Source organism: Coregonus clupeaformis, unplaced genomic scaffold, assembly GCF_020615455.1.
Source record: "Coregonus clupeaformis isolate EN_2021a unplaced genomic scaffold, ASM2061545v1 scaf1722, whole genome shotgun sequence".
NCBI lineage: Eukaryota > Metazoa > Chordata > Actinopteri > Salmoniformes > Salmonidae > Coregonus > Coregonus clupeaformis.
This window is the reverse complement of record NW_025535176.1, coordinates 1-114,605: the sequence shown is the minus strand read 5'-3', so window position 1 is coordinate 114,605 and position 114,605 is coordinate 1. Positions and strand designations below refer to the sequence as shown.

The following is a 114,605-nucleotide window of genomic DNA, read 5'->3' as shown; positions in this document are numbered from 1 at the left end:
GGACTATCAATACAAGTGACCATTTAGAATGTGACCCAGTTCAATGGGTCTTAACAGAACTGGGGATGTCAGCCATGAAGTTGTCTAAACACAACTGGAATATAATTTGTTTGTGATTCATTGTTAATGGATTTTCCATTAGGAACACAGGGGGAAAACCTAACACAACAACACACATAACAAACAACCAATAAAAACAAAGGGGGAGGAAACCACTAAAGTCATTACCATATTGTCATTTTCTAACGACAGGGAGAAAACATGTAAAATCTAGAAGACTACTTTAGATCTGGTCAGAAGAAGCCTAGTGCACTACGTAGGGAACAGGGAGAGATTTGGGACAGAAACAGTAACTCCTGTATGGAAATCTTCATTCTAATGACAGTGAGCAAATCTCCACCCTATTCCCTATGTAGTGCACTACTTTAGATCTGATCAGAAGTAGCCTAGTGCACTACGTAGGGAACAGGGAGAGATTTGGGACAGAGACAGTAACTCCTGGATGGAAATCTTCATTCTAATGACAGTGAGCAAACCTCCAATCTCCACCCTATTCCCTATGTAGTGCACTACTTTAGATCTGGTCGGAAGTAGCTTAGTGCACTACGTAGGGAACAGGGTGTCATTTGGCCCAGAGTCAGTAACTCCTGTATGGAAATCTTCATTCTAATGACAGTGAGCAAACCTCCAATCTCCACCCTATTCCCTATGTAGTGCACTACTTTAGATCTGATCAGAAGTAGCCTAGTGCACTACGTAGGGAACAGGGTGTCATTTGGGCCAGAGTCAGTAACTCCCCTGGGTATGAATTGTCTCTCCTATCTTATCTGTCTTCTATATGATGTTCTCCTCTCCTCCTCTCTTCTCTCCTCTATTCACTCTATTCTATCATCCACACCACATGCCAGCTTCAACACAATCCATTTACAAGTTAAAGACACACCTTGGAATAAATAGCAAAGGAAAACTACTACTAGATGGATTTTTTATTTCCCATCACCATGAATCATATTTAATAACTGAACAGTAGCAGACCTAACTTCATCTGTTCCTGACTCTGGGTAGTGGATTAAAAATACCATCAATCTCCAATGATATTAAAGTACAATTCTGAACATTACTGATATACTGAGTGGTAAGTCAAGATATGTGCTGTTTTTATTGTTTGGTTAATAGCACCACCTGCTGGACAGGTTTAATGTTGCTTGACTGAGCAGGATGGGAGAATAAAGATGCTAAATTTAGGGGCCGGTTTCCTGAACATCTCCATTGAACATGCTTTTTTAGTCTAGGACTAGGCTTCATCTGTGTCGGGAAACCGGCCCATATAGTTCAATTAGCAAGTAAGTAACACTACCTGTTCCATGATACTGAGGAAAATGACATTGGGACAGAGAACCAATTGAGAAAACATTTCAATGGTTCTGAATGACAACCAACATACATTAACAGCATATATCATGATTAATGTGAATATATAAGATTAAAACATTGCACTTAAAATAATATGAATGCATTGAATTGTAATTCATAACATTTTCTGAAAATCAAATCAATCAAATCATTGTACATAAAAACAGAGCAGAATGAATCATCACATCTGGGGTCCATCACCACCAGCATGACTAGTATCTATGTGGACCCTACTACAGTTTAACCAGCTCAGCTATAGACTACACCAGCATGACTAGTATCTATGTGGACCCTACTACGCAGTTTAACCAGCTCAGCTATAGACTACACCAGCATGACTAGTATCTATGTGGACCCCTACTACAGTTTAACCAGCTCAGCTATAGACTACACCAGCATGACTAGTATCTATGTGGACCCTACTACAGTTTAACCAGCTCAGCTATAGACTACACCAGCATGACTAGTATCTATGTGGACCCTACTACAGTTTAACCAGCTCGGCTATAGACTACACCAGCATGACTAGTATCTATGTGGACCCTACTACAGTTTAACCAGCTCAGCTATAGACTACACCAGCATGACTAGTATCTATGTGGACCCTACTACAGTTTAACCAGCTCAGCTATAGACTACACCAGCATGACTAGTATCTATGTGGACCCTACTACAGTTTAACCAGCTCAGCTATAGACTACACCAGCATGACTAGTATCTATGGGACCCTACTACAGTTTAACCAGCTCCAGCTATAGACTACACCAGCATGACTAGTATCTATGTGGACCCTACTACAGTTTAACCAGCTCAGCTATAGACTATACCATCATGACTAGTATCTATGTGGACCCTACTACAGTTTAACCAGCTCAGCTATAGACTACACCAGCATGACTAGTATCTATGTGGACCCTACTACAGTTTAACCAGCTCAGCTATAGACTATACCATCATGACTAGTATCTATGTGGACCCTACTACAGTTTAACCAGCTCAGCTATAGACTACACCAGCATGACTAGTATCTATGGGGACCCTACTACAGTTTAACCAGCTCAGCAGTACCATTATCGAGATTAAACCCAGGATAGAGGGGCTGAGTGAATGTGGTCTGGACTCTGTGGAGGAGGGTCATTGTGTCAGAGACACTGTAGAAGGACAGAGTACCTGCCTTGTGATCCAGGTCCACTCCTACTCTGGAGGACTGAGGGCCTGATACTTTAGTCATAACATTATTGTGTCTGAAAAAATAACCACCACTATAACATACTAAACACCAGGACTTGTTATTCTCTCCAAATTCACCATCTGTCCCTGTTCTGCTGATGTCTTTATATGAGACTGATGTAACACACTCCCCACTCCACTCCACCTCCCAGTAACAGCATCCAGACAGACCCTCTCTACACAGAACCTGGTAGTAGTTGGTGAATCTGTCTGGATGATCAGGATATGGTTGGACTTGGCCTGTATAGGTCACCTTTCTGTTCCCTTCAGACAGAGAGAGGTATGTGCCTGCTGTGTTTGGGTCCAGTGTGAGCTGACAGGAATCTGGGAGAAGAGCATAGCAGAGACCAATGAGGGGAGTTAGAACAATAAGTTAAGTCAGATACTGTATCTACCCTGTCTTTGATTAGAGCACAGCAGAGATCAAATCAGAGAAATATGAGGAGTCAGATAGATACCCAGTCTTTGATTAGATCTACTATTGCTATATATTTCTAGAGGGATTGTTAGGAGTGTCAGTAAAAAGAGACTGTTAGTTACTTCAGAATAAAGAGACTCACATTGTAAGAACTGTTCTCTGGTCTTGGGCTCTGGAGGCAGTACAACATCCACTATCTTCACTACAGACACACAAACACATTCACAGAGAGAGGGAATGTTATCATCACACCATATTCCACATGTATATGACTAGTAGGGAACTTTCAATGGTCTAAAGTTGATGTTCTTATTATTTTCAACACACCTGTAGTGGAGATCTTGGTCCATTCTCCTTTAAGGACGTCTTCTAGTTTCTCTCTCAGTTCAGACACAGTCTTACTCCATCTCCAAAGTACTGAAGAGGACGGACAACGATGCTGGGTAAGTCTGAAGATACACTGGTACTGGAGAGAGACTGATAACTCTGGAGAGAGAGAGAGAGAGAGAGAGAGAGAGAGAGAGAGGGAGAGGGAGAGGGAGAGGGAGAGGGAGAGGGAGAGAGAGAGAGAGAGAGAGAGAGGGAGAGGGAGAGGGAGAGGGAGAGGGAGAGGGAGAGGGAGAGGAGAGGGAGAGAGAGAGAGAGAGGGAGAGAGAGAGAGAGAGAGAGAGAGAGCAGAACCAAATGATTGAGTTTCATATTGAGTTTTAGTTTCATATCACATGTATCAAGGCAGTTGAGTTACCTGGAGGAAATGGATGTGATCCTCTGTGTGTGAGAGCTGCTCCAGCTCAGTGCTTCTCTTCCTCAGCTCAGCCATCTCCTGCTCCAGTTGCTCCAGGAGTCCTTCAGCTTGACTCACTTGAGCTTTCTCTTGGGCTCTGATCAGCTCCTTCACCTCAGAGCGCCTTCTCTCTCAATGGAGCGGATCAGCTCGGTAAAGATCTTATCACTGTCCTCCACTGCTGCCTGTGCAGAGCGCTGTTAAGAGAGAGAGAGAGAGACTTGTCTTACTTTTAATGAGCCATCCTCATTACACTAACACCCCCACCCCTAAAAGCACAATTGCGTGCCACCACAACCTCCACACAATCACATTATCCAGTACCCAACACCACAGTACAATACACCATCCAGCACCACATTCCAACCGTCCATCCAACCCCTCCTCTCCAGCCGTACAGACAGCCCCCTGAGCCCCCATACCTCCTGAAACATCTCCACACTGTTGATCATTTTGTACAACTCAAACTCAACCTAAGGCGTCAACAGTAATGGCATTACCCTGGCAACACAGAAAAACATGATGAACAGTCTGTCATTGCAGAAAACGGACACCCCTCCCCAACTCCCAGGTCAACCCGAGCCAACCAGCTATTGGTGTCCAGGGCTCCATGTAATACCCTCCACTGGATGACCCCTGACCTTTCCAGCACTGGGAGCATATAGAGCCCCTCCACCTATACCCTGCCATGCTCTCAGCCCCCACAACCCCCTGCCACTGATGCCCCTTCACTCCCACTAAGCTCAGAGTGTTAAAAGTCAGTAAGTCCTCCAGACTCTCCTGCCAGTCCCCAGTCTCTGCTGTCACTTGCAGTGGTGGAAACGGTGGTGGCCCCTCCTCAGGCTGCTCCAGCCCTCAGTACTGCAGCATAGAAATCAGAGACCCCTGCTGTATTGAGTCTCTCCGGCCGCATGGTCTCTCCTATCATTGCTACGCAGACGACACACAATTAATTTTCTCTTTTCCCCCTTCTGATAACCAGGTGGCGAATCACATCTCTGCAACATTACGTGGTCCTCTGTAGCTCAGCTGGTAGAGCACGGCGCTTGTAACGCCAGGGTAGTGGGTTCGATCCCCGGGACCACCCATACACAAAAATGTATGCACGCATGACTGTAAGTCGCTTTGGATAAAAGCATCTGCTAAATGGCATATTATTTATATTTATTTATTTAACATTTGAACACAGGCCACAAAATTCTCCCCACAACCAAAACTACACATTGAACAGATATTCATGGTCCACCCTATCAAAGGCTTTCTCCTGATTATGAACAGATAGTCTGTGTTTGAGCGTCCTGGTCCACAGTACGTTTGGTCCTTGGGTACAATAGAGTCCAGGTGGGACTTCAGTCTGTTAACGAGGACCTTGGTAAAGACCTTATAGTCCAAACAGAGCAATGCCACAGGCCTCCAGTTCTTTAAGTCGCTCAAATCCCTATTTTGGGCAGGAGAGTCAAAGCCTCCCGTCTACAGCTTAGCGACAGCTCCCCCACCCCGACGCACTCACGCAACACACATCCTGTCCAATAATTCCCCAGAACTTTTTATAAAAATCCACAGGCAGACCGTCTGAGAGACAGCAGCTGAGAGTTTGTGAAAGGCCAGGGAAAGGTCTATTTGATTTATCTGTGACAGAGAGAGTTTGGAAAGGTCTGTGAGCAGAACCTGAGAACAACCAGGATCACAGAGTTCTGCCCTCTATAAATCAGAGTACAACTCCACAGCCCGCTGCCTCATCTCCCCACAACAGAAGTTACCCACCCATCAGGCTCCCTCATCTCCCCACAACAGAAGTTACCCACCCATCAGGCTCCCTCATCTCCCCACAACAGAAGTTACCCACCCATCAGGCTCCCTCATCTCCCCCACAACAGAAGTTACCCACCCATCAGACTCCCTCATCTCCCCACAACAGAAGTTACCCACCCATCAGGCTCCCTCCTCTCCCCCACAACAGAAGTTACCCACCCATCAGGCTCCCTCATCTCCCCCACAACAGAAGTTACCCGCCCATCAGGGCTCCCTCATCTCCCCACAACAGAAGTTACCCACCCATCAGGCTCCCTCATCTCCCCCACAACAGAAGTTACCCACCCATCAGGCTCCTCATCTCCCCCACAACAGAAGTTACCCAGCCCATCAGGCTCCCTCATCTTCCCCACAACAGAAGTTACCCACCCATCAGGCTCCCTCATCTCCCCCCACAACAGAAGTTACCCCCCCATCAGGCTCCCTCCTCCCCCCCACAACAGAAGTTACCCACCCATCAGGCTCCCTCATCTCCCCCACAACAGAAGTTACCCACCCATCAGGCTCCCTCATCTCCCCCACAACAGAAGTTACCCACCCATCAGGCTCCCTCATCTCCCCCACAACAGAAGTTACCCACCCATCAGGCTCCCTCATCTCCCCACAACAGAAGTTACCCGCCCATCAGACAAACGTAAAACAAGGGATTTTCTTGGTTTCCCCACTCTGTTTTTCCAACCCCTCTGGTGAAACAGAGAACTGAGCCCTGTACTATAATATAATGTGCCATTTTGCAGACGCTTTTATCCAAAGAAACTTACAGTCATGCGTGCATATATATATATATATTTTTTTGTTGTGTATGGGTGGTCCCGGGGATCGAACCCACTACCCTGGCGTTACAAGCGCCGTGCTCTACCAGCTGAGCTACAGAGGACCAGGTGCAGACACATTTATGAAAGCAAAGACAAGGTCATTATTTGGGCTCTAAACACTAACAACCTACCCTTACACAACTCTTTTGCTACCCCTGCACTAAGATTTCTGCCATGGCGTTTAAATGTTTTTGGTTTACATATTCCCCCAGTCTTTGCCGCCGTTCATGTTAAGGAAGTCTAACCGTGAAATCTCCATAAGAGGTGGGAGGGAAATCACCACAATCAGAAACCAGTAGAGAAGCCCATAAAGCCTCCATGCCAGAAAAAACATCAATTTAAGCAGATTCTGAAGACATGCCCTTAAGAACCCATGACCCATTTTCTCAGCCTATACCGCTTCCTGGGTGAGAGGACACTAAACCCTCATTCTTCATCAGGTGTTGTACTGACCTTACAAACCTTCCAGGATCAATCAAATAAGACTCCAGCAGAACCTTCTTTTTCCCCTTTAGTCTCCATCAGGAACCTAGAAAGTTCTCTCAGCGTATATACTGGGCCCTCAGCCTGACTGGCTGTCAGCTCTGGATCCAATGAGCCGTCTGAAAACGAGACGCCTTGTCCTCCGGCTCCCGCGGACTCACCTCCCCCCTCTTCCTCCTCCTCCATTGGCACGGTACCGTCCTCCTCCTCCCCAGTCTCTGCCCCCCTGCACTTCCCCCTGATCAGAGCCTCTTCCCCAATGACAGGCAATATTTCCTGGGATGAGCCCACCAAGCCTTCGCCCACCGGAGTCTCTGTTACTACAGAAACCTGCCTCAGCTCATGTAGCCCAGCTGCAACCCTCCCCACCACCGCTTTCTCCACGGCCTGCGCACCACCACTTGGCCATGCACTACTACCGTGTAGCTCAGTTGGTAGAGCATGGGGCTTGCAACGCCAGGGTTGTGGGTTCGTTTCCCAGGAAAACTCCTCATGCCTGAGCTTTTTACTGCCCCTTTCCACACTGCTAACGCAAGAGGAAGGACTGAAAACACATTAAACACATTACTATGAAGTAATATAATGATGATTCATGTTTATTATTACCTGTTTTTATGGTCATGTTTTGAAATTATACTTCATTACTATAATGATTATCAATAAGCCTAAACATTAATTCAGTCACCTCTGGTCGACAAAAACGTATTTTCCTAGTACATTAATTGTCAAATTCATCAACCAGCATCGAGCACTCTGCCTTCTCAGGCAAGCGAGGGGCATGTTGAGGTAAATATGCTAACCGCCAAGGTTGCATTATGTCATTTATTGGTGGGCTGGAAGATGCAGTGTTTTTTCTTTTCTATTCAGAGGCTATTTACTCCCAATATGAGATAATTTTATATAGAAGGTTTTTATAATGCATGTTATTACTAGGGTTGAGGTTAGCGCATCTGAGTAGGGATGATTTGGGTTCAATACCTGTCCTACCTATCAATCATATTGCTGCTTGTAGCCTATAACTGATGATCCCACACTAGAAACACCCAAAACTATCTGTGCTAGCAAACCCTGTGTTCCACCCCTCCCTGTGTAACCTTGAAGTTTGTTAAGAAACAAACACTTGTCTACGAAAACAGACATGTTTAACGGATTCCGCTTGGCACCCAGCCGAGAGCACACGAAAACCACTTGCAAATTTACCAAAACTAACCAACTACTTGCGGTCTGTTCGAGAAGCAATAAACCGAGGCAGATTAGCCACCACAACTCTTATCGAAAGAGGCGACATCTGCACCAACACACCCCTCACAACAAGACAAACCTTTTTCATTAACCCAACCACCGCCTTGTTCATTCTGGATGCAGAGTCCAGATGTTCCGCTCCAACCTGTTCGCCGACCATGAGCAAAACTTCCTCCACACCTTTCTCCGGAACGGACCCGAAGCGACAGCGTTTCTTCTCCACTCGGTTGAGGCCATCACGCCGCCCTAACAAACTACCCCTACTCCCCCCTCAACTCTAAACGATAAACAGTGGAAACCAATAAACAAACCCTCAAACCATGAGAAAATACATTCAGAAAATACGCAAGAACCAAAAGAAAAAAAGAATAGTAGCCCTCCTCACGAACCACAAAACTCTCCACACAACCAACTTCTTCTTCTATGATATAATGGCGGTCCACAAAACCAACGTTAAAGGTGCATGCCGCCATCTACTGTGCTGGAGTGTGTGGTCAATCACGGTTTCCAACATTTCTAAATCCTCCTGCCTAACTCAGTACTTCTGAGAAAATAAAGAAGAGCCCCTACTAACTTCTAATAGACCCTCCCCCATCCCCCAAATCCCTTCCAAACCCCCCAACCCCGTCCAACCTCAATGACCCTACACTTCAATCTTTCCCTCTCTTCAACATACTTACAACAATATAACAACACATGCTCCACCGTTTCATCGACCGTACCCCCCAGACTCAAACCATTCCCATGCTTGCCAACCAGATGTAATGACGAGTTCAATATACAATGTCCTAAGCACAATCGAGTAAACACCACCTCTTCCTTCCTAATCTGACTTTTGAATCTTGGTCCATCAACCTTTCTGTAAAACTGTAAACTATTCATATAAATGCCGGCCCTTGTGCTCAGAGTACCATCTCTTCTGCCTCTTCTGATCTTACATTTGGCCTCACCTCTACCCAGTGGAACATTAATATCAATTATATCTCGTTTCAAAGCTCTTTTAGCTAACTGGTCTACAATTTCATTCCCTTCCACACCTGAATGTGCTGGGATCCAGCAGAATCTCACTACTAAACCCATTCTCTCAATTCTCCATAATAACATTAATAACTCCAATAGCAGGTCACTCCTATTAGATTTACCAGATGATAAACTATTCAATACAGACAGAGAATCTGACCATACTATAATTCTAACAGGTTGTACGTCCTCCACCCACTGGAGGGCAACTATTATCACCAACAGTTCAACTGAGTATACTGACAGTTCATCTGTTAGTCTTCTACATATCTGCACATAAAATTCAGGAACGTAAACGCCTGCTCCTGTGAGCCCACTATCTGGGTCCTTGGATCAATCTGTGAAAAGTGGTAGAAAAGCATAAAATCTTCTACCAATGTAATTGTCAACCAGTTTCACTATATCACTGACTTCTGACCAATCTTTCCTTTTCTCTACCAAGGTTAGATCAACAACAGGGTCTGGGAGTAACCATGGAGGAACATCCCCTATCACCACAAGAAGGGCCCAACCTCCAACTCCCTCAAACCACTCTCATCAGCAAGCTTTCCAACTGTCCAACCAAAACCACTGCCTTGTCTACTAGTATATTCCCAACAGTCATCTAGAACAGTAGCAGTGGGATGCTCAACCTCACAGCCTTTCAACCCAATAAGATAATGACCATTTTTACGCTGTATATCCAAAGGCATCTCTCCTGCCTCCACCAGTAAGGCACATACAGATGTTGATTTAAATGCACCAATACATATCCTTAAAGCTATATACTGGATTCTGTCCAGGTTCTGAAGCCAAGTCTTTACCTCTGTTCCATAAACTGTACACCAGTAATCAATTGGCGTCCTGATCAGAGCTCTATAAATATCCATCAACAATTGTCTGTCAGCACCCTATTCATAACCAGAGACCCACACAACCAACTACCGCAAAGTTAATGAATGAGAGACAGAGACATCGTTACAACACTGTACATAGCCATAATATAACGGTTCTTCTTCTTTGGAGTTTAACGGCTGTTGGCATCCAATATGTTGCATTACCGCCCCCAACTGGACTATAATATAAATCTATTTTACTTTGTGATACAAAATGGGAAAAGGGGAAAGGAACATTTAATTAAAAACCTTCCAACTAACCCTACACTCATTAAATACCCACTACCCCATTCCACTACTTTGACCCTATCTCCTCCTGCACCATGCCAACGGCCTGGGAGGACGGGTAACCACCACTCAACACACCCTGTAACTCTTCTGAAGTCTAATCTTGTATGCCCAAATACTTCTCTGCATCTGCCACCACAACATCTATTTTCTGTGATTTACGTTCCATTTCCTGCGGGTACAGTTGATAACCATTGCTATGAATGCTAAGAAGCTAACTTTACTGAAGCATATATCACTCGTTGGCCTATCCCTCTGTGCTGGCACAGATCTACTACTCACAGGGATCCTCTCAGGATCTCTCACCCTTGACCCATCCTCCTCTACTTTCTTCACTGCCTCAGCATACGACACCTTCTGCACTACTCTGACTCTAGCCACTTCAACCTGCCTCTCTCGCACCGGACACTTCAGATCCCCAGCAACATGGGCATCCCAACAGTTGACACACACAACTTTATCCACCGAAACTACACAATCCTCTATCCCATGCCCTCCTGCACACTTCCCACATCTTGGAATCTCCCTCCTACAAACTGCTGCAACATGACCATAAACGTTGCACCTGAAACAGCACAGTGGATTCGCCACAAAAGCTCTAGCAGGATAACTGATATATCATAACATGACTTTCTCTGTTAAAGACTCATAACTCAAAAGGACTGACCCCTCTGTTTCACCACGCTCACCACCGGGTCTGTGTTGCACCAAACGGCGGGAATCACAAACACCAGCAGTCTTCAACCTTAATTGCTCCACTTCTACACTTAACGCTACCCCAGAAATCACTCCTTTCAATGGTGTCCTGTTCCTAAGAGCAAAGCAAGAAACAGATCTTGACCCAAGTTGCGTGACACGGAGCGCCCACTCCCTCTGGTCAGAAGAAACACAAACAAATATCACAAGTCCACTACAGGTTACCTTCACTGATTCAACTGCACCCAACTCCTTTCCCACCCACCCTGAAACCACAAATGAATCTGTCAAAAGGTATGGATCCACTTTCTCCAAAAATGTAACTCCTACTGCACCAGATTCTTCTTTATCATGTCCATTGATGCCAGGCTCTGGTTCTGAGCTCTTCACCACACCTTCTACCTCACTTAACTCTCCCTCATTCATTTCCATTTCACCTCCAGAACTTGGTCTGACTCACTCTGTTTTCACTTGAATTATAACATTTGAAATGTCTCTATTACTTTGAAACGTTTGTGAGTGTAAAGTTTACTGTTAATTTCTGATCATTGATTTCACTTTTGTTTATTATTTATTTAACCTGCTTTGGTAATGTAACATGTTTACCATGTCAATAAAGCCCATTTAATTGAATTGAGAGAGAGTGAGAGAGAGAGAGCTCTTTAATGTATAGAGTCGACATGAGTCACTCATGGTTACTCATGGTTATGTGATGAGGTAGCCCCACTTGTGACTTTAAGACAGCCTGTTCCCAACAGTGGGGTCAGTGGGATTGGATAGGGGCATCTCTCTCTCTCTGACTGGAGGAGAGAAGTGAAATGGTGTGTCTCCTCTGGTCAACAATACTCACCTTGAGAGACTCCACAGCCTGTTGGAGCTCCTTCAGCTCCTTCTCTCTCTCCTGGAATCTCTGCTGGACTTTCTGCTGACTCATCCCCAGCTGCCTCTGTGGAGAATCACTCTTCAATGAGCTATCAAGCTTTATTTGTCGAGTAGATCAATAGTATAGTAATGTGACATAGTACCCATAGAAGTTAGGGATTAAAATGTTGAGGAACTGTCTGTTTGAAATTATTTTATCATGTTGCTATGTGAATGATTATAGTTTTTATGGTAGGCGTGCATATATCAAGGGGTTGAGGCTGAACTTTGGACTCATAAAAGGTCATTCAGAATGATAATGTTGTTTGACTTTAGAAAATGGTGATACATTTGGAGCAAACTCAATATACTCAAGGTTTGTGTTCATATTTGTTCTGCTGAGGATTGATTTCATTTGAATGATCTCATATTCAAACAGCCTTAGTTCCTACTGTATCTTTAATTCTTTGTTTATCAGACAGTCACCAACAATTAGTTCTGGTCTTACCTGTTTCTCAGTCCTCTCTGCTGCAGCTGACACTGTATCATGGCCTTTATGTTCATTCATCACACACAGCAGACAGATACACTGTTGATCGGTACGACAGAAAACCTCCAGCAGTTTGTCATGATGAGAGCAGATCTTCTCCTGTAGTTGTGCGGTGGCTTTGACCAGCTTGTGCTTCTTGAAAGCAGGGAGATTCATAGTGAGGTTGGAGTGAGTCTCACAGTAAGAGGCCAGACACACCAGACAGGACATGAGGGCTTTCTGCTTTCTGGTCCCAGTGCAGAAATCACACGCCACATCTCCAGGTCCAGCATAGCACAGAGCAGGAGGGGGAGCAGCCTGGAGTCCTGTCTTCTTCAGTTTCTCCACCAACTCAGCCAACATGTTATTTTTCCTCAGATTAGGCCTTGGAGTGAAGGTCTCTCTGCACTGAGGACAGCTATAGACCCCTTTCAGATCATCCTGATCCCAGCTTTCTTTAATACAGCCCATACAGTAGCTGTGTCCACAGGTAGTAGTCACCGGATCCTTCAGTGGACCCAGACAGATGGAGCAACAGAACAGTTCCTGATTCTCTGCCATTTTGGTGCTCTCTCCCGTAGGTTAAGCAATGGCAGTGTCAAAGATAACTTTCTGTTCAGTGTCAAAGATTACTTTGTGTTTCATGGAACTCTACACCAGAGGACAGGGAGGGGCTTCCTACTTGACTGTGTACTCTGTATGTAGAGGGGGTGTGTTTTCTTTGATAAGGAAGTGTGACAGAGTGTTGGGTAGTAGCCAGAGATGTTCAGTATTTCTCTTACATCTATTTGAAATACGTATTTTAATGACTTCTGAGTATTTTGTCATTTGAATCACACTGGGCTGAACTAAACATTTCAAAATAGTAAATACTTTTCTATACCAATTTTTTACATTGTCATTCACATTTTGCAATAATTGAAAGTTGCCCTGGATAAGAGTGTCTGCTAAATGATTACAATGTAAATGTAAATGCAAAAATTAATAATTGCAATCACTGAAAAACTCAATTTAAAGGGATTCTTCGGGATTTAGGCAATGAAGCCCTTTATCTATTTCCCCAGAGTCAGATGAACTCATGGACACCATTTTAATGTCTCTGCATCCTGTATGAAGGAAGTTTGTAGTAGTTTTGGGAGCCAATGCCAACTAGCGTTAGCGCAATGACTGGAAGTCTATGGCATGCTAGCAGTTACTATAGACTTCATAGCGCTAATGCTAGTTAGAAACTTCCTTCAAACTGTAGAGACAAATAAATGGTTCCATTCATTCATTGATTTTTAGAACATTTTCAGGTCATTGTTTGTTTTCAGTGGAAAGTCCAAATACATTATTTTTCAGATGTTGGGGGTAAAACTGGCAAATCTATAATGTTTATTTATGCTCCATAAAGTTGTCCTAGAATCTGTTGTTACCCTGACCTCTCCCACAGATTCCATCAGGTTACTACATTCAGACCATGACTTCTAACCTGCACCTGAACAGCTTCCTCCTGCCCATCGGTGCCATGAACGTCATCAGCATCCTACCTCTGCTGCTGCTGGCCCCTCTCATGGAGTGTGTCACCTCCTGCTACCTGTCCATGGAGAAAACACCCTTCTCCCACGCCAGAGTCATCAGTAAGCACACACACACGGCACAGATACACACACAAACACACACAGAGAAAGACACACACACACACAAACACACACACACACACACACACACACACACACCCTACTGGTGTACCTGCCCCCTACTGCTGTATTAGAGACAGACAAGAGACGTTTGAACCAAATGAATGCTTCTTTCTCTTCCCAGCCTTCCTCTCTTCTCTGTTCCAGGCTCTGTGATCTCCTTCCACCTGACACCCAGTCATATCTGAGGCATCTCCCTGCACTTCCTCCCCCTGTGGATATACTGCTACATAGATGACTGGAAATAGCTGATTCATTGTGTCAATCAATTCAATAACAGAGCAATTCCAATGTCATGATTTTGACTTTTATATTGAAAGATCACATTGATTCAGTAATTGATTCAGAATACAGAATTATTTGGATTCATACATGGACATGGGTGATTTAAATATTCTCATCTGATCATAAATGGATCAACAATGATCCCAGTTTCTGATTTGACTGGTTTGCCAGTACTACAGTTTACATCAAGAGAAAAAGAGACCCATTTCCAGAGGATTGCAACAGCCAAGAGGTGATCAGGTAGACAGTAAAAGTCTGAAGCCTGAGTGTCAGTCTGTATGTGCCATCATGCCATCTGTTAAGCAAGAGCACTAACAGATCTGGGACCAGGCTTTTATTTTTATTTTTACAATAAATTTAAAAAAGGGGAATTGAACCAGATCATAGGCCTACTGGAATACTGTTAATAACCCAGAAGCTCTCCATCAATATGTCTGAAATGGTTGAAATCATCTGTACCTACTGGTAATTATTGAGATATGATTTTGTACCAATCCCAAACCCAGGATAAAGGGGCTGAGTGAATGTGGTCTGGACTCTGTGGAGGAGGGTCATTGTGTCAGAGACGCTGTAGAAGGACAGAGTTCCTGCCCTGTGGTCCAGGTACACTCCTACTCTGGAGGAGCAGGGGACAGATATTTCTGTTTTTATTAGCATTGGGCCAAAACCTACAATGGGGGGGATAGCACTCCAAAGTCCAGGACTGACTGTTACCTAGAAATGTAGACTCTGGGAACATTCCTTTCCTGATGATCCCTCTATATGACACTGCTATTTCAACCCATCCACCGCTCCACTCTACCTCCCAGTAGCAGACTCCAGACAGGCCCTCTCTACACAGCACCTGTCTCCAGTAGTCAGGATAGGGCTGAGCTTTATCAGTGGCTGTCACCTTCCAGTTTCCCTCAGACAGCCTGAGTTCTGGATAAGCTGTATTCAGATCCAATGTCAGCTGGAGGACGTCTGACTGATGAACAACAAAACCCAATAAGGAAAAGAAAGAACATGTATGTTGTCTTTGAGAGGGTGTTTGAATATCACTTACAGAGGGACAACTCTTCTTTGGTCTTCGGCTAAGGAGACATTTCGAATTCTGTCACTATTAAAAAAATGCAACTTCATATCACATGTATCAAGGCAGTTGAGTTACCTGGAGGAAATGGATGTGATCCTCTGTGTGTGAGAGCTGCTCCAGCTCAGTGCTTCTCTTCCTCAGCTCAGCTATCTCCTGCTCCAGTTGCTCCAGGAGTCCTTTAACCCGTCTCGCTGCAGTCTTCTCCTGGCCTCTAATCAACCTTTTCACCTCAGTGAGTATTCTCTCAATGGACCCGATCAGTTCAGTAAAGATTGTCTCATACTTACTAACTTCTGCCTGTACAGAGCACTGATAACTCACAGAGAGAGAGGAGGGGGTCAATTTCCACTGTTACTGGATTCCAGACAACCTGTTCCCCAGTGTTGTCTTGGTACTATTTTCACAAGTGTGTGGTAAAATTTCACAACTCTTAGAACAAAACTCATCACAGATCGTCAAAAAGGCTGTTACTTTTTTCTTCAGAACTTGAAGCACATTTTCAATTGACTAAGTACAAAACACAAAACCACACAGTAACATTTTCACCAAACCTAAATCAGTGTTTCATCTAGAAATACCTTTCATATAAAGTAAATGCCCTTCACAATGCAATGCTCACAATACTTTTCATATGATTCTCTTCTCATTTGTTTAAATACATTTGACCATCACTTAATCTAACTGCGCTTAACGGTTAATCACTTAACCGTGGGGTATCTGTATATGCCATGTATGCCTGTTTGTGCATTTGTGTGGGTTTATAAAAGGGATGTCTAAGCCAGAGAGAGACAGACGTTTCATGGAACTGCTCGGCTTTCGTTATTAGATAATACAAGTCTAATTCTTGGATTCACAGGCTCCAGTTTCTTGTGTGATATGTTTGAGTTGACTACTTTCATGAGTCATATATATTTCTACAACAGCAGACGGCAAGGAACTGTTGTGTCTAATGAAGTCAGGGCCATCGTCGTTGACCATGTGGTAAACAGAGGCCTTACCATGGCAGAGGCTGCCAGATTAGTTCACCCCAATCTGAAAAGATCAACTGTCAATAAGATCATAAGAACATTTTCTCCAAGAAAACCGGTAAGTCTGAAGGATATGCACTATGCTTTACCATTACATTTACAATAAATTACATGTTGTAATGCATGTAAATTCACATAATTTGTTCCAGTATTCTTCCAGTATGATCTACTAACAGTATACTCTTGTTCTACCCTCAGAATTGACAGAAGACCCCCATGATGGTGGTGGCCGTGTGCTGACCGACCAGCAGGAGTGGGCAGTGGTGGAAATGGTGAGAGCCAGGAATGACATACGTCTGTCTGAAATAAAGCAGGCAATTGAGGAGAATGATGACACCTTTGCCAATGTGGCACCCATCAGCCTACCAACAATCACCCGCCTTTTGAAGAGGCACCAGGTATCTATGGAACACATTGACCTGGAGCCTTCTGGGAGAAACAACTGGGGGCCGAGTATGTTCAGGTACAGCACTATATAAATACACTGTATTACTGTATTACTGCTATTAATGCACATGCTACTTCACAATATCATAATGGAACTATACTGTAAAAAGAACTAACCAAAATATATTTTTAGAGGGTGATGGTGCTTGATGCTGCTGTGAACCATCACTAGTATATCTTTGTTGATGAGGCGGGCTTCAACCTGGGCCAAAACTTGGTGCCGTGGGCGGAACCCTATTTGCCGACGGGCGTCCGTCCAAGTGCCTGGACAACGTGGGGGAAACATTTCCAAGAGCAGCAGCTATCTCTGAAGATGGTGTGGTAGGACGTAGACCATTACTTGGATCCTACCACGCTGCACACCTCATTGGGTTTCTCAATGAAATGGAGCAGGCCTGTCAAGGTGAAGGGGTCACCTATGTCATTGTGTGGGACAATGTCAGGTTCCACCATTCAGAGGTGGTTCAGGCATGGTTTCAGGTCCCTCCCTGATTCGTGACCCTATTCCAGCCCCGGTACTCTCCTTCCTCAACCTTATTAAATAATTTTTTTCATCATGGAGGTGGAAGGTGTACGATCGCCATCCCCATGAGCGTGCCACCCTCCTTCTGGCCATGGAAGAGGCATGTGATGACATCAATGCAGACCAATGTCAAGCTTTGATTCAACATGCCGAAAGGTTTCTGCAGCGGTGCATGAACAATGAGGACATTTACTGATGTGGATGAGAATTTATGGCCAAATGCTCTAGATAGGCTTGATGCAAATTAATGCGTGCTAAACATTATTTTATTTTCATTCATGTAATGTTTCATTTAATGTCTTACATCTAATTACAGACAGTACTGTATGTTGCAATTATATCAGAAAAATAAAAATGTTTCCCCATGAATGATTGTAGAGGATGTCATCATTGATCACACCTTTGATTACACATTGGATAGATATCATGGAAATGATAGATTGTCAATGTTGTTGGGTAATGTAAGTGTATTGCCTAATGTAATCTGTAATTTACAGTACTGTAGCATATTACTTTCAGCACTTCTAAGGGTTATTTGAAACAATTATCTTGCAGTGATTGCTATTGGATTAACTGGTAGTTAATGATATATTTTCAATTGAGTAGTTTTAAGTTGTTTTTTGTGATTAAACCAATGCTCTCATTACATTTATATTTTGAATCAATGGTTGTGTGGTGAGAGATGTTTCCAATCCAAATGAATGCACAATGACAGGTTTTGAATGAAAGACTGGCTGCCTTACACAAGCGTGACCAGCTTGGAGTTTTATACTAAGAGTTGTGAAAATGTACCACCTGCTTGTGAAAATAGTACCAAAGTGATTAAAACAAAACCGTAATATGATTTTTGGGGATGAATTGTTAATTGATTTTTAAATAAGGAACACTGAGGGAAAACACAACAGAAGAAAAAGGGGGGACGCAACCACTACAGTGAGGGAAAAAAGTATTTGACCCCCTCTCAAATCAGAAGGATTTCTGGCTCCCAGGTGTGTTTTATACAGGTAACGAGTTGAGATTAGGAGCACACCCTTAAAGGGAGTGCTCCTAATCTCAGCTTGTTACCTGTATAAAAGACACCTGTCCACAGAAGCAAACAATCAATCAGATTCCAAACTCTCCACCATGGCCAAGACCAAAGACCTCTCCAAGGATGTCAGGGACAAGATTGTAGACCTACACGAGGCTGGAATGGGCTACAAGACCATCGCCAAGCAGCTTGGTGAGAAGGTGACAACAGTTGGTGCGAATATTCGCAAATGGAAGAAACACAAAAGAACTGTCAATCTCCCTCGGCCTGGGGCTCCATGCAAGATCTCACCTCGTGGAGTTGCAATGATCATGAGAACGGTGAGGAATCAGCCCAGAACTACACGGGAGGATCTTGTCAATGATCTCAAGGCAGCTGGGACCATAGTCACCAAGAAAACTATTGGTAACACACTACTGCCGTGAAGGATTGGAAATCCTGCAGCGCCTGCAAGGTCCCCCTGCTCAAGAAAGCACATATACATGCCCGTCTGAAGTTTGCCAATGAACATCTGAATGATTCAGAGGAGAACTGGGTGAAAGTGTTGTGGTCATATGAGACCAAAATGGAGCTCTTTGGCATCAACTCAACTCGCCGTGTTTGGAGGAGGAATGCTGCCTATGACCCCAAGAACACCATCCCCACCGTCAAACATGGAGGTGGAAACATTATGCTTTGGGGGGGGTTTTCTGCTAAGGGGACAGGACAACTGCACCGCATCAAAGGGACGATGGACGGGGCCATGTACCGTCAAATCTTGGGTGAGAATCTCCTTCCCTCAACCAGGGCATTGAAAATGGGTCGTGGATGGGTATTCCAGCATGACAATGACCCAAAACACACGGCCAAGGCAACAAAGGAGTGGCTCAAGAAGAACCACATTAAGGTCCTGGAGTGGCCTAGCCAGTCTCCAGACCTTAATCCCATAGAAAATCTGTGGAGGGAGCTGAAGGTTCGAGTTGCCAAACATCAGCCTCGAAACCTTAATGACTTGGAGAAGATCTGTAAAGAGGAGTGGGACAAAATCCCTCCTGAGATGTGTGCAAACCTGGTGGCCAACTACAAGAAACATCTGACCTCTGTGATTGCCAACAAGGGTTTTGCCACCAAGTACTAAGTCATGTTTTGCAGAGGGGTCAAATACTTATTTCCCTCATTAAAATGCAAATCAATTTATACAATTTTTGAAATGCGGTTTTCTGGATATTTTTTGGGTTATTCTGTCTCTCACTGTTCAAATAAACCTACCATTAAAATTATAGACAGATTATTTCTTTGTCAGTTTGCAAACGTACAAAATCAGCAGGGGATCAAATACTTTTTTCCCTCACTGTAACATTACAGTATGATATTCTAATGACGCAACCACTAACATTACAGTATGATTTGTAATGAGGCAACCACTAACATTACATTATGATATTCTAATGAGGCAACCACTAACATTACATTATGATATTCTAATATTCTAATGAGGCAACCACTAACATTACATTATGATATTCTAATATTCTAATGAGGCAACCACTAACATTGCAGTATGATTTCTAATATTGGAATGAGGCAACATCTAACATTACATTATAATATTCTAATGAGGCAACCACTAACATTACAGTATGATATTCTAATGAGGCAACCACTAACATTACAGTATGATATTCTAATGAGGCAACCACTAACATTACAGTATGATATTCTAATGAGGCAACCACTAACATTACAGTATGATATTCTAATATTCTAATGAGGCAACCACTAACATTATAGTATGATATTCTAATGAGGCAACCACTAACATTACAGTATGATATTCTAATGAGGCAACCACTAACATTACAGTATGATATTCTAATGAGGCACCACTAACATTACAGTATGATAGTCTAATATTCTAATGCCAGTGAGCAAATCTCCAATCTCCACCCTATTCCCTATGTAGTGCACTACTTTAGATCTGGTCAGAAGTAGCCTAGTGCACTACGTAGGGAACAGGGTGTCATTTAGGCCAGAGTCAGTAACTCCCTGGGTATGAATTCTCTCTATCTTATCTGTCTTCTATATGATGTTCTCCTCTCCTCCTCTCTTCTCTCCTCTATTCACTCTATTCTATCATCCACACCACATGCCAGCTTCAACACAATCCATTTACAAGTTAAAGACACACCTTGGAATAAATAGCAAAGGAAAACTACTACTAGATGGATTTTTTATTTTATTTATTTCCATGAATCATATTTAATAACTGAACAGTAGCAGACCTAACTTCATCTGTTCCTGACTCTGGGTAGTGGATTAAAAAGACCATCAATCTCCAATGATATTAAAGTACAATCTTGAACATAACTGATATACTGAGTGGCAAGTCAAGATATCTGCTGGGTTTTTATTGTTTGGTTAATAGCACCACCTGCTGGACAGGTTTAATGTTGCTTGACTGAGCAGTATGGGAGAATAAAAGATGCCAAATTTAGGGCCGGTTTCCCGGACATCTCCATTGAACATGCTTTTTAGTCTAGAACTAGGCTTCATCTGTGTCCGGGAAACCGGCCCATATAGTTCAATTAGCAAGTAAGTAACACTACCTGTTCCATGATACTGAGGAAAATGACATTGAGACAGAGAACCAATTGAGAAAACATTTCAATGGTTCTGAATGACAACCAACATACATTAACAGCATACATCATGATTAATGTAAATGTAGCCAATTAAAACATTGCATTTGATAAAAAATACGTTATTACGTTTTAATTAAACTCTGAAGATTAAATCAGTCAGACAAAAATAATTGTACAAAAAAATTCAGCATTTTTATCTGCGGACCATCACCACCAGCATAACTAGTATCTATGTGGACCCTACTACAGTTTAACCAGCTCAGCTATAGACTACACCAGCATGACTAGTATCTATGTGGACCCTACTACAGTTTAACCAGCTCAGCTATAGACTACACCAGCATGACTAGTATCTGTGTGGACCCTACACAGTTTAACCAGCTCAGCTATAGACTACACCAGCATGACTAGTATCTATGTGGACCCTACTACAGTTTAACCAGCTCAGCTATAGACTACACCAGCATGACTAGTATCTATGTGGACCCTACTACAGTTTAACCAGCTCAGCTATAGACTACACCAGCATGACTAGTATCTATGTGGACCTACTACAGTTTAACCAGCTCAGCTATAGACTACACCAGCATGACTAGTATCTATAGTGGACCCTACTACAGTTTAACCAGCTCAGCTATAGATTACACCAGCATGACTAGTATCTATGTGGACCCTACACAGTTTAACTAGCTCAGCTATAGACTACACCAGCATGACTAGTATCTATGTGGACCCTACTACAGTTTAACCAGCTCAGCTATAGACTACACCAGCATGACTAGTATCTATGTGGACCCTACTACAGTTTAACCAGCTCAGCAGTACCATTATAGAGATAAAACCCAGGATAGAGGGGCTGAATGAATGTGGTCTGGACTCTGTGGAGGAGGGTCATTGTGTCAGAGACACTGTAGAAGGACAGAGTACCTGCCTTGTGATCCAGGTACACTCCTACTCTGGAGGACTGAGGGCCTGATACTTTAGTCACAACATTATTGTGTCTGAACCAATAACCACCTCTACGACACTCTAAACTCCAGGACTTGTCATTCGCTCCAAATCCACCATCTGTCTCTGTTCTGCTGATGTCTTTATATGAGACTGCTGTAACAAACCACCCACTCCACTCCACCTCCCAGTAACAGCGTCCAGACAGACCCTCTCTACACAGAACCTGGTAGTAGTATGTGAATCTGTCTGGATGATCAGGATATGGTTGGACTTGGCCTGTACGTGTCACCTTTCTGTTCCCTTCAGACAGAGAGAGGAGTGTCTGTGCTGTGTTTGGGTCCAGTGTGAGCTGACAGGAATCTGGGAGAAGAGCAGAGCAGAGACCAATGAGGGGAGTTAGAACAATAAGTGAAGTCAGATACTGTATCTACCCTGTCTTTGATTAGAGCACAGCAGAGATCAAATCAGAGAAATATGAGGAGTCAGATAGATACCCAGTCTTTGATTAGATCTACTATTGCTATATATTTCTAGAGGGATTGTTAGGAGTGTCAGTAAAAAGAGACTGTTAGTTACTTCAGAATAAAGAGACTCCATTGTAAGAACTGTTCTCTGGTCTTGGGCTCTGGAGGCAGTACAACATCCACTATATTCACTACAGACACACAAACACATTCACAGAGAGAGGGAATGTTATCATCATACCATATTCCACATGTATATGACTAGTAGGGAACTTTCAATGGTCTAAAGTTGATGTTCTTATTATTTTCAACACACCTGTAGTGGAGATCTTGGTCCATTCTCCTTTAAGGACGTCTTCTAGTTTCTCTCTCAGTTCAGACACAGTCTTACTCACATCTCCAAAGTACTGAAGAGGACGGACAACGATGCTGGGTAAGTCTGAAGATACACTGGTACCGGAGAGAGACTGATATCTCTGGAGGGAGAGAGGGAGAGAGAGAGAGAACAGAACCAAATGATTGAGAGTTTCACATTGAGTTTTAATTTCATATCACATGTATCAAGGCAGTTGAGTTACCTGGAGGAAATGTATGTGATCCTCTGTGTGTGAGAGCTGCTCCAGCTCAGTGCTTCTCTTCCTCAGCTCAGCTATCTCCTGCTCCAGTTGCTCCAGGAGTCCTTCAGCTTGACTCACTTGAGCCTTCTCTTGGGCTCTGATCAGCTCCTTCACCTCAGAGCGCCTTCTCTCAATGGAGCGGATCAGCTCGGTAAAGATCTTATCACTGTCCTCCACTGCTGCCTGTGCAGAGCGCTGTTAAGAGAGAGAGAGAGACTGACTTGTCTTACTTTAATGAGCCATCCTCATTACACTAACACCCCCACCCCCACCCCTAAAAGCAATATTGCGTGACACCACAACCTTATACAGTACCCAACACCACAGTACAATACACCAACCAGCACCACATTCCAACCGTCCATCCAACCCCTCCTCTCCAGCCGTACAGACAGCCCCCCTGAGCCCCCATACCTCCTGAAACATCTCACACTGCTGATCATTTTGTACAACTCAAACTCAACCCTAAGGCGTCAACAGTAATGGCATTACCCTGGCAACACAGAAAAAACATGATGAACAGTCTGTCATTGCAGAAAACGGACACCCCTCCCCAACTCCCAGGTCAACCCGAGCCAACCAGCTATTGGTGTCCAGGGCTCCATGTAATACCCTCCACTGGAGGACCCCTGACCTTTCCAGCACTGGGAGCTTATAGAGCCCCTCCACCTATACCCTGCCATGCTCTCAGCCCCCACAACCCCCTGCCACTGATGCCCCTTCACTCCCACTAAGCTCAGAGTGTTAAAGTCAGTAAGTCCTCCGGACTCTCCTGCCAGTCCCCAGTCTCTGCTGTCACTTGCAGTGGTGGAAACGGTGGTGGCTCCTCAGGCTGCTCCAGCCTCAGTACTGCAGCATAGAAATCAGAGACCCCTGCTGTATTGAGTCTCTCCTGCCGCATGATGAAGATCTGCCGATCCAGCCCCAAAACCACCAGCCCTCCTCAACAGAGCACATGCTGGTTCCCTCCAGCCCACCTCCGTACGGTACAGTAGCCTCTGCGCTGCTTTGAGGCAGAACGCTGCCACCCTGCTCTCCAGGTCCACCAGGCCGTCCCTCCTGGACAGGCAGGTACAGCACTGCCGCCTCAGCCAGTGATGCCCAGACCGGAAAGAAATCACTGGCCAATTTATGCCATAGGGAGGATGCCGCCAAGTGTTGATGATCAGAACCCCTCCCTCTGTATGACACTTGGGAGAGGAGCCACCAAACGTCCTGGTACAGTAGCACGTTTGGTCCTTCTGTACAATGAGTCCAGGTGGGACTTCAGTCTGTACGAGACCGAAAGACCTTATAGTCCACAGAGCAATGCCACAGGCCTCCAGTTCTTTATGTCGCTTCATCCTATTTTGGGCAGGAGAGTCAAAGCCTCCCGTCTACAGCTTAGCGACAGCTCCCCCACCCTGACGCACTCACCAACACACCGTTCTGTCCAATAATTCCCAGAACTTTTTATAAAATCCACAGGCAGACCGTCTGAGAGACAGCAGCTGAGAGTTTGCAGAAAGGCCAGGGAAATGTCTATTTGATTTATCTGTGACAGAGAGAGGTTTGGAAAGGTCTGTGAGCAGAACCTGAGAAAACCCAGGATAATAATAATAATAATAATAAATATGCCATTTTAGACGCTTTTATCCAAAGCGACTTACAGTCATGTGCATACGTTTTTACATATGGGTGGTCCCGGGATCGAACCCACTACCCTGGCATTACAAGGGCACATGTCTCACAGAGGACCACAGAGTTCTGCCCTCTATAAATCAGAGTACAACTCCACAGCCTGCTGCCTCATCTCCTCACAAAAGAAGTTACCCACCCATCAGGCTCCCTCATCTCCTCACAACAGAAGTTACCCACCCATCAGGCTCCCTCATCTCCCCACAACAGAAGTTACCCACCCATCAGGCTCCTCATCTCCCCAACAGAAGTTACCCACCCATCAGGCTCCCTCATCTCCCCACAACAGAAGTTACCCACCCATCAGGCCTCATCTCCCCACAACAGAAGTTACTCACCCATCAGGCTCCCTCATCTCCCCACAACAGAAGTTACCCACCCATCAGGCTCCTCATCTCCCCCACAACAGAAGTTACCCACCCATCAGGCTCCCTCATCTCCCCACAACAGAGTTCTCACCCATCAGGCTCCCTCATCTCCCCCACAACAGAAGTTACCCACCCCATCAGGCTCCCTCATCTCCCCACAACAGAAGTTACCCACCCATCAGGCTCCCCTCATCTCCCCACACAGAAGTTACCCACCCATCAGGCTCCCTCATCTCCCCACAACAGAAGTTACCCACCCATCAGGCTCCCGCATCTCCCCACAACAGAAGTTACCCACCCATAGGCTCCTCATCTCCCCACAACAGAAGTTACCCACCCATCAGGCTCCCTCATCTCCCCGACAACAGAGTTACCCACCCACAGGCTCCTCATCTCCCCCCACAACAGAAGTTACCCACCCATCAGGCTCCCTCACTTCCCACAACAGAAGTTACCCACCCATCAGGCTCCCTCATCTCCCCACAACAGAAGTTACCCACCCATCAGGCTCCCTCATCTCCACCACAAAAAAGTTACCCACCCATCAGGCTAGATGGAAGCATAAGACCATGAATGACATTTCAGAAGATTAGTTTAGTTCTCTCCCTGGATACACCACCACATCCCTACAGGAAAACTCCTGCCTGAGCTTTTTACTGTCCCTCACACTGCTAACGCAAGAGGAAGAACTGAAAACATTACTGCGAAGTAATATAATGATGATTCATGTGTATTATTATTACCTGTTTTTATGCTCATGTTTTGAAATTATACTTCCATTACTATAATGATTATCATCGCCTGAACATTAATTCAGTCACCTCTGGTCGATAAAAACGTATTTTCCAAGTACATTAATTGTCAAATTCATCAACCAGCATCGAGCACTCTGCCTTCTCACGCAAGCGCAGGGGCATGTTGAGGTAAATATGCTAACCGCCAAAGGTTGTCTTATGTCATTTATTGGTGGGGCTGGAAGATGCAGTGTTTTTTCTTTCTATTCAGAGGCTATTTACTCCCAATATGAGATAATTTTATATAGAAGGTTTTTATAATGCATGTTTACTAGGGTTGAGGTTAGCGCATCTGAGTAGGGATTATTTGGGTTCAATACCTGTCCTACCTATCAATCATATTGCTGCTTGTAGCCTATAACTGATGATCCCCACACTAGAAACACCCAAAACTATCTGTGCTAGCAAACCCTGTGTTCCACTCCCTGTGTGAACCTTGAAGTTTGTTAAGAAACAAACACTTGTCTACGCAAAAACAGATATATTTAACTTGATTCCGCTTGGCACCCAGCCGAGAGCACACGAAAAACCACTTGCAAATTTACCAAAACTAACCAACTACTTGCGGTCTGTTAGTCAGTAATAAACGGAGGCAGATTAGCCACCACAACTCTTACGAAAGAGGCGACATCTGCACCAACACACCCTCACATAAATCCCACTCACAACAAGACAAACCTTTTCATTAACACAACCACCGCCTTGTTCATTCTGGATGCAGAGTGCAGATGTTCCGCTCCAACCTGTTCGCCGACCATGAGCAAAACTTCCTCCACACCTTTCTCCGGAACGCACCCGAGCGACAGCGTTTCTTTCTCCATTCTGCTGAGGCCATCACGCCGCCTAACAAACTACCCCTACTCCCCCTCAACTCTAAACGATAAACAGTGGAAAACCAATAAACAAACCCTCAAACCATGAGAAAATAAATTCAGAAAATACGCAAGAACCAAAAGAAAAAAAGAATAGTAGCCTCATCACGAACCACAAAGTCTCTCACACAACCAACTTCTTCTTCATGATATAATGGTGGTCCACAAACCAACGCTAAAGGTGCATGCCGCCACCTACTGTGCTGGAGTGTGTGGTCAATCACGAGTTTCCAACATTTCTAAATCCTCCTACCTAACTCAGTACTTCTGAGAAAATAAAGAAGAGCCCTACTAACTTCAATAGATCCCTCCATCCCCAAAATCCCATCCAAACCCCACCTAACCCCTGTCCAACCTCAATGACCCTACACTTCAATCTTCCTCTCTTCAACATACCTACAACAATATAACAACACATGCTCCACCTTCATCGACCATACACTCCAGACACAAACCATTCCCATGCTTGCCAACCAGATGTAATGACGAGATCAATGACAATTTTCTAACGCAATTGAGTAAACACCACCTCTTCCCCTAATCTGACCTTTGAATCTTGGTCCATCGACCTTTCTGTAAAACTGTAAACTATTCATATAAATGCCGGCCCTTGTGCTCAGAGTACCATCTCTTCTGCCACACATCTATCAAAATGGCTCTGATCTTACATTTGGCCTCACCTCTACCCAGTGGAACATTAATATCAATTATATCTCGTTTCAAAGCTCTTTTAGCTAACTGGTCTACAATTTCATTCCCTTCCACACCCGAATGTGCTGGAACCCAGCAGAATCTCACTACTAAACCCATTCTCTCAATTCTCCATAATAACATTAATACCTTCAGTTCAACTGAGTATACTGACAGTTCATCTGTTAGTCTTCTACAAATCTGCACATCAAATTCAGGAACGTAAACGCCTGCTCCTGTAGCCCACTATCTGGGTCCTTGGATCCATCTGTGAAAAGCGGTAAAAAAGCATAAAATATTCTACCAATATAATTGTCAACCAGTTTCACTATATCACTGACTTCTGACCAATCTTTCCTTTTCTCTACCAAGGTTAGATCAACAACAGGGTCTGGGAGTAACCATGGAGGAACATCCCCTATCACCACAGAAGGGCCAACCTCCAACTCCCTCAAACCACTCTCATCAGCAAGCTTTCCAACTGTCCAACCAAAACCACTGCCTTGTCTACTAGTATATTCCCCAACAGTCATCTAGAACAGTAGCAGTGGGATGCTCAACTCACAGCCTTTCAACCCAATAAGATAATGACCATTTTTTACGCTGTATATCCAAAGGCATCTCGCCTGCCTCCACCAGTAAGGCACATACAGATGTTGATTTAAATGCACCAGTACATATCCTTAAAGCTATATACTGGATTCTGTCCAGCTTCTGAAGCCAAGTCTTTACCTCTGTTCCATAAACTGTACACCAGTAATCAATTGTCGTCCTGATCAGAGCTCTATAAATATCCCTCAACAATTGTCTGTCAGCACCCCATTCATAACCAGAGACCCACACAACCAACTACCGTGAAAGTGATGGAATGAGAGAGACAGAGACATCGTTACAACACTGTACATAGCCATAATATAACGGTTCTTCTTCTTTGGAGTTTAACGGCGGTTGGTATCCAATATGTTGCATTACCGCCCCCAACTGGACTATAATATAAATCTATTTTACTTTGTGATACAAAATGGGAAAAGGGGAAAGGAACATTTAATTAAAAACCTTCCAACTAACCCTACACTCATTAAATACCCACTACCCCATTCCACTACTTTGACCCTATCTGCTCCTGCACCATGCCAACGGCCTGGGAGGACGGGACACCACCACTCAACACACCCTGTAACTCTTCTGAAGTCTAATCTTGTATGCCCAAATAGTTCTCTGCAGCTGCCACCACAATATCTATTTTCTGTGATTTACGTTCCATTTCTGCGGTACAGTTGATAACCATTGCTATGAACTCTAAGAAACTAACTTTACTGAAGCATATATCACTCGTTGGCCTATCCCTCTGTGCTGGCACAGATCTACTACTCACAGGGATCCTCTCAGGATCTGTCACCCTTGACCCATCCTCCTCTACTTCCTTCACTGTCTCAGCATACGACACCTTCTGCACTACTCTGACTCTAGCCACCTCAACCTACCTCTCTCGCACCGGACACTTCAGATCCCCAGCAACATGGGCAACCCTCCAGTTGACACACACTTTATTCACCGAAACTACACAATCCTCTATCCCATGCCCTCCTGCACACTTCCCACATCTTGGAATCTCCCTCCTACAAACTGCTGCAACATGACCATAAACGTTGCACCTGAAACAGCGCAGTGGATTCGGCACAAAAGCTCTAACAGGATAACTGATGTATCCTACCATGACTTTGTTGGGTCAAAACTCAAAAGGACTGACAGTGACTCCTCTGTTTCACCACGCTCACCACCGAGTCTGTGTTGCACCAAACGGCGGGAATCACAAACACCAGCAGTCTTCAACCTTAATTGCTCCACCTCCACACTTAACGCTACCCCAGAAATCACTCCTTTCAATGGTGCCCTGTTCCTAAGAGCAAAGCAAGAAACAGATCTTGACCCAAGTTGCGTGACACGGAGCGCCCACTCCCTCTGGTCAGAAGAAACACAAACAAATATCTCAAGTCCACTACAGGTTACCTTCACTGATTCACTGCACCCAACTCCTTTCCCCACCCACCCTGAAATTACAAATGGATCTGCCAAAAGGTATGGATCCACTTTGTCCCTACAATGTAACTCCTACTGCACCAGATTCTTCTTTATCATGTCCATTGATGCCAGGCTCTGGTTCTGAGCTCTCTTCACCACACCTTCTACCTCACTTAACTCTCCTCATTCATTTCCATTTCACCTCCAGAACTCAGTCTGGCGAATGGCTCACTCTGTTTGCACTTGAATTATAACATTTGAAATGTCTCTATTCCTTTGAACATTTTGTGAGTGCAATGTTTACTGTTCATTTCTGAATGTTTATTTCACTTTTGTTTATTATTTATTTCACTTGCTTTGTTAATGTAAACTTATCTTTCCCATGCCAATAAAGCAATTTGAATTGATTTGAATTGAGAAAGAGAGAGAGAGAGAGAGAGAGAGAGAGAGAGAGAGAGAGAGAGCTCCATGTTAATGTATAGGGGACATTAGTCAGTCAAGGTTACTCATGGTTATGTGATGAGGTAGCCCCGCCTGCGATTTCAAAATCAGTGTCGGCCCTCAGCCCAATAGGGAATGTCCTCTTGCTGTAACGGTCAAGATGTTGTTTTCTCCCTCAGTAGACCCGGGTTCATATCCCGCCGGTTACATTAAGCAGTCTATTCTCTGAAAGGGGTCCAGACAGCCTGTTCCCAACAGTGGAGCCAGTGGGATTGGATAGGGGCCTCTCTCTCTCTCTGACTGGAGGAGAGAAGTGAAATGGTGTGTCTCCTCTGGTCAACAATACTCACCTTGAGAGACTCCACAGCCTGTTGGAGCTCCTTCAGCTCCTTCTCTCTCTCCTGGAATCTCTGCTGGACTTTCTGCTGACTCATCCCCAGCTGCCTCTGTGGAGAATCACTCTTCAATGAGCTATCAAGCTTTATTTGTCCAGTAGATCAATAGTATAGTAATGTGACATAGGGCACATAGAGAGGAAGGTCTAAAATCTTGAGGAAGTCCCTTTACCATATGACATTTTCTATGTTGCTATGTGAATGATTATAGTTTTTATGGTAGGTGTACATGTATCAAGGGGTTGAGACTGAACTTTGAACTCTTAAAAGGGCATTCGGAATGATAATAGTGTTTGACTTCAGAAAATGGTGATACATTTGGATCAAACTCAATATACTCAAGGTTTGTGTTCATATTTGTTCTGCTGAGGATCAATTTCATTTTATTTCTCTCATATTCAAACAGACTTAGTTCCTACTGTATCTTTAATTCTTTGTTTATCAGATAGTAACCAACAAGTAGTTCTGGTCTTACCTGTTTCTCAGTCCTCTCTGCTGCAGCTGACACTGTATCATGGCCTTTATGTTCATCCATTGTACACAGATAACAGATACACTGCTGATCGGTACGACAGTAAACCTCCAGCAGTTTGTCATGATGAGAGCAGATCTTCTCCTGTAGTTGTGCAGTGGCTTTGACCAGCTTGTGCTTCTTGAAAGCAGGAGATTCATAGTGAGGTTGGAGGTGAGTCTCACAGTAAGAGGCCAGACACACCAAACAGGACATGAGGGCTTTCTGCTTTCTGGTCCCAGTGCAGACATCACACGCCACATCTCCAGGTCCAGCATAGCACAGAGCAGGAGGGGGAGCAGCCTGGAGTCCTGTCTTCTTCAGGTTCTCCACCACTTCAGCCAACATGTTATTTTTCCTCAGATTAGGCCTTGGAGTGAAGGTCTCTCTGCACTGAGGACAGCTATAGACCCCTTTCAGAACATCCTGATCCCAGCAGCCCTCAATACAGCTTCTACAGTAACTGTGTCCACAGGGGATAGCCACTGGCTCCTTCAGTAGATCCAGACAGACAGAACAACAGAACTGGTCCTGGTCCAGCAGAACTCCCTGCTGAGCCATTTGGACGGTTGTTCACTCTCACACAGACAGACGACACAGAGACTCAGATCAGTTTCGTTTCCTCAGAAGAGAGTTTGTGGGAGGGGAGGGACTTCCTGGTTCTGCCAGATAGGTGAGGTTAGAGGGAGGGAGGGAGGGAGGGAGGGAGGGAGGGAGGGATAGAGAGAGAACTGCGTTCAACGTGGAGAGGGAGACAAATATTTTAGTTTCTAGGTTAGGGCCCTTCATTTGGAATAAATCTAACAAATATGAGTTGTTAGAATATATAAAGGGTAACAGTTCCTATGAAGTACATTTTATAATTATTTTAATAAGCTTCATAATGCCTTATAATACACTTATGTGTTATAACACTGATTATAAGTGTCTATAATAATTCATAAGTGGTTGTAATGGGGGGTTGATATTGATGCAACATACGAGTTTAAATGAATACTGTATGTATTGACTGATCATTGAGAATGAGGTTACTTTACATTACAGTGTGGTTATTACTGTTAGGCCTAGGGGTCAGGGTTAGAGTTACTACATTCAGCAGTAACCCTAACCTAGCCATATCTAGGACTAAAAAGAGAAGACGTTTACAATCAGAGTTCTTTGTATCTCTTCTTAGTCAGACAGAAACCCCCACATATTATAGGTGGACGGGGTTATGAACATATCCAATGAATTGCTTTCTGCAACCAGATGAAATGAAACTGCCTTTCAGCAGGAAAAGCTTCTCTAATAATCCCTAACCATTGCTGGGTGTCTTCAGAGACTGAGGCTATAGAGACACACTGTCAAGTCAAATCATCTGGCTGTGCTTTCATGTCAAAACATTTATTATTTTCTATTCATAAAATTATATTCTATTATATTCTTTGATAACATATTCTATCCATAAGCTCCACTCTGTATAGTGTTAATGATGACTGTTTGTTCTGTACATTGATTGAATGGTTAGGACTATCTCACTGTATTCACTGTTTAAATCCCAAGAGACCAGGAGACCTAAAGGAAGCCTTCAACACTGTATCCCTTCATCCAGTCATAGTAAACAACCTCTGTCTGTCTGTCTGTCTGTATTTCTGTCTGTCTGTAAACACAGCCAACTTTTCTACGGTGGTTGTTGTTGCTATCAGTGCTGCACAACTATTTTCAGGTCTCTCCAGAGATGGTCGATCGGGTTCAACTCCAGGATCTGGCTGGACCACTCAAGGACATTCAGAGACTTGTCCCAAGCCACTCCTCGCCTTGGCTGTGTGTTTTTAGGGTTGTTGTCTTGTTGGAAGTTGAACCTTCGCCCCAGTCTGAGATCCTGAGCGCTCGAAGCAGGTTTTCATCAAGGATCTCTGTACTTTGCTCTGTTCATTTTTTCCTCGATCCTGGCTATTCTCCCAGTCCGTGCCTCAAAAACATCCCCACAGCCTGATGCTGCCACCACCATGCTTCACCATAGGGATGGTGCCATGTTTTCTACAGACGTGACGCTTGGCATTCAGGCCAAAGAGTTCAATCTTGGTTTCATCAGACCAGAGAATCTTCTTTCTTATGGTCTGAGAATACTTTAGGATCCTTTTGGCAAACTCCAAGCGGGCTGTCATGTGTCTTTTACTGAGGATTGGCTACCGTCTGGCCACTCTACCATAAAGGCCTAATTGGTGGAGGGCTGCAGAGGTGGTTTTCGTTCTGGAAGTTTCTCCCATCTCCACAGAGGAACTCTGGAGCTCTGTCAGAGTTACCATCGGGTTCTTGGTCACTTCCTTGACCAAGGCCCTTCTCCCCCGATGCTCAGTTTGGCCAGGCGGCCAGCTCTAGGAAGAGTCTTGGTGGTTACAAACTTCTTCCATTTAAGAATGATGGAGGCCATTGTGATCTTGGGGACCTTCAATGTTGCAGAAATGTTTTGGGACCCCTTCCCCAGATCTGTGCCTCAACACAATCCTGTCTCAGGGCTCTACGGACAATTCCTTCACCCTCATGGCTTGGTTTTTGCTCTGACATGCACTGTCAACTGTGGGACCTTATATAGACAGCTGTGTGCCTTTACAAATCATGTCCAATCAATTGAATTTACCACAGGTGGACTCCAATCAAGTTGTAGAAACATCTCAAGGATGATCAATGGAAACAGGATGCACCTGAGCTCAATTTTGAGTCTCATAGCAAAGGGTCTGAATACTTATGTAAATAAGGTATTGTTGTATTTTCAATAAGTGTGTAAAAATAAAAACCTGTTTTCGCTTTGTCATTATGTGGTATTGTGGGTAGAGTGGATGAGGAAAATGTTTTATTTAATCAATTTTAGAATAAGGCTGTAACGTAATAAAATGTTGAAAAAAGTCAAAGGGTCTGAATACTTCCCGAATGCACTGTATGGCAGCTAGAAATCAAAACTGGATGGTCTTCAGAGATAGATGGGAGGGGGCTTCGAGCTGAAGGCGGGGACTAAAAACAAACAAAAGATAACTAATGTAAAATGTAGTGTCTGGGAAATGTATGTAGTATGTACATTTATAAGCCGGAAGTGGAAGCCTAAGTATTGTTTGTCCATTAGTTTAGGAGGGGTGGTAGGGTTAGGGGGAAATAATAAAGAAGGAAAATATATTTAAAATAATATTTACAAAACTGTTATGATTTAACTGGATGAGAACCCAAATGCAGACAAGTACACCAAGCCAGAGAAGATTTAGCAGGTTTATTTACAATGTTCAATAGTCCAGGTTTCCAATAATAGGGGAAGAGCAAGTCCAGGTTACAGGGAGGGTAACAGATCCAGGTCAGGGCAGGTGTGGTACCGTAATGTCCTAGTGTCCGTGGTGAGTCCAAAAGAGAGGTCCCAGTGGAGAGCAGGATGGTGGTGGCAGGAGGAAGCGGGAGGCAGGAGTCAGGTCCCAAATATCTGTGGCACAGGAGAAAAGTAAATAGACAGGCCAAAAACACAAGGAGCGAAAAACAGACAGGTTGAGTCAGCAGCGAGACTAACATGGTCTGCCTTGACTATGATTTGACGATGAGTGGTAAGTTTGACCGGGTCTTAAAGGCTGAGGTGATTATGGTGAATGAGCTGCAGCTGGAACCCTGACTCCCGCACACCAGACTTCACTCCTGCAATCAAGGACAGACAGAGGGGAGAGAGAGAGCAGAGAGAGACTACCTAGCAGCAGTAGGCCTAACAGTACCCCACCTCACGGACGCCACCTGGCGGCCGACGGGTTTATCGGGATGTAACCGAAACTCTCGGACCAGAGCAGGATCCACAATGAAGTTCCTGGGCACCCAGGAACGTCTCCTCAGGACCATAACCTCCCAATCCACCAGGTACTGAAACCACGACTCGCGGCGAACATCCAGAAGTCGCCGGACAGTGTAGACCGGACCCCCACCTCACGATCCTGGGCGGAGGAGGGGGACGAGAGGGCGGGCACAGAGGGCACGAACAGGCTTAATCTGGGAAACATGAAAGGTGGAATGAACCCGTGAGGGAGGCAGGAAGCTGTAGCTTAACTGCGCAGGGTTAACAATAGACAGTATCTTGAACGGGTCCTATAAAACGAGGCTCCATCTTCTTAGACTCCACCTTCAATGGAAGGTCACGTGACTTAAGCCATACCTCTTGACCAGGAGAGTAACCGGGAGCCTGGGACCGGTGACGGTTCGCTTGCCTCTGCATGTACGCCGAAGCTCGGGACAGAGCTACCCTGGCCTTCCTCCAGACCTGGAAGCAGCGGGCGCATGTGGGACTGCACCGAGGGTACTGCCAGTTCCCTCTCTTGAGAAGGGAACAGGGAGGTTGATAACCCAGAGCACACAGAAAAGGAGACAAACCAGAGGAAGCGTTAGTCAAGGTGTTAGAGCATTCTCCACCCAGGGGAGCATGGAGCTCCATGACCCAGGGTTAGACCCTGGACACAGCGGAGACGGTCTCCATCTCCTGGTTCGCTCTCTCGGCTTGCCCGTTGGTCTGGGGGTGATATCCAGAGGACAGGCTGGATGTGATGCCCAAAGCTTTACAGAAAGCTTTCCACACCTGGGAGACAAACTGGGGACCCTGTCAGAGACAATATCCGTGGGTAGACCATGAGAGCGGAACACATGTTCAACCAAAATATCAGCCGTCTCTCTGGCAGTGGGCAGTTTAGGTAGGGCCAAAAAAGAGCAACTTAGAAAACGATCAATCACTGTAAGAATGACAGTCTTTCCAGACGAGGGGGAAAAGTCCAGTGACAAAATCCATAGCGATGTGCGACCAGGGCCGGCTGGGCATAGGTAGAGGTCGAGATGACCAGTGCTGGCCTGGGTGGAGTTCTTACTTTGTGCACATACCGTATAAGCAGCAATGAAGGCTCGAGTGTCCGCTCCATCGTGGCCCACCAGAACTTCCGCCGACAAAGTCAAGGGTCCGCGAAACTCCAGGGTGACAGGTAAGGGGAGACGAGTGAGCCCACTGAAGTACCTGGGAGCGAGCAGACTCAGGGACAAACATCCGTTAGGAGGACCCCTCCCAGGGTCAGCTTGACGATGTTGAGCCTGTCTAACAATCCCCTCGATGTCACATGTGATGGCCGCAATACTGCAGGTAGGAGGCAAAATGGGTTCAGGGTTACTACCAGTATCAACAGCCGAATGAACACGAGACAGGGCGTCAGGCTTGACGCTGCGTGACCCAGGACGGCAAGACAGAGAAAAATTGAATCTCCCAAAAAAATAGTGCCCACCTGGCTTGACGGGGTTGAGCGCTTCGCTGACTGGAGGTGTTAGATTCTTATGATCCGTCCAAAACGATGAAGGGTTGTTCCCCTCCAACCAATGTCACCACTCCTCGAGAGCCAGCTTAACGGCGAGCAGTTCACGATTGCCAACATCATAATTCCTCTCTGCCTGAGAAAGTTTCCTAGAGAGAAAAGCACAGGGATGCAGTTTGTTATCTTCAGGAGAACGTTGTGACAACACCCGCACCTACCCCAGTGTCGGATGCATCCACCTCCACGACAAACTGGCGGTCGGGGTCCGGCTGCATCAGAATGGGAGCCGAGGCGAAGCGATGTTTCAGTTCTTCGAACGCTGATTCGGCCCCTTCATTCCAAGCGAACGGTCGTGAGATGGAGGTGAGAGCGGTGGAGTGGCGCGCAATGCGGCTGTAGTCTTGATGAACCTCCTATAGAAGTTCGCAAACCCCAGGAATCGTTGAAGTTGTTTGCGTAGAGGGGCTGCCAGTCCGTGACAGCAGAGATCTTAGCTGGGTCCATCCGCAACTCCCCGAGCTATGATCGTAACCCAAAAAAGAGGTCTCAGACACATGAAATTCACATTTCTCCATCTTCACAAACAGTTTGTTCTCCAACAACCTTTGCAACACCTGGCGCACATGCAGTTCATGTTCCTGGGAGGACTCTGAGAAAATCAAGATATCATCCAGATAGACAAAAACAAACCGATTCAACATGTCCCAAGGACATCATTGACTAGTGCCTGAAAAACAGCAGGGGCATTGGACAACCCAAAAGGCATAACCAGATACTCAAAATGTCCCAAGGGTGTGTTGAAGGCAGTCTTCCATTCATCACCCTTACGAATGCGCACCAGGTGATACGATTTCAGATCCAGTTTCGTAAAGATGGTAGCACCAAGAAGGAGGGGAAAAGCAGAATTAATCAAAGGCAGAGAATACTTGTTCTTAATGGTGATGTTGTTAAGTCCACGGTAATCAATACAGGGTCTGAGGGTCTTATCCTTCTTACCAACAAAAAGAATCCCGCTCCTACAGGTGACGAGGAAGGACGATAATACCTGCCGCCAAGGAGTCCCGACGTAGTTCTCCATAGCCTCCGTCTCCGGCCGGGAGATTGTACAGGCGACTGCTGGGGAGCGGGCTCCTGGCTGGAGGTCAATGGCGCAGTCGAAGGCCGGTGAGGAGGAAGAGAAGTAGCTCTGTGTTTGCAGAAAACGGATGCCAGGTCATGATACACGTCCAGGAACAGCAGAAAGATCAATGGACTCCAGTGGAGGTTGAGGCACAGTACTGGCAGGAGTCTGAGCAGAACACAAACAATTCACATGACAAAATGTGCTCCATGAAACAATTCTACCTGTCACCCAATCAATGTGTGGGATTGTGTCTTATGAGCCAGGGGGATACCAAGGACCAGGGGGGTCTGTGGGCAGTCGATAATATGGAATTGAATGTTCTCCTGATGATTTCCGACACTCTAAGACAAACAGGAACAGTCCGATGGGTAATACTGGTCAACAATTGTCCATTTAGACCCTTAGCCTGCAGCGGACAGTCCATAGGAACAGTCTCAAATCCATTTGTTGAGCCCACTCTATCCAAAAAGCTTACCGGGCACCAGAGTCAATCAGCGCACTAACCGAGAAATTCTGGGACTGCTACTGGAGGGATGCCTGAGCAGAATGGGGAGAAGAGGAAGAATCCACTGCTCGGCTCACCAAAACTTCTCCCATTAATTGATGAGCCGGCTTTTCCCCGGACGAACTGGGCAGGAAGGAACGAAATGACCAGCTTCTCCACAATACAGGCAGACCCGAGCCTGAATCGACGGCACGCTCCTCTGAGGACAACCGTGCACGACCCACCTCCATGGCTTCGGGTTCAGTGCTCGTATCGCCTCGGGAAGACACGGCTCTCCGTAGGGAAGATGCGGGAAGGAGTTTGTTGATGACAGACAGGTTGCTTGGAACTAACACTCCTCTCCCGGGCGGCGCTCCCGAACCGATTATCCAACCTGATGGTGAGTGAAATAAGATTATCCAGCGTAGGCGATTCATCATGACACCAATTCATCTTTTAAAGTCTCAGACAAAGCATTGATGAACACCTTGTAATGCCTCGTCTTTCCAACCACTCACTGCTGCTAAAGTCCAAACTCCACTGCCATCTCTGCCACACTGCGAACCCCCTGCCGAAGAGAAAACAACCGCTTCGCAGCCTCCTTGCCTCGTCGGGGTGGTCAAAACCTTCCTCACCTCAGTGGTGAAGGCAACGTAAGCGTTGCAAATGTCCGACTGACTCTCCCAGACCGCGGATCCTCAGGCACGAGCGGAACCGCTAGTAGAGTTGATAAGGTAGGCACTACGGGCTCTTTCTGAGGCGTAGGTGAGGGGCTGTTGTTCAAACACTAACGAGCATTGAGTCAAAAACCGCCACAGGTTCCCATGTTCCCGCCATAGCGCCTGGAGCAGGAACAAAAGGCTCTCTGATCTGGCCTGAAGGGGGTAGTAAGGGCAGACACTTGATTGGTGAGTAATTGAACCTGATTAAGCAGCACCTGACTGTCCTCGGCAATCGTCTTAAACAGGGTATCATGTTGGCCAAGTAAAATGCCCTGATTGGCTATGGCAGTCCAAATTTGAGTGCACTCTGGGGTGGTATCCGAGCTACTGTCTGCTGGGTTCATGTTGGTCAGATCATACTGTTATGATTTAACTGGATAGAACCCAAATGCAGACAAGTACACCAAGCCAGAGAAGGTTTAACAGGTTTATTTACAATGTTCAATAGTCCAGGTTACAGGGAGGGTAACAGATCCAGGTCAGGGCAGGTGTGGTACCGTAATGGCCTAGTGTCCGTGGTGTGTCCAAAAGAGAGGTCCGGTAGTGGAGAGAAGGATGGTGGTGGCAGGAGTGAAGCGGAGGCAGGAGTCAGGTTCCTAATATCTGTGGCACAGGAGAAAAAGTAAATAGAACAGACCAAAAACACAAAGAGCAAAAATAAACAGGTTGAGTCGGCAGCGAGACTAACATGGTCGTCTTGACTATGATCTGACGATGAGTGGTAAGTTTGACCGGGTCTTAAAGGCTGAGGTGATTATGGTGAATGAGCTGCAGCTGGAACCCTGACTCCCGCACACCAGACTTCACTCCTGCAATCAAGGACAGACAGAGGGGAGGGAGAGAGCAGAGAGAGAGCTACCTAGCAGCAGTAGGCCTAACAACAGAATGAGCCTGTTTGTCTACTGTGAATAAACTTAGCCGTGGCATACGCACCTGAATGCACTCATGATTCCTATGCGCATCAAAATTACAATCTGTTTCCAGGAATGTTGTTGTGAAAGCCTAACTCTGTAATATACTTTTTTATAACTTAGCTAATCATGTTGGCAATAGAACCAGATGATGCCATCTTCCTAAAAAATGTCTCAGGTGTTGTCAGGCCATTGTTCTGATGTTTGAAGCTCCTCAAGTTGAGGAATTTCACACCTCTGTGTGGGGGTTTCACAAGGCGTTAGGTTTAGATAGGAATTATAATTATGTCCAGTAGTCTGAATTGTGGCATGGATGAGGCTCAGTTTGTAGAGCATGGTATTTGCAATGCCAGGGTTTAGGGTTTGATTCCCACTGGGGGGCAGGTATGAAAAAAATAATTACACAAAAATATATTAAGTCACTCTGGATAAGAGTGTCTGCTAAATGACTAAAAATAAACTACATGGGTGCCCAAGGGCGCTGTTACTTATCTGAAAAATGTTGCAATGCTGTGTTGATCTGCTGTGGAGGTGTTTTTCCCAGCATTGCAACCTCCCTCCTCCCTGACCCAACAGCATAATGCAAGGAGAATGGCATGTTATATAGAAATATTGATTTGGAGAATGGCGTGTTATATATGAACATTCATTTGGAAGACAATTGCCCACCCAAGGTGTTGTCGCCTAGGCCATTGCTCTGATGTTTGAGGCTCATCTAGCTAAGGGATTTCAGCATGTCTGTGTGTGGTTTACACAATATGTAAGTTTTATGTCCAGAAGTCTGAAATTAATATATTTCCAGATTATGGTTGGGGGGCATATAAAGAGCAACATATGTGAAGATCAGCAGGCTCTGACGTTTTTTGGGCTAAAATATAGACATCCAGAAAGGTCTCAGGACAAGGCCCAAAATGAAGCCTGGTCTTAAATTTGAGGTGCTTTTGGGTGAGAGCATTAGATCCGGTAAGGATAGAAAAATATTTCAACCACAGGAACGCTCCTAAGGTTCTCCCGATCTGTGCAAGCCTACCGCATGACCATGTGGAATTAATCCTTAACAGTGAAAACAGGGTGCATTTATTCAAACAGTTGACCGTGAACTCTTTTCCATAGAAATACATTGCCTGACTGCCCTAACTTCAACTTGATGCCTATGTGGGTTTATATTGCCATATCAAACTGTCTTTGTCAACCCATCAGGCCACTATAAGGATTACCTGTGTTGAGTTTAAGCTTCCTGGAGCAACCGGAAGTGGGAAGATTGACCCTAAACATGGTTTAGATGTATCCACCAGCAGATAGTGAAAACGCTACATTCAACCCTCTGTAAAAAGTTTAGTTTTTCACGGATTGACCTGAAACTCAGGATTCTGTAAGAGCTTGTCCCAATGAGGATATGTGTTTAATTACAGCTTCCTTTGACAACCGGAAGTGCCCTTACATTGTGGTCATAGGTGCTGTTTCGAAGGGTTAAAAAGGTCACATCCTTCCAAAATGTCACATGTGTGATTAGGCAACCCTCATGAACCCGTACATATTAGAAAACCAGGTTTTTATCCGTTTGTTTTTTTATAAAGCTAGAAAAATATATATATAAAAAAAAAAAAAAAATATGAAGAAAATATGCATCACTAACTGTAAGTGGCTCTGGATGAGAGTGTCTGCTAAATGACTACCAAAAAAAAATATTCATAAATATGAAAATGAAAAAAAAGACGACTACCAGGTGAACGCATAACTTACCACGTGCCCGTAGCCAAACACGTCTTTAAATGACCAGTGGGGTCGAATCCGGTGGGGGTGTGATAACTGCCTGAATGGAGGTGAAGCTCACTTAATCTACTTTGAAGCAGAAAAAAATATGAACAATTATTTTTTCAAAAATATGAAAATGAAAAAAAAGAAGACATGGGGGGCGTACGACGCACTCGCTAAGCCGGACCGGCACATTGAACGCGGGTCGGCGACTCCCGCTTCCAGGAGCCCCCGAAAACGTGGACGGATCTGCCGAGTAAGAAATGATACTGGGAGGAGACAGAGAGAGGGAGAGGGGACTCTCTCCAATCCCACTGACCTCACTGTTGGGTACATGCTGTCTGGACATTAAAACAGACCCAGTTGCTAGGTCAACCAAGCATAGACAGATAAGATAGAGAGACAATTCATACCCAGGGGAGTTACTGACTCTTGCCCAAATGACACCCTGTTCCCTACGTAGTGCACTAGGCTACTTCTGATCAGATCTAAAGTAGTGCACTACATAGGGAATAGGGAGATTTGCTCACTGTCATTAGAATGAAGATTTCCATACAGGAGTTACTGTCTCTGTCCCAAATCTCTCCCTGTTCCCTACGTAGTGCACTAGGCTTCTTCTGACCAGATCTAAAGTAGTCTTCTAGATTTTACATGTTTTCTCCTGTCGTTAGAAAATGACAATATGGTAATGACTTTAGTGGTTTCCTCCCCCTTTGTTTTTATTGGTTGTGTGTTATGTGTGTTGTTGTGTTAGGTTTTCCCCTGTGTTCCTAATGGAAAATCCATTAACAATGAATCACAAACAAATTATATTCCAGTTGTGTTTAGACAACTTCATGGCTGACATCCCCCAGTTCTGTTAAGACCCATTGAACTGGGTAACATTCTAAATGGTCACTTGTATTGATAGTCCATACTGGGCCTAACTGGGGTTAACCATACTGGAGGGTTTCTTTCTGCACACATATTCCCTCATCTCCAGAACTTTACCTGATGTCTCTCTCTCTCTCTCTCTCTCTCTGTCTCTCTCTCTCTCTCTCTCTCTCTCTCTCTCTCTCTCTCTCTCTCTCTCTTAAAGGACTCCTGGAGCAACTGGAGCAGGAGATAGCTGAGCTGAGGAAGAGAAGCACAGAGCTGGAGCAGCTCTCACACACAGAGGATCACATCCATTTCCTCCAGGTAACTAAACTGCCTTGATACATGTGATATGAAGTTGTATTTTTTAATAGTGACAGAATTCGAAATGTCTCCTTAGCTGAAGACCAAAGAAGAGTTGTCCCTCTGTAAGTGATATTCAAACACCCTCTCAAAGACAACATACATGTTCTTTCTTTTACTTATTGGGTTTTGTTGTTCATCAATCAGACGTCCTCCAGCTGACATTGGATCTGAATACAGCTCATCCAGAACTCAGCCTGTCTGAGGGAAACTGGAAGGTGACAGCCACTGATAAAGCTCAGCCCTATCCTGACTACTGGAGACAGCTGCTGTGTAGAGAGGGCCTGTCTGGAGTCTGCTACTGGGAGGTAGAGTGGAGCGGTGGATGGGTTGAAATAGCAGTGTCATATAAAGGGATCATCAGGAAAGGAAAGGTCCCAGAGTCTACATTTCTAGGTAACAGTCAGTCCTGGACTTTGGAGTGCTATCCCCCCCATTATAGGGTTTGGCACAATGCTAATAAAACAGAAATATCTGTCCCCTGCTCCTCCAGAGTAGGAGTGGACCTGGACCACAGGGCAGGAACTCTGTCCTTCTACAGTGTCTCTGACACAATGACCCTCCTCCACAGAGTCCAGACCACATTCACTCAGCCCCTTTATCCTGGGTTTGGGATTGGTACAAAATCATATCTCAATAATTACCAGTAGGTACAGATGATTTCAACCATTTCAGACATATTGATGGAGAGCTTCTGGGTTATTAACAGTCTTCCAGTAGGCCTATGATCTGGTTCAATTCCCCTTTTTTAAAGTTATTGTAAAAATAGAAATAAAAGCCTGGTCCCAGATCTGTTAGTGGTCTTGCTTAACAGATGGCATGATGGCACATACAGACTGACACTCAGGCTTCAGACTTTTACTGTCTACCTGATCACCTCTTGGCTGTTGCAATCCTCTGGAAATGGGTCTCTTTTTCTCTTGATGTAAACTGTAGTACTGGCAAACCAGTCAAATCAGAAACTGGGATCATTGTTGATCCATTTATGATCAGATGATAATATTTAAATCACCCATGTACATGTATGAATACAAACAATTCCGTTTTCTGAATCAATGTGGTCTTTCAAAATAAAAGTCATCATCATGACATTGGAATTGCTCTACTATTGAATTGATTGACACAATGAATCAGCTATTTCCAGTAATCTATGTACCAATATATATTTAGACAAATAGATTATACATAAAACACTCCCACACCACATCCATTTAGACCAATAGACGACACATAATACACCCACACATTATATTGGAGCAGGAAGGAACACAAAGGTTGAAGTCTATGACCGTCTAAACCAGTGGTATTCAAAGTCGGGGTCGCGACTCCTAGTGGGGTCAAGGGGGAAACAAAAAATGAAGAGTACAGATTATTGGATGGGACAATATACAAAAGTTTTTGAGAAAGATCATTATTGAGTAAATGTATTTATTCTGATGAATACCGCTGATCTAAACTGACCGTCTAAAACTGACTGTTGAATACCGCTGATCTAAACTGACTGTCTAAAACTGACTGTCAATTAAATGAATACACAGTACATACAATATATATATACAAAAGTATGTGGACACCCCTTCAAATTAGTGGATTTGGCAATTTCAGCCACACCCGTTGCTGACAGGTGTATAAAATCGAGCACACAGCCATGCAATCCCCATAGACTTGATTTGATTTATTAGGATCCCCATTAACCGACGCCAATGGCAACAGCTAGTCTTACTGGGGTCCGACATATAACAAAAAATACATTACAGACAAAATACTTTACAATTTACATACATTAACATGTAGTGTGTGTGTGTGCATCTATCAGTTACACATACATGTCAGTACATACACACAACAAGTAGGTCACATGGGGGAGAGGCGTTGTGCCGTGAGGTGTTGCTTTATTTGTTTTTTATATAATATAATATGCCATTTAGCAGACGCTTTTATCCAAAGCGACTTACAGTCATGTATGCATACATTTTTACGTATGGGTGGTCCCGGAGATCGAACCCACTACCCTGGCGTTACAAGCGCCGTGCTCTACCAGCAGAGCTACAGAGGACCACGGTTTGCTGTTCACTTGCACTATATAAGATGGAAGGGAGTTCCATGCTATCATGGGTGGCTCTGTATCCTGTAATACTGCACGTTTCCTTGAATTTGTCATGGACCTGGGGACTGTGAAAAGACCCCTGGTGGCATGTCTGGTGGGATAAGTGTGTGTGTCAGTGAAGTGTGTGTGTGTCACTGAATTTCCAACACATTAATGTTTCTTATAAAAACAAGGTGACATAGTCAGTCTTTACTCAACTCTTAGCCAAGAGAGACTGGGATGGATACTATTAATATCAGCTCTCTGATTACAATGAAGAGCAAGATGTGCTGCTCTGTTCTGGGCCAGCTGCAGCTTAACAAGTCTTTCTTTGCAGCACTTGACCATATGACTGGACAATAATCAAGATAAGGCAAAACTAGAGCCTGCAGGACTTGCTTTGTTGAGTGTGGTGTCAAAAAAGCAGAGCATCTCTTTATTACGGACAGACCTCTCCCCATCTTTACATCCATTGAATCTATATGTTTTGACCATGACAGTTTACAATCTAAGGTAACACCAAGTAATTTAGTCTCCTCAACTTGTTCAATAGACACACCATTCATTACCAGATTCAGCTGAGGTCTAGAACTTAGGGAATGATTTGTACCAAATAAAATGTTCTTAGTTTTAGAGATGTTCAGGACCAGTTTATTACTGGCCATCCATTCCAAAACAGACTGCAACTCTTTGTTAAGGGTTTCAGTGACTTCATTAGCTGTGGTTTCTGATGTGTATATGGTTGAATCATCAGCATACATGGACACACATGCTTTGTGTAATGCCAGTGGAAGGTCACTGGTAAAAATTGAAAAGAGTACAGGGCCATGAGACAAACATTGGCAGTAGAATGGCCTTACTAAAATGCTCAATGACTTTCAACGTGGCACCGTCATAGGATGCCACCTTTCTAACAAGTCAGTTTGTCAAATTTCTGCCCTGCTAGAGCTGCCCTGGTCAACTGTAAGTGCTGTTATTCTGAAGTGGAAACGTCTAGGAGCAACAACGGCTCAGCCGCAAAGTAGTAGGCCACACAAGCTCACACAACGGGACCACTGAGTGCTGAAGCGCGTAGCACTTAAAAATCGTCTGTCCTCGGTTGCAACACTCACTACTGAGTTCCAAACTCCCTCTGGAAGCAACGTCAGCACAAGAACTGTTCGTCAGGAGCTTCATGAAATGGGATCCGTGGACGAGCAGCCGCACACAAGCCTAAGATCACCATGCGCAATGCCAAGCTTCGGCTGGTAGTGTAAAGCTCGCCGCTATTGGTCTCTGGAGCAGTGGAAACGTGTGATGAATCACACTTCACCATCTGGCAGGCCGACTGACGAATCTGGATTTGGCGGATGCAAGGAAAACCTACTTGCCCCAATGCATAGTGCTAACTATTACGTTTTGTGGAGGAGGAATAATGGTCTGGGGCTGTTTTTCATGGTTTGGGCTAGACTCCTTAGTTCCAGTGAAGGGAAATCTTAACGCTACAGCATACAATGACATTCTAGATGATTCTGTGCTTCCAACTTTGTGGCAACAGTTTGGGGAAGGCCTTATTTGTTTCAACATGACAATGCCCCCATGCACAAAGCGAGGTCCATAGAGAAATGGTTTGCCGAGATCGGTGTGGAAGAACTTGACTGGCCTGCACAGAGCCCTGACCTCAACCCCATCGAACACCTTTGTGATGAATAAGAACGCCAACTGCGAGCCAGGCCTAATCGCCCAACATCAGTGCCCGACCTCACTAATGCTCTTGTGGTTGAATGGAAGCAAGTCCCCGCAGCAATGTTCCAACATCTAGTGGAAAGCCTTCCCAGAAGAGTGGAGGCTGTTATAGCAGCAAAGGGGGGGACAAACTCCATATTAATGCCCATGATTTTGGAATGAGATGTTCGATGATTAGGTGTCCACATGCATTTGTCCAGCGCTACAGGGGACTAAGGTAGTGTAGAGGTCACAACACTGTTTCTATGGAGACTGTTGTGGAGGAGCGTTCCATGGTGTCGTAGAATCACAGGCAGGTCTTGTACTGCAGGAGTTTCTCTGCCAGAAGGCTGCTTCCTACTCCTCTACTCTGCACCACACTCAGGTCTAGGTTCCTGGGACACAGGGGAGGAGAGACTGCTAGGGTGGATCTGTCTCAATACTGTCACCTGCCTCAATACTGTCATCTGTCTCAATACTGTCACCTGTCTCAATACTGTCAGCTGTCTCAAATACTGTCACCTGTCTCAATACTGTCACCTGTCTCAGTACTGTCAACTGTCTCAATACTGTCACCTGTCTCAAAACTGTCACCTGTCTCAATACTGTCACCTGTCTCAATACTGTCACCTGTCTCAATACTGTCTCAATACTGTCACCTGTCTCAATACTGTCACCTGTCTCAATACTGTCACCTGTCTCAATACTGTCACCTGTCTCAATACTGTCACCTGTCTCAATACTTTCACCTGTCTCAATACTGTCACCTGCCTCAATACTGTCACCTGTCTCAATACTGTCACCTGTCTCAATACTGTCACCTGTCTCAATACTGTCAGCTGTCTCAATACTGTCACCTGTCTCATCTGCACAGACTATATTAATACTTTGTTCAGGTCACCTCAAGGGGTTCAAGGAAATTCTCAAATTTGTATCACTGAAAATCCTCATGTCCTTTGCCTCATCTACAGTGACTATATTGATACATGATAGGTTGTCATACTGGACCTGGAAGATATCCACCAGAACACCCGAGTGTTTATGGTCATCAACATGGCTAAGAAGAAGAAGAAATGCTCCAGATTCCCTTCATGCAGTGTGTTTGGGTACAAGTTACCTGTAGTTGGACAGGAGAACAGTGCTATCAGTGGCCATAGGACTGAATCACCATAATGCAGACAGAACCCCATCAACCATTCCAACATGAATGGATGTTCCTCTTCAGTTTCTATGGTTACGATGATGCATCTGTTAGTGAAGCCTTTACCTCCAGAGAGTAGGTAGACCAGCTGGATGATGAGGGCTCCCAGGAAACAGCTCCCTCTGTAGGACAGGGGGAGGAAGTGCAGGGAGATGCCTCTGATATGACTGGGTGTCAGGTGGAAGGAGATCACAGAGCCTGGAACAGAGAAGAGAGGAAGGCTGGGAAGAGAAAGAAGCATTCATTTGGTTCAAACGTCTCTTGTCTGTCTCCTAATACACCAGTAGGGGGCATCCTAACCCTAGCTTCCAGAGTTCAGAATACTATCCTCCGTGTTGGCAGTTGGTTCCAACACTCCACATTCTAACTTCATCCTAACTACATATGGTGTCCATCGACATTCAAATCTCAAACCCCAGTTTGTCTCTGTGTACGAACAATGTAGCAGCAATAGGTGCTGTCAGAAATACGTGCTCAGCCAGCCCCAGTAGGATGTACTGGGGGAGCCAGCTGGAAGCAGGCCATGGAGGACACCTGGAGCACCTTCCTGACAGGGCCTGCTCCGTCAGAGGATAGCCCTTCCTGTGGACCTCAGACAGGCCCGCTACCAGGACAGACTGGGCCGCACACGCATGACCCAGCACTGAGAGAGGAGAGGAGGGAGGGGACAGGGAGAGAAACAGAGAGAGAGAGGGAGAGAGAGAGAGAGACATTAACATTGACTGGCTCATTGATGAGGATGGTATTTGTGTGTGTGTGTGTGTCTGTGTGTGTCTGTGTCTGTGTGTGTCTGTGCGTGTGTGTGTCTCTGTCTGTGTGTCTGTGTGTGTCTGTGTGTGTCTGTGTGTGTCTGTGTGTGTGTGCCGTGTGTGTGTCTGTGTGTGTCTGTGTGTGTGTGCCGTGTGTGTGCTTACTGATGACTCTGTCGGGGGAGAAGGGTGTTGTGATCTCCACATGAATCTAGGTAGCCATAACCAAATCAGCTAGTCACTGAGAGACGATATACAGTGGGGAAAAAATGTATTTAGTCAGCCACCAATTGTGCAAGTTCTCCCACTTAAAAAGATGAGAGAGGCCTGTAATTTTCATCATAGGTACACGTCAACTATGACAGACAAATTGAGGAAAAAAAATCCAGAAAATCACATTGTAGGATTTTTTATGAATTTATTTGCAAATTATGGTGGAAAATAAGTATTTGGTCACCTACAAACAAGCAAGATTTCTGGCTCTCACAGACCTGTAACTTATTATTTAAGAGGCTCCTTTGTCCTCCACTCGTTACCTGTATTAATGGCACCTGTTTGAACTTGTTATCAGTATAAAAGACACCTGTCCACAACCTCAAACAGTCACACTCCAAACTCCACTATGGCCAAGACCAAAGAGCTGTCAAAGGACACCAGAAACAAAATTGTAGACCTGCACCAGGCTGGGAAGACTGAATATGCAATAGGTAAGCAGCTTGGTTTGAAGAAATCAACTGTGGGAGCAATTATTAGGAAATGGAAGACATACAAGACCACTGATAATCTCCTCGATCTGGGGCTCACGCAAGATCTCACCCGTGGGGTCAAAATGATCACAAGAACGGTGAGCAAAAATCCCAGAACCACACGGGGGGACCTAGTGAATGACCTGCAGAGAGCTGGGACCAAAGTAACAAAGCCTACCATCAGTAACACACTACGCGCCAGGGACTCAAATCCTGCAATGCAAGACGTGTCCCCTTGCTTAAGCCAGTACATGTCCAGGCCCGTCTGAAGTTTGCTAGAGTGCATTTGGATGATCCAGAAGAGGATTGGGAGAATGTCATATGGTCAGATGAAACCAAAATATAACTTTTTTGGTAAAAACTCAACTCGTCGTGTTTGGAGGACAAAGAATGCTGAGTTGCATCCAAAGAACACCATACCTACTGTGAAGCATGGGGGTGGAAACATCATGCTTTGGGGCTGTTTTTCTGCAAAGGGACCAGGACGACTGATCCGTGTAAAGGAAAGAATGAATGGGGCCATGTATCGTGAGATTTTGAGTGAAAACCTCCTTCCATCAGCAAGGGCATTGAAGATGAAACGTGGCTGGGTCTTTCAGCATGACAATGATCCCAAACACACCGCCGGCAACGAAGGAGTGGCTTCGTAAGAAGCATTTCAAGGTCCTGGAGTGGCCCCTAGCCAGTCTCCAGATCTCAACCCCATAGAAAATCTTTGGAGGGAGTTGAAAGTCTGTGTTGCCCAGCGACAGCCCCAAAACATCACTGCTCTAGAGGAGATCTGCATGGAGGAATGGGCCAAAATACCAGCTACAGTGTGTGAAAACCTTGTGAAGACTTACAGAAAACGTTTGACCTGTGTCATTGCCAACAAAGGGTATATAACAAAGTATTGAGAAACTTTTGTTATTGACCAAATACTTATTTTCCACCATAATTTGCAAATAAATTCATTAAAAATCCTACAATGTGATTTTCTGGATTATTTTTTCTCATTTTGTCTGTCATAGTTGACGTGTACCTATGATGACAATTACAGGCCTCTCTCATCTTTTTAAGTGGGAGAACTTGCACAATTGGTGGCTGACTAAATACTTTTTTTCCCCACTGTATCAACACAGAGATGGGCAAAATATACTGTACATCAAAAATGGATACTCTAAAGACTAATGTATCAAACTTAAATACAAAATACTTTTGTAGTTGTATGTAGATAAAATACAAATACATACAGGTAAATACATTTGCTAGTATACACCTTCACTACAACAACATTCTCAGTGACGGAAGAAAACAGCTTTTAACTTTCTATGACTGTGATATGAGATTGTTCATCTACCCTAGTTGAATGTACTGATGGTAAGTCTCTCTGGATATGAGTCTCTGCTAAATGACTAAAATGACAATGTAAAAATGAACAATTGCAAAGCACACTGGGTATTATTATTGGCCTTCTTTTGGGTGCAGAGCTCATTATTTTAATACCCAGCATATTTTTCAAGTGTTCTTTTTACATGTATATTTAGTTCATTTAGCAGACGCTCTTATCACACCATAGTGCTATCAGACTTCTGATACCAATGCAGGGTGAAAGCGGGGCCACAAGATGTGAACCGCTATAAAAAATGGTATAGAAAAGTATTTTGTATTTTCAAAATACATTGGAGTGTAGTTCATCCCAGCATAATTCAAATGACTAAATACTCAGAAGTAATTAATATATGTATTTCAAATGCATGTAACATAAATACAAACTATCTCTGCCGACTACCAAAAAATCTGTGTACACTTTCTTATCAAAGAAACCACACCCCCTCTACATACAGAGTACACATTTTTGTCATTTACTAGTCACTTTATCAAACCATAGTGCCATCAGACTTCTGATACCAATGCAGGATGAAAGGGGAACACAAAATGTCCAACCCCTATAAAGAATGGGATAGAAAAATATGTTGTATTTTACAACAACAAAATGTTTTTACAAATTACAGGTCTCAAAAGTATCTTGTTCCAAATACATAGGATTGTGGTTCAGGCCAGTGCAATACAAAATGACAAAATAGTCAAAAGCCATTGAAATATGTATTTCAAATACGTATTAACAGAGATACTGCCCCCATCTCTGTCTCCACATTATCTTCTGTAACATGTTGAAGGGAATGCCTGCTGTTGGAAGCGTACTCCACCCTAAAGCCACTCTCCAATTAGGGCCACATCCTAGTTAAGCAGTACACCTTGCTGCAGTCAGCTCTCTATGCCCGTTTGGTTAGCCACCATGTGGCTGGTGGGGTCTCCAACCCAGCCACTATCTCAAAGACTATGGACCTCTTGATGAACTCTTTTGATGTAGTTTTGATTGGTATGGTGGCCAAAGACATTTCAGTTATAGTTTTGTTCTTAAAGGGATACTTCAGGATGTTGTCAATGAAGCCACATATTTATTTCCCCACTCAGATGAACTTGTGGATAACATTTGTGGTGACAGAAATTGACTTAGGTACAAGGTAAATAAGGAAGATGACATACGGTTAGTCTTAAAGGTACTAAACGTAAGTTATTGTGTGAAGAAGATATAATGAAGAAAACATTCTGCCAGTAAAACTTCATTAGAACAGTGTGTCGCACAAGTTCCTCTTTCTGGTCCTCTGTCTAAACCAACTGTTCTAGGCGGAGTGCCAAAACAGCTTCTGGGTGAGGGGCAGCATCCTGTTGTTGATCCTCTGTCTAAACCAACTGTTCTAGACGGAGTGCCAAAACAGCTTCTGGGTGAGGGGCAGCATCCTGTTGTTGATCCTCTGTCTAAACCAACTGTTATAGGAGGAGTGCCAAAACAGCTTCTGGGTGAGGGGCAGCATCCTGTTGTTGATCCTCTGTCTAAACCAACTGTTCTAGCCGGAGTGCCAAAACAGCTTCTGGGTGAGGGGCAGCATCCTGTTGTTGAGATAGAGTCACAACAGCTCAGCATTAGGTTGAAAACTGAGATGTGTCAGTTCTCAGAACCCTGTTCCGAGCTGAAACAACACCTGATCTCTTGAGTTTGTAAGGATTGCCCAGTAATTATGCTCTGAGGAGAGATAGGTATTTTATTTAGCCTTTTCAATGCCTTTTCAAAGTGATTTGTGAAACATTTATTTTTAATAAAACTCCAGGACATTTTCCTGTTTAAACCGGTCCTTTGCCTCCAGTGTCCTGGTCATGCCCTGAAAACCCCCTGCAGACAGAGTATTCTACTACCACGGATGGGTAGAAATTACTACATACAATTACAAAATACAGATACAAAATACCATCAAGATCAATGTATCAAAATAAACTACTAAATACTTGTATTTTGTAATGTATTTCATTCAATGTAATGTATTCATTTTAAATACAAAAACACATTTGCAAGTAACCGATCCGAACACCAACAACATTCTCAGAAACAGTGACAAAACCTTTTTTCTTGCTATGACAGTGACACTGTATTTTGCTATCTACCTTAGTTGAGCAAGTCACTCTGGATAAGCTAAATGACTAAAATGTAAATGTATATGTGAAAATGAACCTACCAAATTAACTGTAAAGCACACTGGGTATTATTATTGGCCTTGTTTAGGGGCGGAGCTCTTTAGAATAATACTCAGCATGCTTTGCAATTATTCATTTTTACATCGACATTTACATTTTAGTCATTTAGCAGACGCATTTATCCAGGGTGACTTTTAATTAGTGCCTTCATCTTAAGACAGCTTGGTGAGTCAACAAAATATTACAATCATATCAAGTACATTTTCCCTCAACAAAGTATTTATCAACATGTTTACATATACATGTATATTTAGTTAATTTAACAGACGTTCTTATCACACCATAGTGCTATCAGACTTCTGATACCATTGCAGGGTGAAAGGGGGGCCACAACATGTGAACCGCTATGATAAATTGTGTAGAAAAGTATTTAGTATTTATTTGGAAAATAAAAAATACAAAATGCATTGGAGTGTAGTTCAGCCCAGTGTAATTCTAATGACAAAATATTCAGAAGTAATTAAAATACGTATTTCAAATACATGTAACATAAATACTAACCATCTCTGGCTACTACCCAACACTCTGTCACGCTTCCTCATCAAATAAACCACATCCCCTCTACATACAGAGTACACAGTCAAGAGGAAGCCACTTCCTGTCCTCTGGTGTAGAGTTCCATGAAACGGAAAGTCATCTTTGACACTGAACAGAAAGTTATCTTTGACACTGCCATTGCTTAACCTACGGGAGAGAGCACCAAAATGGCAGAGAATCAGGAACTGTTCTCTTGCTCCATCTGTCTGGATCTACTGAAGGATCCGGTGACTACTGCCTGTGGACACAGCTACTGTATGGGCTGTATTAAAGAAAGCTGGGATCAGGATGATCTGAAAGGTGTCTACAGCTGTCCACAGTGCAGACAGACCTTTACCCCAAGGCCTGTTCTGAACAGGAGCACTGTGTTGGCTGAAGTGGTGGAGAAACTGAAGAAGACAGGGACTCCAGGCTGCTCCCCCCTCCTGCTCTGTGCTATGCTGGACCTGGAGATGTGGCGTGTGATGTCTGCACTGGGACCAGAAAGCAGAAAGCCCTCATGTCCTGTCTGGTGTGTCTGGCCTCTTACTGTGAGACTCACCTCCAATCTCACTATGAATCTCTTGCTTTGAAGAAGCACAAGCTGGTCAAAGCCACCGCACAACTACAGGAGAAGATCTGCTCTCATCATGACAAACTGCTGGAGGTTTACTGTCGTACCGATCAGCAGTGTATCTGTTATCTGTGTACAATGGATGAACATAAAGGCCATGATACAGTGTCAGCTGCAGCAGAGAGGACTGAGAAACAGGTAAGACCAGAACTACTTGTTGGTTACTGTCTGATAAACAAATAATTAAAGATAGAGTGATTCTCCACAGAGGCAGCTGGGGATGAGTCAGCAGAAAGTCCAGCAGAGATTCCAGGAGAGAGAGAAGGAGCTGAAGGAGCTCAAACAGGCTGTAAAGTCTCTCAAGGTGAGTATTGTTGACCAGAGGAGACACACCATTTCACTTCTCTACTCCAGTCAGAGAGAGAGAGGGAGAGGGGACTCTCTCCAATCCCACTGACCTCACTGTTGGGTACATGCTGTCTGGACTCGTTTCAGAGAATAGACTGCTTAATGTAACCGACGGGATATGAACCAGGTCTACTGAGGGAGAAACCAACATCTTGACCGTTTCACCAAGAGGACATTCCCTATTGGGCTGAGGGCTGACACTGATTTTGAAATCGCTGGCGGGGCTACTTCATCACATAACCATGAGTAACCATGACTGACTCATGTCCCCTATACATTAACATGGAGCTCTCTCTCTCTCTCTCTCTCTCTCTCTCTCTCTCTCTCTCTCTCTCTCTCTCTCTCTCTCTCTCTCTCTCTCTCTCTCTCTCTCTCTCTCTCTCTCTCTCAATTCAATCAATTCAAAGGGCTTCATTGGCATGGGAAACAAAGCAAGTTAAATAGACAATAAACAATCAGAAATGAACAGTAAACATTACACTCACATAAGATTCAAAGGAATAGAGACTTTCAAATGTTATAATTCAAGTGCAAACAGAGTGAGCCATTCGCCAGACTGAGTTCTGGAGGTGAAATGGAAATGAATGAGGGAGAGTTAAGTGAGGTAGAAGGTGTGGTGAAGAGCTCAGAACCAGAGCCTGGCATCAATGGACATGATAAAGAAGAATCTGGTGCAGTAGGAGTTACATTGTAGGAGAACGTGGATCCATACCTTTTGGCAGATCCATTTGTGGTTTCAGGGTGGGTGGGAAAGCAGTTGGGTGCAGTTGAATCAGTGAAGGTAACCTGTAGTGGACTTGTGATATTTGTTGGTGTTTCTTCTGACCAGAGGGAGTGGGCGATCCGTGTCACGCAACTTGGGTCAAAATCTGTTTCTTGCTTTGCTCTTAGGAACAGGGCACCATTGAAAGGAGTGATTTCTGGGGTAATGTTAAGTGTGGAGGTGGAGAAATTCAAGTTGAAGATTCCTGGTGTTTGTGATGCCCGCCGTTTGGTGGGACGCATCCAGTCCTTTTGAGTTTTGAGTCTTTACCCGACAAAGTCAAAGGCCAAAGAGTGATATATGATTCAGTAAAGTTAGCTTCTTAGCATTCATAGCAATGGTTACCGACTGTACCGCAGAAATGGAACGTAAATCACAGAAAATAGATGTTGTTGTGGCAGCTGCAGAGAAGTATTTGGGCATACAAGATTAGACTTCAGAAGAGTTACAGGGTGTGTTGAGTGGTGGTGTCCCGTCCTCCCAGGCCGTTGGCATGGTGCAGGAGCAGATAGGGTCAAAGTAGTGGAATGGGGTAGTGGGTATTTAATGAGTGTAGGGTTAGTTGGAAGGGTGTTTTTCTGTATCATTATAATTTCCCCTTTTCCCATTTTGTATCACCAAGTAAAATAGATTTATATTATAGTCCAGTTGGGGGCGGTAATGCAACATATTGGATGCCAACCGCTGTTAAACTCCAAAGAAGAAGAAACTTTATATTATGGCAATGTACAGTGTTGTAACGATGTCTCTGCCTCTCTCATTCCATCACTTTTGCGGTAGTTGGTTGTGTGGGTCTCTGGTTATGAATAGGGTGCTGACAGACAATCGTTGATAGATATTTATAGAGCTCTGATCAGGACGACAATTGATTATGAGTGTATAGTTTATGGAACAGCGGCATGGACAGAATCCAGTATATAGCTTTAAGGATATCTATTGGTGCATTTAAATCAACATCTGTATGTACAGTGGGGAAAAAAAGTATTTAGTCAGCCACCAATTGTGCAAGTTCTCCCACTTAAAAAGATGAGAGAGGCCTGTAATTTTCATCATAGGTACACGTCAACTATGACAGACAAATTGAGGGAAAACAATCCTGAAAATCACATTGTAGGATTTTTTATGAATTTATTTGCAAATTATGGTGGAAAATAAGTATTTGGTCACCGACAAACAAGCAAGATTTCTGGCTCTCACAGACCTGTAACTTCTTCTTTAAGAGGCTCCTCTGTCCTCCACTCGTTTCCTGTATTAATGGCACCTGTTTGAACTTGTTATCAGTATAAAAGACACCTGTCCACAACCTCAAACAGTCACACTCCAAACTCCACTATGGCCAAGACCAATGAGCTGCCAAAGGACACCAGAAACAAAATTGTAGACCTGCACCAGGCTGGGAAGAAATCAACTGTGGGAGCAATTATTAGGAAATGGAAGACATACAAGACCACTGATAATCTCCCTCGATCTGGGGCTCCACGCAAGATCTCACCCCGTGGGGTCAAAATGATCACAAGAACGGTGAGCAAAAATCCCAGAACCACACGGGGGGACCTAGTGAATGACCTGCAGAGAGCTGGGACCAAAGTAACAAAGCCTACCATCAGTAACACACTACGCCGCCAGGGACTCAAATCCTGCAGTGCGAGACGTGTCCCCCTGCTTAAGCCAGTACATGTCCAGGCCCGTCTGAAGTTTGCTAGAGTGCATTTGGATGATCCAGAAGAGGATTGGGAGAATGTCATAGGGTCAGATGAAACCAAAATTTAACTTTTTGGTAAAAACTCAACTCGTCGTGTTTGGAGGACAAAGAATGCTGAGTTGCATCCAAAGAACAATGTGATTTTCTGGATTTTTTTTCTAATTTTGTCTGTCATAGTTGACTTGTACCTATGATGAAAATTACAGGCCTCTCTTATCTTTTTAAGTGGGAGAACATGCACAATTGGTGGCTGACTAAATACTTTTTTCCCCCACTGTAGTTGTCCTCCTGTGGGTGGAGGACGTACAACCTGTTAGAATTATAGTATACTCAGATTCTCTGTCTGTATTGAATAGTTTATCATCTGGTAAATCTAATAGGAGTGACTTGCTATTGGAGGTATTCATGTTATTTTGGAGAATTGAGAGAATGGGTGTAGTAGTGAGATTCTGCTGGGTCCCAGCACATTCGGGTGTGGAAGGGAATGAAAGTGTAGACCAGTTAGCTAAAAGAGCTTTGAAACTAGATATATACAAGATTTGAAGGTCAGATTAGGAAGGAAGAGGTGGTGTTTACTAGATTGCGCTTAGGACATTGTACATTGATCTCGTCATTACATCTGGTTGGCAAGCATGGGAAGGGTTTGTGTCTGGAGGGTACGTCGATGAAACGGTGGAGCATGTGTTGTTATATTGTTGTAAGTATGTTGAAGAGAGGGAAAGATTGAAGTTTAGGGTCATTGAGGTTGGACGGGGTTGGGGGGGTTGGAAGGGATTTAGGGGATGGGGGAGGGTCTATTAGAAGTTAGTAGGGATCTTCTTTATTTTCTCAGAAGTACTGAGTTAAGTAGGAGGATTTAGAAATGTTGGAAACCGTGATTGACCACACACTCCAGCACAGTAGGTGGCGGCATGCACCTTTAATGTTGGTTTGTGGAACGCCATTATATCATAGAAGAAGAAGTTGGTTGTGTGAGAGATTTGTGGTTCGTGAGGAGGGCTATTATTCTTTTTTCTTTTGGTTCTTGCGTATTTTCTGAATTAATTTTCTGATGGTGGAGGGTTTGTTTATTGGTTTCCACTGTTTATCGTTTAGAGTTGAGGGGGAGTAGGGGTAGTTTGTTAGGGCGGCGTGATGGCCTCAACCGAGTGGAGAAGAAACGCGCCGCCTGGGTCCGTTCCGAGAAAGGTGTGGAGGAAGTTTTGCTCATGGTCGGCCGAACAGGTTGGAGCGAACATCTGGACTCTGCATCCAGAATGAACAAGGCGGTGGTTGTGTTAATGAAAAAGGTTTGTCTTGTTGTGAGTGGGATTTTTGTGAGGGGTGGGTTGGTGCAGATGTCGCCTCTTTCGATAAGAGTTGTGGTGGCTAATCTGCCTCCGTTTATTACACTGAACAGACCGCAAGTAGTTGGTTAGTTTTGGTAAATTTGCAAGTGGTTTTCGTGTTGCTCTCGGCTGGGTGCCAAGCGAACCGTTAAACATGTCTGTTTTCATAGACAAGTGTTTGTTTCTTAACAAACTTCAAGGTTACACAGGGGAGGGGTGGAACACAGGGTTTGCTAGCACAGATAGTTTTGGGTGTTTCTAGTGTGGGGATCATCAGTTATAGGCTACAAGCAAGCAATATGATTGATAGGTAGGACAGGTATTGAACCCAAATAATCCCTACTCAGATGCGCTAACCTCAACCCTAGTAAACATGCATTATAAAAACCTTCTATATCAAATTATCTCATATTGGGAGTAAATAGCCTCTGAATAGAAAAGAAAAAACACTGCATCTTCCAGCCCACCAATAAATGACATAATGCAACCGTCGCGGTTAGCATATTTACCTCAACATGCCCCTCGCTTGCCTGAGAAGGCAGAGTGCTCGATGCTGGTTGATGAATTTGACAATTAATGTACTAGGAAAATAGGTTTTTGTCGACCAGAGGTGACTGAATTAATGTTTAGGCTTATTGATAATCATTATAGTAATGAAGTATAATTTAAAAACATGAAAGTTGTCAAGTGGTGGTGGTACCAGGAGGGAGGAGAGTAGAGCAGGGTCAAGTGGTGGTGGTACCAGGAGGGAGGAGAGTAGAGCAGGGTCAAGTGGTGGTGGTACCAGGAGGGAGGAGAGTAGAGCAGGGTCAAGTGGTGGTGGTACCAGGAGGGAGGAGAGTAGAGCAGGGTCAAGTGGTGGTGGTGGTACCAGGAAGGAGGAGAGTAGAGCAGGGTCAAGTGGTGGTGGTACCAGGAAGGAGGAGAGTAGAGCAGGGTCAAGTGGTGGTGGTACCAGGAGGGAGGAGAGTAGAGCAGGGTCAAGTGGTGGTGGTACCAGGAGGGAGGAGAGTAGAGCAGGGTCAAGTGGTGGTGGTACCAGGAGGGAGGAGAGTAGAGCAGGGTCAAGTGGTGGTGGTACCAGGAGGGAGGAGAGTAGAGCAGGGTCAAGTGGTGGTGGTACCAGGAGGGAGGAGAGTAGAGCAGGGTCAAGTGGTGGTGGTACCAGGAGGGAGGAGAGCAGGGTCAAGTGGTGGTGGTACCAGGAAGGAGGAGAGTAGAGCAGGGTCAAGTGGTGGTGGTACAAGGAGGGAGGAGAGTAGAGCAGGGTCAAGTGGTGGTGGTACCAGGAGGGAGGAGAGTAGAGCAGGGTCAAGTGGTGGTGGTACCAGGAGGGAGGAGAGTAGTGAATGGCCAAGTGGTGGTGGTACCAGGAGGGAGGAGAGTAGAGCAGGGTCAAGTGGTGGTGGTACCAGGAGGGAGGAGAGTAGAGCAGGGTCAAGTGGTGGTGGTACCAGGAAGGAGGAGAGTAGAGCAGGGTCAAGTGGTGGTGGTACCAGGAAGGAGGAGAGTAGGGCAGGGTCAAGTGGTGGTGGTACCAGGAGGGAGGAGAGTAGAGCAGGGTCAAGTGGTGGTGGTACCAGGAGGGAGGAGAGTAGAGCAGGGTCAAGTGGTGGTGGTACCAGGAGGGAGGAGAGTAGAGCAAGGTCAAGTGGTGGTGGTACCAGGAGGGAGGAGAGTAGAGCAGGGTCAAGTGGTGGTGGTACCAGGAGGGAGGAGAGTAGAGCAGGGTCAAGTGGTGGTGGTACCAGGAGGGAGGAGAGTAGAGCAGGGTCAAGTGGTGGTGGTACCAGGGGGGAGGAGAGTAGAGCAGGGTCAAGTGGTGGTGGTACCAGGAGGGAGGAGAGTAGAGCAGGGTCAAGTGGTGGTGGTACCAGGAGGGAGGAGAGTAGAGCAGGGTCAATTGGTGGTGGTACCAGGAGGGAGGAGAGTAGAGCAGGGTCAGGTGGTGGTGGTACCAGGAGGGAGGAGTGTAGAGCAGGGTCAAGTGGTGGTGGTACCAGGAGGGAGGAGAGTAGAGCAGGGTCAAGTGGTGGTGGTACCAGGAGGGAGGAGAGTAGAGCAGGGTCAAGTGGTGGTGGTACCAGGAAGGAGGAGAGTAGAGCAGGGTCAAGTGGTGGTGGTACCAGGAGGGAGGAGAGTAGAGCAGGGTCAAGTGGTGGTGGTACCAGGAAGGAGGAGAGTAGAGCAGGGTCAAGTGGTGGTGGTACCAGGAGGGAGGAGAGTAGAGCAGGGCCAAGTGGTGGTGCGCAGGCCGTGGAGAAAGCGGTGGTGGGGAGGGTTGCAGCTGGGCTACATGAGCTGAGGCAGGTTTCTGTAGTAACAGAGACTCCGTGGGCGAAGGCAAATATTGCCTGTCATTGGGGGAAGAGGCTCTGATCAGGGGGGAAGTGCAGGGGGGCAGAGACTGGGGAGGAGGAGGACGGTACCGTGCCAATGGAGGAGGAGGAAGAGGGGGGAGGTGAGTCTGCGGGAGCGGAGGACAAGGTGTCTCGTTTTCAGACGGCTCATTGGATCCAGAGCTGACAGACAGTCAGGCTGAGGGCCCAGTATATTCGCTGAGAAAACTTTATAGGTTCCTGATGGAGACTAAAGGGGAAAAAAGAAGGTTCTGCTGGAGTCTTATTTGATTGATCCTGGAAGGTTTGTAAGGTCAGTACAACACGTGATGAAGAATCACCCAGGAAGCGGTATAGGCTGAGAAAATGGGTCATGGGTTCTTAAGGGCATGTCTTCAGAATCTGCTTAAATGGATGTTTTTTTCTGGCATGGCGGCTTTATGGGCTTCTCTACTGGTTTCTGATTGTGGTGATTTCCCTCCCACCTCTTATGGAGATTTCACGGTTAGACTTCCTTAACATGAACGGCGGCAAAGACTGGGGGAATATGTCAAACAAAAACATTTAAATGCCATGGCAGAAATCTTAGTGCAGGGGTAGCAAAAGAGGTGTGTAAGGGTAGGTTGTTAGTGTTTAGAGCCCAAATAATGACCTTGTCTTTGCTTTCATAAATGTGTCTGCACCTGGTCCTCTGTAGCTCAGCTGGTAGAGCACGGCGCTTGTAACGACAGGGTAGTGGGTTCGATCCCCGGGACCACCCATACACAAAAATGTATGCACGCATGACTGTAAGTCGCTTTGGATAAAAGCGTCTGCTAAATGGCATATTATATTATATTATAGTACAGGGCTCTGTTCTCTGTTTCACCAGAGGGGTTGGAAAAACAGAGTGGGGAAACCAAGAAAATCCCTTGTTTTACGTTTGTCTGAGGGGTGGGTAACTTCTGTTGTGGGGAGATGAGGGAGCCTGATGGGTGGGTAACTTCTGTTGTGGGGAGATGAGGGAGCCTGATGGGTGGGTAACTTCTGTTGTGGGGAGATGAGGGGAGCCTGATGGGTGGGTAACTTCTGTTGTGGGGGAGATGAGGGAGCCTGATGGGTGGGTAACTTCTGTTGTGGGAGATGAGGGAGCCTAATGGGTGTGTAACTTCTGTTGTGGGGGAGATGAGGGAGCCTGATGGGTGGGTAACTTCTGTTGTGGGGGGAGATGAGGGAGCCTGATGGGTGGGTAACTTCTGTTGTGGGGAGATGAGGAGCCTGATGGGTGGGTAACTTCTGTTGTGGGGGAGATGAGGGAGCCTGATGGGCGGGTAACTTCTGTTGTGAGGAGATGAGGGAGCCTGATGGGTGGGTAACTTCTGTTGTGGGGAGATGAGGGTGCCTGATGGGCGGGTAACTTCTGTTGTGGGGGAGATGAGGGAGTCTGATGGGCGGGTAACTTCTGTTGTGGGGGAGATGAGGGAGCCTGATGGGTGGGTAACTTCTGTTGTGGGGGAGATGAGGGAGCCTGATGGGTGGGTAACTTCTGTTGTGGGGGAGATGAGGGAGCCTGATGGGTGGGTAACTTCTGTTGTGGGGAGATGAGGGAGTCTGATGGGCTGTAACTCTGTTGTGGGGGAGATGAGGGAGCCTGATGGGTGGGTAACTTCTGTTGTGGGGGAGATGAGGGAGCCTGATGGGTGGGTAACTTCTGTTGTGGGGAGATGAGGGAGCCTGATGGGTGGGTAACTTCTGTTGTGAGGAGATGAGGGAGCCTGATGTGTGAGTAACTTTCTGGGGAATTATTTTACAGGACGTGTGTTGTGTGAGTGTGTCGGGGTGGGGGAGCTGTCGCTAAGCTGTAGACGGGAGGCTTTGACTCTCCTGCCCAAACAAGTAGATTTGAGCGATTTAAAGAACTGGAGGCCTGTGGCATTGCTCTGTTTGGACTATAAGGTCTTTACCAAGGTCCTCGTTAACAGACTGAAGTCCCACCTGGACTCTATTGTACAGAAGGACCAAACGTACTGTGTACCAGGACGCTCAAACACAGACAATCTGTTCATAATCAGGAGTTGTGGCCTGTGTTTAAATGTTAAATAAATAAATATAAATAATATGCCATTTAGCAGACGCTTTTATCCAAAGCGACTTACAGTCATGCGTGCATACATTTTTGTGTATGGGTGGTCCCGGGGATCGAACCCACTACCCTGGCATTACAAGTGCCGTGCTCTACCAGCTGAGCTACAGAGGACCACGTAATGTTGCGGTCGTATGCTGTGTGGGGGCATCAGTGGCAGGGGGTTGTGGGGGCTGAGAGCATGGCAGGGTATAGGTGGAGGATGCTCTATAAGCTCCCAGTGCTGGAAAGGTCAGGGGTCGTCCAGTGGAGGGTATTACATGGAGCCCTGGACACCAATAGCTGGTTGGCTCGGGTTGACCTGGGAGTTGGGGAGGGGTGTCCGTTTTCTGCAATGACAGACTGTTCATCATGTTTTTTCTGTGTTGCCAGGGTAATGCCATTACTGTTGACGCCTTAGGGTTGAGTTTGAGTTGTACAAAATGATCAACAGTGTGGAGATGTTTCAGGAGGTATGGGGGCTCAGGGGGGCTGTCTGTACGGCTGGAGAGGAGGGGTTGGATGGACGGTTGGAATGTGGTGCTGGATGGTGTATTGTACTGTGGTGTTGGGTACTGGATAATGTGATTGTGTGGAGGTTGTGGTGGCACGCAATGTGTTTTTAGGAGGGGGGGTGTTAGTGTAATGAGGATGGCTCATTAAAGTTAGACAAGTCTCTCTCTCTCTCTCTCTCTTAACAGCGCTCTGCACAGGCAGCAGTGGTGGACAGTGATAAGATCTTTACCGAGCTGATCCGCTCCATTGAGAGAAGGCGCTCTGAGGTGAAGGAGCTGATCAGAGCCCAAGAGAAGGCTCAAGTGAGTCAAGCTGAAGGACTCCTGGAGCAACTGGAGCAGGAGATAGCTGAGCTGAGGAAGAGAAGCACTGAGCTGGAGCAGCTCTCACACACAGAGGATCACATCCATTTTCTCCAGGTAACTCAACTGCCTTGATACATGTGATATGAAACTAAAACTCTCAATCATTTGGTTCTGTTCTCTCTCCCTCTCTCTCTCTCTCTCTCTCTCTCTCTCTCTCCCTCTCTCTCTCTCCCCAGAGTTATCAGTCTCTCTCCGGTATCAGTGTATCTTCAGACTTACCCAGCATCGTTGTCCGTCCTCTTCAGTACTTTGGAGATGTGAGTAAGACTGTGTCTGAACTGAGAGAGAAACTAGAAGACGTCCTTAAAGGAGAATGGACCAAGATCTCCACTACAGGTGTGTTGAAAATAATAAGAACATCAACTTTAGACCATTGAAAGTTCCCTACTAGTCATAAACATGTGGAATATGGTATGATGATAACATTCCCTCTCTCTGTGAATGTGTTTGTGTGTCTGTAGTGAATATAGTGGATGTTGTACTGCCTCCAGAGCCCAAGACCAGAGAACAGTTCTTACAATGTGAGTCTCTTTATTCTGAAGTAACTAACAGTCTCTTTTTACTGACACTCCTAACAATCCCTCTAGAAATATATAGCAATAGTAGATCTAATCAAAGACTGGGTATCTATCTGACTCCTCATATTTCTCTGATTTGATCTCTGCTGTGCTCTAATCAAAGACAGGGTAGATACAGTATCTGACTTCACTTATTGTTCTAACTCCCCTCATTGGTCTCTGCTCTGCTCTTCTCCCAGATTCCTGTCAGCTCACACTGGACCCAAACACAGCACACACACGCCTCTCTCTGTCTAAAGGGAACAGAAAGGTGACCCATACAGACCAAGAACAACCATATCCTGATCATCCAGACAGATTCACCAAATATGGTATGGTTCTGTGTAGAGAGGGTCTGTCTGGACGCTGTTACTGGGAGGTGGAGTGGAGTGGGGAGGATGTTTATACAGCAGTCTCATATAAAGACATCAGCAGAACAGAGACAGATGGTGAATTTGGAGAGAATGACAAGTCCTGGAGTTTAGTGTGCTATAGTGGTGGTTGTTGTTTCATACACAATAATGTTGAGACTAAAGTATCAGGCCCTCAGTCCTCCAGAGTAGGAGTGTACCTGGATCACAAGGCAGGTACTCTGTCCTTCTACAGTGTCTCTGACACAATGACCCTCCTCCACAGAGTCCAGACCACATTCACTCAGCCCCTCTATCCTGGGTTTGGGCTCTGTGGTACTGCTGAGCTGGTTAAACTGTAGTAGGGTCCACATAGATACTAGTCATGCTGGTGTAGTCTATAGCTGAGCTGGTTAAACTGTAGTAGGGTCCACATAGATACTAGTCATGCTGGTGTAGTCTATAGCTGAGCTGGTTAAACTGTAGTAGGGTCCACATAGATACTAGTCATGCTGGTGTAGTCTATAGCTGAGCTGGTTAAACTGTAGTATGGTCCACATAGATACTAGTCATGCTGGTGTAGTCTATAGCTGAGCTGGTTAAACTGTAGTAGGGTCCACATAGATACTAGTCATGCTGGTGTAGTCTATAGCTGAGCTGGTTAAACTGTAGTAGGGTCCACATAGATACTAGTCATGCTGGTGTAGTCTATAGCTGAGCTGGTTAAACTGTAGTAGGGTCCACATAGATACTAGTCATGCTGGTGTAGTCTATAGCTGAGCTGGTTAAACTGTAGTAGGGTCCACATAGATACTAGTCATGCTGGTGTAGTCTATAGCTGAGCTGGTTAAACTGTAGTAGGGGTCCACATAGATACTAGTCATGCTGGTGGTGATGGTCCCCAGATGTGATGATTCATTCTGCTCTGTTTTTATGTACAATGATTTGATTGATTTGATCTTCAGAATATGTTATGAATTACAATTCAATGCATTCATATTTTTTTAAGTGCAATGTTTTAATCTTATATATTCACATTAATCATGATGTGTGCTGTTAATGTATGTTGGTTGTCATTCAGAACCATTGAAATGTTTTCTCAATTGGTTCTCTGTCTCAATGTCATTTTCCTCAGTATCATGGAACAGGTAGTGTTACTTACTTTCTAATTGAACTATATGGGCGGTTTCCCGGACACAGATGAAGCCTAGTCCTAGACTAAAAGCATGTTCAATGGAGATGTCCGGGGAAACCGCCCTAAGTTTGGCATCTTTATTCTCCCATACTGCTCAGTCAAGCAACATTAAACCTGTCCAGCAGGTGGTGCTATTAACCAAACAATAAAAACATCAGCTATCTTGACTTGTCACTCAGTATATCAGTAATGTTCAGAATTGTACTTTAATATCATTGGAGATTGATGGTATTTTTTAATCCACTACCCAGAGTCAGGAACAGATGAAGTTAGGTCTGCTACTGTTCAGTTATTAAATATGATTCATGGTGATGGGAAATAAAAATCCATCTAGAAGTAGTTTTCCTTTGCTATTTATTCCAAGGTGTGTCTTTAACTTGTAAAATGGATTGTGTTAGCTGGCATGTGGTGTGGATGATAGAATTGAGTGAATAGAGGAGAGAAGAGAGGAGGAGAGGAGAACATCATATAGAAGACAGATAAGATAGAGAGACAATTCATACCCAGGGGAGTTACTGACTCTGGCCCAAATGACACCCTGTTCCCTACGTAGTGCACTAGGCTTCTTTTGACCAGCTCTAAAGTAGTCTTCTAGATTTTACATGTTTTCTCCCTGTCGTTAGAAAATGACAATATGGTAATGACTTTAGTGGTTTCCTCCCCCTTTGTTTTTATTGGTTGTGTGTTATGTGTGTTGTTGTGTTAGGTTTTTCCCCTGTGTTCCTAATGGAAAGTCCATTAACAATGAATCAGAAACAAATTATATTCCAGTTGTGTTTAGACAACTTCATGGCTGACATCCCCCAGTTCTGTTAAGACCCATTGAACTGGGTCACATTCTAAATGGTCACTTGTATTGATAGTCCATACTGGGCCTAACTGGGGTTAACCATACTGGAGGGTTTCTTTCTGCACACATATTCCCTCATCTCCAGAACTTTACCTGATGTCCTCTCTCTCTCTCTCTCTCTCTCTCTCTCTCTCTGTCTCTCTCTCTCTCTCTCTCTCTCTCTCTCTCTCTCTCTCTCTCTCTCTCTCTCTCTCTCTCTCTCTCTCTCTCTCTCTCTCTCTCTCTCTCTCTCTCTGTCTCTGTCTCTGTCTCTGTCTCTGTCTCTCTCTCTCTCTCTCTCTCTCTCTCCCATCAAACCGTATAGAAAGCAGCCAACCTCAATATGGTTCCATTCCTGTAGTTATCAGGACACATGAGGTGTGGAACTATTATCTCCTTTCTAAGTGTGAACTTGTCCACTTCCCTTCATGGATTTAAAAGGAAATGACTGGTATATGTAAACTCCCTCTACCCCATGCCAACACCAATCCAATGCTGTACAATTAATTCCATAGCTTAACAACATACATCACTCACACACACACTCACACAGACACACCTATTCACTTGGGCCTTCTCCCTCATGCCCTGCTGACATCCATGCAGGCCCACATTGACCTTGTGACCTCTGGAGCTCCATGCATCTTGTTCTACACTCCCTGCCTAGTAAAACCCTTTCTCCCATGGGCCTGAGAGTACAGCTCATTTGAGACCATTTTGGAAAAGATTTTCTGTCATTTTTAAATGCCCATAAAAAAATTTCACATTATACTGCTGTTTTGAATGTATAGCAAAACCAGGTAGTTTTGAGGTTGAATAGCTACTTGAGTTGCTTGGTTCTACTGAAATTACCAACAGGCATTGGTCCAGGGTGATCAGGCCTATAATTTGAGACCATTTGGGTAAAGATTAGAGCTTTCTTTCCTTTTTAAATCACTCCAGGCAATATGTAATACAAATCTGATTTGGTTGCAATGCTGGGAAGAACTACACCACAGTAGATCCACGTTGCCTTTCAACTTTTTTCAAATAGGAAAACCAGGTTTTTATCCGTTTGTTTTTTTATAAAGCTAGAAAAATATATATATAAAAAAATAAAAATATGAAGAAAATATGCATCACTAACTGTAAGTCGCTCTGGATAAGAGTGTCTGCTAAATGACTACCAAAAAAATAAAAAATATTTTTTATAAATATGAAAATGAAAAAAAGACGACTACCAGGTGAACGCATAACTTACCACGTGCCCGTAGCCAAACACGTCTTTAAATGACCAGTGGGGTGGAATCCGGGTGGGGGGTGTGATAACTGCCTGAATGGAGGTGAAGCTTCACTTAATCTACTTTGAAGCAGAGAAAAAAACCGTGAATGTTGGAGAAGCTGACTTAATCTACTTTGAAGCAGAAAAAAAATATGAAAAATTATTTTTTCAAAAATATGAAAATGAAAAAAAGAAGACATGGGGGCGTGCGGGGACGACTTTCGCTAAGCGGACCGGCACATTGAACGCGGTCGGCGACTCCCCGCTTGCCAGGAGCCCTCCGAAACGTGGACGGATCCTGCCGAGTAAGAAATGATACTCGGGAGGAGACAGAGAGAGGAGAGGGGACTCTCCTCCAATCCCACTGACCTCACTGTTGGGTACATGCTGTCTGGACATTAAAACAGACCCAGTTGCTAGGTCAACCAAGCATAGACAGATAAGATAGAGAGACAATTCATACCCAGGTGAGTTACTGACTCTGGCCCAAATGACACCCTGTTCCCTACGTAGTGCACTAGGCTACTTCTGATCAGATCTAAAGTAGTGCACTACATAGGGAATAGGGTGGAGATTTGCTCACTGTCATTAAAATGAAGATTTCCATACAGGAGTTACTGTCTCTGTCCCAAATCTCTCCCTGTTCCCTACGTAGTGCACTAGGCTTCTTCTGACCAGATCTAAAGTAGTCTTCTAGATTTTACATGTTTTCTCCTGTCGTTAGAAAATGACAATATGGTAATGACTTTAGTGGTTTCCTCCCCCCCTTTGTTTTTATTGGTTGTGTGTTATGTGTGTTGTTGTGTTAGGTTTTCCCCCTGTGTTCCTAATGGAAAATCCATTAACAATGAATCACAAACAAATTATATTCCAGTTGTGTTTAGACAACTTCATGGCTGACATCCCCCAGTTCTGTTAAGACCCATTGAACTGGGTCACATTCTAAATGGTCACTTGTATTGATAGTCCATACTGGGCCTAACTGGGGTTAACCATACTGGAGGGTTTCTTTCTGCACACACATTCCCTCATATCCAGAACTTTACCTGATGTCCTCTCTCTCTCTCTCTCTCTCTCTCTGTCTCTTTCTCTCTCTCTCTCTCTCTCTCTCTCTCTCTCTCTCTCTCTCTCTGTCTCTGTCTCTGTCTCTGTCTCTGTCTCTGTCTCTCTCTCTCTCTCTCTCTCTCTCTCTCTCCCATCAAACCGTATAGAAAGCAGCCAACCTCAATATGGTTCCATTCCTGTAGTTATCAGGACACATGAGGTGTGGAACTATTATCTCCTTTCTAAGTGTGAACTTGTCCACTTCCCTTCATGGATTTAAAAGGAAATGACTGGTATATGTAAACTCCCTCTACCCCATGCCAACACCAATCCAATGCTGTACAATTAATTCCATAGCTTAACAACATACATCACTCACACACACACTCACACAGACACACCTATTCACTTGGGCCTTCTCCCCCTCATGCCCTGCTGACATCCATGCAGGCCCACATTGACCTTGTGACCTCTGGAGCTCCATGCATCTTGTTCTACACTCCCTGCCTAGTAAAACCCTTTCTCCCATGGGCCTGAGAGTACAGCTCATTTGAGACCATTTTGGAAAAGATTTTCTGTCATTTTTAAATGCCCATAAAAAAATTCACATTATACTGCTGTTTTGAATGTATAGCAAAACCAGGTAGTTTTGAGGTTGAATAGCTACTTGAGTTGCTTGGTTCTACTGAAATTACCAACAGGCATTGGTCCAGGGTGATCAGGCCTATAATTTGAGACCATTTGGGTAAAGATTAGAGCTTTCTTTCCTTTTAAATCACTCCAGGCAATATGTAATACAAATCTGATTTGGTTGCAATGCTGGGAAGAACTACACCACAGTAGATCCACGTTGCCTTTCAACTTTTTTCAAATAGGAAAACCAGGTTTTTATCCGTTTGTTTTTTTATAAAGCTAGAAAAAAAATATATAAAAAAATAAAAATATGAAGAAAATATGCATCACTAACTGTAAGTCGCTCTCTGGATAAGAGTGTCTGCTAAATGACTACCAAAAAAATAAAAAATATTTTTTTCATAAATATGAAAATGAAAAAAAGACGACTACCAGGTGAACGCATAACTTACCACGTGCCCGTAGCCAAACACGTCTTTAAATGACCAGTGGGGTCGAATCCGGGTGGGGGGGGTGTGATAACTGCCTGAATGGAGGTGAAGCTTCACTTAATCTACTTTGAAGCAGAGAAAAAAACGGAATGTTGGAGAAGCTGACTTAATCTACTTTGAAGCAGAAAAAAAAATGAAAAATTATTTTTTTCAAAAATATGAAAATGAAAAAAAGAAGACATGGGGGCGCATGGGACGCTTTCGCTCAAGCGGACCGGCACATTGAACGCGGGTCGGCGACTCCCCGCTGCCAGGAGCCCTCCGAAACGTGGATCGGATCCTGCCGAGTAAGAAATGATACTCGGGAGGAGACAGAGAGAGGGAGAGGGGACTCTCTCCAATCCCACTGACCTCACTGTTGGGTACATGCTGTCTGGACTATTTTCAGAGAATAGACTGCTTAATGTAACTCGACGGGATATGAACCAGGTCTACCAGCGGGAGAAAGCAACAGCTTGACCGTTACACCAAGAGGACATTCCCTATTGGGCTGAGGCATAGCCTATTTTTCACATCTGATTTAATTTCATACAACTTAATATTGCTACACTAAAAATCTTTGTCTGGACAATAGCCCATTACTCAGCTTTTATTAGAAAATGAATGGCATGCCACTGTGATCATTTTCTGTGACGACAGAGTAAATTATTATGCAGCCTCAGAGGGGTGCCCAAACTTTTTCAGACGACTGGATGTACTTCATAGAAACTGTTACCCTTTATATATTCTAACCACTCTATTTAATGTATTCCATATTAAGGGCCCTAACCTAGGAACACAAATCTTTGTTCCTATTAACATTGTGGACAGTTCTCTCTCTCTCTTCTCTCTCTCTCTCTCTCTCTCTCTCTTACTCCACTGTTTTCACTCTTTCTCTCTCTTCACAGCTCTCTCTCTCTTTCGCTCTGACTCACTCCACTGTTTTCACTCTCTCTCTCTTCTCACAATTCACTTTCTCTCTCGTTCTGTCTCACTCCACTGTTTTCACCTCTCTTTCTCTATCCTCACAACTCTCTCTCTGCCTCACTCGACTGTTTTCACTATTTCTCTCTCCTCACAACTCTCTCTCTCTCTCTCACTCCACTGTTTCACTCTCTCTCTCCTCACAACTCTCTCTCTCGCTGTCTCACTCCACTGTTTTCACTCTTTCTCTCTCCTGACAACTCCCTCTCTCTCTTTCTTTCTCTCTCTCTCTCTCTCTCTTTCTCTCTCTCTCACTCCACTGTTTTCACTCTCTCTCACTCCTCACAATTCTCTCTCTCTCTCACTCTGTCGCACTCCATTGTTTTCACTCTCTCTCCTCACAATTCTCTCTCTCTCTCACTCTGTCTCACTCCACTGTTTTCACTCTTTCTTTCTCGCTCTGCCTCACTCCACTGTTTTCACTCTTCCTCGCTCCTCACAACTCTCTCTCTCTCTCTCTCTCTCTCTCTCTCTCTCTCACTGTTTTCACTCTTTCTCTCTCTTCACAGCTCTCTCTCTCTTTCGCTCTGACTCACCACTGTTTTCACTCTCTCTCTTCTCACAATTCACTTTCTCTCTCTCTCTGCCTCTCTCTCTCTGCCTCTCTCTCTCTCTCTCTCTCTCTCTCTCTCTCTCTCTCTCTCTCTCTCTCTCTCTCTCTCTCTCTCTCTCTCTCTCTTACTCCACTGTTTTCACTCTTTCTCTCTCTTCACAGCTCTCTCTCTCTTTCGCTCTGACTCACCACTGTTTTCACTCTCTCTCTTCTCACAATTCACTTTCTCTCTCTCTCTCTCTCTCTCTCTCTCTCTCTCTCTCTCTCTCTCTCTCTCTCTCTCTCTCTCTCTCTCTCTCTCTCTCTCTCTCTCTCTCTCTCTCTCTCTCTCTCTCTCTCTCTCTCCTCTCTCTCTCTCTCTCTCTCTCTCTCTCTTCTCTCTCCATCAAACCGTATAGAAAGCAGCCAACCTCAATATGGTTCCATTCCTGTAGTTATCAGGACACATGGGGTGTGGAACTATTATCTCCTTTCTAAGTGTGAACTTGTCCACTTCCCTTCATGGATTTAAAAGGAAATGACTGGTATATGTAAACTCCCTCTACCCCATGCCAACACCAATCCAATGCTGTACAATTAATTCCCATAGCTTAACAACATACATCACTCACACACACACTCACACAGACACACCTATTCACTTGGGCCTTCTCCCTCATGCCCTGCTGACATCCATGCAGGCCCACATTGACCTTGTGACCTCTGGAGCTCCATGCATCTTGTTCTACACTCCCTGCCTAGTAAAACCCCTTTCTCCCATGGGCCTGAGAGTACAGCTCATTTGGAGACCATTTTGGAAAAAGATTTTCTGTCATTTTTAAATGCCCATAAAAAAATTCACATTATACTGCTGTTTTGAATGTATAGCAAAACCAGGTAGTTTTGAGGTTGAATAGCTACTTGAGTTGCTTGGTTCTACTGAAATTACCAACAGGCATTGGTCCAGGGTGATCAGGCCTATAATTTGAGACCATTTGGGTAAAGATTAGAGCTTTCTTTCCTTTTTAAATCACTCCAGGCAATATGTAATACAAATCTGATTTGGTTGCAATGCTGGGAAGAACTACACCACAGTAGATCCACGTTGCCTTTCAACTTTTTTCAAATAGGAAAACCAGGTTTTTATCCGTTTGTTTTTTTATAAAGCTAGAAAAATATATATATTAAAAAAATAAAAAAATATGAAGAAAATATGCATCACTAACTGTAAGTCGCTCTGGATAAGAGTGTCTGCTAAATGACTACCAAAAAAATAAAAAATATTTTTTTTTCATAAATATGAAAATGAAAAAAAGACGACTACCAGGTGAACGCATAACTTACCACGTGCCCGTAGCCAAACACGTCTTTAAATGACCAGTGGGGTCGAATCTGGGTGGGGGGTGTGATAACTGCCTGAATGGAGGTGAAGCTTCACTTAATCTACTTTGAAGCAGAGAAAAAACCCGTAATGTTGGAGAAGCTGACTTAATCTACTTTGAAGCAGAAAAAAAAAAATGAAAAATTATTTTTTCAAAAATATGAAAATGAAAAAAAGAAGACATGGGGCGTACGGGGACGACTCGCTAAGCGGACCGGCACATTGAACGCGGGTCGGCGACTCCCCTGCTGCCAGGAGCCCTCCGAAACGTGGGACGGATCCTGCCGAGTAAGAAATGATACTCGGGAGGAGACAGAGAGGGAGAGGGGACTCTCTCCAATCCCACTGACCTCACTGTTGGGTACATGCTGTCTGGACTATTTTTCAGAGAATAGACTGCTTAATGTAACCGACGGGATATGAACCAGGTCTACGCAGCGAGAAAGCAACAGCTTGACCGTTACACCAAGAGGACATTCCCTATTGGGCTGAGGCATAGCCTATTTTTCACATCTGATTTAATTTCATACAACTTAATATTGCTACACTAAAAATCTTTGTCTGGACAATAGCCCATTACTCAGCTTTTATTAGAAAATGAATGGCATGCCACTGTGATCATTTTCTGTGTGACAGAGTAAATTATTATGCAGCCTCAGAGGGGTGCCCAAACTTTTTCAGACGACTGGATGTACTTCATAGAAACTGTTACCCTTTATATATTCTAACCACTCTATTTAATGTATTCCATATTAAGGGCCCTAACCTAGGAACACAAATCTTTGTTCCTATTAACATTGTGGACAGTTCTCTCTCTCTTTCTCTCTCTCTCTCTCTCTCTCTCTCTTACTCCACTGTTTTCACTCTTTCTCTCTCTTCACAGCTCTCTCTCTCTTTCGCTCTGACTCACTCCACTGTTTTCACTCTCTCTCTTCTCACAATTCACTTTCTCTCTCTTTCGCTCTGTCTCACTCCACTGTTTTCACTCTCTCTTTCTCTATCCTCACAACTCTCTCTCTGCCTCACTCGACTGTTTTCACTATTTCTCTCTCCTCACAACTCTCTCTCTCTCTCTCACTCCACTGTTTCACTCTCTCTCTCCTCACAACTCTCTCTCTCGCTGTCTCACTCCACTGTTTTCACTCTTTCTCTCTCCTGACAACTCCCTCTCTCTCTTTCTTTCTCTCTCTCTCTCTCTCTCTTTCTCTCTCTCTCACTCCACTGTTTTCACTCTCTCTCACTCCTCACAATTCTCTCTCTCTCTCACTCTGTCGCACTCCATTGTTTTCACTCTCTCTCCTCACAATTCTCTCTCTCTCTCACTCTGTCTCACTCCACTGTTTTCACTCTTTCTTTCTCGCTCTGCCTCACTCCACTGTTTTCACTCTTCCTCGCTCCTCACAACTCTCTCTCTCTCTCTCTCTCTCTCTCTCTCTCTCTCTCTCTCTCTCTCTCTCTCTCTCTCTCTCTCTCTCTCTCTCTCTCTCTCTCTCTCTCTCTCTCTCTCTCTCTTAGATGTTCAATGTATCTTAAAAAAAAAAAAAGAAGGAATAGTTTCACCATTATTCAAATGAGGGACACAAAATGTTGCAATGCTGTGTTGATCTGCTGTGGAGGTGTTTTTCCCAGCATTGCAACCTCCCTCCTCCCTGACCCAACAGCATAATGCAAGGAGAATGGCATGTTATATAGAAATATTGATTTGGAGAATGGCGTGTTATATATGAACATTCATTTGGAAGACAATTGCCCACCCAAGGTGTTGTCGCCTAGGCCATTGCTCTGATGTTTGAGGCTCATCTAGCTAAGGGATTTCACATGTCTGTGTGTGGTTTTCACAATATGTACGTTTTATGTCCAGAAGTCTGAAATTAATATATTTCCAGATTATGGTTGGGGGGCATATAAAGAGCAACATATGTGAAGATCAGCAGGCTCTGACGTTTTTTGGGCTAAAATATAGACATCCAGAAAGGTCTCAGGACAAGGCCCAAAATGAAGCCTGGTCTTAAATTTGAGGTGCTTTTGGGTGAGAGCATTAGATCCGGTAAGGATAGAAAAACATTTCAACCACAGGAACGCTCCTAAGGTTCTCCCGATCTGTGCAAGCCTACCCATGACCATGTGGAATTAATCCTTAACAGTGAAAACAGGGTGCATTTATTCAAACAGTTGACCGTGAACTCTTTTCCATAGAAATACATTGCCTGCTGCCCTAACTTCAACTTGATGCCTATGTGGGTTTATATTGCCATATCAAACTGTCTTCTTTGTCAACCCATCAGGCCACTATAAGGATTACCTGTGTTGAGTTTAAGCTTCCTGGAGCAACCGGAAGTGGGAAGATTGACCCTAAACATGGTTTAGATGTATCCACCAGCAGATAGTGAAAACGCTACATTCAACCCTCTGTAAAAAGTTTAGTTTTTCACGGATTGACCTGAAACTCAGGATTCTGTAAGAGCTTGTCCCAATGAGGATATGTGTTTAATTACAGCTTCCTGTGACAACCGGAAGTGCCTTACATTGTGGTCATAGGTGCTGTTTCGAAGGGTTAAAAAGGTCACATCCTTCCAAAATGTCACATGTGTGATTAGGCAACCCTCATGAACCCGTACATATTAGAAAACCAGGTTTTTATCCGTTTGTTTTTTTATAAAGCTAGAAAAAAATATATTAAAAAAAATAAAAAATATGAAGAAAATATCCATCACTAACTGTAAGTCGCTCTGGATAAGAGTGTCTGCTAAATGACTACAAAAAAAATTATATATATATTTTTTCATAAATATGAAAATGAAAAAAAAGACGACTACCAGGTGAACGCATAACTTACCACGTGCCCGTAGTCAAACACGTCTTTAAATGACCAGTGGGGTCGCTAAATGACTAAAAATAAACTACAGGGGTGCCCAAGGGCGCTGTTACTTTCATTCGAAAAATGTTGCAATGCTGTGTTGATCTGCTGTGGAGGTGTTTTTCCCAGCATTGCAACCTCCCTCCTCCCTGACCCAACAGCATAATGCAAGGAGAATGGCATGTTATATAGAAATATTGATTTGGAGAATGGCGTGTTATATATGAACATTCATTTGGAAGACAATTGCCCACCCAAGGTGTTGTCGCCTAGGCCATTGCTCTGATGTTTGAGGCTCATCTAGCTAAGGGATTTCACATGTCTGTGTGTGGTTTTCACAATATGTAAGTTTTATGTCCAGAAGTCTGAAATTAATATATTTCCAGATTATGGTTGGGGGGCATATAAAGAGCAACATATGTGAAGATCAGCAGGCTCTGACATTTTTTGGGCTAAAATATAGACATCCAGAAAGGTCTCAGGACAAGGCCCAAAATGAAGCCTGGTCTTAAATTTGAGGTGCTTTTGGGTGAGAGCATTAGATCCGGTAAGGATAGAAAAACATTTCAACCACAGGAACGCTCCTAAGGTTCTCCCGATCTGTGCAAGCCTACCCATGACCATGTGGAATTAATCCTTAACAGTGAAAACAGGGTGCATTTATTCAAACAGTTGACCGTGAACTCTTTTCCATAGAAATACATTGCCTGCTGCCCTAACTTCAACTTGATGCCTATGTTGGTTTATATTGCCATATCAAACTGTCTTCTTTGTCAACCCATCAGGCCACTATAAGGATTACCTGTGTTGAGATTAAGCTTCCTGGAGCAACCGGAAGTGGGAAGATTGACCCTAAACATGGTTTAGATGTATCCACCAGCAGATAGTGAAAACGCTACATTCAACCCTCTGTAAAAAGTTTAGTTTTTCACGGATTGACCTGAAACTCAGGATTCTGTAAGAGCTTGTCCCAATGAGGATATGTGTTTAATTACAGCTTCCTGTGACAACCGGAAGTGCCTTACATTGTGGTCATAGGTGCTGTTTCGAAGGGTTAAAAAGGTCAAATCCTTCCAAAATGTCACATGTGTGATTAGGCAACCCTCATGAACCCGTACATATTAGAAAACCAGGTTTTTATCCGTTTGTTTTTTTATAAAGCTAGAAAAAAATATATTAAAAAAATAAAAAATATGAAGAAAATATGCAGCACTAACTGTAAGTCGCTCTGGATAAGAGTGTCTGCTAAATGACTACCAAAAAAAAAAAATATTTTTTTTTTTCATAAATATGAAAATGAAAAAAAAGACGACTACCAGGTGAACGCATAACTTACCACGTGCCCGTAGCCAAACACGTCTTTAAATGACCAGTGGGGTCGAATCCGGGTGGGGGGGTGTGATAACTGCCTGAATGGAGGTGAAGCTTCACTTAATCTACTTTGAAGCAGAAAAAAAATATGAAAAATTATTTTTTCAAAAATATGAAAATGAAAAAAGAAGACATGGGGGCGTACGGGGACGCACTCGCTAACGGACCGGCACATTGAACGCGGGTCGGCGACTCCCCGCTTGCCAGGAGCCCTCCAAAACGTGGACGGATCCTGCCGAGTAAGAAATGATACTCGGGAGGTGTTTACCCAGCTGCCGAGTATACCAGGTGATGTAGGACAGGTTCACTCACACACACACTCACACAGACACACCTATTCACTTGGGCCTTCTCCCTCATGCCCTGCTGACATCCATGCAGGCCCACATTGACCTTGTGACCTCTGGAGCTCCATGCATCTTGTTCTACACTCCCTGCCTAGTAAAACCCTTTCTCCCATGGGCCTGAGAGTACAGCTCATTTGAGACCATTTTGGAAAATATTTTCTGTCATTTTTAAATGCCCACAAAAAATTTCACATTATACTGCTGTTTTGAATGTATAGCAAAACCAGGTAGTTTTGAGGTTGAATAGCTACTTGAGTTGCTTGGTTCTACTGAAATTACCAACAGGCATTGGTCCAGGGTGATCAGGCCTATAATTTGAGACCATTTGGGTAAAGATTAGAGCTTTCTTTCCTTTTTAAATCACTCCAGGCAATATGTAATACAAATCTGATTTGGTTGCAATGCTGGGAAGAACTACACCACAGTAGATCCACGTTGCCTTTCAACTTTTTTCAAATAGGTTAAATCCTTCCAAAATGTCATATGAGGTGCAGCAGGCTAGGAGAAAGGGGGAGAGAGTGGCCAGCCTCCACAGGGGATATAGAAATACATTGCCTGCTGCCCTAACTTCAACTTGATGCCTATGTGGGTTTATATTGCCATATCAAACTGTCTTCTTTGTCAACCCATCAGGCCACTATAAGGATTACCTGTGTTGAGTTTAAGCTTCCTGGAGCAACCGGAAGTGGGAAGATTGACCCTAAACATGGTTTAGATGTATCCACCAGCAGATAGTGAAAACGCTACATTCAACCCTCTGTAAAAAGTTTAGTTTTTCACGGATTGACCTGAAACTCAGGATTCTGTAAGAGCTTGTCCCAATGAGGATATGTGTTTAATTACAGCTTCCTGTGACAACCGGAAGTGCCTTACATTGTGGTCATAGGTGCTGTTTCGAAGGGTTAAAAAGGTCACATCCTTCCAAAATGTCACATGTGTGATTAGGCAACCCTCATGAACCCGTACATATTAGAAAACCAGGTTTTTATCTGTTTGTTTTTTTATAAAGCTAGAAAAAAATATATAAAAAAAAAAAAAATTCTTCAAGGCAAGGCCATTCTTCAAGGCAAAACTTCTCCATCTCCTTCAAGTTGGATGGGTTCCGCTGGTGTACAGCAATCTTTAAGTCATACCACAGATTCTCAATTGGATTGAGGTCTGGGCTTTGACTAGGCTATTCCAAGACATTTAAATGTTTCCCCTTAAACCACTCAAGTGTTGCTTTAGCAGTATGCTTAAGGTCATTGTCCTGCTGGAAGGTGAACCTCCATCCTAGTCTCAAATTTCTGGAAGATTGAAACGGGTTTCCCTCAAGAATTTCCCTGTATATAGCGCCATCCATCATTCCTTCAATTCTGACCAGTTTCCCAGTCCCTGCCGATGGAAAACATCCCCACATCATGATGCTGCCACCACCATGCTTCACTGTGTTCTCGGGGTGATGAGAGGTGTTGGGTTTGCGCCAGACATATCGTTTTCCTTGATGGCCAAATAGCTCAATTTTAGTCTCATCTGACCAGAGTACCCTCTTCCATATGTTTGGGGAGTCTCCCACATGCCTTTTGGCGAACACCAAACGTGTTTGCTTATTTTTTTCTTTAAGCAATGGCTTTTTTCTGGCCCCCTTCCATAAAGCCCAGCTCTGTGGAATGTACGGCCTAAAGTGGTCCTATGGACAGATACTCCAACTCCGCTGTGGAGCTTTGCAGCTCCTTCAGGGTTATCTTTGGTCTCTTTGTTGCCTCTCTGATTAATGCCCTCCTTACCTGTTCCGTGAGTTTTGGTGGGCGGCCCTCTCTTGGCAGGTTTGTTGTGGAGCCATATTCTTTCCATGTTTTAATAATGAATTTAATGGTGCTCCGTGGGATGTACACATTTTCGGATATTTTTTTATAACCCAACCCTGATCTGTACTTCTCCACAACTTTGTATCTGACCTGTGTGGAGAGCTTGGTCTTCATGGTGCCGCTTGCTTAGTGGTGTTGCAGACCCTGGGGCCTTTCAGAACAGGTGTATATATACTGAGATCATGTGACAGAACATGTGACACTTAGATTGCACACAAGTGAACTTTATTTAACAAATTATGTGACTTCTGAAGGTAATTGGTTGCACCAGATGTTATTTAGGGGCTTCATAGCAAAGGGGGTGAATACATATGCACACATCACTTTTCCGTTTTTTATTTTTTAGAATTTTTTGAAATAAGTAATTCTTTTCATTTCACCAATTTGGACTATTTTGTGGATGTCCATTATGTCCAAATAAAAATCAATTTAGATTACAGGTTGCAATGCAACAAAATGGAAAAACGCCAAAAGGGGATGAATACTTGTCAAGGCACTGTATCTGACTAACCTAACCTCTACTCTAAATCAGCCGACAAGGTGAAAAATCTGCTCCTGTAAGTCAATCTGGATAAGAGCGTCTGCTAAATGACTAAAATGTAAATGTAAATCCCAGTCAGGATCGGAAGGATAGTCAGTTTTACGAGGGCATGTTTGGCAGCATGAGTGAAGGAGGCTTTTTTGCGAAATAGGAAACCGATTCTAGATTTAACTTTGGATTGGAGATGCTTAATGTGAGTCAGGAAGGAGAGTTTACGGTCTAACCAGACACCTAGGTATTTGTAGTTGTCCACATATTCTAAGTCAGACCCGCCGAGAGTAATGATTCTAGTCGGGCGGGCGGTTGCAAGCAGCGTTCGATTGAAGAGCATGCATTTAGTTTTACTAGTGTTTAAATCAAATAAAATAAAATTGTATTTGCCACATGCGCCAAATACAACAGGTGTAGACATTACAGTGAAATGCTTACTTACAAGCCCTTAACCAACAATGCAGTTTTTTAAAGAAAAATGTAAAATAAAATAGTGGTAATTAATAAAATATAAAAGCAAATAGCTAAAGAGTAGCAGTAAAATAAAATAACAGTAGGGAGGCTATATACAGGGGGTACCGGTACAGAGTCAATGGGAAATAACAGTAGGGAGGCTATATACAGGTGGGTACCGGTACAGAGTCAATGGGAAATAACAGTAGGGGAGGCTATATACAGGGGGGTACCGGTACAGAGTCAATGGGAAATAACAGTAGGGGAGGCTATATACAGGGGGTACCGTACAGAGTCAATGGGAAATAACAGTAGGGAGGCTATATACAGGGGGGTACCGGTACAGAGTCAATGGGAAATAACAGTAGGGAGGCTATATACAGGGGGGTACCGGTACAGAGTCAATGGGAAATAACAGTAGGGAGGCTATATACAGGGGGTACCGGTACAGAGTCAATGGGAAATAACAGTAGGGAGGCTATATACAGGGGGGTACCGGTACAGAGTCAATGGGAAATAACAGTAGGGAGGCTATATACAGGGGGGTACCGGTACAGAGTCAATGTGCGGGGGCACCGCCTAGTCGAGGTAATTGAGGTCATATGTACATGTGGGTAGAGTTAAAGTGTCTATGCATAAATAGTAAACAGAGTAGCAGCAACATAAATGAGGGGGATGGGGTGGGGTTGGGGGGCAGTGCAAATTGTCCGGGTAGCCATGATTAGCTGTTCAGGAGTATTATGGCTTGGGGGTAGAAGCTGTTGAGAAGCCTTTTGGACCTAGACTTGGCGCTCCGGTACCGCTTGCCGTGCGATAGCAGAGAGAACAGTCTATGACTAGGGTGGCTTGAGTCTTTGACAATTTCTAGGGCCTTCCTCAGACACTCCCTGGTATAGAAGTCCTCGATGGAAGGAAGCTTGGCCCCAGTGACGTACTGGGCCGTACACACTACCCTCTGTAGTGCCTTGCGGTCGGAGGCCGAGTAGTTGCCATACCAGGCGGTGATGCAACCAGTCAGGATGCTCTCGATGGTGCAGCTGTAGAACATTTTGAGGATCTGAGGACCCATGCCAAATATTTTCAGTCTCCTGACGGGGAATAGGTTTTGTCGTGCCCTCTTCACAGAAGGTGTTCAGACAGACCAGAGCAAAGTGACTGCCATCAAGAACATGCCACTGCCTACCGATCAAGAGGACGTACAAAGGTTCTTAGGGATGGTTAACTATGTGGGCTAATTTGTACCTAATCTGGCAACTCACACTAGTCAGATGAGAAGTCTACTGTGTAAAACTACAGATTGGTGTTGGAACAGTAATCATCAGAAAGAGAGTTTTGAGGAGCTCAAGGCATTGATCATTGTGAGGACAACAATGACTAGATGATGTTCTAATACTGTTATTGCATCAAATGGTTGTTTTCTGCAGTAGAAAAGGGTTCTTAGAACTCTCATGTGTCTGTTAACACTGACAGTAGATTAATGATGCCTTTGGTGATAAAACCTACAGAACGCATTCCATAGAATGAGTTGGTGTAATGAGGTACCAGGGAGAGATGGCTGGGGTATGGATAATGATGAGAGGAAGCTTGTTTTGGAGGCTAAACTCTGATTTCCATACAGTAAGAACAGTCTTCATAGCAAATGCTTTCTGGCTTGGGGATACTCCTTTCTCATATATCAAGTCTCACCTTTTGACTCATTCCATACATCTGTTATTTGTCATGTAGACTAAGAGGGTGTATCTTTGCTATAAAATATCTTTAGTATTCTTTGTGTCAAGACTGTTGGGTCGACCAGCCTCAACTTATTACCTTATTGATAAGTTTTGAATAAAGTAATATCCTGATTGGTGATTGACCCTGTCTCTCCTCATTATTGATTAGAATGTCCACTACATCATGCATGCTCCACTACTGAGGTTCTATGATAAAAAGCTCAAAACCTCAATCTCAGCAGATGCCTCTAAAGCAGGTTAAGGTGCAGTGTTGTTACAGCAGTATGGCACTAGATGGCGCCCAGTTGCATATGCCTCCAGGGCTCTGACAACTTCTGAGTGGAACTATGCTCAGATTGAGAAAGAGGCATTGGCACTGTCATGTGCATGTGAGAAATTCAGTGTGTTTATCTGTGGTAAAACAGTGTGGGCTGAAACAGATCATCAACCTTAAGTTACTATTGTAAAGAAGGGTCTAACATACACACCACCAAGGGAACAGGGACTGTTTCTAAAACTTCAGAAATATGACTTGCAACTCGAGTACAGGCCAGGGAAAGAATTGGTAGTGGCAGACACATTGTCCAGAGCTTTTGACAGCTCAGAACCAAACCAGATATATATGAGCAGGACGAGACCATACATGTAAACCTTATCAGAAAGAGTTGCCCAGTCTCAGATGAAATGTGGACAGTTATTTCACGTGCTACTGCAGAAGATGAGTGTTTGCAAAAGGTGATTCAAGCCATAACATGCAGCTGGTCTGTACAAGCTATACCATACCCTTATGGTCAATACAGGGATGAGCTATCTGGACTTGATGGAATTCTGTTTAAGGGTTCAAAAATTGTGATACCAAGTGTGTTACAGAAAAACATTCTGATCAAAATACACAAGGACCATCTAGGGATGGAAAAGTCAAAACGAGGTGCTAAAGCAGTGTTATTCTGGCCCAAGATGAATGCTGATATAGAGCAGACAGTCAGAGCCTGTATACAGTACCAGTCAAAAGTTTGGATACCTTCACTACTGGTCAAAAGTTTTAGAACACCTACTCATTCAAGGGTTTTCCTTTATTTGACTATTTTCTACATTGTAGAATAATAGTGAAGACATCTAAACTATGAAATAACACATGGAATCATGTAGTAAAGGTGTTCAATCAAATCAAAATATATTTTAGATTTTAGATTCTTCAAAGTAGCCACCCTTTGCCTTGACAGCTTTGCACACTCTTGGCATTCTCTCAAACCGCTTCATGAGGAATGTTTTTCCAACAGTCTTGAAGGAGTTCCCACATATGCTGAGCACTTGTTGGCTGCTTTTCCTTCACTCTGCGGTCCAACTCATCACAAACCATCTCAATTGGGTTGAGGTCGGGTGATTGTGGAGGCCAGGTCATCTGATGCAGCACTCCACCACTCTCCTTCTTGGTCAAATAGCCCTTACACAGCCTGGAGGTGTGTTGGGTCATTGTCCTGTTGAAAAACAAATGATAGTCCCACTAAGACCAAACCAGATGGGATGGCGTATCGCTGCAGAATGCTGTGGTAGCCATGCTGGTTAAGTGTGCCTTGAATTCTAAAGAAATCCCAGACAGTGTCATAAGTAAAGTACCCCCACACCATCACACCATCTACTCCATGCTTTACGGTGGGAACCACACATGTGGAGATCATCCGTTCACCTACTCTGTGTCTCACAAAGACACTGCGGTTGGAACCCAAAATATCAAATTTGGACTCATCAGATCAAAGGACAGATTTCCACCGGTCTAATGTCCATTGCTTGTGTTTTCTTGGCCCAAGCAAGTCTCTTCTTCTTATTGGTGTCCTTTAGTAGTGGTTTCTTTGCAGCAATTTGACCACGAAGGCCTGATTCTCCTCTGAACAGTTGATGTTGGGATGTGTCTGTTACTTGAACTCTGTAAAGCATTTATTTGGGCTGCAATCTGAGGTGCAGTTAACTCTAATGAACTTATCCTCTGCAGCAGAGGTAACTCTGGGTCTTCCTTTCCTATGGCGGTCCTCATGAGAGCCAGTTTCATCATAGCGCTTGATGGTTTTTGCGACTGCACTTGAAGAAACTTTCAAAGTTCTTGAAATGTTCCGTATTGACTGACCATGTCTTAAAGTAATGATGGACTGTCGTTGCTCTTTGCTTATTTGAGCTCTTCTTGCCATAATATGGACTTGGTCTTTTACCAAATAGGCCTATCTTCTGTATACCACCCCTCCCTTGTCACAACACAACTGATTGGCTCAAACGCATTAAGAAGGAAAGAAATTCCACAAATTAACTTTTAAGAAGGAACACCTGTTATTTGAAATGCATTCCAGGTGACTACCTCATGAAGCTGGTTGAGAGAATGCCAAGAGTGTGCAAATCTATCATCAAGGCAAAGGGTGGCTATTTGAAGAATCTCAAATATAAAATATATTTTGATTTGTTTAACACTTATTTGGTTACTACATGATTCCATATGTGTTATTTCATAGTTTTGATGTCTTCACTGTTATTCTACAATGTAGAAAATAGTACAAATAAAGAAAAACCCTTGAATGAGTAGGTGTTCTAAAACTGCCTTATTGCTATTAACGTACCAACGTAATTAGAGCAGTAAAATAAATGTTTTGTATACGGTCTGATATACCACGGCTGTCGGCCAATCATCATTCAGGGCTTGAACTACCCAGTTTATAAATATATTTACACTCCAGACTCCTACATTGCTCGTCCTAATATTTATATATTTCTTAATTCCATTCCTTTACTTTTTAGATGTGTGTATTGTTAGTTATTACTGCACTGTTGGAGCCAGGAACATAAGCATTTCGCTACACCTGCAATAACATCTGCTAAATATGTGTATGCAACCAATAATTTGATTTGATTTTTGAAAGTGTTACATCATTCTCAATCCACGTTGCGTTGTGCCTAAGAACAGCCCTTAGCTGTGGTATTGTATATTGGCCATATACCACATCTCCTCAGGCCTTATTGCTTAATTAGAACACATTAGTGTATTATAAGGCATTATAAACGTCATTCAAATAATTATACATATGTTCTTCATAGAAACTGTTATCCTTTATATATTCTAACAACTCACATTTTAAGATTCATTGTTTCATTTGTTCCAAGTTAAGGACTGTAACCTAGGAACAAAACTATTTGTCTCCCTCTTCCTGTTGCATGCAGTTCCTCTCTCTCTTCCTCCATTCCTCTAACCCCTCCCTCCCTCCTTTTAACCCCACCCCTCTGGCAGAACCAGGAAGTCCCTCCCCTCCACAAACTCTCTTCTGAGGAAACGAAACTGATCTGAGTCTCTGTGTCGTCTGTCTGTGTGAGAGTGAACAACCGTCCAAATGGCTCAGCAGGGAGTACTGCTCGACCAGGACCAGTTATGTTGTTCTGTCTGTCTGGATCTACTGAAGGAGCCGGTCACCATCCCCTGTGGACACAGTTACTGTAGAAGCTGTATTGAGGGCTGCTGGGATCAGGATGTTCTGAAAGGGGTCTATAGCTGTCCTCAGTGCAGAGAGACCTTCACTCCAAGGCCTAATCTGAGGAAAAATAACATGTTGGCTGAGTTGGTGGAGAAACTGAAGAAGACAGGACTCCAGGCTGCTCCCCCTCCTGCTCTGTGCTATGCTGGACCTGGAGATGTGGCGTGTGATTTCTGCACTGGGACCAGAAAGCAGAAAGCCCTCATGTCCTGTCTGGTGTGTCTGGCCTCTTACTGTGAGACTCACCTCCAACCTCACTATGAATTTCCTGCTTTCAAGAAGCACAAGCTGGTCAAAGCCACCGCACAACTACAGGAGAAGATCTGCTCTCATCATGACAAACTGCTGGAGGTTTTCTGTCGTACCGATCAACAGTGTATCTGTCTGCTGTGTGTGATGGATGAACATAAAGGCCATGATACAGTGTCAGCTGCAGCAGAGAGGACTGGGAAACAGGTAAGACCAGAACTACTTGTTGGTGACTGTCTGATAAACAAAGAATTAAAGATACAGTAGGAACTAAGGCTGTTTGAATATGAGATCATTCAAATGATATCGATCCACGGCAGAACAAATATGAACACAAACCTTGATTATATAGATATGCTAACACAGATTCTCCAAATGTATCACCATTTTCTAAAGTCAAACACCATTATCATTCGTTATCAAACACCCAATCAGCTCCCCTGTTTTGTGCACTGTTAAAACTATAATCATTCACATAACAACTTAATAATATAATTTCACACAGACACTTCCTCAACATTTTAATCCCTATCTTCAATGTGCCCTATGTCCCATTACTATACTATTGATCTACTGGACAAATAAAGCTTGATAGCTCATTGAAGAGTGATTCTCCACAGAGGCAGCTGGGGATGAGTCAGCAGAAAGTCCAGCAGAGATTCCAGGAGAGAGAGAAGGACCTGAAGGAGCTCCAACAGGCTGTGGAGTCTCTCAAGGTGAGTATTGTTGACCAGAGGAGACACACCATTTCACTTCTCTCCTCCAGTCAGAGAGAGAGAGATGCCCCTATCCAATCCCACTGGCTCCACTGTTGGGAACAGGCTGTCTGGACCCCTTTCAGAGAATAGACTGCTTAATGTAACCGGCGGGATATGAACCCGGGTCTACTGAGGAGAGAAACCAACATCTTGACTGTTTCACCAAGAGGTCATTCCCCATTAGGCTGACACTGATTTTGAAGTCGCAAGAGGGGTTACCTCATCACATAACCTTGAGTAACCATGAAAGACTCAAGTCCCCTATACATTAACACGGAGCTCTCTCTCAATTTAATTCAAAGGGCTTTATTGGCATGGAAAACATATATGTTTACATTGCGAAAGCAAGTGAAATAGATAATAAACAATCAGATAGACATGATAAAGAAGAATCTGGTGCAGTAGGAGTTACATTGTAGGAGAAAGTGGATCCATTCCTTTTGGCAGATCCATTTGTGGTTTCAGGGTGGGTGGGAAAGGAGTTGGGTGCAGTTGAATCAGTGAAGGTAACCTGTAGTGGACTTGTGATATTTGTTTGTGTTTCTTCTGACCAGAGGGAGTGGGCGCTCTGCAACTTGGGTCAAGATCTGTTTCTTGCTTTGCTCTTAGGAACAGGGCACCATTGAAAGGAGTAATTTCTGGGGTAGCGTTAAGTGTAGAAGTGGAGCAATTAAGGTTGAAGACTGCTGGTGTTTGTGATTCCCGCCGTTTGGTGCAACACAGATCCGGTGGTGAGCGTGGTGAAACAGAGGAGTCACTGTCAGTCCTTTTGAGTTTTGAGTCTTTACCCAACAAAGTCATGGTAGGATATATCAGTTATCCTGTTAGAACTTTGTGCCGAATCCACTGTGCTGTTTCAGGTGCAACATTTATGGTCATGTTGCAGCAGTTTGTAGGAGGGAGATTCCAAGATGTGGGAATTGTGCAGGAGGGTATAGAGGATTGTGTAGTTTCGGTGGATAAAGTTGTGTGTGTCAACTGTTGGGATGCCCATGTGGCTGGGGATCTGAAGTGTCCGGTGCGAGAGAGGCAGGTTGAGGTGGCTAGAGTCAGAGTAGTGCAGAAGGTGTCGTATGCTGAGGCAGTGAAGAAAGTAGAGGAGGATGGGTCAAGGGTGAGAGATCCTGAGAGGATCCCTGTGAGTAGTAGATCTGTTCCAGCACAGAGGGATAGGCCAACGAGTGATATATGCTTTAGTAAAGTTAGCTTCTTACAGTTCATAGCAATGGTTATCAACTGTACCGCAGAAATGGAACGTAAATCACAGAAAATAGATGTTGTGGTGGCAGCTGCAGAGAAGTATTTGGGCATACAAGATTAGACTTCAGAAGAGTTACAGGGTGTGTTGAGTGGTGGTGTCCCGTCCTCCCAGGCCGTTGGCATGGTGCAGGAGCAGATAGGGTCAAAGTAGTGGAATGGGGTAGTGGGTATTTAATGAGTGTAGGGTTAGTTGGAAGGGTGTTTTTTTATTATTATTATAATTTCCCCTTTTCCCATTTTGTGTCACAAAATGCACGCCTACCATAAAAACTATAATCATTCACATAACAACATAATAATATAATTTCACACAGACTCTTCCTCAACATATTAATCCCTAACTTCTATGGGCCCTATGTCCCATTACTATACTATTGATCTACTGGACAAATAAAGCTTGATAGCTCATTGAAGAGTGATTCTCCACAGAGGCAGCTGGGGATGAGTCAGCAGAAGGTCCAGCAGAGATTCCAGGAGAGAGAGAAGGAGCTGAAGGAGCTCCAACAGGCTGTGGAGTCTCTCAAGGTGAGTATTGTTGACCAGAGGAGACACACAATTTCACTTCTCTCTTCCAGTCAGAGAGAGAGATGCCCCTATCCAATCCCACTGGCCCCACTGTTGGGAACAGGCTGTCTTAAAGTCACAAGTGGGGCTACCTCATCACATAACCATGAGTAACCATGAGTGACTCATGTCCGCTATATATTAACAGAGCTCTCTCTCTCTCACTCTCTCTCAATTCAATTAAATGGGCTTTATTGACATGGGAAACATGTTACATTACCAAAGCAGGTTAAATAAATAATAAACAAAAGTGAAATCAATGATCAGAAATTAACAGTAAACGTTACACTCACAAACGTTTCAAAGGAATAAAAACTTTCAAATGTTATAATTCAAGTGAAAACAGAGTGAGCCATTCGCCAGACTGAGTTCTGGAGGTGAAATGGAAATGAATGAGGGAGAGTTAAGTGAGGTAGAAGGTGTGGTGAAGAGCTGATCATAAATGGATCAACAATGATCCCAGTTTCTGATCCGCCATGGAGCCCAGTTTCATAATATTACCATATGTCCCAGATGCTTGCCGTAGTTTAGAAATAATAGGGCATGTTTCACCCTGCCAGCTCCTATTAGTTGTATTGAGCTCTGTGGCACCAACTCGCCTAATGAAAGTTCTATTCCCAGCCCATTGTTCTGCGTCACAATGCCAGCTTCACTATTGTTGGTAATGAGACCAGCCCGTATTAACATTGTAGCTTTACCTCAGGTAACTTATTATTAACAAGGTTATGACTACTAGGTGAGCAAACTCACTGTTCACCTGGGTACACCTTGTGGTGACCCATAGTGCTAGCGATGGTTAACCATATTTTTTTCATTAAAAGGTGTAAAACCTAAACAGAACGCATGTCCCTGTCCTCCTTTTTCAAGATGTGGCCGATTTAAACAGCCAGACATTTTTTAAATAAATAAATAAATTTTTACAAAATAATTGTACGATTTATTGTTTCTAAATTGTTGCTGGGTAATTTGTTTGTTAGTAGGCATCAAATTGAGTGAATGCTGCGCAGGTTCACTGAGTTGTAAACTAAATGGATAGGTGCAGCTTATTGATTTATAGATCTGACACAGTTGCTACCTCAGATTATGAGCCTAGCAAGTGTTGTGAATGAGGTATGTAGTACCCACAGAAGGCCACAGGGAGGAGCAAGAGAGCTATAACCCATACAGTTTTTTTTGCTTTAAACATCCTAAACCTAACAATCAATCAAATGTATTTATAAAGCCCTCTTTACATCAGCAGATGTTACATAAAGTTATACAGAAACTCTAACCCTACATATTAACAATTTTAGCCTTAACCCTAACCCCTAACCCTAATTCTAGGGTATGGTAGCCTAGAACACATTGAGAACTTATTTTAGTAATAATTTTACGTTAGTAAATACCATTATAGTACTAAATAGCATTTATTGTTATTTTTTAAATATATATAAAAAATTAAAAATATAACTTTTTGCTTTATATTAGTCATTTTATTATAGGTATTATTGCAAGGCAGAACACTTGATAAACAACACATTTGTTTTATTTTTTAAATGTGGTTTGAACTGGGTGTGACCTAGTAACCTCTGTGAAAGTCCAGCAATTGGCATGTCATAGGTGGGGCAGGTTTGAGACTGATCTCCGGAATTAATAAAAAAATAAAAAATACACTATTTCTCAGCTACCTCACCAATGTCTTTACGTGAATTACTAACTTTTAATTGCTAAATATTTCCAATAGATTGCAGCATAAGACCATGAAGCATCAGTTATAGGCTACAAGCAGCAATATGATTGACCATAAAATAGCATGCAATCAAACACTATGAAAAAAACCTAATTAATATTTCATATTTGGAGTAAACAGCCTCGGAATAGAAAAGACGAGTGCATCTTAAATTACATCATGCAACCCTCGCATTAGAGAACTAAACTAAGCTTCTGAAATGTCATTCGTGGTCTTATGCTGCCATCTATTGGAATTATTAAGCAATTGCAGTAGTACTGAATAAAGTGTATATACTTACTAAAGTAGTAATTACTCGGAATTGCGAAATATAAGATGTTCTAGTTCATTTTATCACTTACAACCATAAAATAACAATTTATAGCATAACAAACAATGAAACTGACATTAACCAAAAACACCATACATTTAGTTTATTATATATTCAAAATATATATATATATATATATATATATATATATATTTAGATGGGTGACATTATCACCCCCTTAACATAAACACAGACACTGGATACAGACACTGAAAATGAGCTTTCTATATAAAACTGGTAGCTCTCAAAAGAGCCTTTGCTTTGCTGAGCAGTTCGTTTTCAGGAATGTGCTGCCTGCCTGCCTTCAGAGGAGTCAGTCTGTTAATAATGAAAAGTTAAGTTATTGCCACGCTTTCACAGAGGCCTAGTTTACATTTACATATGAGTCATTTAGCTGATGCTCGTATCCAGAGAGACTAGGGTTAAGTCCCTAAATATGGTACATCGATAGATTTTTCACCTAGTCGGCTCGGGGATTCGAACCAGCCACCTTTCGGTTACTGCCCAACGCTCTTAACCGCTAGATTACAAATCACAAAATGTTAAACACAAAAAGGCAAATGGTCGTAGATAAATGGTCAGCTAGGTAAATAAAAGACTGATCTTAGAACTTTCAGACTGCCATTGTTTTGGGGAAATAGGGACATGTCTGTTTATTTCACCAATTATGTCAAATATATGTATTTATTTTAATGGTTTAAAGTTCTACACCATTTGAATCAGGATAATCTCCTTTTTGTAATGATGTAAGGCTGGGCAGCGTACTCCGTAGTCATCAAACGCCCCCAAATACTTTTTGCCCTTGGAACTCTGAGCTCCCCCCATTGTTTTCCTATGGAGAGGCATGCTGGTATATTTCGGCAAGTATCTCACAATGTGTATATTTAGTTTTTTTTCAAGTCAGACTCCATTTTAATCAGGATAATCTCCTCTTTCTAATGACATCAGGTTGGGCAGCGTACTCTGCTGTCATCGATCGCTAGACCAGAAATAGTCAGAAGTTTAAAAAAATTCCTACTTCCTGGTAATGCAGATATAAGCACACTTGGCACCATCGAGGTGTGGATGTTTACTTACATCGAGGTGTGGATGTTATTTATTACTTTTTTTTTTTTTTTTTGTCCTAATAACAGATTGTAGTGGTGAAATAAAAAGGTAGACATTTTTTTGTGCCATTTAGGGAAAATTGAATTCTAAAGACCATTCCGTTCAGAAGAGGCTCAGCGTTGGTTCATTTCCATTCATTTGCTATGGCTTCGTGAGCAGAGGCAGGTTGCTGAAGACTCCGGTCGACAAAGGCTTGGTGGGCTCATTCCAGGAAATATTGGCTGTCATTGGGGAAGAGGCACTGATCAGGGGGGAAGTGCAGGGGGGCAGAGACTGGGGAGGAGGAGGACGGTACCTTGCCAATGGAGGAGGAGGAAGAGGGGGGAGGTGAGTCTGCGGGAGCGGAGGACAAGGCGTCTCGTTTTCAGACGGCTCATTGGATCCAGAGCTGACAGACAGTCAGGCTGAGGGCCCAGTATATACGGTGAGAGAACTTTCTAGGTTCCTGATGGAGACTAAAGGGGAAAAAGAAGGTTCTGCTGGAGTCTTATTTTATTGATCCTGGAAGGTTTGTATGGTCAGTACAACACGTGATGAAGAATGAGGGGTTTAGTGTCCTCTCACCCAGGAAGCGGTATAGGCTGAGAAAATGGGTCATGGGTTCTTAAGGGCATGTCTTCAGAATCTGCTTAAATGGATGGTTTTTTCTGGCATGGCGGCTTTATGGGCTTCTCTACTGGTTTCTGATTGTGGTGATTTCCCTCCCACCTCTTATGGAGATTTCACGGTTAGACTTCCTTAACATGAACGGCGGCAGAGACTGGGGGAATATGTCAAACAAAAACATTTAAACGTGATTTTTTTGCAAGAGACACACAGTGATGTGATTAATGAAGTGTATTGGGGGTCTGGTGGAAGGGGGCGCAGGTGCTGAGCCATGGCACAAATCTTAGTGCAGGGGTAGCAAAAGAGGTGTGTAAGGGTAGGTTGTTAGTGGTTAGAGCCCAAATCAATGATCTTTGCTTTCATAAATGTGTCTGCACCTAGTACAGGGCTCAGTTCTCTGTTTCACCAGGGCCCAGGCAGGTGTCCTATTGGAAATTCCATGTAAAGCTCTTCCAAGATGTCACTTTTTGCTCAAGCTTCCAAGGCTTTTGGGAGAGGTGGGAACAGCAGAAGGGGGAGTTTGAGTCTCTCAGTCAGTGGTGGGACGTAGGGAAAGCCCAGATTCAGGTTTTTAGTCAGCAGTATACATATTTTTCCTCTTCAGAGGCCAGGAGAGTACTGGGGGAGCTTGAGCGGTTCATAAGTGAGGTGGAGGCTGAGCTGGTGGGGCAAGATAGGGTGGGGCTTCAAGATAATCTATCTGAACTACGCAGGGACCTAGTGGCTTTCATTTCAGATGAAAGCAAAAGGATCACTTGTAAGAGCTAGTTTTTCCATGTTGAGGGAGATGGATGCTCCCAGCTCTTTTGGGTTGGAAAAACAGAGTGGGGAAACCAAGAAAATCCATTGTTTACGTTGGTCTGATGGGCGGGTAACTTCTGTTGTGGGGAGATGAGGGAGCCTGATGGGTGGGTAACTTCTGTTGTGGGGAGATGAGGGAGCCTGATGGGTGGGTAACTTCTGTTGTGGGGAGATGAGGGAGCCTGATGGGTGGGTAACTTCTGTTGTGGGGAGATGAGGGAGCCTGATGGGTGGGTAACTTCTGTTGTGGGGGAGATGAGGGAGCCTGATGGGTGGGTCAACTTCTGTTGTGGGGAGATGAGGGAGCCCTGATGGGTGGGTAACTTCTGTTGTGGGGGAGATGAGGGAGCCTGATTGGTGAGTAACTTCTGTTGTGGGGGAGATGAGGGAGCCTGATGGGTGGGTAACTTCTGTTGTGGGGGAGATGAGGGAGCCTGATGGGTGGGTAACTTATGTTGTGGGGGAGATGAGGGAGCCTGATGGGTGGGTAACTTCTGTTGTGGGGGAGATGAGGGAGCCTGATGGGTGGGTAACTTCTGTTGTGGAGTAGATAAGGGAGCCTGATGGGTGGGTAACTTCTGTTGTGGGGAGATGAGGGAGCCTGATGGGCGTGTAACTTCTGTTGTGGGGAGATGAAGGAGCCTGATGGGTGGGTAACTTCTGTTGTGGGGGAGATGAGGGAGCCTGATGGGTGGATAACTTCTGTTGTGGGGGAGATGAGGGAGCCTGATGGGTGGGTAACTTCTGTTGTGGGGGAGATGAGGGAGCCTGATGGGTGGGTAACTTCTGTTGTGGGGAGATGAGGGAGCCTGATTGTCACGGTCGAGGTAAGGAGTAGACCAAGGCGCAGCGTGATGAACAAACATGTTACTTTATTTAATAAAGCACGAAACAAAACAAGAAACGACTCGTGAAGTCCACGGTGACAATGACCGAACACGGAACAAAAACCCACAAAACCAAAGGGAAAAACAGACAGTTAAATATGGCTCCCAATCAGAGACAACCAGCCAACAGCTGACACTCGTTGCCTCTGATTGGGAGTCACTCAGGCAAACATAGAAATCAACAACCTAGAACACCCAACATAGAAACAGAACACATAGAAATGAACACACCCTGGCTCAACAAATAGAGTCCCAGAGCCAGGGTGTGACAGTACCCCCCCCTAAAGGCGCGGACTGCGACCGCGCCTCAAAAAGAGCAAAACAGGGGAGGGCTGGGTGGGCATACCTCCTCGGCGGCGGTTCTGGCTCCGGGCTTGCCCACCACCCTCCAACAAACCCCCCATAGCGCCCCTGGACCGGTCTGGCCCCGCTGGCTGGAGCTGGACTGGACGTGCAGGAGCGGTTAGCTTCAACTCCGTATTGGAGCCGTTGACCGGTACCTGGTTAGGCACGGTGACCCAGGCACGGGTTGCGCCGACAGACGACGCGCACCTGCGGTTGGTGCGTGAGGCAGAAAGGACCGGACCTGGCTGACGTGCGCACCCCTGGCCGTGCGTGGAGCAGCAACGGGCCGGACCGGGCTGACGACACGCACCCCTGGCTTGGGCGTGGAGCCGAACGGGCCTCACCGGACTGACGACTCGCACCCCTGGCTTGGGCGTGGAGCAGCAACGGGCCGGACCGGCTGACGATGCGCACTCCCGGCTTGGTGCGTGAGCCGAACGCAGCCTCACCGACTGACGACTCGCACCCTGGCTTGGGCGTGGAGCAGCGACGGGCCGGACCGGGACGATGCGCACCCTGGCTTGGTGCGTGAGCCGAACGGGCCTCACCGACTGACGACTCGCACCTGGCTTGCGCAGTGGCAGGAACGGGCTGGACCAGGCTGACGACTCGCACCCCTGGCTTGGTGCGAGTGGCAGGAACAGGCCGGGCCGGGCTGGCGACGCGCACCGTAGGCTTGGTGCGTGGAGCAGGGACAGGCCGGGCTGGGCTGGTGACGCACACCGTAGGCTTGGTGCGTGGAGCAGGAACAGGCCGGACCGGGCTGTGGAGACGGATAGGAGACCTGGAGTGAAGAGCTGCCACAACCCGTCCTGGCTGAATACCTACCCTCACACACTCTGTGTGAGGCATCAGCACAGGACGTACAGGGCTGTGTACCCGTACTGGCATAACAGCACGTGACACTGGCGCAGGATATCCGGGGACCGAGAGAGGCACTGGAGGCCACGAGCGCTGTGCCGGCACACTCCGTCCTGGCTGCATGCCCACCTTCGCACAACACGTGCGGGGGTGCTCGCACAGGACGTACCGGACTATGCCGGACCACTCGTGGCACAGTGCGCAGCTCCGCATACCGCGGAACCTGCCCAGTCTCATGCTGCCATGCCTGAGTACGGGAGTTGGCTCTGCTCTCCATCCAGGCACCGCCAACCTGCCTTCTGGCCCCCAAAACCCGGTGGCCTCTCTCCTAATCTCCCAATTCACCCTGTGGCAGCCTCCTGCTGCCCAGTCGCCATGCCGTTGCCCCCCTAAAAAATTATTGGGGGTGCCTTTCGCCTGTCCGACTCACGGCCCGGTTGACGCCGCTTCTCACTCCTGCCTGGGTCTCCCCCTTCATCGCCTTCGGTACCGGACGGCCTCCTCCTTCGTAATCTGCCCCCAGCCGAGGAGGACATCCACCAGCGTTACCTCCTGCGTGTGTTCCTGGACACGCTGCTTGGTCCTGGTATGGTGGGTTTTTCTGTCACGGTCGAGGTAAGGAGTAGACCAAGGCGCAGCGTGATGAACAAACATGTTACTTTATTTAATAAAGCACGAAACAAAACAAGAAACGACTCGTGAAGTCCACGGTGACAATGACCGAACACGGAACAAAAACCCACAAAACCAAAGGGAAAAACAGACAGTTAAATATGGCTCCCAATCAGAGACAACCAGCCAACAGCTGACACTCGTTGCCTCTGATTGGGAGTCACTCAGGCAAACATAGAAATCAACAACCTAGAACACCCAACATAGAAACAGAACACATAGAAATGAACACACCCTGGCTCAACAAATAGAGTCCCAGAGCCAGGGTGTGACACTGATGGGTGGGTAACTTCTGTTGTGGGGAGATGAGGGAACCTGCTGGGTGGGTAACTTCTGTTGTGGGGGAGATGAGGGAGCCTGATGGGTGGGTAACTTCTGTTGTGGGGAGATGATGGAGCCTGATGGGTGGGTAACTTCTGATGTGGGGAGATGAGGGAGCCTGATGGGTGGGTAACTTCTGTTGTGGGGAGATGAGGGAGCCTGATGGGTGGGTAACTTCTGTTGTGGGGAGATGAGGAGCCTGATGGGTGGGTAACTTCTGTTGTGGGGAGATGAGGGAGCTTGATGGGTGGGTAACTTCTGTTGTGGGGAGATGAGGGAGCCTGATGGGTGGGTAACTTCTGTTGTGGGGAGATGAGGGAGCCTGATGGGTGGTAACTTCTGTTGTGGGGAGATGAGGGAGCCTGATGGGTGGGTAACTTCTGTTGTGGAGTAGATAAGGGAGCCTGATGGGTGGGTAACTTCTGTTGTGGGGAGATGAGGGAGCCTGATGGGTGGTAACTTCTGTTGTGGGGAGATGAGGGAGCCTGATGGGTGGGTAACTTCTGTTGTGGGAGTAGATAAGGAGCCTGATGGGTGGGTAACTTCTGTTGTGGGGAGATGAGGGAGCCTGATGGGTGGGTAACTTCTGTTGTGGGGGAGATGAGGGAACCTGCTGGGTGGGTAACTTCTGTTGTGGGGAGATGAGGGAGCCTGATGGGTGGGTAACTTCTGTTGTGGGGAGATGAGGGAGCCTGATGGGCGGGTAACTTCTGTTGTGGGGGAGATGAGGGAGCCTGATGGGTGGGTAACTTCTGTTGTGGGGAGATGAGGGAGCCTGATGGGCGGGTAACTTCTGTTGTGGTGGAGATGAGGGAGCCTGATGGGTGGGTAACTTCTGTTGTGGGGAGATGAGGCAGCGGAGTTGTACTCTGATTTATAGAGGGCATAACTCTGTGATCCTGGGTGTTCTCAGGTTCTGCTCACATTTTGTGGCCTTTGTTCAAATGCTGTATGCTGGGGCTTCATGTATGGTCAAGGTGTGGGGAGGGCTCAGTAGGCCAGTCTGGGTAGGGAGGGGCATTCACCAGGGATGCCCTCTGTCAGGGCAGCTATACACTCTTGTTATTGAGCCCTTTCTGGGCCTGCTACGCAGGAGGCTACAGGGAGTTTGGGAGCCAGGCATAGGGTTGGGGACAGGCATAGCAGTGTCAGCATACGCTGATGACGTCTGTGTTGGTTAGGGATGAGCAGAACCTACAGGCCCTGGAGAATAGTTTGAGGGTGTACTGGCTGCTGGCTGTACTGGCTGCTGGAGAGAGTCATGGGGGAGGTCCAGGAGGCTCTGCCTGACCCAGTGAGGAGGGGGCTGGAGCAGCCTGAGGAGGGGCCACCACCGTTTCCACCACTGCAAGTGACAGCAGAGACTGGGGACTGGCAGGAGAGTCTGGAGGACTTACTGACTTTTAACACTCTGAGCTTAGTGGGAGTGAAGGGGCATCAGTGGCAGGGGGGTTGTGGGGGCTGAGAGCATGGCAGGGTATAGGTGGAGGCTCTATAAGCTCCCAGTGCTGGAAAGGTCAGGGGTCCTCCAGTGGAGGGTATTACATGGAGCCCTGGACACCAATAGCTGGTTGGCTCAGGTTGACATGGGAGTTGGGGAGGGGTGTCCGTTTTCTGCAATGACAGACTGTTCATCATGTTTTTCTGTGTTGCCAGGGTAATGCCATTACTGTTGACGCCTTAGGGTTGAGTTTGAGTTGTACAAAATGATCAACAGTGTGGAGATGTTTCAGGAGGTATGGGGGCTCAGGGGGGCTGTCTGTATGGCTGGAGAGGAGGGGTTGGATGGACGGTTGGAATGTGGTGCTGGTTGGTGTATTGTACTGTGGTGTTGGGTAGTGGATAATGTGATTGTGTAGAGGTTGTGGTGTCACGCAATGTGCTTTTAGGGGTGGGGGTGTTAGTGTAATGAGGATGGCTCATTAAAGTAAGACAAGTCAGTCTCTCTCTCTCTCTTAACAGAGCTCTGCACAGGCAGCAGTGGTGGACAGTGATAAGATCTTTACTGAGCTGATCCGCTCCATTGAGAGAAGGCGCTCTGAGGTGAAGGAGCTGATCAGAGCCCAAGAGAAGGCTCAAGTGAGTCAAGCTGAAGGACTCCTGGAGCAACTGGAGCAGGAGATAGCTGAGCTGAGGAAGAGAAGCATTGAGCTGGAGCAGCTCTCACACACAGAGGATCACATCCATTTCCTCCAGGTAACTCAACTGCCTTGATACATGTGATATGAAACTAAAACTCAATGTGAAACTCTCAATCATTTGGTTCTGTTCTCTCTCTCTCTCTGTCTCCAGAGTTATCAGTCTCTCTCCGGTACCAGTGTATCTTCAGACTTACCCAGCATCGTTGTCCGTCCTCTTCAGTACTTTGGAGATGTGAGTAAGACTGTGTCTGAACTGAGAGAGAAACTAGAAGACGTCCTTAAAGGAGAATGGACCAAGACCTCCACTAAAGGTGTGTTGAAAATAATAAGAACATCAACTTTAGACCATTGAAAGTTCCCTACTAGTCATATACATGTGGAATATGGTATGATGATAACATTCCCTCTCTCTGTGCATGTGTTTGTGTGTATGTAGTGAATATAGTGGATGTTGTACTGCCTCCAGAGCCCAAGACCAGAGAACAGTTCTTACAATGTGAGTCTCTTTATTCTGAAGTAACTAACAGTCTCTTTTTACTGACACTCCTAACAATCCCTCTAGAAATATATAGCAATAGTAGATCTAATCAAAGACTGGGTATCTATCTGACTCCTCATATTTCTCTGATTTGATCTCTGCTGTGCTCTAATCAAAGACAGGGTAGATACAGTATCTGACTTAACGTATTGTTCTAACTCCCCTCATTGGTCTCTGCTCTGCTCTTCTCCCAGATTCCTGTCAGCTCACACTGGACCCAAACACAGCAGACACACTCCTCTCTCTGTCTGAAGGGAACAGAAAGGTGACACGTACAGACCAAGAACAACCATATCCTGATCATCCAGACAGATTCACCAACTATTGTCAGGTTCTGTGTAGAGAGGGTCTGTCTGGACGCTGTTACTGGGAGGTGGAGTGGAGTGGGTGGTGTGTTACAGCAGTCTCATATAAAGACATCAGCAGAACAGGGACAGGTGGTGCATTTGGAGAGAATGACAAGTCCTGGAGTTTACACTACTATAGAGGTAGTTTTAGGTTCAGACACAATAATGTTAGGACTAAAGTATCAGGCCCTCAGTCCTCCAGAGTAGGAGTGGACCTGGATCACAAGGCAGGTACTCTGTCCTTCTACAGTGTCTCTGACACAATGACCCTCCTCCACAGAGTCCAGACCACATTCACTCAGCCCCTCTATCCTGGGTTTCATCTCTCTGGTACTGCTGAGCTGGTTAAACTGTAGTAGGGTCCACATAGATACTAGTCATGCTGGTGTAGTCTATAGCTGAGCTGGTTAAACTGTAGTAGGGTCCACATAGATACTAGTCATGCTGGTGTAGTCTATAGCTGAGCTGGTTAAACTGTAGTAGGGTCCACATAGATACAAGTCATGCTGGTGGTGATGGTCCCCAGATGTGATGATTCATTCTGCTCTGTTTTTATGTACAATGATTTGATTGATTTGATCTTCAGAAGATGTTATGAATTACAATTCAATGCATTCATATTTTTTTTAAGTGCAATGTTTTAATCTTAAATATTCACATTAATCATGATGTATGCTGTTAATGTATGTTGGTTGTCATCCAGAACCATTGAAATGTTTTCTCAATTGGTTCTCTGTCTCAATGTCATTTTCCTCAGTATCATGGAACAGGTAGTGTTACTTACTTGAGAAACACAATGAGGTGTGCAGCGTGGTAGGATCCAAGTAATGGTCTACGTCCTACCACACCATCTTCAGAGATAGCTGCTGCACTTGGAAATGTTTCCCCCGCGTTGTCCAGGCACTTGGACGGACGCCCATTGGCAAATAGGGTTCCGCCCACGGCGCCAAGTTTTGGCCCAGGTTGAAGCCCGCTTCATCAACAAAGATATACTAGTGATGGTTCACAGCAGCATCAAGCACCATCACCCTCTAAAAATATATTTTGGTTAGTTATTTTTACAGTATAGTTCCATTATGATATTGTGAAGTAGCATGTGCATTAATAGCAACAGTAATACAGTGTATTTATATAGTGCTGTACCTGAACATACTCGGCCCCCAGTTGTTTCTCTCAGAAGGCTCCAGGTCAATGTGCTCCATAGATACCTGGTGCCTCTTCAAAAGGCGGGTGATTGGTGGTAGGCTGATGGATGCCACATTGGCAAAGGTGTCATCATTCTCCTCAATGGCCTGCTTTATTTCAGACAGACGTATGTCATTCCTGGCCCTCACCATTTCCACCACTGCCCACTCCTGCTGGTCGGTCAGCACACCACCACCACCATGGGGTCTTCTGTCAATTCTGAGGGTAGAACAGAGTATACTGTAAATAGATCATACTGGAAGAATACTGGAACAAGTTATGTGAATTTACATGCATTACAACATGTAATTTATTGTAAATGTAATGGTAAAGCATAGTGCATATCCAGCAGACTTACCGGTTTTCTTGGAGAAAATGTTCTTATGATTGAATTGACAGTTGATCTTTTCAGATTGGGGTGAACTAATCTGGCAGCCTCTGCCATGGTAAGGCCTCTGTTTACCACATGGTCAACAACGATGGCCCTGACTTCATTAGACACAACAGTTCCCTGCCGTCTGTGCCTCCCTCTCTCTGATGTCCAGCTCTTTGACGGGACCCAAGTCCACCTCTTTGACCTCTGACCTATTTGACGGGACCCATGTCCACCTCTTTGACCTCTCTGACCTCTTTAATGGGGCCCATGCCCTCCTCTCTGATTGGCCCCTTGTCCACAAGCTCTTTAATTTATTCCTCTCCCTTGCTGTCTATCCTGCTCCATGTTGAAAGAAATGTTCATAAACATCCTTTTATATGGTGACCAATTGTGGTTCCCACTATGTGGAATCAATTAGCAATAATGAGCAGTCATTATGTATGGTTATCATGTATCATACATGTTATCTAGATGTTTATACTTTACAAACACATTTTATTTCTGTAGTTCTCAAAATCCTTATATAGTAGACAAACCAGTTTAAAATCTATAGTTTTACCAAACGGTTAAGTGATTAACCATTAAGCGCAGTTAGACTAAGTGAAGGTCAAATGTATTTAAACAAATGAGAAGAGAATCATATGAAAAGTATTGTGAGCATTGCATTGTGAAAGGCATTTACTTTATATGAAAGGTATTTCTAGATGAAACACTGATTAGGTTTGGTGAAAATGTTACTGTGTGGTTTTGTGTTTTGTACTTAGTCAATTGAAAATGTGCTTCAAGTTTTGAAGAAAAAAGTAACAGCCTTTTTGACGAGTCATATAAAGGGATCATCAGGAAAGGAAAGGTCCCAGAGTCTACATTTCTAGGTAACAGTCAGTCCTGGACTTTGGAGTGCTATCCCCCCCATTGTAGGGTTTGGCCCAATGCTAATAAAACAGAAATATCTGTCCCCTGGTCCTCCAGAGTAGGAGTGGACCTGGACCACAGGGCAGGTACTCTGTCCTTCTACAGCGTCTCTGACACAATGACCCTCCTCCACAGAGTCCAGACCACATTCACTCAGGATTGGTACAAAATCATATCTCAATAATTACCAGTGGATACAGATGATTTCAACCATTTCAGACTTATTAATGGAGAGCTTCTGGGTTATTAACAATCTTCCAGTAGGCCTATGATCTAGTTAAATTCCCCTTTTTTAACATTATTGTAAAAATAAATCAAATGTTTAGGCACATTCTTTGTAGCCTGGTCCCAGATCTGTTAGAGAAAGAAGCATTCATTTGGTTCAAACGTCTCTTGTCTGTCTCTAATACACCAGTAGGGGGCAGGTACACCAGTAGGGTGTGTGTGTGTGTGTGTGTGTGTGTCTTTCTCTGTGTGTGTTTGTGTGTGTGGGTCATTCTACAGATTCGGTGCCTTTTGTGATTGAGGAGGATGAAACAATGAACATTAAAATCTTAAGCTTTTTTTTATTTGATGTGACAAAGTAATGTGTGTACTTGATAGAAAATACCTTTTCCCATCTCAATGTAGAGTATTAAGTTATTATTCTGTATTATTTTCTCAAACAAGTCCCAATTTAATTCAACCCCGTCACAGTCATTTTGTTATTCATTTTTCCAATAAGCTTGAGATCAGCTTCTGGCATAATCTCACAGTTTAGATGTCCCTTGTAAATAATGGCATATTGTAATTAAAGAGAAAATCAAGAAAAACTGACCAGCACCATCCTTTCTAGTTTACGATGAAGAAATGTCTAATCTAACTCCACATTTTCGCAAGAAATGTGCAAGAATGCTGCGTAAATTCCTGACAAAATTGAAATAGCCTTATTTACCCTGATTTAATACACACAATAAAAACACTATTGATGTTATATTTTGTGTATTTAATACAAAAATGTAAAAAAATAATCTCGTAACAGGGATGAATGCACCGCAACAGGGTTGAAAATCATGTAACAGGGTTGAGTGAAAAGCATCACGTGTCATATGTTTTATCTTTTGAGATCACTAACATGTTGCCATTTTTTAAACATTTTAAACATTTTTAAACCTACTGTCAACATAGCTTTTAAAATCTAAAGAATCTAGATGAAAGCTAGACAGAGTAAAACACATTAATGAACTAATAACAGTAACAACATTTCATTGATTTCATAAAAATATCCATCTGATAATGGCAGGAGTCTGTTTGAACATTGAGCAAACATCTTAACATTGATAACCTATAGGTCACATGTTGCCATTTTTTAACATTTTAAACTACTGTCAACATAGCTTTTAAAGTTTAAACAATCAAGATGAAATCTAGACAGATTAAAACACATTAATAAACTAACAACAGTTACAACATTTCATTGATTTCATAGAAATATCCAGAGTAATGGCAGGAATGTCTGTGTTGTTTGAATGTTTGAACATTAAGCAAACATCTTAACATTAATAACCTATAGGTAAGCCTACAGTTTGTTCACCATTTTTACTGAGAGAGCCTAGCCCACACTTCCTTCTGTATTTCCATGTGCCTAGAAGTCACCGGTTTAGGGGGATCAATGTGTTCCAAGATGTCCCTCAAATGGATACCACAGGATATCATCAAGAAGTGGCCAGAAGTACCTATTTGGTCCAGCACAGCACATGCATTTGACCTGCACATGGGATTCATCTGTGGCTAGAATTATTCCGGGATAGAAATCGTCATCATATTTGGCCACGCACCATTTCCCGCATATGTCTGGATTTGCCCAATCAACCTCCCTCTGTGACACGACTGATGTAACTTTAGGGGTAAATGTGAAATGTTGTGTATTGAAACACTGGCATTCCAGTTTCTTGTTGTGGACTGTGCACATACAGCTTACATCACGGTAGGCAATTTGCCTTGCAGCCACACAAACAACTTGGTGGATCCGCATTGTGGATGGAACTACTGGCAAATTGGCTGGCATACCTTGGACGGCTTTCTCGATGGCCTCGTCTTCAATGAAGTAAAGCTTGATGGCAGTGTTGTTCTCCTCTAAGACCCTGTACAGAGTATGAGCATTTGGGATGTCACATCCTTGACTTATCAGCCTGTCTGCCGGTTCTTTTTAGGGTTGCACCAACACCATCTGGTGCTCCCTTCCCATGCCCTGCTTCAAAGAAATTCCAAGACCCTGCCCTCAAGCCCCTCTTGGCCAGTTCTGTGCTGAACAGAAAGAAATTGCCTTTTGCCTGTACTGGGTACAAGGGCCATCGCTGAAGAAGTGTACTGTTGATATGTTGGGGTGGGTATGTTGCAGGTCATCAAGCACAGGACTGAGGTGTGCCCAGATAGCAGGAGGAGCCTTATTCCTTGATGGAGAAATGGTGGTGAAGCAAGTTGGTTGCTGATTCTGTCCAACGTAGAGGACACCTGTGTGGAGGACGGCCTGTTCATGAGATGAACCAAAGTGAACAGACTGTATCTCTGTCCCATATCTGCAGGTGAAGTTTTCTGAAAAATCAATATGGATAAGGCACTCATCTGCAGACATGTTTTTCTTGAGTTCGCGACAGTAAGCATACTGCAGTTTAATGTTGAAAAGATGTTTCCGAAAACCTGAAGAGGAGCGTATGAAACAACTGTACTAGTTGTTCCTGCGCCATGTTTACCTCATCCTTCACAGTGACTTTTACTGTTTGACCTTCCTCATTTTTTTCTTTGCTTTCTTTGACCATCCACTGGAGAAAGACAACATTTTCATCAGCAGCATACAAGCTTGACATTGGAACTGTTTGGTTCTTGCATTGTTCACATTCACCGTACATGCACTGCTTATTCAAGGAACTACAACACACACTTTAAACTAAATCTTCAAGCACTGACGATTCAATAAGCTTAATTTGTTTGAGCTTCTCTGCGACAAAGGTCAGGTTTTCGTGAAGCTTACACATACAAGTGTCCCGATCAGCAAGGGAAGGGTAAACCACCCAGAAAGGCCGGAGGCGGCTGGAACATGGAGTATGAAATTTCTTCTGTGTTCTCTGCAAGAAACTTCCTATGCAGATTTTTTCAACGTGTCAAGGAGGAACCTCTTCTGCATCTTCTGTTTGTTCTTTGTTTTAGTTTGCTTTTTGCCAGTGGTCATTCTACTGATATCATCACGTGTGAAGAAATCCCTCACCCTCTTCTTGATGTCCACAAAGTTTGAGATTTTCTTTCTTTGAAATGTAGATACACTGCCTGTGAGCTTCCAGCGTTTCTTTGAAAAACCCAAAGCAGACTCTGAAAATGATTGCAGTCTATACTTCTTAATAATGTTACCTGCCACTACTCTGGATATAATTTGCTTCTCTCGTTCAGTTTTTGCATTTTTATAATGCTCCTTTATTTGAGCAACGAGTGCTGTGTGATGCAGTGCAGATCTTCTGACATCACTTGGTACAGCTGTGGATTTTTACGAAGTCTTCTTTTCTAAACGCTGGAGCCTTTTTTTGTACTTTTCTTTGGCCCTCCTTTCTTCATCAAGACATTTCTGTAAATCAGCTACCTGCTTTCTCAATTTGTCTTTGTCTTTCTTGATTTTTTTCTTCCCCTTCACAGATTGTCTAAAACAAACAAATAGACAATTCAATTCAATTTTATTTATTGTATCAAATCATAACAAGGTAAGTTCATAAACAGTATAAATAAATGTTAAGGATACTATTACAATGTGAATATGTCTAAGCAGTTTTGAAGAAATAGTGTACAAAGTTACCAGAAATCATATTTGTATGCACTCCTTTGCCCCTATTCTCTCTCCTCTCTCTCTCTCTCTCTCTCTCTCTCTCTCTCTCTCTCTCTCTCTCTCTCTCTTTCTCTCTCTCTCTCTCTCTCTCTCTCTCTCTCTCTCTCTCTCTCTCTCTCTCTCTCTCTCTCTCTCTCTCTCTCTCTCTCTCTCTCTCTCTCTCTCTCACACACACAATCTTTTCCTAACCTTGTGGGCTCATGTGACATCACCACGTCTCTATCAGGACTTTGTGGAGGTGGCAATAGTATTAACAGCCATTTCCCTTTGCTTTTGCCGCTCCTTCGCTTTTCTCCATCCCTTTCTCCTCATCTTTTGACCTCTCTTATCTAGATCTCCTATTCCTTTCTTCTTTCCTGCTAAAACATATTTTGTCCATCTCATGCGTTCACTCCTGAGTTACTTTTCCCTTCCTTCTGGATCAGCATTTCTTCTTGCCCTGTACTCTCTTTGCCTTTCTGCTGCTGTTTTTGCCATTGTTGAATCTGAAATTGTAGGTCAAGGTCAAGTCAATGACCAGTTTACTCTCCAAAACTAATTACTGTATCCTTTTAATCACTATGTAGTAAAATGAACGTGAACTTGCAGATAATACTCCTAAATATGTCAGTACAAACCAGTCGGCTAGTGAACATGAACCCCTCACGCACCAGTTGCCAAGGCAGTATACTGTATGTCTTTTTAGACTAGTCTTCATTTACATTCTCTAGTCTTTTTATGCATTACCAAATTATGCTTTAAAGCAACAAAACTTTATTTTCTGTTGATTGTGTGTCCATGACCACCACCACCTCGTGTCTTAAAGATCTTACATTTCCAGGAGAATTACCTGACCACCGGCCGCGGATGTCCCTCACCTTCCTCTCTATGTGTGTTTCCTTTCTGCTGCTGTTTTTTTCCATTGTTGAATCTGAAATTGTAGGTCAAGGTCAAGTCAATGACCTGCTTACTCTTCAAGACTAAATATTGTATCCTTTTAATCACTATGTAGTAAAATGAACATGAACTTGCAGATAATACTCCTAAATATGTCAATGTATATAGGAGAGAGAACAAATTAATTGTCACTTTTTTTAGTTATTATTTTCAAAAATTCTTCGTACTTTTAGTTGATACTGTAAAACCGTAAACAACAAACATTCAACAAGAAAATATGATTGGTATTAAGCAATATACATTAAATATTGCTAAGATTTAACAGCTATTCAACCCTGCAACAGCCATTCAACCCGTAACATTGAAAAATGTGATGGGGTTGAATGTGATAGGGTTGAAGATTTTATGCTAATCTGTTGCTAATTCGGGATGCTAGCAGCTAGCAGTGTGCCACATGGCCTTATTCAACAAAATACATTGTTATACTTCATAGCTATAAAAACAATTCTTGGTAAAATCTTAACTATGAATTCCCCCCCAACAGAGTTGAATACCTGAGATTGACAAAGCCCATATGTGCTTAAAAAACATGAAATATTTATAAAAAGTGAGAGAGCAGCTTACCACTTGTCACACCAGGCTTCTCTGAAGACTTGTATGATGTCACTTCCCTCATAAATGATGTCCACAGGATCAAACCATTATTTAATTGTGAGTGGGGGGTATTGTTAGCGTTACGGGGTTGAAAGAAATACAAGGACAGGGGTAAAAGCCTGAATTTCTCAGAAAATTAAATGTCTTATGCTGAGAAAATGGATTATGCATAATAAGGGGCATATACAATTAATTTTAACAAAAAAAGCATTATTATTTAACACTGTGTACTCAAAATGAGTCACGCCATTTGCATGATGGTCAATAGGGACAGGCGAAATTCTTAATACTCCTAAGAAAAGCAAACATATAAGTATTGAAATTCATCTCTGTTTAAAATCATATTCTCTACTCCATATTAAAAACATGTAAAACTTTGAAATGTTGTAATTTAAGTGTAGTTTGATAAATGTTCTGACAAGTTATAACACTAGTACATCTTGGGACACTGACATGTCACAGAATCTGTAGAATGACCCGTGTGAAGAGAGGAAGACTGGGAAGAGAAAGAAGCATTCATTTGGTTCAAACGTCTCTTGTCTGTCTCTAATACACCAGTAGGGGGCAGGTACACCAGTAGGGTGTGGGTGTGTGTGTGTGTGTGTGTGTGTGTGTGTGTGTGTGTGTGTGTGTGTGTGTGTGTATTTCTCTGTGTGTGTTTGTGTGTGTGTGTGTGCCGTGTGTGTGTGTGTGCTTACTGATGACTCTGGCGTGGGAGAAGGGTGTTTTCTCCATGGACAGGTAGCAGGAGGTGACACACTCCATGAGAGGGGCCAGCAGCAGCAGAGGTAGGATGCTGATGACGTTCATGGCACCGATGGGCAGGAGGAAGCTGTTCAGGTGCAGGTTAGAGGTCATGGTCTGAATGTAGTAACCTGATGGAATCTGTGGGAGAGGTCAAGGTAACAACAGATTCTAGGACAACTTTATGGAGCAGAAATAAACATTATAGATTTGCCAGTTTTACCCCCAACATCTGAAAAATAATGTATTTGGACTTTCCACTGAAAACAAACAATGACCTGAAAATGTTCTAAAAATCAATGAATGAATGGAACCATTTATTTGTCTCTACAGTTTGAAGGAGGTTTCTAACTAGCATTAGCGCTATGAAGTCTATAGTAACTGCTAGCATGCCATAGACTTCCAGTCATTGCGCTAACGCTAGTTGGCATTGGCTCCCAAAACGACTACAAACTTCCTTCATACAGGATGCAGAGACATTAAAATGGTGTCCATGAGCTCATCTGACTCTGGGGAAGTAGATAAAGGGCTGGGGAACTGCCTAAATCCTGAAGAATCCCTTTAAATTGAGTTTTTCAGTGATTGCAATTATTAATTTTTGCATTTACATTCACATCGTAATCATTTAGCAGACACTCTTATCCAGAGCGACTTTCAATTAATGCAAAATGTGAATCACAATTTTAAAAAATGGTATAGAAAGTATTTAGTATTTTGAAAAGTTTAGTTCAGCCCAGTATGATTCAAATGACAAAATACTCAGAAGTCATTTGTGGTAAACAAGACCGAGCTTTTGCTGGTAATGCCGTAGTGATAAGAAGATCCGCCGACACTGTACTCTGTTTATAAAGGTTTATTATAACAAAGGTTCCAGCATCAGAATTTGACAGATTCTGCAGATATCTGTAAGACAGCACAGCCAATCAGTAATTTGCTGTTCTCCCTTCTATTGTTCAAGACATGATTTTATATAATTTATGACGTAATATGGTGTGATCCTAAAAACCAATCCCTGGTCTTTTTCTACCTTACTCCCCATATCATCTTTCCATAAGTAATGATTTCCAGATGTTTCCAGCACTGTAGAATAGAGTTACATCATTATGCCACATCAGCAAAATCTTAGACTCTTAAGATACTACATATTTCCCCCCTTCGAGACTAATTAAGTCTCGAAAACAAAAAGAATAGGATTATGACAAATAACAATTCTTGCTCTTGAGTAACTTTAACAATAAACCAAAATTAATGGAGATTAAACACATGTTTATATAGACACATTTTGTATGTAGTGTAAATACATTATTATGGAGTGTAAAATAAATTGTCATGGAGTGTAAATAAATTGTCATGGAGTGTAACGTTTGTCATGGAGTGTAAATGAATTGTCATGGAGTCTAAATGAATTGTCATGGAGTGTAAATGAATTGTCATTGCGGAGTGTAAATGAATTGTCATGGGAGTGTAAGACGAAAACCTGTCTGGCAGCTTTCATTCCAAATATCCATCAGTCAGTCAAGACAGGAAAAATTCTCTCGGCCCCTCTGCCCTAGGCGACCACTTACCCAGATCAATTCACACATCTTCACTGAATACATTTCAAGACTATGATGCAATTGAATACATATGAAAACCCCAGCAAACAAAATACAATCAAAATGTCCACTTTCAGGCTTGGTAGACCACTCGGACCCTCCTGTGGATTCTCTCTGTCCTTGCCCTCCAGACCCCATATCCCCTAAACTTCAAATCGAAATAAACAAAAACATCTGAGGTCCCTCACATGTACCCAACAACAGAAAACATAATTCTTCAAAAATTAATACAGAAAGAATATAACACTGGAATGTAGTCCACTACACTTCATCTCCTCCACAGTGTCGTCTTTCCAATGCGACGTTGATGATGGAATCGGAACATTTCCACTCCCTTCCTTGTTCCACTTCCTCCAGTCCATTCATATTGTCCATGTTTGAGTATTTGAGTCCCTCTACATATTTCCCCATATGCTTCTGGAAGAAAAGAAAATACCAAACAGTATCTTTTGCAAAACAACACATGCACATTAAAATATCAATGTCAACTAAAAATGATATATAAAATTAGATATAAAATGAATCACATTCCATTTCCCCCTTTGATTCATCACAATAATATAAATCATCCCCAATCAGATATTCCAATTTCCTAGAGTTATTTCAACCCTAGTTTTCTATCCAACAGTTATCTGACTTTTTCAAATTTTTATTTTTCTCTAATTTTTCAAAACCCATTTTCACTGAGTTATTCACAAACTCTTCCCATTTCTGAGGATATTAAATCGGGAAATTCCCACCTGCTTATGACTTCTTTACACAACCGAACTTTGCAACCCGATTGAGCATCTTTTTAGCTTAGTTGAACATCGTGTCACCACTTGGTATATAAATGTAACCAAAAATAACAGTCACACATTATTTTTCTGACAGATTATGCACCTGCCTATGACATAGTCAATCTATTCAAGAAAATATGGTTCCCAAAAACTCTACTCCTTTGTGATTTTTATCCTAATCTCCATTTACAACATAAGCTAACCCATAGCTTACTAGATCATCTGGTTTTCTCCAAAACAATAATTGATTTTGCTACTCTAAGGATGTTTTTCTATTGTCTTCAAAACACTTGCTTTTGAAGTAAGTCCTTCAATTTCTGGTTCAATCCCTTGGATTGCTTCATCTTTCAATGGTACTGATTCTTCCAAGGAGGTCTGCCTCCTGGGTGAAGTTCAACTTTCCGGTTGGGCTATTTTCACAATCCAATATCTCCTACTTTATATCTCAAACATTCTTGAACTTTTTCAACATCTCTTCTTCCATAATTCTTCATCTTCCACTTCAAATATATTCATTTTGTCTTCCGTTGCAACTTATGACTCTCCTTGTCCTTGAGCCAAAAATCATCCTTTTCAAAATCGCTGATCTTCACTCCAAGTTCTTTCGTCATAATTAATTGATTTGACATACGTGAGATGTACAACCTCTTCAGAGCTGAACACAGATAAACCTTTCTGCTATCCATCATCACTTCCCATAGTCCATTGTTTATTTTCCACTTCAATTTGTTGGATCTTTTTTTCGTCCTATTACTCTACTCCTTTCCCGGATCTTCTACGGCACCTCTAAGTCCTTGCTCCTTATAAGGGGTTCACCTAAGGACAGTATCTTCCTTGCTCCTATATCTTTGCCTCCCCAGTTCTTTTATTTCCAAAACTATCTTATTTAAACAATTTATACCACTTGTTGTGGCTGGTATAATTGCATTTTCATTTTTCAGTTAACTGCTCAGTGATTTTTATTCTGGTTTACCTAGTTCTGTAACCTATTGTTTTTCTCACTTCTTATTTCTCCATCGGTTGTATTTGATTGAGTTTTCTGAGATTTCTTGGTCCTGTTCTTTCTGGTTGTGTTCCTTTTTCCGGTACAGATCCACTTCGATATAATATATCTTATAACACCTTTTCGTCATACCCCAAAGTCCATCCCTCTGCAGTTTATCTTGCAGTAAGTTGGTCCCATCTATAGTTTTGCTCTCTAGATTGACTGCTCAATTTTACTCACATCTGGATCATTTCGTAATATTCTCTCAGTGAACTCTTGACACGTAGGCTCTCGGATTTTCTTGTTGTCCTAGTGGGTCAATCAGAATTTGTCCAGGATCACTTGGTTGACTATCCTTCAGTTGCTCTCCACTAATTCTTTCAGCCTAACAATTCAAATCATTCACAAGCAGTTCCTCTATCTGAAGTCCAGCTCTCTGAAAAATTTCTTTCCATGCCTGGGAATCCCAGGAGTTAGCCAAAAGTCTCTTAAAGTCTCCTATGGCAGACTGTATTCCCTAAATGTTCTTCCAACTTTGAAATCTAAGGATTGCATCCATCTTGAAGAGTAGGCAGCTCTCAAAAATTATCTAACATATAATTCTCATTAGGTTTGTCCTCCAGGAATGGCGTCAAACATAATTTTCTTACTAGTGCCATCTTTCCTTGGCCTCAATGTATATCTATCCTCATATTCTTGAGGTTCTTTCTCAACAACCTGAGTCGTTCTTGATTCTTTACTTCTTCTAAATCATTGGCCTTATGCAGGAATGATACGCATCGGTCTATATCTCTTTTCTATTTCTTCTGTGTTAGTCATTGGAGGATAAAATCTTCTTGAATATAAGCACCTTTAGTCTCCAAATCTTCATAAATTGTCTCCATCTTCATTTCTGCAGCACTTTCGAATCACTTGTATTCTTCTTTAACTTCCATCACCCCTTCTTTCCGCTCTGGCCAACCTCTGTCTGATGACAGGGTCATATCCACCCATGATCTCTTCTGAATCACTCTGATCATCATCATCATCATCATCATCATCATCAATTTCCATCCTCCTTGACTCCTCTACCCTTGGATTTCCAACATCTGTTTTGTTCCTGCTTTTGGAGTTTGGATTCATGCTATGGTCGTTTCTTGTCCTCTCTATTATTCGTTCATCCTCATCTCTGATGCAATAATCACCTTCCTGAATGATCACTGAAGCTGAGGATAAACGTCCTTAAACTTAGCTATCATAAGGTGGGGGTGTTTTTGCTGAATCATATATGAGAAAGGTGCTTGACTTCTGCCATTAGCTTTTCTGTCACCTTCACCTCCTTTGCCATTTTCTCTGTACCTCTGTCTCTCTTATCTTTTTGTATCTTTTATCAGTTTTTGTCCTTCATTTTCAAAAAAGCTTAAAACACCCAGCTCTCTTTGTCTTTCTTTACGAAGTTTTCCTTTCTTCCCCTTCTTTTGATCTGTCTTATACGTGATACAAGCACTTGCATTATCTTATACTCTGGTTAAGAGTGCCTTCCAATATTGTGGTTGTTCAATGTCGAATAGCGTTTATTCCATTTTCAGATAATTTTGCTATACCATTAACTCAGAGGATTACTATTCTGTACTACATGAAGAGGAGTAATTGCTTTTGTAGTTTTGATGTCCTTTTTCCCCATTGTAATGACTATGTTATGTGTTTCCTATTGTTTCCCTCCTTTTTTTTTTTTTTTTAATTAATCAATTAATCCAATCAATCAATTAACCAATTCAAATCAACATATCAATCAACTAATTCAATCAATCAACAATCAATAAATTCAACCAATCAATCAATGCATCAACAAATGAAATCAATAAATCAATCAACCAAATAAATCAATCAATAAATCAAATTAATCAATCAATCAACTAATAACCATCAATCAATCAATCAACAAATCAAATCATCTAAATCAAATCAACTAATTCAATCAATCAACTAATCAATCAATGAATTACTAATCAAATCCATCAATCAATAATCGATGCAATAAACTAATCAAATCAGTCAATTATTAATCAAATCAATCAACTAATTCTGTGAATTTTATTTTACCAAATGATTGATTAGTGGCAATCTTACCACATCCGATGAGGAAAGAGTAAAGGAAAGTAGTCAACTCCAAGCAATTCAAGAATAAAAATCTGTAATCAGCAACGCACTAGAGCACTCACCCAATTACTTAATAGGAGTACCTAATTACTTTAATTTTACAGAATAATGTTAATGGATTTCCAAACAACTCGATAAACATTCCATTCCAACTGTAATGTGCAATTATCAATTACATCAATTCATCAGTCTGTTGCCAAGCTCTTGCGAAATGGTCACAACGCGAAATATTCATATAACAATATATCAATGTCACGAAGTGAATTTGTGAATAATAACAACTTGGCCTTGATTTGGACTGGGTTGCACGTCTCGATGTCAGTTGATGTCAGCCCCCTCCTCTCTCTCTCTCTCTGTCTCCTCCTTCTCGTCTCTCGTATGACAGAAGGACAAAGGACAAGCAAATTTAGTTCATCATTATTTATATATATATACATACCTATACTCCTCTCTCTATTCTTTCACATTACGCTAAGAAATAAGCAAACAGCTTAACTCAGGAATAGTATAAATAGCTCAATAACATTGTATTTTATTCATTTATTTTATTATTATTATTTTAATCCGTCAATATATCTCTCATTCACCAACTCAACGATTATCAACCAAACAGTTTTACGTCAAGCAATAGTTAATTCAAAGAAGATTTTTAACATTGTGCAAAATTCCCCCTCGATTTTCTTTTTGTCTGCTGAGCGGACTCTCCGTAGTTCAGTGCAGGGGTGGCTACAAAGTCATAAATCCTCATGCATGATTCAGTCACCATTGTGATTTCCAAATTATGGAGACCTATAAACAGACCAGCTGTTGCTCCAGGTCTCTCCTCCCATAGACAATAACAGACTCTACAGAACACTAAACAACACAAACACACAGAACACAAATCCCACTTCCAATTATGTTATCCTTTATATCTAGTTTGCAGATTGATAGTTATGCTGTTATCAATTACAAACCATCTCTATACACTTTTTAAAAAGTCACTCCTGTAGGGTCATGTGTGCTATTCTAATAGTTAATGAACATTCTCCTTCTATAGAGAATCATAAGGTTTGACCTTAACTAACATATTTCCTTACAAAAGAGTAAAGCTCACTGTAGTCAGTGCCTTAGTCGACACACATCTGGAAGTAATCAGAGACCTCTCCACGTACACACATGTAGCAGCATTCTCTCTATCTCACACACACACACACACAGAGACATACAGGATCCATTTATACAGAGCAAGCTTGCTTATATGGATTCCTATTTCTTTTATATTCGTTTTGCTAAATTTCTGCTACCTTAAGTTGCGACATTAAATGAGAAGTCACATTGACATACATCCGTCAACCATATTCCAAGAGGTAACATACAATTTAATATATGTCGTACAAACTCTACTGTTAGAACAGACCAAAGTCGTCAACAACTCTCCTAGGTTTCGGCCATCATATGAATGCCTTGGTCTCAAGGGCTTGCTTAAATTAACGGCGCCTAAAGTATACTTATTTATTCCTGGCCTTATTTCTTCATAATTTTCCTGACACTCTCTCACACACTTTTCCAAGCCAAAGTATGTGTGCCAGTGTCAATAATGTCTATAACTCTCCCCTTTCTGCGTTGTTCTCAACGCAAACTAATTTAGAAAATTTAGGCAGATTCCTATCACACAGCAAAAAAAACCAGCAAAATGCACGCATAAGTAATTTAACGGTACATCTTGAACGCACACACTCTGACTCACAAAACTACCCAGCATGTGTGTGGTGAAGAATCTGCCCCTTACCATGCTTCTTGGGCGGGAGTCACTTTGTAGCCCAGAGATGGAATGCAAAGAAAAGGCGTAACACGCCCCAAAATAATAAAAATTAAAACTACTCGTCCCATTAAATGTGGTAAACAAACAGCTTTTGCTGGTAATGCGTAGTGATAAGAAGATCCGCCCACACTGTACTCTGTTATAAGGTTTATTATAACAAAGGTTCCAGCATCAGGGTGACAGAATTCTGCAGATATCTGTAAAACAGCACAGCCAAT

The 114,605-nt window shown here is 43.8% G+C and overlaps 1 protein-coding gene and 1 pseudogene across 1 annotated transcript; both read right to left on the bottom strand.

The window, feature by feature from the left end:
* Positions 1-2,481: 2,481 nt before the first annotated feature.
* On the bottom strand, positions 2,482-31,517 carry LOC121556700 (E3 ubiquitin/ISG15 ligase TRIM25-like; the record flags this gene model as incomplete). The annotated part of the gene is given in 14 exon segments (XM_045218682.1): positions 2,482-2,967; positions 3,204-3,263; positions 3,389-3,466; positions 3,469-3,547; positions 3,807-3,977; positions 3,980-4,042; positions 11,927-12,022; positions 12,446-13,047; positions 21,980-22,465; positions 22,698-22,760; positions 22,886-23,045; positions 23,148-23,381; positions 30,401-30,496; positions 30,921-31,517. Coding segments are annotated over 14 exon segments (3,271 nt in total), but the record flags the coding sequence as incomplete, so codon positions are not given.
* Positions 31,518-46,417: 14,900 nt separating this feature from the next.
* Positions 46,418-107,226, bottom strand: LOC123487484 (annotated as a pseudogene).
* Positions 107,227-114,605: the final 7,379 nt, after the last annotated feature.